The sequence below is a fragment of the Serinus canaria genome, chromosome W (assembly GCF_022539315.1).
Source record: "Serinus canaria isolate serCan28SL12 chromosome W, serCan2020, whole genome shotgun sequence".
Taxonomy (NCBI): Eukaryota; Metazoa; Chordata; class Aves; order Passeriformes; family Fringillidae; genus Serinus; species Serinus canaria.
Window position 1 is genome coordinate 7,469,837 of NC_066342.1, and position 137,749 is coordinate 7,607,585.

Sequence of the window (137,749 nt, forward strand, 5' to 3'; positions counted from 1 at the left end):
TACAGGTTCCAAGCTACGTTTTCCTCTGCACATATTCAGTACTGAATAAGTTGTTTCTGTATCAATTTAAAAAATTATCTTTTCAGTCCCCAGAGAAAATGTAACCAGGGTTTCAGCTGAGGATGATTCCCACAGTCCCCTTCAGGGGGATCCTTCATCTTCATTTAAGGTCTTGAGCTTGATGGCTTGAAGACCTGGGTTTATGTTTTCTGTCTGATTTCCCCTCGCTTGGGGACACTCCCTTTTTCAGTGCCCCCTTTTGCAGCAGTGGGGATTTGAAGAATCTCCCTACCTGTGGCAGTTTTAGGATGTTTGGTCTATGTCTGGGGTTGTTTGTTCCATGTCTCACCGTGACAGTCAGAATAATTCCAGATTTTTCTCTGTTTGTCCCCAAAGATCCTGCCCCTCTGTCTGGAAAATTCCCTGTCAGTTATGAATTTTCCCCTCTGCCATTGGTCTATGCCCAGGTTATGTTTATAAGTTGCCGTTCTGGCTAGCAAGACACCCCCCTCTCGGTTTCCTGGTCCTTTCCCATTTAAAAGCCGCTGTTTTCTCGGTTTCCCCGTTCTTTTTGCCGCTGTTCTCCCCTTCGAGTTCCGCGTCCCCGCGTCCCGCCCGGCGCAGCGCCAGGACCGGCAGCTCCGACCCGGCTCTCCGCTGCGAGAGAGAGAGGAGCGCCTGCGCAGTGTGGCAGCTGCTGTCTTGTTCCGGCGACGGAAAAGTTCCAACGCCGCCCCTAACTGCTGCCGCTGTCATTCCGGCGACGGGAAAGCTCCGCTGCCGCCCGCGCCGCTGCCCCGCGCTGCCCCTTTTGCCGCGGCCTGCTGCTGCCCGCGTGGCTCCTGCCCACGAGAAAGACTGCCACCGCCGGCTTTGCTGCTGGCTGCGAGGTTGCGTCACCTGTCTCGCCTCGGCGCTACCCTCGCAGCGGGAAACAATAACCGATCCCACGCGGTGCCGCCCCGGCACCGCTGTGGCACGGGAAAGAAATAAAGGCAACTCGGAAATAGCAAGCAAAGAGTCCTTTCTTCTTCCTTCGTCTCCCTCCTTAGGCGTAGGGTCCAGGTTTATCGGCTGCCCCCAGGGGTTTTGGATCGGCACTAGTGGCCGACCCGCGATTCCTGCTTGCCCGTGGCGGAGCACGAACGCGGCCAATCCCTTGCGCGCGCGCGCTGAAAGCAAAAGGAGTTCGAAGCGCGCGGGTGACCGGCGCCACCACTCCTCCCGCGATCGCGGCGCGACGTCACCCTTTGTTTACAAATTGCCAAATATACTTCAGACACTAATTATTACAATACAAATTGCCAAAGTTTGCTTCAGCTGCCAACTATTAAAATATTCAACCCATTGTTTCTGAGTGCGGGGGTCCTGAGCCCTAGTTTGAAATACTTTAGGAACTCTGTCCAGTTCTTCCCTGTAAACTCCTGCTACTTTTCTCCATGACATTAAATCCACTATTAAAAATGGGGTTTTTACTGTTACTGGACAATGATTTCTGACTGCCTGCTGGAGGGGAGCTGTGAAAAATGCGTATTTGATGATTGGCTTTTCGCAAATATTAAAATGAATATTATATGTGTTGTGTTAGAAAGTAATGCTGTATTAATTCTCTTCAGTAGTGTGTTAAATATAGTTTTAGGTTATAAAAAATGTTAAAATAGAAACTATGCTATGTAGGATACTTTTTTTTTAAAGAAAGGACTTGCAGCGAGATAGCAGCCACAGGACACCTAAATCTTTCAGAGAAAAGGAATTTATTGCCCTCTTATCAGAAGAAAGGAACTTCTTACCGCCTGGAAGGCGCTGTTAGGATTAGGAGGAAGAAGTTGACGATGACCAGGCCGAATCCTGTGTTTGAATGGAATTTATGCATCATGCATGAAGTGTATGAATATGCAACAGGCTGTTGTTTTTAAGGGTTAATCCTTTGTTAACGGGGGTCCTTTTTCGGGCTTGTGCTGCCCAGAAAAAGGTACCCAGACGTCCATAACTCTTTGTTTCTATTGTCTCATATTGTCTAAATTCAAATGGTCTAAATTATTATTACTCTAATTGTATTACTATTTTTATAACTATTTTATCACTATTAAATCTTTAAAATTTTAAAAAACAAGTGATTGGTTTTTTTCAGAGCCAACAGAATTTGCCCAGCTTCCACCCCAACATCTCCTTGCTGCCTTCCTAGTGCATGTTACGATCGAACTGAAATCCTACTATCCCCTGAAACATTCTTTTCATTCCAGTTGTTATAAATAAGAAGCTTGACTAGGCCAATATTCAAGCAGCAATCAATTTATTAATTAATATGGTAAAGTATGAGCAACACAGTGCTGGGTACAGTGGTGGAAGTTTTCCCTCCAACTGCACACCAATGGTTGGAGCTTACAGGTATTTATAGGGGAACTCATAAGCTTTCTCAGCAATTTCTATTCCCAATTTTTACTCATCAGCAGTTTCTATTCCCAATTTTTATGTCACAATTCTATACACTATTGTGATTTAGTTTTTCTCAGGATGTATCCCAGGTCGTGGTGGTCTGATTTCCTAAAGAAGGAAGGAGTATTTCATCTGGTGAAGTCCAGCTTCCAAATGTGGGTCCACCTTTTGATTGCAAGGACTATAAATCTCATAACAGTGATGTCCAGATTCCCTTGGTCGAGACTATTAATCCTTGAGTTGATGTCCATCTTCCTTTCTCAAGCTGCATGTTTCCTTTCTATATATTCTAAAGCTATAGATTCAAAAGAACCTTACTGCAAGCAATATTCTAAAATTATACTTCAAAAGGTTATTATTGCAAAACTCTTTAAGGCTTAACTACAAGCAGAAAGTTCCTGTAAAAAAGCAACATCCTTATAGCTTTAATTCAAATCCTCCTAAATCAACTTAAGGCTTATAAAGGTTAATTGGAAATAAAGGATAGGTTCAAAGGCCTTCTTCCATGCTTTATTTTTCTCATTTATTATTAGAATTTGTCTTTATAACTGTCTGATGGTCAGTTTCCACACATATTACAATCACAAATACACATGTTGCCTGTATGTACCTGACACGAAACACAGCTTTGTATTTCACACTCTTGCATTCCTCTTGCCATTCTGGATGATTTCTTAGGGTGAAAAACAAGTCAACATAAGGAACTTCATTCCACTTATTCTCCCTTCTACAAAACAACATTAATTGCAATATGGTATTATATGGTAAGGTTCCATCCTTAGGCCACTTCCCTTGATCTTCCAATGCGTAAAGTGGCCACAACCGATTACAATCTTTTATAGGTTTTTGTTGTGTGAGGGGATCATCTCCAATTTGTTTTCGATGCTTCAAGATACATCCCAGCTATAATACCTGTAATACCTCTATCAAGGTTTGTTTCCCATTATAACCAATTACCATTTAGGAGCTCCTAGAAGGGACTCTAACCCTTCCCTTTTGAAGGGACTCCAACCCTTCCCTCTTCCCACCTTAGGTACCTTTAAACCAAACCCTTCAAAGCTTTTGCTGCGCCTTACAGGCAGGTTAAGAGTTAACACCTTTAAAGTAAAAAAATTATTGCCTTTATCTTACCAGGGGTCTTGCTCCAATTTCCTTTGGACTGGGGATCGAAGGTTCTCACCAAGAATCCCTCCATGACAGTTGGAGGTCCTGTGATCCCTCAGATCCATTGAAATTTAGGAGTATATTCCACTTGGGTTGACAAAACTGCAACCAAAAATTTGGTAAAATAAACTCCTTAACACCAACATAGCATTAAGAAGCAGGCATTTTTTGTTTAAGGGGATATCTCCTCCTGAAGTCGTGCATGCTGAGTACAGGAAAGTTTCTGTTTCTATACTGTATTTGTCTCGGTTTGGAAAGACAGGTGTTGGCTGAGAAAGGCAGCAGACTACCCTGAAATGGAAAAATGTAAATCCCCTCCCTCCTAATTGTTATAAATTTTAAATTAAGGGGCTCTCAGGCAAAAATATGGGAGCAGGAATAACAGTTCTTTAATAGGGAAGAAAATAAAAAGACAAAATAAACAATGCAGTAAACCAAAACAACACTGACAGAATCAGAACACAACCTGACACCCTGTTGGTCAGGGTGTTGGTAGCAGTCCAATTGGAATTGTGGCTGCAGTCCTCCTGGAGTGTCAGGTGTAGTTCTGTTGGAGCAGGAATCCTGTAGAAGGGTGTAGTTTTCCTCTGAAGATCCAGTGGAAAAGGCAGCTGTTCCTCTGGGAAATCCAGTGGAGAAGCCGTACTGGTGTTCCAGAATCTCAAGATTATATCTGGGTAGGAATGCTTGGCTCCTCCCTCTGGGTGGAGCATCTCACAGTGGGATGCTATAGTTCTTATCAGTCATGCAGTGACATTCAATAGCCTATTATCAGCAGATGTCTCCCTGGAGGGAGGACTGGTTTGTGGAAGAGATAAGGAAAAACTGCCCAATTATCAGAAGTAAACAGCCACATCTCTAACACATGACAAATAGAATACATCTTTCCCTGCAATCCAGGACAGTATTCTACATACATATTCACTGACTGTCCCAGAATAAACATACCTATGAAAATAATTTCCTTAAAATCATTAGTATATTTCCCCTCCCCTTTACGCATACATTCTTCTGTCCTGGGGGTCTCTTTGGTGGTCCCTGGTGGTTGAGGAGCCCAATGTTACAGTTGACCTGGCCAAGTTGGCAGGGCACTCGGGCTGGTGAACTCCCAGTTCTCCTTACACAATGGGCATTATGCAGTTTGATAGGACAATGGTTTTTGGAGAATAAGCATTGTATTATCTCACCAGGTGTGGACAATTTATCATCTGGTAACACCAATAAAGGTAATTTTGAAACCAAATGCCAGACCATTAAGATGTAAACAATAGTCTTTGGAATTGGAGACTAGGAAAGGATTGGAATCATTAATAGAAACTTTTCTTGAACACAAACTGACAGGGATCTGTGGACAGTACAATAAGAAGTATCAGAAATCAGGCTCATGAGAACTTTGTGTTGGACTTTTTGATAAAACAAAGCCATACTAGTCCCATAATCACCAGCACCAAGTTTCTGGCTGCCAGCTCCTCTGGTACAATGAGCTGGCTTAGTTTGTCCTGCAGCCAAGTGTGGGATTCACATTCTCTGAACCTGAGAGAAGCAGTAAAAGAAGCAGAGAAAAGAATGATCAAAACAACTCTTATCTCATTTGCTGCTCCTGTGTTGTGCCAAAGTAGCATGCAATATGGAGATTGTTTACCCAAAGTGATGGTATTTTGTTTCCTTGGCCTACCAGGGCCAAGTGTGTGTCCAGACTGTTGGTCAGAAGACAGTCACAAGATTTTGTTCAGTTGAATGCTTGTGCAGTTTCAGTTAAGATGCAGTGTAATATAGTGTAATGTAGTATAGAATAATGTAGTATAATAAAGTAATTAATTAGCCTTTTGATATCATGGAGTCAGATGCATCATTCTTCCCTTTGAAGAGGGGTCACCTGCTTTTACAATAGCCAAGGGGTTGGTGCAACACCACTGTCTCAAGTTGTGTCATGGTTTAAGCCTGGCACAATACCAGTGCCCCCACGAGAACACCTACTTCCCTGGCACCTACTGTGAGATATGATCAGAGACAGAGCAAAGCAGGCTCCAACTTAAGGTTAAAAGGAAAAAAAAAAAGCATTTATTAACCTACAACTACAAAGGAAGACACACAAAACACAATAGAACATAAGATGAAAACCTTCCAAAATTCTTCCTCCTCCCCCCACCAAATTTCCAATTTCATTGCCACCCTTCAGACAATCGATTCTCAGTCTCTTGAGGAGAGAGAAGTCCCTCTTGCGCCACACGCCTTCCATGTCCAGTGCTCTCACCACTGCACATGGATCAGAGCTGCTTCTGGGGTTTTTCATTTTAAGGATACTTTGACCAGTTCCAAAGGGAGCACAGTCCTTCTCCTTCTGGGACACTTGTCCCCCCCAAATTTCACCCCCTGGGGCCGAGGGGTCTCTTGAACAGAGATCGTCTTCTTCTTCTTCTCTTCTTCGAAGTGGAGGGCACCACCACACCCTCCTCACCCGTCGTCTCTGTTCACTCCTCCACATCACTGCACTCTCTTGGCACTGAGCCATCGCCTCCCCCTAGAACGCAGTCTCTGTGGCACAGAAACACCCGTGGTTCTGCTGTGGCTACACAAGAAAAGTCCAGCCCAAAGCCACTTCATCATCTCCTCCCACCTAGAATTTTCCTCAACATCTTCTCAATCTCAACATCTTCTCAATCTCATCAACTTCAGGAGGACTCAGCTTTTGCAAGGTTCTCATCTTCCTCAAAGGGGTTAAAAGTCCCGAGCTCTCTCTCTCTGCCGGTTTACTTCGTCAACTCCCACGCCTGTCTGCCCTGCTGGGCACCCCCCCCTTCTCCTTCACGCCGGGCCACTATCACAGCCGCCACAGGCACCGGCTCTGTCTCTCTCTCCCTCGCAGGGGGGGTGGGGGAATGGAGGACGGCTGCCCGAAGCCCTTGCAATGTTCTCCTCCACCCTTGGGCCCAGGCCTGTCCTACCTCTCTCTCTGGCCACATGGCTCCCCTCCCCCCCTGCCCAGCCAAAGGAGCTGGGCAGGGGGGTCTACTCACTCTCCAGCGGGACTCCAAGAGGAAGTTCCCCTGGGAGATCACAGCTTTTAACCCCTGTGTTCTCAGAGGCGTATCCTGCCCTCAGTGGACAAACCAGGTGCCAATATTAAATCTGAACACTGATTGGATTGCCCACACCATCACAAAAAACTTCATTTCCTTTCAAACCACGACAAGTTGAAAGACAGTTGTCTGCCAAGGAAGGCGGGAACCTCCCTTGGAATGGAGAATATGACATCCCCCCCCCCCAAATTATTATATTTTTGAAATTAATGGGATTTTAGTCAAAGATATGGGAAAAGGATTAACAGTTCTTTACTACTATGTATGTCTATAACAAAGCAAACAAACAACAGCAGCAACAACAAACAAAAGAAAAAAAACAAGAAAACCCAATAAACAGTCTCTTCTCTGCTCTTTAAAAAATTTCCCCTTTGGTGTAATGTTTGTCACAGCAGGCAGGGGCGCTGGCAGGCCCCCTGCGGGCAGGGCAGATGTGATGATTCCCCCCACGGCTGCAGGAGGCGCTGGCGCTGTGGTGTGAGCTTGGAGACCATGTGGATAATGGCAGCTTGGCCAAGACAGGAAGGCATGGAAAAGGGGCTTGCTTTACAAACCCCCAGGAGCAGTTGATCCTGGTGCCCCAGCAGGAACCTTCAGAAGCAGCAAGCTGGAATGGCAGGAATGAGCAAAATCCCGGGGTGGCAGACGAGATGTATCAGGAACTCCGCAGCTGTAGCTGGAACCGCTGGGTGTCCCGGTAGGCAGGGGGTGCGGGGGCTACAGTGTAGCAAAAACCTGGAGCAGTGGCAAAGAAACAGTGAGGGCCTGGGCAGTAGCAGCCCAGCTCCCGAACATGGCAGGGAGAGGCTCCCTTGGCGGGGAAAGGGTTTCCCCTGAGGCACCCCAGCAGGTGGTGAAGGGTACCCTGTTTGGTGAGGTAGGGTATTAATAAGGTCCCAGTGCAACAGCCATTTATGAGCAGAGCTCCACCCATGATAGAAGGCAGCAGGAGACGGAGCCCCGAAGTGATGACGAATTCTCCCCAAAGCGACCGCAGCCTCTCTCCCCTCTGAATGCCGAGAGCATAAGAGATCTGGCAGCTGCGCTCAGCCCCCTTTCCTCCCAGACCCAATTCTCTCCATATCTCTGCCCCTCTGAGAGACACCCTCAGAGAAAAGGGTAGCCAGCTGCACCCTTCCTGGGAAAACTTCTTTTGCTCTCCTAAGTACCCAGTCATTATTGTCTCTTGGCAACAAAACGAGATAAAATTCCCTAAGAGAAAGAAAACAAAAGGAAAACTCCTCACCTCCAACATTATCCAGCTGAATTTTTTCCCATACCAACATGTTACATCAAACTTAAACTTTTAAACAATGTAAATATATGCATTTACTGTCCTGGGGTGGCTGTATGGTCCTGTATCCCCTATGATCTGCTTTATGCCCAGACATGAGTCCTGTACCTTTAAGTTAGATGGGGGGGGGGGGGGGGCGGGGAGGAAAGCGGTGGAATTCTTTCAGCAGCCTGAGTTCAAAACACATGTGAAAACCAGAATTCACTGTTTAGAGTTTTTAAAGTATAATAATAATAATAATAATAATAATAATAATAATAATAATAATAATAATAGGATAAAATAGGATAAATAATAGGATAATAATAATAGGATAAAAAAAGGACAATATTTCTAGCCGTGGGGTGTAGCAGGCACAGGGCCAGCTACGGCCCCATGGAGGAATACTTAGAGATAAGAATATGCTGAGTCATAAGAATTGAACCGGAAGTCTTCACTCTGGTCCTCCAGGCCTGCTTATCTTTCTGTGACCCCATAGGTTAGTTTCCCTAACCCTTACAATTGGTCAGTTTCCAAGCCCCCCTAACCCTATAAAAGGGGCTGTCTTGGCCCATTTTGTTAGAAGAGCTGCATTCGGACCCTTCACGAATCCCTCAGAATAAACCTTCATGGAACACTCTGATGCCAGCCTTCTCATCTCTCTCCGTCTGCTTTCCTGGAAGCCACGGCTAGCCAAAGACCCTAAAGCAAGCTAAAGAGCTGAAACCATAAAAGAGTTGATATCACTAAGAGCTGACAATCACTGAACTTGCTAAGGGGCCACGGCTGTGTGGTAGTCCGGGCTAGGGCACTCAGCCCCCGAAAGAGCTGAGATACCTGGCCTTAAGACTACTTGCCTGGGGCACTTAAACCTACGGGGGAACCAGCTATCCGGCTAAGAAGCAAGCCCCTGTGGCTTCATTATTTTTACAGTGGGGTGCTCTTGGCTAACAGCCAAAGAACGTGCTGGCGTACACAGACAATGTTGAAAATAGGTTAGAAACTGTTGTCAAATAGTTGATAGATCGTTAAGTGTTGTATTGCACTAAATAGTTTATTTAGTTGTTGTTTTGCACTGGGTGATGGGAAATTTTTACTGAGTATGTTAGGTCATGTGGATGGCTTTTTCCCCTCTCCCATCGCATGGTCTCTCCCTCACACACCCCCCCTGTTATACACACCTGGTGGTCTGTCCCATGGGTACCCCTCCCCTCGCCCCTCCCCAATGGCATCCCATTGGCCGCGGTCCTCTCTCCCCGCCCCCATCCCCTTGGGTATAAAACTCCACTGTGAGGACACCACGTTCTCTTTTCTACCTGGGTGGTCGCTGTCAACCAGAAGTATCTTCTAAGCCAATAAACAGGATACGCGACCCCACGTGGAAAAGAGCGCTTCTCATCTCTTAGTTTCATCTATGCAAGTCCATGTGGGGTAGAGTCTGAGCTAGCCAGATTTAGACTCATATAAGGCCCAGAAAACCACAAATTATTGCAGTTAAGCGTGTACTGTTAGTTTTCTTATATGTAATAAATGAAAAAGCCCAATTAATAATAATAACAAATGATTTTATTTTTGCGACCAAAAATGCGGTCCTCGATAGCCACAAAGAGACAGCGTCAACAAATGCCGTCTCCAGCAGGGCTGTTTTATACAGTTTTTTTCTGCCTGAGGCAGAGGTGCCCCAATTTCTTTTGTCACCCCACATATGCATGAAGTTTCTTTTCACTGTACAGGGCTGGACAATGTTGTTTCTTGGGAGGTGGCGGGCGCTGATCATGTCAGGAGAAGTTGGGTGTTCAGATGTATGTTCTTGAGGACTTTGGTTTTCTTGATTGATGATACTTATCAAGTGCTGATCGTCCTTGGGTGTTCCCAGGTGGTTCTGGGAGAAGCCCATCTCCACACCAGCAACGTCCTTTTACTTGTTAACAAGGCATTCTTTCCTGCTGCCACCAGGAGTTTCGCAACTTCTATGTGGTAATCTGTCTCTGGGCTGTCCATAGTCTGAGGCTCACTGGATTTTTGTTACATGTATAATTTATTTTCCAATTTTTATTTTATACATTTTCCACACAAGCATGAAGTACTTTACATCACATATTACAATTGGTTAATATATTTTAAAAGGGGTTAAAAGGGTAGTTATAAGAAACACGGTACTCAACATACCATAATACACCTAAGTAAAGTGCACCACCCCCCGCAAGCAAAACGAGCCAGCCTGGAGAGAACTGTAATGGGCCAATCAAGCATCTTAAAACTTCATGCAAATGAACGATCCAAAAAGAAATCAATCCAAAGGGAAAAAAAAAAAGTATAAAAAGGGGCTTCTGACCCACTAAAGGTGCGCCACCTTTGGTTAAGGGAATGTTGTGGATTCTCCTTGTAGTTGTCATTGTATTAGCTATGTTATCATGCCTTGTTAACTGTTTTTAAAGAACCATAGGGAATGTCTTTTTTCAAAAAACAGAAAGTGGAATTGTAGCAGACACGGGTCTAGCTAAAGCCCCATGGCGCATGGAAGTTTAGAGATAAGGAAATGCCAAGTCATAGGAACTAAACCAGAAGTCTTCACTCCGGTCTTCCAGGCCTGTTTATCTTTCTGTGACCCCATATGTGGTATTGTCCACAAGGGTCCCAGGATGAGGGAAGAGATGAGAAAGTTGACTCCATGTATCAGAAAGCTTGATTTATTATTTTATTATATATAATATATTAAAACTATACTAAAAAAATAGAAGAAAGGATTTCATCAGAAGGCTAAGCTAAGAATAGAAAAGGAATTAAATAACAAAGGCTTGTCTCTGACCAAGACAGTCTGGACAGGTGAACTGTGATTGGCCCTTAATTAAAAACAACCAGATGAGACCAATCACAAATCCACCTGGTGCATTCCACAGCAGCAGATAAGAATTGTTTACCATTTGTTCTTGAGGCCTCTCAGCTTCTCAGGAGGGAAAAATCCTAAGGAAAGGATTTTTTATAAAACATGTCAGTGACATCTCACCCTTTTTATTTTAAATAAATTAAAAAGAAAAGTGTTTGCAATTTCATCTCCTGGGCCATGCAGAGGAAAGAACAAGCACCTGAGAGGCTTTGTGTTGCAAATCAAAACATCAATTAAATGCTGGTGTGGAACCATCAGGGAAATTTTTCACCTGCAAAACACCAAATTCCATCACATCACCAAAACAATCTTAAAATAGAAGAAAATGCAAAAACAGTGCAAAGAAAGTTCATTGCTTCAAGTCCAAACAGCTGAGTTCCAGGAAAAAGTCCAAACTGAAGATGTTCCTCTTTGACATCGCTGAAAGTCCCTTTTGGTCCTGAAACAGGCTTGCAAAATTTTGGCTTTTCAATGCTTGCTTTTTGAGCTGCTAGCTCTTTCAACTATTTTTATTTAATTTTTTTTTGTTGGGTTTGGTTTTTTTTTTTTTGGTTTTTTTTTCCGAAAGAGCAGCAGCAGAGAGGAGCCACTGAGGCCCTGCGGGGGCCCTGGCCCTCGAGGAAGGAACAGGGATCCCAGACCTGGCCTACAGAACGGTGGCCCAGGTCCTGACGGGGGAAGCAAAGCCCCCAAACCAAACAGGCGCTAGCCAGGCGGAGGCCCTGGCCCAGGGAACCCAGCCAAACGGCCCAGACCCGGCCCGCAGAGCAGACTCTGTGTTCTAAAAACCTGGCACCCTGCTTTCCCAGGGATCATCACCCCAGATCTGGGGGTGCTTTGTCCCCAGAGCAAGTGAGCGATGCTCACTTTCCACTGTTTCTCCTGCCTCTGCAACTCAAATGCAAAAGGTGTTCCTCCTTTTGCCCCTTGATACCACCCCAACCCCCTCCGGGCTGGGGACCAGAGGCAGAACCCTCAGGGGCCACCTCCCCCACGCCGCTGGGGCACGCGGGGGGAGTCAGGCATTCCAACCTCCAACAGGAACCTCCGAACCAAACCTGAATTGGCCTGCGAAAAACACAATGTTTGATAGCAGGCAGACGGGCTGAGCCCGCAATCAGCTGTCGAGCCACAACCCCCCCACGGAGGGGCAGGCCAGCATCCCCTTCCCCTGTCCCAGCTCCCCCCGCAGGGACAGCCTCGGGAACGCCCGAAAAGCTCGGGAGGGAATCCAGGCTGAACGCAGGCGCCGCAGCAGCCGCCTCAAGGGGCAGTGGGGCCATGGACAGCTCCGATGACGGTTCCGCTTGGTGGTTCTCAACCTCAGCCTCCTCCACCGGCGTGGCAGGTGAAGGCGAGGCCGCCGCCGTGGTCTGTGGGGGCTGCAAAGCTGGGGGGAGCACATCCCCCGCCGGGCTGGGGACAGCAGCCGCGTCTTCTCCGGGTACCGGAAGCTGCAGCGCAGGCACAGACCGCAAAGCCGGCGGAGCCGACACAGAAGGCGGCGGGACAGCCGCGGAGGGCGGCAGGGGCGCGGGGCCAGCGCCCACCGGTGCCGCCTGCACTGTTGTCTCACTTTGCTCTGGGAGCGGCAGCGCAAGCGCGAGCTTTTGGTGATTGCTGTCGAGTGTGTCGCCTAGCAACTCGGGCGAAGCCGCGGGAGGCGGAGCTTCTGCCACGGGAACGCCGACAAACTCTGCTGGAGGCGAGACGGGGCTAGTCCGGCCTGCGGCAGGGCCGCGGGAGGGGCCGCGGGGACTGGCGCCTCCCGCGGGGAGCGCTGGGGTGGGGCCCGCGGCTCCAGCTCGGGCGGCGAAGCCAACTCACCTCCCCTCTGAGAGCAACAACGGGGGAGAAGCGGTTCCGTCGGAGCATGCTCCAAAGGCGCAGAAAAATACTTTTCTTCTGCTGCGGGCAAAGCTTCGCCCCCCGGCCCTGATTCGGGAGGGCTGGGAACCTGCAGGCTGTGGTTTTGCAGAAACTCCACTCTTGCCAGCTCCAGCGAAAAACCTCTTAATTTTGCAATCTTCTCGAATGAATATTCTTTCAATTTCAAAATGGGGATGAGAGTTCTGAATGCCGGATAACTGTGAGGAGTTCCAAATCCCTCATGGTTCAAAGCATCCTCGAAAACCAATGCCATGCAATCCCATACGTAGGAATCAAGGGAATACAACAGATCAGGGAAAAAGCCGTAATATTTTGTCCCTCTGAAAAACTCATAGAAATGTCTCTTCACCATAGGAACTCTATATTCATGACCCCATTTTTGCCAGCCGTCAATAATTATTTCATCTCCGAAAGAGAATGGAACCTCTGCCTCCGTAGGCACCCTCTTCTACATCCTAGCCCACCTTGCATGAAGGGCAGCATCTTTAGGAAGGGAAGTGTAAACAGTACCTTGTGACAGTGTCCTCTGGGCTTCAGCAGGCTGCTCTGGGCTGCGAAGACTTACAGACATCTTGTCTCGGAGACTTTTCAAAAAGTTCTCTCTGTGGCCAGCCTTGGCTGTGAACTCTGTCAAATTTCAGGATCTTCGGTTCTTCAGCTCCTGGCTAGAAGCCGCTTCTGTGGTCACCTGTGTAGGTGACCATCAATGTCACACACTCGGGGTTTACCCAAATGTAGCAATGCTCCTCTGGGCTTACCAAATGAAGAATTCTTCTTCACTCAGGGTCTAATTGTGATGATTTCTTCACTCGAGGAACCATCTGTCAGTTCTGTCCTCGGTGTTCACCTTTCGTGGTGGTGCTCTTTTTTCACTCGGGGTCACCACTTGTGGTATTGTCCACAAGGGTCCCAGGATGAGGGAAGAGACGAGAAAGTTGACTCCATATATCAGAAAGCTTGATTTATTATTTTATGATATATAATATATTAAAACTATACTAAAAGAACAGAGGAAAGGATTTCATCAGAAGGCTAAGCTAAGAATAGAATAGGAATGAATAACAAAGGCTTGTCTCTGACCGAGACAGTCTGGGCAGGTGATATGTGATTGGCCCTTAATTAAAAACAACCAGATGAGATCAATCACAAATCCACCTGGTGCATTCCACAGCAGCAGATAAGAATTGTTTACAGTTTGTTCCTGAGGCCTCTCAGCTTCTCAGGAGGGAAAAATCCTAAGGAAAGGATTTTTCATAGAACATTTCAGTGACACCCATAGGCTATTTTTCCTAACCCTTACAATTGGTCAGTTCGCAAGCCCCCATAACCCTATAAAAGGGGCTGCCTTGGCCCATTCTGTCAGAGGAGCTGTCGTTGGAACCCTTCACGAACCCCTCAAATAAACCATCGTGGAACCAGCCAGGGCCGCCTTCTCATCTCTCTCCAGTCTGCTCTTCTGAAAGCCATGATCAGCCGGAGCGCCTTAGCAAGCTAAGAGCTGAAACTATAAAAGAGATGAAAATCACTAAGGTTTGATAATCACTGAGCTTGCTAAGGTAGCCACGGCTGTACAGCAGCTAGGGTTAGGACACCCAGCCTCCGGAAGGCTGAGCTATCCGGCCCAATACTGCTTGCCCGGGGTGCCCTGATGCTGCAAGGATCTAGCTATCCGGCTAGGGAAGCCCCTGTGGCTTTTTTTACATGCCGCTCCATCTGGGACATTGCCGCTGAAAAGAACACCCAGCGCTGGTGCTGCAGCATCCCTGATGGGAAAGCTCCTGCTCAGCCTACGGGCCCCCTTTCTCTAGGTCTTTCTTTTTTTTATAATACAAGCTGAAATCACTTTAGTACTGGGAGCGTGCTCTTGTTTTTATCAGAAAATGTTATCTTTATATTGTTACATTTTTTATACTGTCGCTGAGATACATGTATATTCATGTGTTCTGTTAAAAACAGGAATACACTCTTGGAGCTAAAGTGCTTTCGTCATTTATTATTATAAGGCCTAAAGCATAAGTGCCCTCTGGTCGAGCAGGACAGTTCCTGTCGAGGATGCTGCAGCGCTGGTGGTGGATCTTCTTCCTTTCTTGAGCAGGGATATCCCCGATGTTCCAGGTGGAGTAGCACAGATTCACTGGGTAGGATGCCCCCTTTTTATGCTGTTTTTTGTTCCTTTGGATTGGTTTCTGTTGGGATCCTTCATTTGCATGAAGGTTTTAGGCACTTGATTGGCCCATTACAGTTTTGCCCAGGCTGGCTCGTTTTGCTTGGGGGGTGGTGCACTGTGGAAAGCTAGGGATCTGCGTGCGGAAAATCTCGGGCTGTACGGGTAGACAGGAAGACCCCCTCCTCACCTTGCAGTCTGACCTTTGCTCCGTACCTGGCCACACACAGCAGAACATGAGCAAAGGAAGTGACACAGACTGCCCAAGCCATAAATACCCCTGAAACCCCTCAATAAACGCCATTTGCTGTCCACCAAATTGGTGTATGGAGCATTTGACCGAGTGGCCCTGGGCTTTGGGTCACCGTGCTGGACCTCCTGAACCAGGTCGCCACTCCGTAATGGCGACATCTGGTGCCGAAACCCGGGAGTTTGCAGCGCCCGGAGTTCAGGGATCGCCTGGACAGGGACCGGCGGCTGCACAGCTGGCCTAATGCAGCGGGGGGGATGCCCCCGAACCAGCGATGGACATGGAAGCAATCGCGAAGGTCGTAACTCAGATGCATGCTCAATGGGGAATAGATTGTAAGATAAAAGATTTATGTCTTGCAATACTGAGACTTATAAAGCTGGGGCCGATAGACAGCCCAGTGGATATTCTCCGTTCGGAGATATGGGATACTTGTACTAAGGTTTTAGCTGAGGAAACTATGTCCCCAGGCTCAGGGAAGGCTCCTAAGTCATGGGGCAGAGTTGTGCAGGTTCTGCAGAAAGCTAGGGAAGAGCAGGAAACCCGGAAAGCCGCGCAGGCTTCGTTATTAGCCACGCCGCAGTTGGGGGTGGGCGCGGCAACGCAGACTGCGGAGGACTTTGATCAGATCGGCAGCGCGAAACCGTGAACGCCGGATTCCCCCGGCAGACCGGCTTACCATCAGAGGGGGGTGAACACGCACAGTTGTTTTGGCAGGGGCTCGCAGAGGAGGTGCGGGAGGCGGCGAAATTGCCAGACCCCGAAGGGGTGGATAAAAGCGCACCACCTCCGTATGCGTTTGAAAATGGCGCTGGAGCGCGTGTTCAGGGCGGAAAGGAAGACGCGGAGGGCAGAAATGCAATCAGCTCGTTTAACAATGCATGCGCGGGTGAGCGGGGGGACAGGGCAGCCCCCGTGGAGGAGCCTATGACCAATCAGAGCGCTCAGTTCACATTAGGTCCTTATAGGGCAAGGACCACCCCCAGCAGGAGGCAGGGGGACCCCAGGGGGAGGGAACGGCCCTATCCCCGCGAGAAGGGGCGGGGTCGGAGGCCGAGAAAGAGGCAGAGCAGTCCGGAAACGTCCAGCCAGTCGACTTCCGGCTCCGAGCTCGAGAGGGGATCGGGGAGTTCCGACACGGATTCGGGTTTCAACAGGAGAGCAGCAGCATATAAGGTCACTAGCCACAGCGCTCCTGCATGGGTAAAGGGGATATCGGAGAAAGATCGAACCCCGCCCACAGACTGGCGGAAAATAAAAATAGCGTGTGCTGAATGGACTCCATCGGCGAAACTGGTGTTTCTGGTTCGGGTGGGGGGAGCCGGCGGGAACCAAAGAACCTATTCCCCGGTAAACCCGAAAGACGTGCAGGCAATTATTAAAGCAATCGCAGATAGGGGGATTAATTCTGCCATGGTTTCCACAATCATTGACAGCGTTTTTGGAGGGGATGACATGTTACCTTTTGATATTAAGTAGACTTGCAGAATGATTTTTGATGGGGCAGGGATGATCATTTTTAAACAGGAATGAGAGGATAACTGCATTAAGCAGCTAGCCCTGGTAACAGGGGCAGACCATCCACTGCACGGCTCCAGCATACAGAGGCTAATGGGCACAGACCCTACAATGATCACCCCTCAGGCACAGGCTGAGGGCTTGCGGGCACATGAGGTTATGACAACAACCCGTGCTGTCCGAGAAGCCATCCGTGTTGCTTCCAAAGTAATAGCTAAACCGTTGCCTTGGTCCACAATACAGCAGAGTGAGAGTGAAAGCTTCACTCAATTTGTGAATCGTTTAGAGGCCGCCTTGGATTCCTTGACATTACCCTCAGAGGCAAAGGGTCCTGTGCTGGCAGAGCGCCTACGCCAACAATGCAACTCAGCCACCAAGGACATTTTAAGATCACTGCCACAGGGGTCTAATATAGCTGCCATGATCAGACACGTTGCAAAGGAAGAACACCTAGCTCCCATTCAAGCAGCAGTTCACACTGCAATAACGAGTGTCATGGCATGCTTTAAGTGTGGCCAGGCTGGGCACGTGGCAATAAACTGCCCCCAATCAGGACGCCCACCAGCAGCTGCTCCACCACGCCAGGGGAAACCTAGGGGACCATGCTGGGCATGTGGAAGGAAGGGGCATTTAGCTAAGGAATGCAGATCCAGGCATCAGGGAAACGGGAGAGGGAGGGGGCAGGCGGGCCGTTACCAGCCTCCTCCCACCTGGAACACGCAGCGGCCCAGCTACAACAACGCTCAATGGGGCACAGGGCTCTCATGCCCACCACCACCGCCCCCTCAGGGAATGACCAACTTAGTCGCCCAGCCAATGGCTCAGTCGAACCAACCTGCACCCCAGGAATACCAAGAACAGCCCCCTGGGGGAGAGGCCCCTGGGGGGCTTTGGCCATGAAAGCATGGGAACGGGACCCATGGGTGGCCTTCGCCGCGAAGGTGGGCAAGCACCCACTGATCGTGTGGGCAGTGTGTCGTCTCCACAACAGCTCCGACGACTCGGCCATCTGTCTTCTCTTTTGGGTGGACACAGGGTCAGATGTCATCCCAGACATACATTGGCCTCGACCATGGAAGCTAGAAGTAGCCCCCATGGTGGGCGGAGTTGGAGGGCTGTCCCGAGCCCACAAGAGCGCCCAACCAGTGGCAATAACCCTCTGCACCGAGAGAGGACCGGGAAGAACTATCACCCTAACTGCATATGTGATGTCGGATTGCCCACCCTTGTTAGGGAGGGATGCCCTAGCCCTGCTGGATGTTAGGGTGACAAATTTATTCTAAAGGCCACTGTAGCATACCCACCATTGCCCATCAAGCAGACTTGGAAATCAGCCGACCCAGTGTGGGTCGAACAGTGGCCCTTATCAATGCCACAAATGACTGCCCTCATTGAGTTAGTTAGCCGTGAATTACACAAGAATCATATAGAACCCTCCACAAGTCCATGGAATACTCCGATTTTCGTAATACCTAAGTGGTCTGGAGAAGGCTTTCGTCTCCTGCACGACCTGCAGGAAGTGAACAAGAGAATCCAGCCTATGGGCCCCATGCAAACTTCGCTGCCCATGAATTTGATGATACCAAGAGGACAACCCACTGCAGTGTTCGACATCAAAGACTGCTTCTTTTCTGTTCCCCTGCATGAAGACGACAAGGAGCGTTTTGCCTTCTCCATCGTCTTCCCGAACAGCCAGCGGCCTAACCTACGCTTCCAATGGTGGATGCTTCCACAAGGAATGCTCAAATCCCCTACCATCTGCCAGATCACCATGGACTGAGCGCTAGCACCTGTACGGCAGAGCAATCCGACTGTAACCATCGTGCAGTACATGGACGACATCCTGATCGCCGCACCAACCACGAGACAAGTGGACCAGCTGGTGTCAACCATCTCCGAGACCTTAAGGACAAATGGCTTTGAGGTAGCGAGTGCAAAAATAAAAAAGGGACCGTGCGTGACCTTCCTAGGAGTGGGAATCACAAGCTCCTACATAACTCCTCCCCAGATGAAAATCCGCCGAGACATCAAGACGCTCCACGACATGCAACAGCTGGTAGGGTCCTTGCAGTGGCTCCGTACCATCGTCCTGATTCCTCCCGAGGTCATGGACCCTCTAAATGAGCTTTTGAAAGGGAAGAACCCATGGGAGCAGAAAACCCTGACACCAGAAGCGGTAAGCTCGCTCAGCTTCATCGAACGTCAGATGTCAGAGAGCATGCTCACCAGATGGGATTCAAGTGCTCCGGTCGATCTGTATGTCCACTTTAAAAAAAAGGGGGGAGTGGGAGCCTTAGCCCAAGGCGCAACCGATACTATGGGTGGTCTTGGGGAAACCATCGTGTGCCTTTTACCCGGGAGTCGAGTGCCTCGGCAACCTCATCATGAAAGGCAGGAAACTCGCCCTAAGACATCTAGGCATCGAGCCGTCCAAGATAAGCTTGCCTCTCTGCAAACAGCTCTCTGCGCAGTCAACAACAATATCGGAATTTCTAGCGATAGCCCTTACAGGCTTTGGAGGAGAAATTCGCTACGCAGAGAAACCCCCTTGGACTCGGCTGCTCGCGGTCATCGATATCGACCTCCCACCAAAAGTACTCGACCGACCACAGGCAGGACCAACCATCTTCACGGATGCATCATCGCAGACCTCCACCGCAGCGGCGGTATGGCAGTCAGGAAAAGGGTGGCAATGTGTCAAGGCAACCGACCCCACGCTTTCGGTCCAACAGCTTGAAGCAGCAGCTGTAGTGCTAGTGTGCAGACTGTTCCCAGAAGAACACGTTAACATTGTGACTGACTCCATATTTGTGGCAAAACTCTGCCTAGCCATGTCCAGACCAGGTGTATCAGTGTCCACAGTGGCAACGATGCTGGAGGAAGCACTCTATTCACAGAAAGGCACCGTATCAGTCATCCACGTCAACAGCCACGACCCGATCAAAGGATTCTACCAAACATGCAACGACAAAGCTGACGCCGCAGCAAAGGGCGTATGGACGCTGAAAGAAGCTCGTCAGTTGCACGAAACCCTTCACATCGGAGCTAAAGCGCTTGCGAAAAGGTGCGGGATTTCTACTGCAGACGCAAAGCACGTCGTCGCTACGTGCCCTCATTGCCAGAAGTCGCCACTGTGGTCGAGTGGCATCAACCCCAGAGGCCTCAAAGCCTCAGAAATGTGGCAAACAGCCTTTACGCAATGCCAGCTGTTGAAACCTCGAGCGTGGCTCGCAGTTACTGTAGATACGTACAGCGGCATGATTGTGGCTACACAGCATCTCAAGACGGACTCCAAAGCGACCATCCAACATTGGCTGACAGCCATGGCATGGCTTGGGGCTCCAAAACAAATCAAAACAGATAACCGCCCAAACTTCACCTCAAAGATAGTCCAAACATTCGCCTCGAAATGGAACATCGCCTTGGTGCATGGCATGCCATACAACAGCACCGGACAAGCCATCGTCGAAAGAACAAACCCGACTCTGAAAACTAAGCTGGAAGTGCTAGCAAAGGCAGAAGGCTTCTCCAATGCCATTCCCCCGGGTGACCAGGCGCGCATCCTGGCAACTGCGCTGCTAGCATTAAATCAATTCCCTAGGGGGGATGAAACAAGCAGTCCTGCTCAGAGACACTGGGCCACTCGAGCACTAGAGGAAGGCCCACGGGTGGTGATCAAAAATGAACTGGAGGAGTGGGAACAGGGTTGGAGATTAGTGCTCACGAGGCGGGGGTATGAGGCCGTTAAAAAAGATGGGGACATTAAATGGGGTCCACTCAAATCCATTAAACCAGACCTTCAAAGGGAAACTCATGAGAATTGTGAGACTTTGTTTGCAGGACTGGATCATTGGACGTCCTCGAAACTCATACACCCCACTACCAGGAAAGAGAGAGAGGCCATCGAGCAACCTGACATCACCTGAGAAGCTCGCGCCATCAAAATCAAAGCAGCAACGGTATCTCTGTGTAATCTTGTTTCTAGGGTTAGTAGGCCGAGGACAAGCAGATACAAAACATTACCCCCACCAGCCATTCAGGTGGATTCTACGCCATCTCTCAGCTGAGGGGGTCATTAAAAAAATTGTTACAGCCGACACCCCATCTCTCGAGTTCAGGTTAAAAGACATTTTTCCCATGCATACAGGGCACCCCAGATTTCAGGAGACAAAAGTATTTGGGATGTACTGGTGCCCTGCTTCCAACCCAGGAAAAAGTTATTGTAATTACCCAGGGTATGGATATTGTGGTTATTGGGGGTGTGAAACTATTGTGATAAGCAATAGATGGACACCTCAAAAGCCTGATAAGTTCCTGCAAATTAAGTACACTCCACACGGCTGTATCGAACCAAAATATGACAAGGATGGGTATGCGCTTATGCCCGGAGGCTTAAAACAGCACACCTGCACAGGCTATATAATGACAATCCTGCTGACGACCCATGATGCCTGGGCCACAGGCAAAGTGTGGACAGCGGATGCTCATCTCACTGGCCGCGGCATCTGGGCGAACATACAAATTATCAGACTCCCAGCTTCAATATCCCAATCAGTCGGACCCAATCCAGTTCTAGTAATGAGTAGACCCGGGGAAGAAATCGCAGCTAACGGTAGTTCTAGCCGCGAAACGCAGAGGTTGAAACTAGCCTCCCCATCCGATCTCTTAACCAAACCAACCCTCTCCAATCCATTCATAAGCGTGTTAAATGCTACCTTCATATCGTTAAAACAATCCAACCCAAACTTCACAGAATCATGCTGGTTATGCTATGATGCACAACCCCCTTTTTACGAAGGTGTTGCCTTCGATCTTCCATTCATCTTCTCAAAGTCAAACAATCCACGCCAATGCAGATGGGACATCCCCCGGAGAGGCATTACCCTAAGTCAGGTTAGGGGCCAAGGCAAATGCTTTAGCAATGCAACCTTGGCAAAGCAGATGGGCAACGTCTGCAAGGAATTCGTCAAACTTAAGGGAGGGAAGTTCCAGTGGGTGATCCCAGCTGCATCGGGAATGTGGGTCTGTCACCGATCCGGGGTAAGCCCATGTGTGCTCCTTGACAAATTCGATCATTCTACTGGCTTTTGTGTCCAAGTTCTAATTGTCCCCAGAGTCCTGTATCACCAGGAAGAAGAGGTGTACCACTTGTTCGAGGAACACAACCGGCTCTACAAACGAGAAGTGATAACAGGCGTCACCATCGCAATACTCCTCGGTTTAGGAGCTACTGGCGCTGCCACAGACATCTCGGCCCTTGCAACACAGCATCAAGGACTGGCACAACTGCAGATGACAGTTGACGAGGACTTGCAAAGGATCAAGAAATCCATCTCTTCCCTGGAAAAATCCCTTTCCTCACTCTCAGAGGTTGTCCTCCAAAATAGGAGAGGACTGGACCTCTTGTTCATGCAGCAAGGGGGCATGTGTGCTGCCTTGAAAGAGGAATGCTGCTTTTATGCAGACCACACCGGAGTTGTCAGAGACTCCATGGCCGAACTTAGAAACCAGCTAAACCTAAGAAAAATGGACAGAGAAGCTCAACAGGGCTGGTTCGAGTCGTGGTTCAACCAGTCTCCATGGCTCACCACCCTGATTTCTACCCTAATAGGCCCAGTCACTATAATCTTACTAACCCTAATCTTCAGGCCTTGCATATTAGACAAACTGGTGCTATTTGTTAAAAGGCGTTTGGAAACGGCTAACATTTTGTTCTCGAGCGCCGACAATTACTTTAAGGCGAGCTGGTTACTAACACACTTACAATTTTACACTAATTCTACTAACCCATGAAATTTTGTAACCTTTACATTTTATAACTTTATAAGATTTTTACTAATCATGAGGTGGAGGGATATGTGGAAAGCTAGGGATCTGCGTGCGGAAGATCTCGGGCTGTACGGGTAGACAGGAAGACCCCCTCCTCACCTTGCAGTCTGACCTTTGCTCCGTACCTGGCCACACCCAGCCGGACATGAGCAAAGGAAGTGACACAGACTGCCCAAGCCATAAATACCCCTGAGACCCCTCAATAAACGCCAGTTGCTGTCCACCATATTGGTGTATGTAGCATTGGACCGAGTGGCCCTGGGTTTTGGGTCACCGTGACGGACCTCCTGAACCAGGTCGCCACGCCGTAACGGCGACAGTGCACCTTACTTATGTGTAATACGGGACGTCGAGTACCGTAGTTCTTCTAACTACCCTTTTAACCCCTTTTACAATATAATAACCAAATTAACAGTACATGTTTAACAATTATCAATTATTTTACAGCAGTTTCTAACCAATTTTTGACATGTTTCATGCATTATTCAAACATTCTTGTGAACTTTCTGATGTTTTGGGAACTCTTTTGTCTGACTTCTTCACACTCCAGCTTGTCTGCATGACATCCTGTGTGTCAGGTTAATATATTTTATTTCTTCTTGTGTCTCCATCTTGCTGTTTCACATCTTCTGATAAGGATTTAGTATGTCCTCCTTAAATTTAACATGGTATTGTAGTATATGATAGAGATAATTCATGCCATATATGTGTATAAAATATTGTAAAATCTAAGTTATGTCTTTGACCACCCTGGCTAGGAGCAGAGTCTTATTTCTATTAAATTAGTTCCCGGAAAATGTTAGGATAATATCAAGTCTGTAACGTATGAATGAAACCTTCCCGGGCCATGATTGCTGACTTCCCTGGAATGTCTAAGCCACTCATGAGGACCTGCACCTGGGAAGATTGCATCTACCATACTCAAGCACCGGCACCACTCTGCTACATGTGAATGCAGGCTCTTCCGAAGAGTTCAGACAACCATCCGGACACCTGGACTGACTTTTGGATATTTCTGCATCTGTATGGCCCCAGTTCTACATGTGAAGAGACACAAAGGAACATTCGGTCATTTCTGCCTCAGGCAGAATAAACTGTATATAAGCTAGCTGCATAAGGCAGTCAGGGTGAACCACTGGGGAGACGCTGACACTTCGTCGGTCAGATCTCGGTTCACCCAGCGCCGACACCCGGGGTTGACGCTGCCTTGGCTGTGGTGGTTCTTCGAAATTATATTTTTGTTAACGATCTAATAAATCTTTGTTAAATTTTATTATAAATTTGGCTGCAGATTTGATAATTTATAACAGTATTCTCTAATTGTCCCCTGGTGCTCTGGTTTGTATCATAGTTATCACTTCGACAGGTTGGACAGTGGATGGCTTTACACTGTTTTTAGTTACACAAAAGCTTTTTTTTCTTTTTACATCCTATGTTTTGCTAAGGTCTATAACACAGTACATTCATCACACTATTATTTCCATAAGTGATACATAGATATTATATTTATTACACTACTATTTCTACGAGCAACATAGTGCATACTTAAGCTGATAGATTATATTACCAAGCAGCTAAAAAGAGTTATAATTGATACTATTTCTTAGTACTTATAATCACTAACAACATGCGTAAGCTAATGCATAAATACAAAAGCCAATATTATCTAGTCATTTTTCACACAAAGATAACTCGCTCAGTTTTTTTCCTCGTGGCTCTCGGCTCTTTCTCAGGAGAGGGACGGAGAGTTAAAATGCTTTGCTTTTAGCTAGCTTTTTGTTTGTTAGCTGAGGCAAGAAGTTTTCCCAGGACTGTGGTTTCTTCTTCTGGAACTGTTCAGCTTTTCTCTGGTCTGAAACACCAGAATATTGCCTGCCTCCCCCCCATGCTGCGGCCTGGAGGCCAGCTCCTGATCTTGGATCATGGAGGGAGCTGAGCCACACCTACAGAAAGGACTCTGAATTGACTAGCTGTTCTCCACAGTGAGAGGTTTTATTATTTAACATGATTCATTCTTTTTTCATGCCTGTGAACACCCTGCTTGTTAAATAAACAGTTGTTTTCACTTTCCTCTGAGGAAAATTCCTTTCGAACCTTGTGTGGGGGAGGGGGTCGCTAAAACCTGCCTTCTCTTTGAGGACGTTTTCATTTCAGGATGTTTCCTCCCAATTTGTCTCAAACCAAGACAATTACTCTAACTAAATACATATATACATCTAGATCTAGATACAGGCACAGTGTGACAGTTAACCCCAAAACAAGGTACCCTTGAGGTATGCATTGGGTGTATCCATTCTTCTGCATCACCCACCATGTGCAACCTGGTCCCTGAGCAAAGAGAGCCCGATGGATGGGTTTGTCTTTGCTTGAGGCAGAATTATTCCAAACAATTTTTTCCAGCATGCCTCCTATGTGTATCACCTTCTTGCAAACATCTTACTGTAAACATCACGTAGCACACGTTAACATGATCACAGCTGCAGAGATTAAGGATTGTTTTGATTCTTTCTCTGAGCTTTCTCACACTTCCCCAGGAAGATGCCTGGAAAAGTTATCTGTTTCTCTCTGTGACTAGAGAGCCCCCACCACAGCATAGTGTGTTTCTTCTGCTGGCAGTTGGTTGTAAGGTGGAGCATCCTCAGCATGGGTTACCTGTTCTTGCTCTTCTTTGTCAGTGAGATCAAAGTTTTCACCTTCTGGCCAGTTTGTAATTATTTCCAAGATCCTAGGGCAATTTGGGTTTCCAATATGGGTGTGCTGTGTGATGAGGGTAATCTATTTTCTCCATGTGGCATCTGTGGTGTGGTGGGTAGAGGTAACCTTTGCTTTGAACATCCACCCCAGCACTGGTAGTCGGGGTGCCAGGAGTTGTGCTTCAGTGCCTATTACCTCTGAGGCAGCTTGAACTCCTTCATAGGCTGCCAAGATTTCCTTCTCTGTTGGGGTATAATTGGCTTCAGACCCTCTGTAGCTTCTACTCCAGAATCCCAGTGGTCGGCCCTGAGTCTTGCCAGGCAACTTCTGCCAAAGGCTCCAGGAAAGACCATGGTTCCTGGATGCAGAGTAGAGCATGTTCTTCACTTTGGTCCTGTCCTGACTGGGCCAAGGACTACTGCATGAGTGATTTCCTGCTTGATCCGAGTGAAAGCTTGTTGCTGTTCAGGGCCCCACTGGAAATCATTCTTCTTGCAGGCAACCAGGTAGAGAGGGCTTACAATCTGGCTGTACTCAGGAATGTGCATTCTCCAAAAACCTATGGTGCCTAGGAAAGCTTGTATTTCCTTTTTGCTGGTTGATGGAGACATTGCTGTGATCTTGTTGATGACCTCGGTGAGAATCTGACGTCATCCATCTTGCCACTTTACCCCCAGGAACCGGATCTCTTGGGCAGGTCCCTTGACTTTACTCTTCTTGATGGTGAAGTTAGCTTCTAGAAGAATCTAGATAATCTTTCCTTTTTCAAATACCTCCATTGCCATGTTCCCCCACACAGCAGTGTCATCAGTGTACTGGAGATGTTCTGGAGACTAATCACCAGTACCAAGTTTCAGGCTGCAGGGTCTGCAGCAGCTTGGAAAAAACCAGAGACCACTGCTTCTTTTAGCGGGATCCATCTTTATTACGCACACTTCAGTATTTATATGTTTCTGCTATGAGAAAGTTTTGGGAAGGTGCAGAAGCAAAGACAAAACAGCCACACTACCAAGCACCCGTTAGAGCAGATGCTTCTGCCCTTATCAGTCATTTGCTCAAACATGCCATCTCCCAGTGTTTGGGTGGTAAAGGAAAACATTCACACATGGTGTTTATGGCTGGAGTCAATCCTTTGGTATGCACCTTTTCCAAGAGAACAGAGAGCCTTTATAAAAATTGAGATAAATGTGATAGGCTGCTGTTTCTACACAGAGCTCTCATCAAGGTCAGGATGGCCTGAGCAGGCCACTGCTTCTTCAGGCTCCTCTGATACAATGAGCTGGCTTAGTTTGTCCTCCAGCCAAGAGATTGGTGCAGCATGAAACAAGCCTTGGCCTGCTCAGATTAACTGTTATGTGGAAAGGCTTTACCTTGGAACTGGAAGGTTACTTGTGTAATATATGATAGAGATAATTCATGCTTTGTAACTGTATAAAAATCATAAAGATCCAACCATGCCTCTGACCCCCATGGCCAGAAGCAGGGCCTTCCTTTCTATTCAAAGATTTCCCGGACTCACCCAGATAAAATCATGACCATTAACGAATGAATGAGTCCTTACCGGGCAATCATCGGCCATTTCCCAGGAATGTCCAGAACATTCACAGAATGGCACCTGGAAGAGATTACATTGAGGAACTGCGGATGTCTTGGCTACAACTGAAAAGAAGACCATTTCGAGGAGCTCAGACAGCCATCCAAACCTATGGACTTTTGTACAGGACTGCATCTGTATAGTCCCCATTATACATATGTAGGGACTTACAGAAATCTTAGGTCATTTCTGCTTCAGGCGGAATAAACTGTATATAAGCTGGCTACCTGGAGCAGTTGGTGTGACACTCTGGGGAGACGCTGACACTAGGTCGGTCTGACCCAAGTTCACCCAGCGTCAAAGTCCAGGGTTGACGCTGTCTTGGCTGTGGCGGTTTTATAATATTCTATTTTTGGTTGTCGATCTAATAAATTTATAAATTTTTTTTTATAAATTTGGCTGCCGATTTGATAATGTACAACACTTGCACTTTAGGAGATTTACTATTTCACAAGGACAAAGGAGTCTGGGCCAGGAAAGAAACAAGGCTTTCTGTCAAACTCCTGAGCCTCTTTCTAAAAGAGAACTGAGCCTGAATGCAGGAAAGCCTTTTGTGAATTGAAACATGCTTTAATTACTGCTCCTGCATTGGGACTACTGGACTTAGAAAAACCTTCAGAGTTGTTTGTGCATGAAAGGTCCCATTTGACACTGGAGGCATTGACATGACTGGGATCCTGGAAGAGCAAAGGATGGCCAGTCTGCCTCAAGGCAGTAGCCTCAACAGTCCTCCTAATCCAGGAAGCAAGAAAAATAACCCAGGACAGAAATTTACTGGGTTTTGTGCCCCATATAGTTACAGTGGTGTTGTAACAAAAATAAGGACAGTGGTTATGACCAAGCAGGATGTCAATATACCAGGCAATACTGTTAGAACAAGATGATGTGGAGTTTAAAGTAACTGCCCGTCTGAATTCAGCAGTGTTCTTCACAGCTGACCCAGGAAAAAGGAGAATTGGTCCATGATTGTTTGCAGACTATTGAACAGGCATATTCCAGTCAAGATGATCTACAAGACGCCCTTGAAAGAAGTGGATTGGGAACTCTTCATGAAATGGAGCAGCTTTGTGAAAATGGAATCTGAAAAGCTGGGTATGCAGTGGTAACTCAGCATGAGGTAATAGAAATCAAAGCTCTAATCACCCAAACATCATTTCAGAAAGCAAACTGATTGCACTGATGAGACTGTTAGAGCTCTCACAGGATAAGAAGACTGTAAATAAATGGATGTCCTAGGGGGATGTTATGATGCTTGTATCCTGAATTGTGTGTTCTGTTTATGCTGGATATATTCTGTGCCCTCAAGACTGGCTGAGAGTGAAGGCGGGGAGAAGAAGAAGCACAGAGTTTTGTTATCAGGGACTGGCCTCCTCCTCCACAGTCTGCTGGAACACTGTTGATGTCTAGGCACGGACGGGGCAGAACACCATGCTTCTTTTGCTTTTTTTGCTCCTTTGGCTCCTTTGGCTTTTTAGTTAGTTAGTTTAGCTAGCTGAGGCCGTCCAAGCTTCCCCTGGACTGTTTTTCTTTCCCTCTTCTTGGAACCATTTGAACCTGCTCCAGACCGGGACCCAGGTAAATACCGAGAACACTTTGCAGCCTGCCGGGGCCCATTCTGCAGCCTTTCCCAGCACTGGAGGGACTGATAACAGAGCAACCACACACCAGAGAGACTTTCTGAAATTGTCATCTCTTCAGAGCAGCGAATGAGTCTTGTCATGCGGTATTGTTCATTTTGTGTGCTGGGGAGTGTGGCATTCACATTCTCTGAAAAAATCCCTTCACCCAGGATTTTTCTCCTGGGAAGCTGAGAGGCCTCAGAGAAAAGGAAAACAATTCTTATCTCATTTGCTTCTCCTGTGTTGTGCTCATCTGGAATGTATTTGGAGATTGTTTACCCAAAGGTGATTGCTTGATTGGATTCTGGTGTGAATTGTTTTCACTCTTTGGCGAATTGGGGCCAAGCTGTGTCGAGACTCTGGAAAGAGTCACGAGTTTTCATTATTATCTTTCTAGCATTCAGTAAGTATCTTTTCTGTATTCTTTAGTATAGTATAGTATTCTTTAATATAATATACTATAATAAAGTAATAAATTAGCCTTCTGAGAACATGGAGTCAGATGCACCATTCCTGCCTTTGTCAGGGCATCCCTGCAAATACAGTAGGGGAGTGCTTTGCCTGCTAAATAAACAGGTTCTTTCCACTTCTCTCTGAGGAATCCTTCCCAAACCAGTTGGGGGGAGGGGCTGTGTGGGTTGGCTTTCTGGAGGGGCCCCCTTTGGAGGTTTTCTCCCAAATTTGCCCTAAACCAGGACAATGGACTGTCTCAAAATTTGCTTTTGGAGTGGTCCATGCTCATAGAGCCATTTGGCTGTAAACCTCTCAAGGATTCCCCGTGAAACCTGGACTATAAAGAGATTGTTAGAAGGGGTATAGCTACCTCAGAAAATGACAATAATGCATTCTAAAGCTCATCAATTAAGAGAGACCCCAGTGAATATTGGAACTAGCTTGGCTGACAAAGCAGCTTAGGAGGCTGCCAGTGGAGACATTCTGTTGGTCTTACCTGAGAAATATCAGCATTTGGACAAGGAGGCTGATGATTATCAGGCTAAAGATGAGAAATTGGCAAAATTGTTAGATGCTGAAAACAGTCCTGAAGGATAGTGGATTACACCCAGCAAAGAGGTAATAACTCCCCAACACCTTATGAGGAAAATTGCAGGGGAACAAGATAAGGTAACTCATGGGGGAATAGAGTCTACAGTAGTAATATTGAAGACTCAAGTTTTGAGCATATGAATGACTGGTGTCATTGAAAGAAATTATCCTGAGGTTTGGAGTGCCAGTGGGAATGTCATCAGTCAGAGGTTCAAACTTCGCTGCTGAAATAGGGCAAAGCCCAGCTAAAATGTTAGGGGTGAAATGGGACTTGCACACCCCATGGAGATCTCAGCTGAGCAGGAAAGTAGAAATAGTGAATCAGTCTAACAGAGGATGTAATATCCCTAGGGAAGGTGGTGCCTTCTCTCCACAGATACATTGTACTGGCAGCACCCATGATGCTGGACATCACCGCCCATCTATACCAACCCAGAGACTGGGTGTACCTCAAAACCTCGATTGAAGAACTTGTCTGAGAAAGGTGGAAAGGACCATATCAAGTGATCATGTGAAAGATGTGTTTGATTGAATAGCATAATGAATCCCAAATTTAAGTGCAATAGCAAGAAAACTGAATGGCATAATTACCATAGTTTTGATATTGTTGGTTTATGTATTTTATTCCAAATTTGCAAAATAGGATGTAATAGAATGTATAGATCCAACAAAAACTACCTTTTCTAAAACTGAAAAATATCTCAAAAAGATGGCTGGCTACTCTGTATAATGGAATTTTTTTTAAAATTAAGTTTTTTTTAATCTAGTGTTAAGAAGCTTGATTAGTATTGTTAAGATACTAGATAATTTAAATGTTTTACCTAATAAGTTTTATTAATAGTGATTATTGCATTTTAGTGTCTTAAGTCTTGCTAAACACTCAATGATTTAAGTGGAAGCAATCTTTAAAAAGTAATTAAGATCACTTCCAAAGGGGGAAATTGTTGGAAATGATAGACGTTTCCTAACTAGTTTTTAATTAGTTGTTTTAATTAATTGTAAGCAGCATCCACTTTTAGCCAGCACTAGCTAAGTTTCTTCACAGACTCTTATTGTTACTTTGATCATTAAATCACTGAAACTTTAAGTTTTTTAAAACTAACCCTGACAAGCTTCAATAAACAAAGCCAAAAGGATTTGAATACTGGGCATCTGGGATCTTAAATGTATGGCACTTCAAGGACATTGGAGTAACCAAATGAAGTACTAATGCCTGAACAACAGGCCTTGTGCCAACGTTGACCTCTGGATGAACCTTCCAACCAAATGTTATATGCATCCACGCGTTAATGAAGTATTATTAGCAATATGATATATGTATCATTAGTGAAACATGTATTTACCTTTCCATAATTAGAAGCCAGACAAGGCCATGAAATCAGACATCTGGCTTTGTTTTGAGGTGTATGATCAAAGACAACTCCCTTGTTTCATCCTTGAGCCCTGGCCAGGTGTTGGGAGAAACCCAAGGGGAGGATGAAACCAGATGTTCCCACACTAGAAGTTATGTCAGCTTGTTTATTCAACAATATAAAAGCTAGGCCTTCTCACAGCAAAGTTGGAAGCCTTGCCTGTGGGTGGACGGACCATGCAGGATTTCCCAGTTGCTGTGAGTGGCTCTCCAGTCCTTCCCTGTGACAGGAGCTTCCCCAGCTGTTGCGCAGACCTGGATGTAGGAGTTCAGTATTAGGGTAACTGGTGATGTATCTTTCTTAATCACTATAGGCAATGTTTTGTAGTAATGATTATGTGCATTGCTTAGCTTATCCTTTTGCAATTCTTTGCAGTTTTGCATTATAGTAAATTACACTTGTTCCTTAAGTTTGTGTCTGCGTCTTTGGTGCCGACTGCCTACTGGCAAAACACCAGAAGATACAGAGGAGATTAAGGCCTGGAAAACTGGAGACTCCCCACCTGAGAAAAAAATAGCAAAAGGATTAAATAATGAGGACTGGATTAACATGAAGGGGAAGAAATCAATAACCAATGAGGATAGAATACTAATTAATGAAAAGAATTATGTAACTTAGAACCAATGAATATTAATGTCTTTGTTTGCTGAAAATGCATAAATAAGTGAAAAAGCTTTGTATAGGCATCTGTGTGGAGGCCAGAACTTTGTCAGCCCCACACACCTCTTGGCCAAGAATAAAGTAATATCTTACCAGAATCAAAAAGACAGTGTTAGGGAGTCTCATTTGTCCCAATGATTTCAGTGACAGTGTCACTTGTTACATGGGAGAGAAGACCAACCCCTACCTGCCTACAACCTCCTTTCCAGCAGTTATAGAGGTCTCCCCTCAGCCTCCTCTTCTCGAGATTAAACACTCCCATCTCCCTCAGCCATTCCTCATAGGACTTTTTCAGTCCCTTTCCCAAGCTCCATTGCCCTTCTCTGGACACGCTCCAGCACCTTAATGTCTTTCTTGGAGTGAGGGACCCAAAACTGAACACAGTACTCCAGGTGCAGTCCCACCAGTACAGGGGCACGATCACTGCCCTCATCTTGCTGGCCACACTATTGCTGATACAACTCAAGATGCCCCTGGCTTTCTTGGCCACCTGGGCACATGTTGGCTCATATTTGGCTGCTGTCGACCAAAAAGATTGAGGATGTGATCAGGGAAAAGGGGCCTGGTGAGCGCTGGGGTAAGGCCATTTTGTCCTCACCATAGCTCCGGGGACTGTGCAGTATTGTGCCCCTGAGGAGTCACCGTGATTCCCCATCCGTACCCGGACACTGAGGGATGAGGTTTTGCCCTCCCTTATCCAAGGAACATTTAAACCTCGATTTAGTTACGGCTTTATTGGCCGCTTGAGGGCAGGAGGTCCAGATGAAGGGAGCGGGGGGGGGGGGAGGGGGTGTCACCGTGCCGGGCCCGCCGCGGTTCCCGAGGTAATTTCTGTGGGGAAACAGCGCATTGCTTTTTTCAGCTCCCACCTGCGCCCGGCACGGAATGTTACGGCAGCGGCGCGCGCGCGCTCATGCTCAGTGCGGCTGCGCGCCTGCGGGTAACTCAAACTTCCGCTCCGATTGTCCTTTCTTAATCAACCACCCTTAATGGGCGCGTGGAACGAGGAGGGATCAATAAGCGCCGGCCCGCCCTCGCCGCGCAGAACACACCGCCCCACCCAACCAGATCCATCTCTCTTCGCCTCGCTTCTTTTTTTTCTCTTATTTTTTTTTCGGGTCGCGTGCACTCGATTGGCGGCTAAATACGCCAATCGGCGGCTGGGGTCGGGCCTTGGCAACCGTTGCCCAATCCTCGCCCACTGTTTCTCAAGTGACGAATGGCCGAACCAATGCGGCGCCTCCCCGCCTACTGCTGGGGGCGGGTCTGAACGGGAGCCAATGTGTGTGGGGAGGGCGGGCGCCCAGGGGAGAGCAACGCTGAGGGAGCAGGGCGGCAGGGCTGCTTGCTGAGAAGGAGGTTGGTTCTGGGGTGGTTTCGACGAGCGGCTCGGCCGCGCTGTGGGAAGGAGTGCCCCGTCGGCGGTGTATGGGCTGACTAGGTCCGGCGGGAGACGGGGGCTCCTTCCCGCGCTCTCTTCCCCGCGCACCTCTTCACTCTTTGTTGTGGTGGGGCGCTGCTGGCGCTGAGGGCGGCAAACAGGCGCGGTGGGCCCCAGTGGCGGCGGCGGCGGCGGCTCTGGAGGCCGCCTCTCCTGGCGGAAGGAAACTGCCGCGGGGGAGGGGGGGGGCGGCGGCTCTTGTTGGATGCTCACAGGGTCTGCTCCCAGGAAGTAGGGCCGGGGGCGTCGCTGTCACCTCCTCCGCCTTTCACACGCCGGAATAGCCCTCGACGCGGGGTGTTGAAAGGTGGGAAGGGTTGGCCTGCACCCTCGGTGTGTGTATGAGGGGTGAGGGGAAGGGGGAAAAGGAATATATGCTTTTCTTTTCTCTCCTCCCTCTCTAGCCTGGACTTTTTCTTACAGAGGTTAGGTGCGTAAAACTTCGTGCCGGGATGGTGGAGAAAGCTAGAAGCAAGTTGGAAAGAAGTGTTTAGGATTGCAGGGTTTCACTTCAGCCAGTGCTCTTTTGGGTATTCCAGAGCCGTGGATGTGAAATATACACAGTCTACATGAGACATGTACATGCGAATTTATTAGTGGTTTTCTTGATGGTATTAGTTGTAATGCTGTGGCTATCCATGCATTGTAAGATGTAAACAAACATCATCTGTTAAGTATGTCATTTACCAGATAAGCACATGGGAAAAGTTGTGTTGTGATAAATGCAAGTAGTTTGTGTTACTGCAGAGTTCCTTTTTGTAATTTTGTGGAGTTCCTATTTGTAATTTTTTTGTAGGGGCTGGAGGGGAAGAGAAACAGTGTGACACTAGTCTATTAGTCTTCATTCTGGGGAAATAAAAGAAGGCTAAAAAGTGGGTGAGTGAAGAGCTCTTGTGATTGTGATAGTCTTGGAGAGCTGTTGAATTAAACAGCTGAAATTCACACTGCAGCCTAGTCCCATGTATTTTTGTCTGTCACAGTTTTTGACTAAAAAAACCCCAACGGGGTTGTTGTGCTCTTTTCAAATCCTTTACAAACAAGTGGATAGCATTAAGAAAAAGTTTTGCTTACTGAGTTTACCATCAAACTATTTCTGAAAAGAGCGCTAGTGAATGCTGCAACCTGTGTAGGGCTCATGTTATCACAGTTCATGGTTATAAATGAGTCAGATTCCATATATAACAAAAAGTTTATAATAACAGCTTATTAGGAGACTGCACATGATAACAGGTTTGTCTTTTCTTAAGTGTTCCTCTTAGCCTGGAGTGCTGTACTTTCAGATTGATTTGTGACATATTATTTTTGTGGAGACGGGACTCTCTAGTGAGAGACTGATTAGTCTTTGCTCTGTTCTCCAAACTGGGAAAAAACCCCAAACCAACAAAACCCCGTCTTGTTAAAGTGGAAGGCTTCCCTTAGTCTATTCAGCAACGTTGTTCTTCTTTCCTATGCTTCACTGCAGTGTTGGAGCTTTCATTGTGTGAGTAGATTGACTGTGTGTTTGTTCTGAGGTATAGCTTTAATGTTTACAAACTAGTGAATTAGAGGAAAATGAGAATGTAAGTAAACAGGAGGTTTGCAAGGTCCCTTCCCATTTGCTTAGCACTATCATGATGAAAGATAGCATTAGTTACAAATGCCTTTAGAAAGAGAAAGGGGAGGGTCTCATTTAAAGTGGCTTAAATTTAACTCAGAAACAAGTCTAAGCACATATTTAAGACCATATTGTGATTTTAAAAGAGTAACCTGGTAGTTGATTGTTGTTTTTCGGTTGTGTAGATCAGACTCAGACTACACTGACAGTCACCAAAAGGAATGAGAGTGTTTGATGATCCAGTTTTCTTTATGGAAGAAGCTGGGTTTGTGTAATATAATCTTGGAGAAGAATTTGTCAACTTTCCTGAGGTTCTGCTTGATGATTAAAAAGAGCACCACAATTGGAAAAATGATGTTAAAATCATTGGTCTCTTAATTGATCTTTTATTCCACCCAGAGCAAAATCAAATAATTACAGTAAATCTCCAAATGAAAGCCCCTTCTGGGTCCTCTGTTTTCCTGTTCTACTTGATCTTTCAGAAGTGTTGAGCACCAGTTGATGTAATTGAGTTTATTTGAGCTCCAAAAAATTCTCTCCTACTAAACAGAACTTAAAAAAACTTCTTTCCACCTTTGTAATCCTTTTCCCACACAAAAGTACTGTGAGAACAGGCCTGGATAACGACTCTGATCTCTGCTTGAGACTGAAATAAATTCCTAAGTTTTGTTTGTATAAAGAATAGCACACAAAAGTTTTAATTATTATCAAAAGTGTTTCTGAGCTTTCAAATGTATTCAATGCTGCCTTAATGATTGTGCATATAAATGCCCTGTAATTAAAAGCATCCATTTATGGGCCTGACTTGCTTAGTGAGCTGTAAATTCTGCTTTTCAGATTGGATTTAATTACTTTTATCATAAAGCCATTAACTGATTGTGAAGTGTGCTGAGAGGCAAACAATACCTAAGCTTACTTTGCCAAAATATTTGTAATTGTTGATTTGTTAAACTGAATTACTGCAGGTCATGCAATGGGATTTTTTTTTTTTTTTTGTAATAGAATGGAGAGTACAGGCAGCCCTGTCTTCAATACTCTCGGCTACTGCAGAAAACCTTTCTAAACATTCCTCTCCACTTTAAATAGAGAAACTGTTACAAACAGTAAGGCTTCATTCCATATGACTTTTTATTCTTATGATGGGTGACAGCCATAAGTGGTCAAGTAACACCAAGAAGAGACTGAGAGAGCAGTTCCTAGGTATCAGTTTAGTCTGGAACTCAAGCTAAATTTAATTACACTGGAGCAATACGAGCTTATGCAAAGTGAACTCTGCTTAACAAGGGGGATTGTTTGAGAAATGTTTATGTTTGGCCTGTATCTTGCATTAACTAATTGCTAAATGCAATTGTTTGGGGTTTAGTGAAGTGGAGAAGCTGCTGAACTATACAGATAAAAACTGAAACAGGTACCTAGGTGTGACGGTGTTCGCAGGGGTCTCAGGACGAGAGAAGAGACAAGAATCTTGACTTCATGTTCCAGAAGGCTTGATTTATTATTTTATGATATATATTATATTAAAACTATACTAAAAGAATAGAAGAAAGGATTTCATCAGAAGGCTAGCTAAGAATAGAAAAAGAATGATAACAAAGGCTGGGACTGACCCAGACAGTCTGAGACAGGTGGACTGGGATTGGCCATTAATTAGAAACAACCACATGAGACCAATCACAGATCCACCTGTTGCATTCCACAGCAGCAGATAATTATTGTTTACATTTTGTTCCTGAGGCCTCTCTGCTTCTCAGGAGGGAAAATCCTAAGGAAAGGATTTTTCAGAAAATATGGCTACACCTAGGTACCTGATAATCCTTTCTGTGAATATTCCTGTCAAATTTAGCCCAGAAGTATTTATTTTCTAAAATAATGAAGTTGACACTTTGTTACACGTGAAAAATTTTAGTCAAAATTAGTGAGGTAGAGGCTTAAACTGCTGTGGTTTGGAGTGCTTCTTTGATGCTTTTGTGGGGCTATTATGGCCTTCTAGTTTTAAGGAGCAATACTGTTAGGTTGTTCATAACACTAAGAGGAAGAAGTTTGCTGCTTTGCAGAAACAGGTGAATTGGCTGACTGCAGTTGTAAATTTCCTCATTTGCAATTCTAGGGGAGTTGCTAAAATACCTCAATCCTATTAGTAATTTGCTGAAAGGTTAGTAAAATTAACATCTTTCTTGTGTCTCCAGTTGCATGCAATTTTAGTATACCGTGAATGAATGTGTTACAGAGTGGGATTTTCTAATAGCAATATAGCTTTTCATTACTACATTTGGGTGTCATTTTTAGTAGTCCTTAGTAATTTTAAAAAATCCAATTTCTGAAGCTTTCATAATGTCATGATTGTGTTTATTTTAGTTCTGTGTATGAGAAATATGAGTTTTCTTATTTGATTCATAAACAAACTTCATGAAGAGAGTGAGAGGAAAAAAGTCTACTTTCAAAGTGAGTGGGTAATTCTGTTTTCAGTGAGCTAAAGGTACTACAGTTATGCAGAGTTTCAAGATGCATTGCAGTACTACAACATAGCATACTTAAAAATTGAGTATGTTGAGTCTCTGTAGATGTGTTTGAAATTGTCATTCTAAACCTGACCCAGAGCAAGAATTTTCTTTGCTCCTGTCCCCCCAGATCACAAGCAGCCAGCCTCATTGGCTCATGTCAAAGCTCAAACAGGACCATGGCTTTTTACTCCTTGGAACCTAGGGCTGTGAGCTGGCCAGATGGAGTCCCTTGGGAGGGAGCTCTTCAGAGCCACTCCCCACTGCTGGGCTAATTGGCTGAAAAGCTGAACTGGGAGTTAGATTTGTGGGCATTGCTCAGTAGGGCTGCATTCCCCTTCCTCCAAAGCAAAAAAACCTAAAACCCTTACACCCAAAAACCAGTAAGGGAATACTCTAATCTGTCCTACTATGCCTGAAATATGAGGAGAGAAGATGAGTACCATCTCATTTTCTTGTGTGGTTGTTTTTCGCAAAAGTATGTATGTGGTAGTAGGCTTGAGCTTCTTCAGTATGATGAAACCAGGTGTCTAATATTCATTTGTAGAGAAAGAATTAGCCCTTATGGAATTGTGAAAGGCAGTTTTTGGAGGGATTATGGCTGCAATAGAAGTGAAATGTCTGTTACACTGTGTAATTTAACTAGTCTGTATTCTATCTGAAAGGGAATTTGATTTTAGTTTGAAGTTCATGCAAAATTCAGGTTTCTTGCAAGTTGAGATCATTAACACAGTGGAGAACTTTCTCAGATTCCACAGAGAATAAACTGTCTCCTTAAATGGAATAACACAGCCTGAAGGATCGAGAAGCAGACAATAAATTAGTTTTGTTTTTTCTTCTGTTCAATGCAAGATGAAATACTTGTTTTATTGTTTTTCTAAGTCTTAATGACTTCTGACTTAATATAGGAGACATGCAAGTACTGCATAAACTATGCCTTTTAAAACTTCAGCTCCTACTATTGTTTAACCTAAGGTCTTGATTCTGTTTAAAATAGACTATGCTTCAATTAATGTTACTTTATTGTGAAACCAGTAATATCACAGGGGCACATGTGAAGGGAAAGGATGGATATACCCTTGTCTTCTGAAAGATCTGAAACATTGTGCAGTTGGTGAAATTGATATAGAATCTTGTCCAAATTCCAAGAGTAATGAAAAAAAAATTCTTAAAAAAAAAATCTCAGAAATGGGACTAAAATTGTGAGGAAATGAGCTTGTAGACTCTCAAATACTACAAATTATTTTCCTTGATCTTCTTTCCTTAGGAGCTTAATTTATGTACTCTTTATTTCAGAACAGCTCTTGCAAATGAAATTCCTCTAAAACAGAATGCTTCTAGTAAAACTAAGAGAGATCAGATTTCTTTATTTTCAAGTTTAAGATGAATAAGCAGACTGATATGAAATATGTTGCATAAGGTTTTAGAATAAATTAGCCAGAAAGCACTTGATACTTTTGGTAGCACCAGTATGTTTATAGTATATTCCAGTCACTCAGGAAAGGAAAATTTCTCTTGAAGATGTTAGTCTGATAGCATGCTGTCTTTAAGGTTTACTTTGTATCTTATGCTTAGTTATTGCTGGGGTAATGAGCTTAATACTTGTTCCAGAGGACCACAGCACAATGGAATAAATAGCAGACATGACTCAAGCTGTGACTTTAGAAGCTGCCAACTATGACACTGTTAGACACACTATAGAAACGTGTGCATCAAGAAGCAGAGATACTATGGAGGCAGAGATTAAATAAATATCAGCAGAGCTAGGCAGTTTGTAGCATTTCCAGTATTAATCTGTTGGGAATAACAGCATGTGTTCCCTGTGTTCCATCAATCTAAAGAAATTCTTGTACCTCTCTGGGCAACAGTGAGTGCACCTTGAGTATTCAACACTGCAGTTTTAAGGCACAATCCAGAGAATGTGGAAAGGGATAAAATAGTGGAAGTTTTCTGCTATGTATTGCACTGCTGCCTTGATACTAATAGTTCACCTATAGTTGAGTTCAGGAAGGGATCTTAAAAATTTCTCTGTAGTTACTCAGGGTTCCTGTATGTTGGTGTGTTGTAGTGGAAATTGAAAATAGTACATAGGAATTAGAAATCAGATTTGGGCTGTGGTGTTAGGCCTCAGTAGAAGAGAGAGCAAAGAAAGAGGCAGTAAAAAGAATAAGTGATTGTGTAGCACACTTAAAGTCCTTAGAAGCAAAGGCTGTAAATGAGTACTCATTTTTTTGAGATGGTTGGTTGTAGGCTACAAGGAAATCACAAAAAACATACGGCAAGGAAGAGGGGATATTACCTATTTAGCATGTATGTAATTTGCAGCCAATTTAGCAACGCGGAAATATTTATTGCATTGTTGGCAAAGATTGTTTTCTGGGTGTGTTTGGGGAAAAAACATTTTATATTTTTTTGTGAATGGAGAAAATATACAAGGCAAAAGAACTAGAGAAATGTGTTTAGCAAGAGGCTTGTATCAATAGTGCCAGTGTATAAGAGGATGATTGTTTAGGAACAAAGATCAAAACCTATATTACTGTATCAATTTGAAGGGAGAAGTTAATTGATTAATTGAAATGGGATTTACTGGTCAAAAATGAGCTGCAACAGTGACTCCTAAACCTGTTACCATAAACATAGCATCTGAGACTGGGTAGATATTTGGAACCCAACACAGGTGTAGGGCTCCTCATTTTTATTTGAGCTCCTGCCAGATATTCAGCATCAGATATGCACTCTGCCTTCTATGTCCAGTTCCTCATGAGGTGTAGATTTCTGTCTTTGTACTTTTTATTTAAATTATAATGTTGAGAGCTTTAGGATAATATGACCAAAAAGATAAGTGAGAAGATAACCATAGACTGATACAATTTTTCTGTGGTCTTTAGGTCAGTCCTTAGGCAATGTCTTTGAGTATTTGTAATTTAATTGAAGTAGTAAAGCTTTCAGGCTTGGCATCTCTCCAGAGGAGCATCCCAAACTGTACGAGCTGTGTTCAGATACTTTCTTTGTGACAGAAGGCTGATGATAGCCCTCCATTTGAGGGAGGGATGTGATTTAAATGTATAGAATCATGAAGCTTGTAGGCAAGATGAATAAAAACAGGTCTTTAGCAAAGCTTGCAGTGGTAGTGTGTCGTGGTTTGAGAGGAAATGAAGTTTTTTGTGATGGTGTGGTCAAGCCAATCGGTGTTCAGATTTTAATATTGGCACCTGGTTTGTCCACTGAGAGCATGGATACGCCTCTGAGAACACAGGGGGTTAAAAGCTGTGAACTCCCAGGGGAATTTTCTTTTGGTTTCCGGTTTGGAACTGAGCAGACCCTCCTCTGCCCAGCTCCGAGCTGAGCGGGGGGGGGGGAGGGGAGCCATGCGGCCGGAGGGAGGTAGGCCAAGCCTGGGCCGAAGGGTGGAGGAGAACATTGCGAGGGCTTCGGGCAGCCATCCCCCCATTCCCCCCCCCCCGGAGAGAGGGAGAGAGAGCCAGAGCCTGTGCCTGTGATAGCGCAGCTGGCATGAAGGAGAAAGGGGGGGTGCCCAGCAGGGCAGCCAGGCGTGGGAGTTCATGAACCAAACCGGCAGAGCCTGGGACTTTTAACCCTTCTTGGAATGATGGAAACCTTGCAAATGCTGATTCTTCCTGAAGTTGATGAGATTGAGAGAAGTTGAGAAGAATCCTAGGTCAGAGGAGAAGATGATGGAGTGGCCTTTGGCTGGACTTTTCTTGGATAGCCATGACAGAACCCTTGAGTTCCTGTGACACAGAGACTGCATTCTAGGGGGAGGCAATGGCTCAGAGCTAGGAGAGTGCGGTGATGTGGAGGTGTGTGAACAGAGACGACAGGTGAGGAGGGTGGTGGTGGTGCCCTCCGTCTTCAAAGAAGAGGAAGATGATCTCTGTTCAAGAGACTCCTCGGCCCCAGGGGGTGAAATTTGGGGGGGAACAGGTGTCCCAAAAGAAGAGGGACTGTGCTCTTTTTGGAACTGGACAAAGTATCCTTAAAGGGAAAAACCCTAGAAGCAGCTCTGATCCATGTGCAGTGGTGAGAGCACTGGACATGAAAGGAAGAGGTCACGATGGCAAATGTTCTCCGGGCGGTGCCACACGTGACACGGAAACACGAGAAGTTTCGACTGTTTCCTGGGGAAGGCTGTAGTGCAAGAGGGACTCCTCTCTTCTTGAGGAATTGAGAATCGATTATCTAACGGGTGGTAATGGAATTGGAAATTTGGTGGGGGGAGGAGGGAGAAATTTGGAAGGTTTTCATCCTGTGTTCTGTGTGTTTTTCTTTGTAGTTTTAGGTTAATAAAGTCCTTTTTTTCTTTCAATCTTAAGTTGGAGCCTGCTCTGCTCTGTCTCTGATCACATCTCACAGTAGATACCAGGGAAAGAGGTATTCTCGTGGGGGTACTGGTATTGCGCCAGGCTCAAACGATGACATAGTGTTGTCCACAAAAATCAGATTTGTTATCTGGCTTGCAACAAGCCAATAATTACACACTCGAGGGAGACATTGATTATTTATTTCAGAGTTGCACGAGCCTGGGTGCTCAGTGGTATTCCACAAATCAAACACACCAACTATGAAAACTTTTTACTATTTATACATTTTAGCAAAGAAAGGAGTTAGTGTTCATTGGCTACAAGTTACATAGTTATCTTATTAATTAATATTCTGTCTTCTATTGGTTAATGATTCCCTTGCTTCTAATGCTAATTATTTTGCATGCTCAGTCTTTCTCTTGAGTCAGTGGGTTTCTTGGGTCAGTGGCTCATGAGTCTGCGGTTGTGATCTCCCCCTGCCAGAATTACGTTTTACCCAGTCAGAGCTGATTCAGCACAGTTGCAGAGTTTGCTTTATTGGTTTCTCTATCTTGGGAGGTCTGCAAAATGTCCTTGTGGCCTGTAAATTCTTCATTCTTTGTGTCCACCATTAGTGGTGCATCTTTCTTGCCAAGCTTTGTTAACCTCCCCCTAAGTCTGAGATCATTGAAACATGTGGAGCCCTAAACCTTAACAAGGCAATTCTACCAAGAAGTAGTGTCCTGGTTTGAAAAGGAAGTGAGTTTTTTTGGGAGTTTGGTGGTCAAACCAATAGGTGCTGAGATTTGAATACTGGTACCTGGTGTGGCCACTGAGGACATGGATATGCATCTGAGAAGACAGGGGGTTAAAAGCAGAGAACTCCCAGGGGGAAGCTCTCTTGGTTCAAGTCAGTGAAAGAGGTCAGACCTCCCCTGTCCAGCTGCAGGCTGGGGAGGGGAAACCATGCAGCCGGGTTAGGTAGGCCGGGGCATTGGACAGAGAAGGGAGGTGAAGGCCCCTGCAAGATGGAAGGGTGGAAGAACATTGAGAGGCATCAGGCAGCCCCCCCCCCTCCACCCACCGGGAGAGAGAGAGAGGGAGAGAGCCTGTGCCTGTGCTTGTGCCACCTTGAAATTTGGGATCGGCAAGGCAAGAAGGTGCCCGGCAGTCTTGGGGGAGTTCTGGGCAGGCAGAGCCTGAGATTTTAAACCCTTTTCTTGGATGATGGAAACCTTACAAATACTGATCCTCCTGGATCTGAATGAGAAGAGAGATGGAGATTAAATAGGAGGAAATGGGCAAGTGTGATGAAAGTCCGTGCAAGTAAAAGATGTTCGAAGAAGTTGAGAAGAAACCTAGGTGGGAGGAGATGACGGAGTGGCCTTTGGCTGGACTTTTCTTGTATAGCCATGGACAGAACCATTTTTCCTATGACACAGACTGCATTTAGGGGGAGGCAATGGCTTGGAGCCAAGAGAGTGCAGTGATGTTATTTGAAGGAGTGGCGTGAACAGAGATGATGGGTGAGGAGGGTGGTAGGGCCCTCTGTCTTCAGTGAAGAAGAAGATCTCTGTTCTCGAGACCCCTCAGCCCCAGGGGGTGAAATTTGGGGGGGACAGGTGTCCCAAAAGTGAGAGACTGTTGCTTTTTTTTGAACTGGTTAAAGCACCCTTAAAAGGAAAACCCTAGAAGCAGCCCTGATCCATGTGCAGTGGTGAGACCACTGTACATGGAAGGAAGATGTCAGAATGGCGAATGTTCTCTGGGCGGTGCCACGTGTGACATGGAAACACAATAGGTTTTAACTGTGTTTCCTGGGGAAGCCTGTGGCACAAGAGGGACTCCTCTCTTCTTGATGAACTGAGAACTGATTATCTGAAGGGTGGTGATGAACTGAGAGTTGATAATCTGAGGGGTGGTGATGGACTGAGAGTTGGTTATTTGAGGGGTGGTAATTGAATTGAGAATCCAAGGTTTTGTCTTTACTGTGATGTGTTGGAAATTTGGTGGGGGGAGGAGGAATGTTTTGGAAGGTTTTCATTCTGAGTTCTGTGTGTTTCTTTTATATATTGTAAGTTAATAAAGTTGTTTTTTCCTTTGTCCCTAAGCTGGAGCCTGCTTTGCTCTATTTCTGATCGCATCTCACAGTAGACACTAGGGAGAATATATTTTCATGGGGGCACTGGCATTGCTCCAGCATCAAACCATGATGCGTAGTTTGTCTTTTTAACACCTGGACATCACTTAGAGCTTGTTAGCTGCTGTGTTTCATGGATTAAATCTCCCTTCTTGTTGATTAGGCTTAAAAGTATATAAAGATCAAAGAACATCCCTTCTTAAGAGAATTTTACGTATTCCACATTTTGCAACAGTAGAACAAGAGGCACTTTTTGAAACTAAGATGATAAATAAAATAGCTAAAAGTAGTTCTTTAAACAGTGAGCAATTAAATTCTGGTGCAGTCTGCCACAAGGTGGTGGAGACAGGTTCAAAAAGTGGTTAGATGAATCTTTGGGCAGGAGGTCCATAAATGTCTGCTAAAGGAAATGGGTCGGCATGTAGCCTTTAAGATGCTGAAGAATTATGAGAACAGGTGCAGAAAAGAGCCAGGTTCTTCTGCTTTCCTTGAGTAGCATGTTGTTTTGCCACCTTTGGAAATGGAATGCTAGGCTGGATGTACCACTCCTGGCAGAGTAGGGTATTTTTATTAATTTCTTTATTACTACTTTTTCCTTGCATAATTTACATTATCTAAATTGCTCATAATTCAGCCTAATCATGCCCTGCACTTTGCACTCTCTTCTAGGCTTGGAGCAGCGTGCTGCTCTCCTGTGAGTAGTCATCACAATTGGCTGAAGTATTAAGATGAATGGAGTCCTGTCCTACTTGTGTCATATTTTCTCTGCTTACCCTTTGAAAGATACAGGGCCACTACTGGAATAACTTAGGGAAATTCTTTTTGATACTCCTGGCAAATCCCTGACATGGCAAAACAATAGCTAGAAAGAGGAAGCTAGTTTAAACCTCCCAGACTTAGTCTGCAGCTGTGGTGTATGTTGTGGGCTTTTTTGTGTCTTTTTTTTTTTTTTAATAGATGCTAAGCTGTAATAGTCATTGTAATAAAGGGCTCTTTAAGTGTATTCCTTTGTGGTTTATATTTTTTAAAAGCTACTTTTCACTGGGGTAGCAGATCAAACACTGAGAGCTTCTAGAGAAGCTGGATGAGTACACATCTATAAGGGAACTGGTTAAAACTAAGTATAGTATCTGGAAATTTCCAATTAGGTCTGAGCTTAGAGTCTTTTGGCAGTGGGAAAAGAATGATTTATATTTTTTTCCCCCCTCTGAGTATGTCAAAATAGTGTGAGAGTTCAAATATACAGAAAAACTGAAATGTATTGGAATTCTGAATTCTTTCCTGCTGCAAGACTTAAATTATTCAAATGTGCATTTGAAGCAGAAAGGGAAATCTTGGTTAAGAAAAAACAAACAAAACACCAGGGAATACAGAAAATGATACATAGACCAGTCTTAAGGGAGAGCATACTGCAAAATTGGACACCTCATCACAAGGAGTATTGTAAAGCTGAAAAATTGGATAAAAAACACTGAGAATGTTTAGAGGGCCTGGAAGAATAGGCAATTTACCTTAGTGGTACATGAGACTGTACTGAAGTGTTGTCCTGGGTTAATTATCTGATCCTTTTATCCCCAATCGTCTGTTCTGTTTGTGCACCTTTAAGACTTGTTCCAGAGAGTGAAAGAAGGAGAGAAGAAGCGTGCAGTTTGTTTTCAGAAACTGCACTCACTCCTCCACATTCCTCCTCCTGGACTGTTGTTGTCTGTGGATGGGCAGACAGTGGGACAAAGCTCTCCTTTGTTTTAGTTACTTTTAGCTAGCTGAGACAAAGAAGTTCCCTGGACTGTGGTTTTTGGTTTTTTTTCCCTTTTCTTTGGACCTGTTTAAACCTGCTCTGGACTGAACACCCAGAAGAGCACTGGCAGCTCGCACCTGTGGCCCGCTGGGCCTGGGCCGCGACATTTCCAGCACTGGAGGGACTGATAAGAGACTGAGTCAGCCAAGCTGCAACCCAGGGAGGGGACTTTTCTGAGTTTGTCGTCTCTTTTGGAGCAGCAAGAGGTTTTATTGTTTAATATTATTTAGGTTTCCAGGTGCAAGCTGGTTTCTAAATGGCTATAATTTTTCTTTTAAATTATTTGAAGTGCAAGTTGTAGTGAGTGTTAAACATAGCCCAACGTTCAGCATATCTTCTAATATTTCATTTCATATAAACATCCTGATCAGGTAATTGATACTGAAAGGCTATCAAAATTGAAAACAGACAGTTCTACTACCCATGTATCTGCAAACTAAGATTTTAACTTTCCTTTAATAAATTTTGAAAGACTTCATGAGTTTGAGCACTTTCAGCTGAGAGGATTAATTATCTGTAAGCCATTGAACTCTAGATTAAAAGATGGAAATAAGCCTATTATCAGATTTATAAGTGAATTTCAAATTGGTGTACCAAAATTTGGTAGTTACTTAAAGCTTGACAATCACGGAGAAAAAGCTTGTGAAATGGCTGGCTGTTGGAAGACTTCTGTCAAGCTGTCATGACTAAATGACATTTCAAACACAATTTTGCTTGCTAAATTAATTTGGAGATGGGCAGAATGTGCATATCAGTTGTGGAAAATTTTAATAAATTAATAGATCCAGCCAGCCTAGGTGCAAAGCTAGACTAGAGTTAACTTGTTTTTTTTTTTTTTTTTTCCCTGGATTTAGCCAGGAAAGACTTGAGGAAAAATTAAATGTCTAATCCAACATTAACCTTAGTCTCTGCTAACTGCTGAAGAGTCTGCAGCAAACTTGCATTTGAATTTTATTGGTGAAGTACCTAACCTTTATGCAGACTTAGCTGACTTAGTTTAGGATGCAGGGTCCTATGGCATTTGGTAATAAAAAGTCTGAAGCAAGGTATTTGTTTCATGTGAAACCTCAGTGCTAACGTGTCTGTTTTGGTTTGTGTTTTTAGGGATCAGACGGGAATCTCTTTAATTTATTGCTTGCTGAGTGTTCTGTCTGGTGAAAGTCATGTCATCCATATTGCCATTCACTCCACCAGTTGTGAAGAGACTTCTGGGGTGGAAAAAATCTGCTGGTGGCTCTGGAGGGGCTGCTGGTAGTGAGCAGAATGGTCAGGATGAAAAGTGGTGTGAAAAAGCAGTGAAAAGCTTGGTCAAGAAGCTAAAGAAAACAGGACAGCTGGATGAGCTTGAGAAGGCAATTACCACTCAGAATTGCAGTACAAAATGTGTGACAATTCCAAGGTAAGTGCTGTTATGTTTAAAATTGTTAGAACCACTAAGGAAATAAGTAAATGGATGTTTAGGGTAGCTGAACAAATTACTAAAATATCAGTTGCATGCTTTGATTCCTTACCAATTCTTTAAAACCTATTTTGGTTTTATATAGTGCTTGCTCATAACTGAATTGCATGCTTTGTAAAGTTACAATTTCTAATAATATCTTTATTTCAATTTTCATTGCTACCTATATTCAAATTCTGTGTATTCTGGTGGTACCTAGCACAGTTCTTAGTTTGCAGCACTGCCTTATGGTTTTATTTAATAACCCTGTCTAAAATCTGAGGAGCATACTTGAATTTTCATTTTAAAAATAACACTAGTTTTTCCTTGGTCAACACTTCAGTCATCTATTTATTTTCTGTTGTGTCTGGTAGTTTCAGTTAAATTGTACAAGCTGTATCCATTCTCCCTTTTGAAGTTTTGTCTTTGGAGGCACACTGCCTGAAGACTATGTTAATTCTTTGTTATTGGTTAATGTAAATGCTTTTTTACTGAATAACTTTAAATATTTCTAGAACTGTTCTTCCACTCCTGATATGTATATACATTTAGGTAAATAACTTGCATTCTACCGCTTTGTCATTCTCAACTTAATTCATAGCAACTGCTCTGCGAGGGGCAAGGGTTATGTTTGTAAGTATAATGTGGTCTGTTTTCCATTCATGTTGTGCAGAAATACTGCTAAGGTGCCTGTGCAAGCTCATTGTGTGCAACACAAGTATCAAATCACCTCACAGGTGTGTTTTTCTATGAAAAAGAGGATCTGGTGACATGGGAATATTTTGGGCATTTAGTGCCTTGACACTTAAAATAATTTCTAGGGGAGAGAAACTGCATCTGGTTTATGACCATAATTTCTGTATTAGCATGTTCATCCCAACTACTTTTAAACTTTTATTAATCATAGCACAAACTAGGTCTGACTGGTGTCACTAATGATTTCCATATATCAAATGTATTAAAGCTCTTCAAATGGTTTTAGTGTTCTTTTAGATTTGACACAGCTGTTTGGGAAAATCATGAGTATGCTCTGAATAAATGACTACTTTAATTGTATTTTCTCTTTTCTATCCACCTTTTGTTTCTAATGCTGCCCTCTGCTTGTATTTTCTTCCCTAGAGCAGTTCCAAATTTCTCTGGGTTTCCCTTCTGCTTTCCTCCTTTTGCTGGCTGGAAAACAATTGGAAATAAAATATTAGCTCTTTCTTGTCTTGGTGTATATCAGTAGACTAAGACTGGAACCTGTAGGGGTATGTATTTCTTGACTTGACATAAGATGACTATGTATTTAGCAAGTCTTTACCATCATAAAGACAAAATGCTTTAATTGTGAGGTGTTTGATATGACAAGCTAAATATCCCATATAGAGATTCACTTGATATAAAATGTGTATCTGTCTTCTAGAGCTCTCCTGCAAGGGTACTGGGGCAGTAAATATTCATATTTCAAAAGAACAGTTGTCTAATTTTTCGAGAGGATTTAAAGAGTGTGCTAATAAATAATTGTTTTCCTAGTCTACATTGGGTATGTCCTGCTTGCATGAACTTTTGTGTGACATACTAAGTAATTGTTTAAAACTGAATACAAAGCTCTATGATACTCTGTATAGCCACCATGTTATGACCAGTAGTTCTTGCTGGGCTGTGATATACCGTTCTCCTCTATCCTCCAGTAAGCTGTAAAAAGTACTGGACCTAGGTTTTACTTTTCTTAACTACCTTAGGAGTAAGCTAGTAGCTAGAGAGCTCTTGAAGTGATATTGGCAATTGTTATAAATGATCAATTCTGCAGCCAAATTTATAAAAAATATTTTATAAATTTATTAGATCGACAACCAAAAAAATAAAATATTATAAAACCGCCACAGCCAAAACAGCGTCAACCCTGGACTTTGACGCTGGGTGAACTTAGGTCAAGCCGACGTAGTGTCAGCGTCTCCCCAGAGTGTCACACCAACTGCTCCAGGTAGCCAGCTTATATACAGTTTATTCTGCCTGGAGCAGAAATGACCTAAGATTTCTGTACGTTCCTACGTATGTATAACAGGAACTATACAGATGCAGTCCTGTACAAAAGCAAGTCCATAGGCTTGGATGGCTGTCTGGGCTCCTCGAAATGGTCTTCCTTTCAGCTGTAGCCAAGACTTCCCCTGTTTTTCGATGTAATCTCTCCCAGGTGTTGTTCAGTGAATTTTCTGGACATTCTTGGGAAATGGTTGCTGATGACCCAGGAAAAGACTCATTCACCCATTAATGGCCATGATTTTATCTGGGTGAGTCCGGGAAGTCTTTTGGAAATGAAAAGCCCTGCTTCTGGCCATGGGGGTCAGATGCATGGTTGGATCTTTATAATTTTTATACAATCTCCAAAGCATGACTTATTGTTACATGGTTTTCTGGGGTCCCAGGATGAGGGAAGAGACGAGACAGTTGACTCCATGCATCAGAAGGCTTGATTTATTATGATATGATATATAAGATATAAAAACTATACTAAAAGAATAAAGCTAGAGATTTCACTACCAAGGCTATCCTAAGAATAGCAAAGAATGTGTAAACTGAAGTCTTCTCAGCCCGAGACTGGCCGAAAAGGTGAATTGTGATAGGCTCTTAATTGCAAACAGTCTGACGGGGCCAATCACAGATTTCTCCCCGTTGCATTCCACAGCAGCAGATAAGAATTGTTTACAGTTTGTTCCGAGGTCTCTCAGTTCTCAGGAGAGGAAAAATCCTAAGTAAAAGATTTTTCATAAACTATGTCGGTGACAACTTATCATCATATACTACAATCCCTCCCCATTTATTTTACCCATTTTAATTCATGCTTCTACTTTATTAATTTTCTATTTCTACCCACCACCATTGAGGGTTCCTCACAAGCGGAGTACCCCTTACACTATTCGGTATTCCCCTTGTGGGATGCCCTGATACACTACACTACTTCTTTCTTCTGTGTTTTGTCTTTCAAACCTTGCCAATGCTTCTGCAGCATCGCTGGCATACCTTCTCTCCCCGAGCCTCATGATCTTAGATGCATCCTGTCCGGAAGCTCCCTCCAAGTCTATGGGGACTATTGCAATCTGCATTCCCGTGACTACATAGTGGATCAGTCTGATAAAACATGGAATCAGACAGGGTAGGAATAGGATCCCGGCTACTGAACAGAGAACGAGAAATATTACTTTGTTCCACCATGCTCCATCAAATAAATTGTCCCACCAGGAGGACTGCAAAATCGAATTCCATTTTTGGACGGGGACATAGGCCACCTTTTTAATTTCGGCCGCCAAACCTCTTATGGTTTCCCCATAATCATCAATTTCAATACAACATTCCGATTCATTAAATTTCCCACACACCCCTCCCTCTTCGGCCAACAAATAGTCTAGTGCTATTCGATTTTGGTAAACAAAGGCTCTCACCTGATTGTGCTGCTGACTTAGTAAGTCCAGGGCTTCTGAGGTGTGATTGGATACAATTTCCATAACTGCTTGCAATCTGATCAGCCTGTTCAGTAGGTAGATTAGGGTCCTATATCCATAGCTTCCATCCTGTGCCCACGTGGCCGGCCCATAATAATCGATCATTCTTGCCGCTGGCCACTCCTCTTCCCCCCAGGCTTGCCTCCCACTTATCACCGGTATCATCTTCTTCAGACTCCTCCTCTCCCTCTTCAAGGTCTCATGCAACGGAGCCCCTAACAGATTGCTTTGCGTCCTCCGAAGAGTGAAGAAAACTGGCCTGATCATACCCAGAGTGCAAGACCCTCTCCACCTCGGGGGTAACTCACTGTATGCCTTCTTTCCACAGATCCAATAAATCCCATCTGGTGCTTTCCATTTAATGTTTATTTTCCCTGGGTCTCCCCAGAATTCTCTTACACTTTCCACGGATTGGAAAGAGTTGGCTCCTGGACTTTGGACCCAGCACAATCCTGTTCTCTCGTCCCACTCACAATTTGTATCTTTTTTCAGACTCCAATACCTCAAAGGTGGGGCAGGGAGCCATACCTTTCCTTCTGAATCAGAATTCACCATCAAAGTAGACACACAGGGAGTGTATCCTACCATTTCCGTGTATTCTCTCCCTTCCCGACTGACACAAATTGAGCTAATCATTCTTTGGTCCAAAACCCACCCCTCAGGCCTCTGTACCAATTTTGAGACCCTTGGGCTATCCCATTTCAGAAGTTGCTCAGGAGCCAAACCTTCCCTTTTACAGGGCTATTTCTCAGCAGATTTCAGCCCTCCACAAATCCAACAGTTTGATAAACCCAATTCTGTTGCTATTTCTTGAATCAGATCAATGAATAAGTTCCTGTCCGGGGAAGGTCATTCCCCATCAGCATATTGCTTTTCAAAGGCCTCATACTCTTCCCCCAGTGTTTGCAACCTTTCCTGTTCAGTCTTTTGCTTCCTCAGTTCTGACTCCCTTCTTCTAATTTCTTGTATAATTTCTTTCATTTTCCCTTCAGGATCCTCATCATCTTTGTTGTTTGCAAAACAAATCACTCTGTCATATTGCAGGCACACCCTATCATCCTTTGCTCGTGCCAGATCCAATATGAGTGGGTTCTTTTTCCCGATAACTTTATTATCAAATTTCGTATTCTTTGTTACCCAATACATTTTCCCATTCATTGTGCATACCCCCAACCTTGTGCTATCATTGCACAAAGGGTTCACCTGGTGATATGCCATAAAAATTGACTGTCTTTCCCCCGACCCACAGTTAGGTTACACTGGTCACAAATGGGGATTGACTTTTGTTCTGCTTCACGTTTTCTCCTCTGGAACCCATGATTGTTTGACTGCCCATTCCTTAACCCGGCCTCAGGATTGATGCACCAAGTCCCGATTTCCATTTCACACAATTTCACCCGAGTACCATTTTTCCAACAGTACCTGCTAGTTCCGTTCGGGCATTCCTCTGGGGCTTGGTATGTCGAGGATCCCCTGTTCTCGGCGACTGGGACCACTTGAGTGCAGTTTCCACACCTGACCACGGAGCTTCGGTTGTTCCTGGGGACCTCAATGCTCAGACTCTGCATCCCGCACATGGCTAGGCTCCGGCCAGTCAGGATTCCCACTAGGCGTACTCCTCTGCCTTTGCCTCCGCCCCTTGGGGTGCCACCAGCATCGAGGAAGACCATCTTCGCGGCAGCAGGAGTACTCTTCAGGGAAGATGCCCTTGGACCTAGCCGCATACCGCCTTTTAAAGGCGCCCCACCGAGACACCCTGATTGCATCGGAACTGCACGGGACCCTGATGGATTTCCGGCATTCCAAATCCAGAATTTCTGCTTGGGACCTAAGCTTCCCACGCACCCCGTTTTGAAAAATACGAAATCACTCCTGAGAATCTAATTCAATGATACCCAGACTTGTGGCTAAAGTCAGGATACAGTCAGTCAACTTGAGTTCCTCCTCCAAACACTGAGTGCACAGTCCTTTCGGCCTCTGCCCCCTTCTGCAATGAATCACAAAAACCCCTTGACAATATTCACACCTAAAGTGTACAAACTGATAGCATACACAATCTGACAGTATACAACTTATCCGCTCGTTGTTTGTCATTTATGAGGACGTTGGAGTCGGATTTTCAAGTCGCCGGGAGAAGAAGTGACCCTCCAGTCAGGTGCTTCCTCCTGCTGCTTGGCTTTCTTCACCATAGACGCGTGCGTACAGCCCTTCTCCGCTGTCCGAATGGCCGTGTCTGTTGTCAGGAGCACAAGAAAAGGACCTTCCCAGTGAGGAGAGAGCGATGCCTCTTTCCACACTTTTACAAACACCTTGTCCCCAGGCTGAATTTTGTGAATAGCGAACCCCAGAGGAGTACTCTCTGTCACGATTCCCTGTTTTCGAAGTTCCTGTAAGTTTCTGTTGGTCGCAACCAGGTATGGTTGGATCTGACCGTCCTCAAATCTGGGGTGTCCCACCGGCATTCCATGCTTGTATGGCATCCCATAGAGCATTTCAAACGGTGAGAGCCCCGTCTCTGAATGAGGCATGGTTCGGATATTAAGCAAAGCCAAGGGCAGACACTTCAACCAGGACATCTTTGTCTCCAAAATCAATTTTGATAACTGTGCCTTCAAAGTTGGATTCATTCTTTCCACTTGTCCTGAACTCTGGGGGTGCCACGGAGTGTGGTACTCCCACCCAGTGCCCAAAGCCTCAGCCATTTGCTTAATAACCGTTGATGTAAAATGTTTTCCCTGATCCAAATCAATGTCATTCACTACTTTATATCGCGGTACAATCTCCTCCAGTGATTTTCTGGCCACCGTCTGGGCCGTTCCTCGAGAGCTGGGGAAGGCTTCTACCCAATGAGTCAATTTATCCACAATCACCAATACAAATTTGAACCTTCCAACTTTTGGCAATTCAGTAAAATCAACTGGAATTCTTTCAAATAGCCGGTACGCAATGGGGCGACTCCCCAGGGCAGCCTTCCTGGCTCTTGATTTGTTTATCTTTTGACAAATTAACACCCTTGTACCACCTATCTCGCCAATTCATAAATTCCCTTGCACCAGAATAAATTTAGAGATTGCTCTTCCAGAGCCTGTGCCCCCAGTGTATTTTCTGGTGCAACCTTCGCAGAATCCTCCGAGTAAATCTTCTGGAAACTAATTCCTTCCCATCAGGTAACCTCCACTTACCTTCTTTCAATTCGCCTCCGTTTTTTTCGTAACATTCAATTTCCTTTGGGGAGGACTGAGGGGAATCCTCAGGGGTTTCTTCCCTTTCAACCTCTGGGGTACTTGCCACCATAAGTGCCGCAGTTCTGGCCTCCTGATCCGCCAAATTGTTCCCTCTGGTTCGAACTGAATTCTTGTCTGATGCCCTTTCACATGGACCACCGCAATTTCTTCTGGCCCTCTCAGTGCTTCCAGAATTTGTCGAATCAGTTCCCCATGCATTAGTTCTTTTCCCCTCGTATTGATCAGCCTACTTTCTTCCCTTTATCTTTTCAAATGTATGAAGCACCCCGAAGGCATATCTCGGATCGGTGAAAATTGTTCCCTTTCTCCCTTTCAGTCTTTTCAATGCTCTCAAAACTGCATACAATTTGCATACTTGTGCAGACCAGCTTGCATTCAGGGGACCTGCCTCTATCACTTTCCCTGTCAACCCGTCCACAACCGCGTATCCTGATTTTCTTTTCCCTTCAACCACCCTGCTTGACCCGTCCACAAACCACTTTTCCCCTTCATCTAGTTCGTCTGCTAAATCCTCCCTGATCTTGGTTTGCAGCTTGACTGTTTCCACGCAGTCATGAGCTAGTTTCTCTGCCGCCTCTCCAAACAGAAACTGTGCAGGGTTCTGCGCAGTCGTTGTTCTCAATTCCACATCCGGTGAATGAATCAAAATGGCCTCATATTTCAGCAACCTTGCATCTTTGAGCCGCTTGTCTGCTTTCTGTTGTAGTATACCCCGCACGTTGTGCGGAGCAAATACTACCAGAGGTGCTCCAAAAGTCACCTTTTTCACTTTCTCCACTAGCAAAGCCATAGCTACAATAGCCTGCAAAAACGTGGGCCAGCCTCTGCTGACTGGGTCCAAAAGCCGGGATGTCACCGACATGTTTTATGAAAAGTCCTTTCCTTAGGATTTTTCCCCTCCTGAAAAGCTGAGAGGCCTCAGGAACAAACGGTAAACAATTCTTATCTGCAGCTGTGGAATACAACAGGGGGAATCTGTGATTGGCCTCATCAGGCTGTTTCCAATTAAGGGCCAATCACAGATGACCTGTCCGGACGGTCTCAGTCAGAGACAAGCCTTTGTTTTTCATTCCTTTTCTATTCTTAGCTTAGCCTTCTAGTGAAATCCTTTCCTCTATTCTTTTAGTATAGTTTTAATATATTATCTATCATAAAATAATAAATCAAGCTTCTGATACATGGAGTCAACTTTCTCGTCTTTTTGCCTCATCCTGGGACCCTTGTGGACGATACCACAAATGGTGATCCCCGAGTGAAAAAAGGGACATCACCACAAAAGGTGAACACCGAGGACAGAACTGACAGATGGTGCCTCGAGTGAAGAAATCACCACAATTGGACCCTGAGTGAAAAAGAATTCTTCATTTGGTAAGCCCAGAGGAGCATTGCTACATTTGGGTAAACCCCGAGTGTTTGGCATCGATGGTCACCTACACAAGTGACCACAGAAGTGGCTTCTAGCCAGGAGCTGAAGAACTGAAGATCCTGAAATTGGACAGAGTTCACAGCCAAGTCTGGCCACAGAGAGAACCTTTTGAAAAGTCTCCGAGACAAGATATCTGGAAGTCTTCGCGGCACAGAGCAGCCTGCTGAAGCCCAGAGGACACTGTCACAAGGTACTGTTTACAGTTCCCTTCCTGATAATGCTGCCCTTCGTGTAAGGCAGATTCGGATGTGGGCAAGGGTGCCTACGGAGGTGGAGGTTCCATTCTCTCCCTCAGAGGAGAAACTTATTGGCCTCTGGCAAAAATGGGGTCATGGGGACAGAATCCCTATGCTGACGACACATTTCTATGAGTTTTTCCGGTGGGCAAAGCACCATGACTTTTTCGATGATGTGCTGTATGCCCTTGATTCATACGTTTGGGAATGCATGGAATTAATTATCCGAGATCTTTTTTACCAGGGACTTGGATTTCCTCGGATTTATCCGTCATTCAGAACTCTCTTCCCGGTTTTGAAACGGAAAGCATCTGCATATCAGTGGATTGCGAATTGCGGAGGTATGTCTCCCTTCTCGCTGGAGCTGGCAATAGAGGAACCTGTGCAAAACCACGGCCTGCAGGTTCCCAGCCCCGCCAAATGGGGGTGGGGGGGCAAAGCTTTGCCCGCAGCAGAAGAAAAATTTTTTCTGCGCCTTTGGAGCATGCTCCGACAGAACCGCTTCCCCCCCCTCGTTGCTCTCAGGGGGGAGGTGAGTTGGCTCCGCTGCCCGAGCCGGAGCCGTGGGCCCCACCCCAGCCCGCCCCGCAGAACGTGCCAGTCCCCACGGCCCCTCCAGCGGCCCCGCCTCAGCCCGGACTGGACCCATCGCTTCTAGCAGAGTTTGTGGGCGTTCCCGTGGCAGAAGCACCGCCTCCCGCGGCTTCGCCCGAGTTGCTAGGCGACACACTCGACAGCAGCGATGATCGACGGCAGCCCGTCCCGGAGTCGGGACCTGCAGCCCCTGTCCCTTCTCCTTCTGCATCGCAGCCGGCAATTGCGTTCACGGCGGTGCCCGCGGAGGTCGATCCCACGCCGCCCGCGCCAGTCCCTCCCACGTCTGACCCTCCAGCAGAGCCCATGAGGGCTCCAACTGCGGCGGCCTCGCCTTCGCCTGCCACGCCGGGGGAGGAGGCTGAGGTTGAGAACCACCAAGCGGAACCATCATCGGAGCCGCCCCTGGCGCCGCGGCTCCCCGCGGCGGCCACCGCGGCACCTGCGATCAGCCTGGATTCCCCCCCGAGCTTTTCGGGCTGTCCCGAGGCTGCCCCTGCGGGGGGAGCTGGGACAGGGGAAGGGGATTCCGGCCTGCCCCTCCGTGGGGGGGTTGTGGCTCGACAGCTGATTGCGAGTTCAGCCCGTCTGCCTGCTTTCAAATTCAGCGTTTTTCGCGGGCCGACTTGGGTTTGCTTCAGAGGTTCCCGCTGGGGGTTGGAATGCCTGACTTCCCCTGCGCGCCCCAGCGGCGTTCGGGAGGTGGCTCCTGAGCCTTCTGCCTCTGGTCCCTAGCCCGCAGGGGGTGGTACCGAGGGGCAGAAAGGAGGAACACCTTTTGCATTTGCGTTGCAGAGGCAGAAGAAACAGTGGAAAGTGAGCATCGCTCACCTGCTTTGGGGACAAAGCACCCCCAGATCTAGGGTGATGATCCCTGGGAAAGCTTTTCTTCCCCAGCTGCTGGTCTGCACCGGTTCAGAGGGGATGAAGCGTTCGGTCACTCGTGCTGCCCAGGCATTGGCAGCAGGGTGCCATGTTGAGAGAACACAGAGCCCGCTCCTTGGGCCAGGTCTGAGCCGTTTGGCTCGGTTTCCTGGGCCAGGGCCTCCGCCCGGCCAGCGCCTATTGGGTTTGGGGGCTTTGCTTCCCCTGTCAGGACCTGGGCCACCGTTCTGTAGGCCAGGTCTGGGATCCCTGATCCTTCCACGTGGACCTGGGCCACCATTCTGTAGGCCAGGTCTGGGATCCCTGTTCCTTCCACGAGGGCCAGGGCCCCCCGCAGGGCCTCAGTGGCCCCTCTCTGCTGCTGCTCTTTCGGATAAAAAAAAAAAAAAAAAAAAAAAAAAAAAAAAAAAAAATTTAATAAAAGGAGTTGAAAGGGCTAGCAGCTCAAAAATTTTTGCAAGCCTGTTTCAGGACAAAAAGGAATTTTCGGCGATGTCGAAAAGGAACATCCTCAGTTTGGACTTTTTCCTGAAACTCAGCTGTTTGGACTTGAAGCAACGAACTTTGTTTGCATTGTTTTTGCATTTTCTTATATCTTAAGATTGTTTTGTGATGTGATGGAATTTGGTGTTCTGCAGGTGAAGAATTTCCCTGATGGTTCCACACCAGCATTTGATTGATGTTTTGATTTGCAACACCAAGCCTCTCAGGTGTTTTGTCTTTCCTCTGCTTGGCCCAGCAGATGAAATTGCAAACACTTTTCTTTTTAATTTATTTAAAATAAAAAGGGTGAGATGTCACCGACATGTTTTATGAAAAATCCTTTCCTTAGGATTTTTCCCCTCCTGAGAAGCTGAGAGGCCTCAGGAACAAACGGTAAACAATTCTTATCTGCTGCTGTGGAATGCAACAGGGGGAATCTGTGATTGGCCTCATCAGGCTGTTTCCAATGAAGGGCCAATCACAGATGACCTGTCCGGATGGTCTCAGTCAGAGACAAGCCTTTGTTTTTCATTCCTTTTCTAATCTTAGCTTAGCCTTCTAGTGAAATCCTTTCCTCTATTCTTTTAGTATAGTTTTAATATATTATCTATCATAAAATAATAAATCAAGCTTCTGATACATGGAGTCAACTTTCTCATCTCTTCCCTCATCCTGGGACCCTTGTGAACGATACCACACCCGGACAAGTACCCTACAGGCTTTCTGATCCCCACCCAGTCTTGCGTCAGCACCCCATGTGCTGTGTGGTTGCTAGTGTCCACAAACAACTGAAAAGGTTTCCTGACATCAGGGAGGCTCAACACTGGTGGTGCCATGAGCGCCTCCTTGACCCCCTTAAACTCTTCTTCATCCTTTTGTGTCCATTTGATCCTGTCTGTGGTGAGCTTCTCATAGAGAAACTTCACCTTGTCACTATAACTTTCGATCCACTGCCGACAATACCCCAACAATCCCAAAAGCTGCCGGACCTCTTTTTTCGTCTGCGGGGGTGGTAAGGCAATAATCCCTGCCACCCTCTCTGGATCCAATTTCTTTTTTCCCTTTGTTAACCAGTGTCCCAGATATCTGACCTCTGGTTCTGTGAACTGCAATTTTGATTTTGAAACTTTCAATCTCTTTTGTCCCAAAAAATTCAAAAGCTCAATTGTGTTTGTCCTTACCTCCTCTTCCCCTTTCCCTGCAACCAGCAAGTCATCTACATACTGTAGAAGCTTTGTTCCTTCCGTGGGTACAAACTCACTCAAAACCTGCTCAAGTGCCTGCCCAAATAAGTTTGGAGAATCCACGAAGCCCTGAGGCAAGGAAGTCGACCTGAGCTGCTGCTTCCTATTGGTCTCTGGATCTTCCCATTGAAATGGGAAATAATCGCGACTGCCCTCATCCAGAGGACACGTCCAGAAAGCATCAACTAAATCAATCATGCTGTACCACATATCTTCAGGGGAGAGATTGTTTAACAAAGCGTAAGGATTCGACACAGTGGGAAACAGTCTTAGTTCTCTGATTCACAGCCCGTAAATCTTGCACCAGCCTAAAGCTGCCGTCCGATTTTCTTACTGCCAAAATCGGGGTATTGTGTTGTGACATGCACGGTTCCAGTGTGCCTTTCTTTATTAATTCGTCAATCACTGGTTTCGAGCCCCTCCTTCCTTCCATGGAGAGGGGATACTGTTTGACCCGTATAGGTTCTTCGGGTCTTTCAATTTCCACCAAAATCGGTTCTATGTCCAACCTCCCAGCTTCTCCCGGGACATACCACACCCTCGGGTCTATTTTCTCCTCATCAGGGGCAGTGAGGCTGTAAAGTCTCACTTTGAGCTGTGCTTTTTCCACCGCCAGCCCAACCCCCAAAGTGACCCTCATGTCCCACCCCAACAAGTTAATTCTGCGCCTTTGGCTAGTAAAATGTTACCAATGTGTCTTCTGTTTCCCATGTTTATTTCAATGTTTTTTGTGATTGGGACCTCAAAAGGGTCCCCTTTTGCTCCTGTCACCACCATGGAATCATCGCTCAAAGAGCATCCCTTCGGTTTTTGCAACACCGTCGTCTACTCTGCTCCTGAATCCACCATAAATTGTAATTCTTCTTTGTATGGTCCCACTTTTAATTTTATCAAGGGCTCCCTAGATGTTCTGGGACCCAAATGGAAAAGCCCCTGACACCTCTAATCTTCCTGAAACATTGCCTGATCCTTGGCTCTGTTGGGGCAATTTCTTTTAACGTGCCCCTTTTGTTTGCAGTAATAACATTCAAACTCCCGCTTTTGCTCCCCTGAACCTTTGTCCTGAGCCTGAGATGGACCTGTTTTCATTGTTGGCGCCTTTTTTGCTGTATCCTTTCCCCGTTCCTCTTTCTGAGCTTCTTTCCCCGTTCCTTCTTTCTGAGTCCTGCTGCCGCTAGGACTTTTGCTTGTATTTTCTGTTTCTCCTCATCTCGGCGCGTGTAGACTTTCTGAGCTTCCCACAACAGTTCCTGCAGTCCTTGTTCCTGCCAGCCATCTATTTTCTCCAACTTCTTTCGAATATCCTCCCAAGATTTTGCTACAAACTGTGTCTTCAACAATACCATCCCCACCGGGGAATCAGGGTCCGTCCCTGAATACATCCTCAAACCCTTCCGGAGTCTTTCCAACCACTCCGTAGGTGTTTCATCCTTCCCTTGGCATTCCCTGAGCACTTTGCTCATGTTCTGCCCTTTCGGTACCGCCTCCCTGATACCTTGAATCACCATATTTCTCAGATTTATCATCCTCTGCCTCCCCTTTTCCATCTGGGTTTCCCAAGACAGCTTTTGGTTCGGCCACCGCTCCTCCCCGGACCCCCCGTTTGGGTTCCGCTTTTCCCAATCCCTGATCGCAGCTGACCGGATCATGTCTCTCTCCTCATTATTAAATAATGACCTGAGGATCGCTTGGAGATCCTCATAAGTATAAATGCTTGTTCCCAAAAATTCATCCAACTTCTCTGCTACTCCGAGTGGGTCATCCATCAGCTTTCCCATCTCCTTTTTGAACGCCCTTACATCACTTGTGTCAATCGGGGTGTGGACATATCCAATCACCCCTGGAGTCGTTGGTACCTCCCATAAGGGATAGATACCAAGTTTTTCCTCCTCATCCCCACTTTCCCCCACGGTCGACCTCCTCATTCTTCTCCTAGTTCAGCGTGCCGGGGGACAGTTGTCCCTGGAGACACCCACCCCTTCTCCTCGACTTTCGGGGACACTTGTGGCTGCGGCTGCTCTGCAAGACGCGTGGCCGTGTGGGGGAGCGGATGCCGCCGCTTGTTCTGGTGGCGGCGGTGATGCAGTCGCCTGAGCTTGCGGCACCCCCACTTCGGGAGGCATTCCTGGCGCCGCTTGTGCCAGAGCGGGATCTGGCTGCTGTGGGGCCACAAGGTGAGGCGGTGGAAGATTTTCCAATGGTTCCCACTCCCTCCCTGCTTTCGCCACATGCTGGCAGGCTCTCACTGGGTACAGGCTCGGGCGAGCATGCCTCCACATGTCTGCATACTTATATTCCTCCGGGTCCCGCGGACTGCGACCGTTCACGTGGTCAAACAAAGACTCACAGGTCCAACTTTCAAACGTGCTGAATATTGGCCAAACCACGTACTGTCCGATCTCCCTCCCTCCCCATTTCTCCATACTACAATGAATCATCTTTTCCTTGGATTTTCCCCACCTTCGTGGATTCTCATCCCAGTGTTCCAGCATCCACCCCAGAGGACTGCCTCGGGGTATTTCTGGTAACACTCTCCCGGAGACCTGAGGGATTTTCTCCTGGGTTTTCTTTTGTCGCTTGCTTTTTCCCAACCCCATTTTCTCAAAGAAGGTTATGAATTTCCTTACCTTTTGTTGTTTTCCCGGGACTTTAGTCTCTAGTCCCGATCCTTTCTCCAACATTAGGTTTCCCAGCTCGTGAAAAGTCGCCAGCCTGACCAAGTCTGACAGTTGACCTCCCTGTCGACTTGTAGGTAGACTTTGTTACCAGTTTCCTCTGGTTTCAGAAGGTGTTCGAATTCCAAGAACCTTCCAGGCTCACTTCCCCCTTTCCGATCCCAAACGTTACCGGTTTTCCCCCTAGACTCTTCCTGAGCCCCAGGTCTCGTGTGTTTCGGACCAGAACCTCTCGATTTCCCCTTGACTGACTGCTTCCCTCGCGGGATAGTGGAACCGCAATCGTGGGGTCCGCACTCGCTCCGTGACAATGTCACGTCTCACACACACGTCCGATCACGCTCCACCCAACCACACAATACTTACAGTCCTTTTCCTGCTTGGAATTCTTCGTGCACGTTGATTTTTATGGATGGAAAAGACCTCGGAACTTGGAGATCTCTCTAGATCTTTCCAAGTCGAGAATGGGCCCTTATCTCCCTTGGCTGTGGCTCTATTAGCATGCGGCTCCAATCATCATCCGTGCCTCTGGTCTGCTGTTTTTTGTGGATCTGATTTGTTCCGAAATCCGATTCCCGTCCAGGCCGCTAAAATCAGCGGGGCGCCCCCCCAGCGGGAAAAGGGGTTCTCGGACCCCAATATCAGATCACGTCGGGCCGTCACCAAATTGTTATAAATGATCAATTCTGCAGCCAAATTTTTAAAAAATATTTTATAAATTTATTAGATCGACAACCAAAAAATTAAAATATTATAAAACCGCCACAGCCAAAACAGCGTCAACCCTGGACTTTGACGCTGGGTGAACTTAGGTCAAGCCAACGTAGTGTCAGCGTCTCCCCAGAGTGTCACACCAACTGCTCCAGGTAGCCAGCTTATATACAGTTTATTCTGCCTGGAGCAGAAATGACCTAAGATTTCTGTACGTTCCTACGTATGTATAACAGGAACTATACAGATGCAGTCCTGTACAAAAGCAAGTCCATAGGCTTGGATGGCTGTCTGGGCTCCTCGAAATGGTCTTCCTTTCAGCTGTAGCCAAGACTTCCCCTGTTTTTCGATGTAATCTCTCCCAGGTGTTGTTCAGTGAATTTTCTGGACATTCTTGGGAAATGGTTGCTGATGACCCAGGAAAAGACTCATTCACCCATTAATGGCCATGATTTTATCTGGGCGAGTTCGGGAAGTCTTTTGGAAATGAAAAGCCCTGCTTCTGGCCATGGGGGTCAGATGCATGGTTGGATCTTTATAATTTTTATACAATCTCCAAAGCATGAATTATCTACATCATATACTACAGCAATTGTACAAGGTTTTATTTTAAACTAAGAAATGGCTTTGGTATTAAGGGGTGAGATTATTTCAGGGTTCCCAGAATTCTTGAGTTTCATAGTTAGGTTTTGGATTGTTGATATTATTTCGCTTTCATAGCAGGAGTCTCAGTTTCCAGGAAACAACAAATGTCAACTCAGTACTATAATGACTTCTGGAGATTCTTGTTCTTGGATTTAGTAAGTTAATGACGCTGCTGATTGAAATCTGTTTAATGAATGTCTTAACGATCTGCAGCTTAGCCGGGATAAATAATAAAATGCTGAATTTGGAACTTTTTTCCTTCCTAGTCAACAGAAAGTTTGAGGTGCCAAGATGCTGTGATGTAGTTCTGATGTGGCAGCTGGGCTAATTTTTCGAACCTTGTTTTGCTTGGAGTGGGTTTTTGTGTTTGGTTTTGTGTGGGTTTTTTAAACTTCCTTTAGATTTACTTACTAATACTCAGTGGAGATATTGACAAATGTGGGATGTTTCTGTTTCCCACTTGCATTATTTCCTCGACAGAAGTTACATTTGTGATTTCACAAATTTCTGGTGCCCTTGGAGAATTCCAGAGAGTTTGATGCAGTACTTTAGTATACTTTTTCATCACTGAAACCTAAAGCAACTAAATACCTTCAAGCTTTTCTCAAAACTGAAAGCAGCTTGGACAAACGTATTAAATTGCCTCTTCAGAAATCTGCATATTATATATTACTTTATGTCAGTGATAATCCTGTTGAATTAGGATTGCTCTGTTCTAATTCTGGTTGTCAAGATGACTACATACTGAGTGAGGCTGTTACTGTGTGTGCTATGCAAAAGCTGCTCATGTTGTAATTAACAGAACTTCTTATGCAGACTAATAGAGGTTCTGAGAAAGCAGAAGCAAACAGATGGAGTGGGTGTTGGCATTGCACAGCAGGGATGCTTAGCTCTTCATAAGTGGGTCAGTAATCTAGAGCAGAGGCTGAACAGAGGTCCTTTTGACACTAGCCCTCTAAGTAATTTGTAGTTATCTTGCTGAATCCTTCCAGCAAGCCAGTGGGATTTTAATCACATAATCCCTGAGTATCTTGAAACTAAATGTTGGCATGTGAGTCCACCATTTATATGAGTCTTCTAATGGAGCAGTTTCTTCCTTATTATCATGGATTGCTCTGTTGAAATAGAATCACAGAATCATAGAATGGTTTGAGTTGGAAGGGACCTTAAAGATCACCTAGTTGGAACCTCCCTGCGATAGGCAGGGATACCTTCCACTAACTAAGCAAGGTTGCTCAAAGCCCTGTCCATAAATACTTTGTAGTTAGTGGTAGCTAAAATCCAAGCCTTTAGCAAACCAAACCATGCCACATAGTGAATAGTCAAATGGCATATTCATAGTTTATCTTCAGTATTTAAAAAGTTCTTTCAGTGATGACAGTACAGAGTATTGGATCCAAAGCAGAGAAACAACTAGTTTCATCATCTCAGTATTTTGGTGTGATCAGCTGTGTGGCTTTTTTGTCATTAAAAGAGTATAGATATGCTTCATGCCTTCTTGCTTCTCTTAAATAGACTTGCCAAATGCACTTGCTTTTGTAAAATGCCTGATAATGTACAACTAATAAGCGTTTAGTTGGTGCAGGTTTGGGATAATGTTGGCCTGGAATGTTGTAGCTCCTATGTTTTTAAAACAGAAAAAAAGCTAGTCAAAGGGAAGCATTGAGTTTAGACTCCTTCGTGATGTCCTGTGTTCCTCTAGAGCATATGTCTGAAACCTAGTGCAGAACTGACTGTGTCCTTCCTGAGCTGTAACTGAGTACATCCATACCACAGGTTGAGTTCTGCTTCCATGCAAACATTTGTAAAATGTGATGACTGTATTAGGGATTTATTTTATATGAAGTATTACTACTAAAACTGCAGAATCTGGTGAAAGTTCATCAAACATGTGAAAGCAAGACCATTTTACATGGTCAAAATTCTCTAAAGAAATTATGAATTTCTCTAATATACTAATGTTATTCCTTTGCTTGCTTGTCCTGTAGCCCTTTTTTTCATTCCCTGCAGTGAGTTGGCACTAAAGGATAAGATAAGCAGCCTAGGCATACCTTATGGTACATGTTAAAATTGTTTTCTGAAGGCTCACTCTCTTTATTACTTAATATGAGCCTCCATACATGGAACTTGAGTGCTGATCACAGTGTCTACAAAGGAGTTAACAGCAGAAGTAAACTAGGCAAAGATGGGATAACTGGCTTGCAACTGCTGTTTCAGAACAAAAAAATCTTTTAAAATTATGACATTTTGAGGCCTTTTCTGCTCATAACTGAATAAAAAATAATTTCTAATCTACGTGTAAAGGGCACAGTTTTTCTTGAATATAACCTGTGCTACTTGTTAGCATGTTTTCTTTAATTCCTTGGGAATATTTGTCAGGAAAGTGATCACATAGCTGCATGCAATAACCTAGTTTTAGGGATGCTGTTGATCACCAGTAGGGCAGAGGTGTCAAGCTAATGTGGCTTTTAGAATAAATTGTTTTCAAACTTTAACATCTTTCCCCAAAATAGGTTGCTTTAGAGTATAGCAATACAGGTTAAAGCCATAGGAAATAGGTGGTTTCAACAATTACACTTAGGGGGAAGGGAAAGTTCCTCTGGAAACTCTTTTAGGAGAATTCCCAATATCTGCTGCTAAGCTATGAGTGCATTAGGTAAGGGGACAACAGCAGGCAGTTGGATTGACACAGTAGATCCTAAAATAACATTGCTATCCAAACAGAGATAAAGTCTATTTTCCCAGAAGCAGAACTTGGCACTGTCTGCTAGTTTGTAGCAGAGCTGGGATAATTCACTATTGAAGTTGGGGATGGACATTGATTCTTAATCATAGCTCACAAGTTCAGAGTTGCTATATATAAAGAACATTCCCATGGCATATACCCTATCTCAGTCTGGATGCATTCACTTAGCTCTAAATTGGTTCTATGAATTTTTGAAGACTATAGTTGAACATCTTAAGCTTTCTAAAATAAGTATAGTTATTTAAACAGTGCATCAGAATACACTATTTTTATTGCTGAGGTTACAGGAAGAATGTGCTTGTAAATTGTTTGCTTATAAACTGACTCCCTTTTCTTATGACAGGATTATTGAGGATGAAGCAGAGCCTCCTGTGATTTTTCTCTTGTTGGAATTTCAATTAAAATAATGCTTTAGAAGAAAGCCAGAGAGATCTTTCCTGGAAATATGGCAAGAGATAGTTGATTTTTTGGGGAGCGTTGGCCAAAACAAGCTTAAAAATCCCCTCATCCTCCTTATGATAGCTGGTGCTGTGAAGACTTTGGCTGTGTTAACTGGAAAGGTATAGCAGGAAGATCAAATTGTCCTTCTTTTTCTCAGTTCTGTAATTATGGTGGGAGTTGAACATTGTCTCTATGTTCTTTGTAAAAGACTAAAGAAAGTTCTTGGTGCTTTCTAAGTGTGTTGCACCAGGCTTTGGTGTCCACAGGGCAGTAAGGACAGAGTGATGGTGTGCTTTGCAGTAACTTCCTGTTGCGTGTGACATTTCTTCATCTTGGAGTTGGCCCTATGTGTATGTACTTCTCTGGCAGCTTACTGTGTAACTTCCTGACTTCCTCTTAGTAAATGATGTTGTGCAGCCTGAATTTCCAGCCTAGGAAACAGCCAGGCAGCTGCTTGCCTGGTGAATAGTCCACCTGCATTGCCTGAACATAAAATGTAAGGTCATCCTGTGAGACAAGCAGTCTGTTGTTTCTGAAAGTGGTGAGTGTGAAGCTGTTGACTTTAGGAGTGTTTTTCTGACATTTTGTAGTGTGTTTTAATTTGTGTTAAGCATTTCTTTCAATAATTTTACAACAACCACTTTCAAGTGTTCAATGTTCTGTAGTGCTGTATTGTGCAGTCTTAATTAGTGTGTAGAAAGAATGAGAGTGCTCTGAGAGATTCTACTAATTTCCTTGGAGCCTTTTGCAGAGCTGGAGTGGCAGAAGCTGGCACCTGGTTTTCCAAGACAATCTTGCACCCAAAGATACATGGTTCCACCTATTCTTAGTTCCTAAATTTTCAGGATTATGTGGTTATAGACACAAGGATGCTGGCCCTAATTACATATGCGTAAAATGGCATGTTCAAACTCTAGGTTGCAGAACACTTTTAGATGCTGTATGGACATACAATAGGAAATAAAAATTCATGTCAAATTTGACTTCAAGTCTCTATGAAACTTAATTTCTAAGCTTGATGTTAGCAATCAATAAGACAGTGCTGTAAGATTCTGCTTCATTGAATGGGGCTTTGAGCGACCTGGTCTAGTGGAAGGTGTCCCTGCCCATGGAGGGGGGGGGGGGTTCGGGATAGATGGTCCTAAGGTCCTTTTCAACCCAAATCATTTTGATATCTGTATACAGAAGAACGTATGTGCATCAGTAGGGCAGGGCCCAGACACTGTGTATTACAGCAGTTAGGGCCTTGCAAATCAGTCATTCTTTAGAAAATTAATTTGAAGATTTAAGTTTTCTAGCCTTCCAACAGTGTTGATTGAAGTTAAGAATAGTGATTATGTTCAAGTGTAATTGAGTTTTAATTATAAATACTAAAATATAGCTGATAACTTGGTTTGTTGCACAGCTGGTGATGAGGACTGAATTGCTATAACTAAGGTTAAGCTTTAGTGTAGGCATAGTTCAGGTTACAGCATCTTATAATGGTGTCATCCTGAAAAAGGACGTCTTAGAGTATTAAAGACACTTAGGGCTACCAGTTTGAAGCTTGCGCAATTCAGGAAGCTATGTGTTGTGGTTTGAGACGAAGTGAGTTTTTTGGGATGCTGTGGTCAAACCAATAGGTACTCAGATTTGAATACTGGCACCTGGTATGGCCACTGAAGACATGGATACGCCTCTAAGAACACAGGAGAGTTAAAAGCTGAGAACTCCCAGAGAGAAGTTCTTTTAGGTTCGTCCTGAAGGAGAGATCAGACCTCCCCTGCCCGGTTCCGAGCTGGGCGGGGGAGGGGAAGCCACGAGGCCTGACTGAGGTAGGCCGAGCCTGGGACAGAGAAGGGAGGTGAAGGCCCCTGCAGGATGGAAGGGTGGAGGAACCCTGAGAGGCTTTGGGCAGCCTCCCCCAGGAGAGAGAGAGAGAGAGAGAGATGGTGTCTGTGCCTGTGCCACCTTAAAATTTGATAGCACGGCTGTTGTGAAGGGGGGGGGGGGTTGTGGTGAGGTGCCTGGGGGCGGGGCCATGGGACTTCTGGACAGGCAGAGCCTGAGACTTTTAACCCTTTTCTTGGATGCTGGAAACTTTGCAAATGCTGATTCCTCCTGGAGTTGAATGAGAAGAGAGACAGAGATGAGATAAGAGGAAATGAGCCACAAGAGAAGCTGAAAAGAATCTTAGGTGGGAGGAGATGATGGAGTGGCCTTTGGCTGGACTTTTCTTTTATAGCCACGGACAGAACCATTTTTCCTGTGACAGAGAGACTGCATTTAGGGGGGAGGCAATGGCTTAGAGCCAAGAGAGTGCAGTGATGTGATGTGAAGGAGTGTGTGAACAGAGACGACGGGTGGGGAGGGTGGTGGTAGTGCCCTCCATCTCCAGAGAAGAAGAAGAAGATGATCTCTGTTCTCGAGACCCCTCAGCCCCAGGGGGTTAAATCTGGGGGGGACAGGTGTCCCAAAAGTGAGAGACTGTGCTCTTTTTAGAACTGAGCAAAGCATCCTTAAAAAGGAAAACCCTAGAAACAGCTCTGGTCCATGCACAGTGGTGAGAGCACTGGGCATGGAAGGAAGATGTCACGATAGCAAACTGATCTCCAGGCGGTGCCACATGTGACATGGAAACACAAGAGGTTTCAACTGTGTTTCCAGGGGAAGCCTATAGTACAAGGGAAACTTCTCTCTCCTTGATGAACTGAGAATTAATTATCTGAAGGGTGGTGATAGAATGAGAGTTAGTGATCTGAGGGGTGAATGTATTAGAAATTTGGTGGGGGGAGGAGGAATGTTTTTGGAAGATTTTCATCCCGAGTTCTGTGTGTTTTCTTTTATAGTTGTAAGTTAATAAAGTTTTTCCCTTTTATTCCTATGCTGAAGCCTGCTTTGCTCTATTTCTGATCACATCTCACAGCAGACACCAAAGAAGAAGCATTTTCATAGAGACACTGGCATTACGCCAGGCTCAAACCATGACACCATGTAACTTAGCCACATAACTTGTTAGAGTTGGTGTGTCAAGCAGAAAGTATCGGCATGTCTTTTGAGGTAGGTCAACATGTAAAAATATAAATGTACAAGATACTTAGCCAGTAGCAAAATGCTGTATAGTTCAAAGGAGCTTATCTTTCAAGTCAGGGGGAAAAAAAACATTGAATTTTGGGGACTATATTGTATACTAACTGAAGCCCTGGATAAAGGCTCAGGGGATGTGGATTCTGGCCTTAGCTCTGCTGCTTTTTCTCAGGTAACCTTACAAGTTTTTAATTTGCTGTCATTTTTCAGTCTATAAATTTAGATGATTTTTTGTAAGGTGCAGGATAAGTCAATTCCTTCACCTCAGTGGTATAAGCTGTATTATTTGTTTAGGTAGTAAGTTTAAGGTATTGTTCCCATTGGAGTATCAGTGATGTGGAAAGCAAGTTTATAGGTGAAAAAATGTTGGAATTTGTGCAAGTTCAAGTTACTGTTGCTCCTCATTAGGATTGTCTCAATAGTAAACAGGAAGAATCAGAATCAAAAATAAGTGTTAAAGCTTGCTTGATTTTTATATGCCATTTATTGTTTGTGAGGTTAACAACCGATGCTAGGACTGCTGAGTTTTAAGCAAATGAAAAAGAGCTACTTGTAATTATTTTAGTGACTTACCTGCTCAGTGAATCCTGGTATAAAGCTCTAACTAGTTAGAATAATATCTGTATCTGGCCCTTCATGCTGCCATTAAGAAGACATATTAGTCACTTTATATCAGGCCAGCTATTCAATGTAACAAAGATTCCTTTCCTCATTATAATTTTCTTCTGTAGAAGTTAGCTAATTTAGTTCTCTTGGTACTGTAACAAAACACCTGAGTTCTGTTTTTACTGGTGTGAATGTTTTATGACAACCAGAGCAATTTTATAGAAAAAAGCCCTTCCTGGTTGTGTTGCTCAGGCAGTTAGCTTACAAAGAATGTTTAGGATAAACAACATACTGCAGTTCTTTTACTTCTGCAACTTATAACACAAATAGCTAGTTAATAGGCTCCCTACTGATTTAATCCTGCTTCTAATCTATACCTGCTAATTTAATAAAAGTAACTTCCCATGTCTTGTTTACTACTTGTTTTTGTTTAATTACTCTGAGTTGCAGTGCTGATTGGTGGAAAACTAAAATTTACTGTATGAAATGCTGTAGTCTCATAATGAACAACTTTCTTTGGCTTCTGTCATGCTGCATTATTTGAAGCTGGTCAGCAGGATACAACAGAACAGTTGAGAGCTGGAGTAAGTTTGCATCTTGCTGCATATGCTTAAAAATTGGCAGAAGAACAATGAGGTTGGGAAAATCACCTTGAAAAAATGCTGCACAGTAATCTGACTTGAGCATTTGTTTAGAAAACATTCCCCAAATTGTGGCTTTTTATTCTGAAATGTTCAAGCAAATTTTAGTAGGTCAGTAAATTGCAGAATTAGGATGTGACAATGAAGATTGTAAAGCAAGTATGTTTATTCCAGCTGGGATGCATGGGGGATATTTCCACCATACATGCGTACCTGGTCAAGACAGGTTTCAGGTTTAAGTACACATTGATCCCGTAAGCTCACACCTCCCTGTCCACCCATTCCCCGCCCACTCTCTGCCTCCTTGCACTTCATATTGTAATTAGTCTTCTGTGGTGCCATGCCTTCTGGGGGTCATGGGCAGGGGTCTTTCAATGAAGTAAGAAGTCTTCCTCAGGTGTTTGCTACTTGACCTTTGTTTCTGGGCATGCGCTGTGGAGGTTTGGCCAACTTCTAGGTCAATGTGTCCTGGCCAAAACCAGGAGCCTGGTCCCTGCTGGTTTGGGTTCTGCTTTATGGGTCTGAACAATACCTAAGTCTTGCTTTACTGAGCTTAGACAATATACATTTTATTGTTATGGCTTTTCGTTTTTGGCACCCAATTTATATGTTTATATATATATATATATATATATATATATATATATATATATATGTTGCATACTATAGCAATAGAAGTTACCAAGTACAAGCTCCTGTGTGGAACATGGAGTTTGTCAGCTGCACAGCTTATCTTTTGCTGAGTTTGGGATCATGTTAATACAAGCAATAGTTCTGTGCTTTGTCTTTATGTTGATGGCTGGGGGAGCTATCTTGTGTGGACGATGAGGGATTATACCTCCTTCTGCCTGCCTGGCAGGGCAACCATGGGAGTTCATGGACAGGCAGAGCCTGGGACTTTTAACCCTTCTTGTAGATGATAGAAACCTTGCAAATGCTGATTCCTCCTGGAGTTGATAAAATAGAGTTTAGGATAGCAAGAAACGGGCAAGTGAAAGATGTTGAGAAAAGCTGAAAAGAATCCTAGGTGGGAGAAGATGATGGAGTGGCCTTTGGCTGGACTTTTCTTGTATAGCCATGGGCAGAACCACTTGTGTTCCTGTGACACAGAGACTGCATCTAGGGGGAGGCAATGGCTCAGAGCCAGGAGAGTGTGGTGATCTGAAGGAGCGCAGAGACGACGGGTGAGGAGGGTGGTAGTAGTGCCCTCCGTCTTCAGAGAAGAAGAAGAGGAAGATGATCTTTGTTCAGGAGACCCCTCAGCCCCAGGGGGTGAAATTTGGGGGGGGACAGGTGTCCCAAAAGGAGAGAGACTGTGCTCTTTTTGGAACTGGTCAAAGCATCCTTAAAAGGGAAAAACCCTAGAAGCAGCTCTGATCCATGTGCAGTGGTGAGAGCACTGGACATGGAAGGAAGAGGTCACGATGGCAAATGTTCTCCGGGTGGTGCCACATCTGACACGGAAACACGAGAGGTTTCGACTGTTTCCTGGGGAAGTCTGTGGTGCAAGAGGGACTCCTCTCTTCACAAGGAATTGAGAATTGATTATCTGAAGGGTGGTGATGGACTGAGAGTGGGTGATCTGAGGGGTGGTAACTGAATTGGAAATTTGGTGGGGGGAGGAGGAGGAAATTTGGAAGGTTTTCATCCTGTGTTCTGTGTGTTTCTCTTATAGTCTTAGGTTAATAAAGTTTTTTTTTCCTTTCATTCTTCAGTTGGAGCCTGCTCTGCTCTGTCTCTGATCACATCTCACAGTAGATACCAAAGAAGAAGTATTTTCATGGGGGCACTGGCATTGCGCCAGGCTCAAACCTTGACAAAAAGAAATATGGATAAGGAGAGCTACAGGTCTATATCATCAATTAGAAAGGGAGAATCACACACAGAATCACTAGGTTGGAAGAGACCTTTAAGATGATTGATCTCAACCCATGCCCTAACACCTCAACTAGACCATTGCACCAAGTGCCACATCCAGTCTTTCTTTAAACACATCCAGGGATGGTGACTCTACCACCTCCCTGGGCAGACCATTCCAGTACTTTATCACTCCTTACGTAAAAAACTTTTTCCTAACATCCAACCTAAATTTCTCTTGGTGCAGCTTGAGACTGTGTCCTCTTGTTCTGTCAGTTGCTGCTTGGAAAAAGAGACCAACCCCCACCTGACTACAACCACCTTTCAGGAAGTTGTAGAGAGCGATAAGGTAACCTCCGAGTCTCCTTTTCTCCAGGCTAAACAACCCCAGGTCCCTCAGTCATTCCTCATAGGGCTTGTGTTCCAAGCCTCTCACCAGCCTTGTTGCCCTTCTCTGGGCACGTTCAAGTATCTCAAGGTGCTTCCTAAACTGAGGGGCCCAGAATTGGACACAGTACTCAAGGTGTGGCCTCACTAATGCCAAGTGCAAGGGAAGAATGACCTCCCTGGTCCTGCTGACCACACTATTCCTGATACAAGCCAGGATGCTGTTGGCCTTCTTGGCCACCAGGGCACACTGCTGGCTCATGTTCAGCTGAGTGTCGGCCAGTACCCCCAGGTCCCTTTCTGCCTGGCCACTGTTCAGCCACAACGTCCCCAGCCTATAGTGTTGCAAGGGGTTATTGTGGCCAAAATGCAGGATTTGGCACTTGGCCTTGTTAAACTTCATCTTACTGGACTCTGCCCATCTATCCAACCAAGGAGGAAGAAGGAGAATCAGCAAAGGAGGAGTTAGATCAAGAAGCTGCTCCTTAAACACAGAAATTGAAAGGAGTGAGGTAAATCAAATAGGAAACTGAAGTTACTCGGTCCCTGATTTCATCAGAACTTCGAGGCTTGCATAAAGATTACAGCTGCTAGCAAGGTGAGCAGATCTCTGCATGGCTCCTTTGATGCTGGGATAATGGGGCCAACAGTCAGCAGTTAGGTCATGAAGCCAAACAGCTGGGATCCCTTGCTAAAGATTGGGAAATTGAAAGAGGAATTGGGAAGGAAGGAGCAATTTGCAGCCTTTGGAAATGGCTTCTCTCAAGCATGAGGGCAAGATATCCATTTAAGGAAGATCTTGTGAACTCCCCAGGGAAGTGGACCACTGCAGATGAAGGTATCCAGTTATTGGGAGAATTAGCTGTGCTGCAAGTTGTCTATAGTGATCTAAAGAATAACGTCCCTAAAGATCCAGAGGATGTCTCTTGCTCAATGGCCCTGTGGAGGAAGGTGATTCAAAGTTCCCCTGCATCATATTCCAGCAGCTTGGTAGCAATGTATTACCTGAAAATGGATATGCCAACTGTAGAGATGGAGCCAGGAAGACACTGAAACTTAGAAGAAACTGGGTACTTCCACATCCCTACAGGCCAGCACCTCAGCTTTTAGGGGCAGCCCAAGAGGTCAGTTCTCTCCTGCCCCAGTCAGAGGGAAGCCCCAAGCACAGGCCACGTAACGAACTCTGTTTCTTTGTGACCAGAGGGAGGACATGAGGAAGTCAGATGATGAACCCACCTCTAAGCTGGAAGCCCATGTCAGTGAACTGAGAGGGAAGAGAGTTGTTAAGAAGGGGCTGCCCGAGAAGGCTGTCACTGTAGTTGCTGCAGAGAGACAAGAAGACAATCAGCAATCTCCCAGACACAAGTGAAATCACTTCCTTTGACCCTGGTGAGGGGACATCAGGTGTGGTATTTCAAAGGTCAGACAGTGAGTACTCTGACCAGGAACAGGAATAGAGGGTCCCTGCCTTTGGCCAGGAGGAGGAAAGGGATGATCGAGTATACTGGACTGTGTGGGTTTGATAGCCTGGCACATCAGATCCACAGAAGTATAAAGTTTTAGTAGATACTGGTGCACAGTGTACACTGATGCCATCAGGATACAGGGGCACAGAACCCATCTGGATCTCTGGAGTGATAGGGGGATACCAAGGATTGTCTGTATTGGAGACTTAGGTGAGCTTAACAGGGGGCAGATGACAGAATCACCCCATTGTGATTGGCCCAGAGGCCCCTGTCTCCTTGGCATGGACTGCCTCAGGAGAGGGTACTTCAAGGATCCAAAAGGGTATTAATGGGCTTTTGGTGTAGCTACAATAAATACAGGGAAGGTTAAACAATTATCCACCCTGCCAGGCCTCTCAGAAGATCCCTTCATCTTGGGATTGCTGCAGGTTGAAGACCAGCAGGAGCCAATTGCCAGGACATTGCACTGGAAGCAATATTGCACAAACTGAGACTCCCTAGCTCGCATCTGTGAGCTGATTCATCAACTGGAGAGCCAAGGAGTGATCATCAAGACTCACTTGCATTTTAATAGTCCATACGGCTAGTGCCAAAGTCTGATGCAGGGTGTAGGTTAACAGTAGGCTATCATGGCCTAAATGAAGTAATGCTACCACTGAGTGCTGCTGTAACAGACATTAGAGTTCCAATATAAACTGTAGTCGAAGACAGCCAGGCAGTGTGCTACAATTGACATTTCCAATGCATTTTTCTCAATTCCTTTGGATGCAGAGTGCAGGCCACAGTTTGCTTTCATTTGGAGAGGTGTCTAATACACCTGGAATTGACTGCCCCAAGTGTAAGAGCCATAACGAGAGATGCAGGACTTCAGGCGGCTCTTCAAAATGCAGTTTATTGTATCCAAGATGTTACAACAGTCCAGGGTCGTGGGTGACAGAGCTTGTGCCTACAGCTGTCTGCTTCAGCTGCAGAGAAGCTTGAAGACCCTTTAGTTTTGGTTACATTGCATTATATACTTGTCTTTGCTGAGCATCTTAATACATAAGAACCAGTCTATACCTTTACTTATACCTATAGCCTATCATAACTACTATCATTACCGTCTTGTGGTTAATACTATCCAATCACATGAGTTAGTATGTTACAGTTTAAGCTTAAAGTTGTTTTTCAGTTTTCTTGCAGTGGGAAATTCTTAGACCTTTTTTCTACTTGCCGCATCGACATGTCTTGTTTGCCTGTGGTATCTTTCTGCTTGGTAAAAAACATCCTGTTGTTTGTAGTCAGCTTATCCTTTACTCTAAGTCATAAAACCTCTTTCCAACTTGACATAACCTTTGCCTTCTTAGTTGTCCAGCAAGACTGACTCAGCAAACCTCAATCTACACTTCTAATATTCTTCTATATCAAAACTTGCTTCGATCTCTATTTCGTTCTCAGATTCTACATTTAAAGATCTTTCTGCCAAGCATACATACCTGTTAAACTTTCTTGTCAGACTTTCATCCTTCCCAACATCTCCCCTATTCTGATAAACAACAAAGATGCTAGAAACTGTCTTATTCATCATTCTCTGCACACATTGAAGTGCACAGGGTACCACTACTATAACTACAATTATCACCACTAAAACAATCAAGCCTATTTTACAAAGTTCCTTCAGCCAAGGGGCAAAGCTCCAACCATCAAACAAACTATCTAGCCAAGATGTTTCATCTGTTGTAGTTTGGTTAGCTAAATCTCTTAAGTTTTGCAGCTGTTTATGAATAGAAGCAGAATGATCAGCCAAGTTCATACAAACACAATCCTTCAAAATCTTCACAGCCATGGCCATGTGCTAGTAAAAGAAAGTCAGTAGCGGCTCTATTTTGTAAAGTGGTGTCCTAGGGTGACGTTATGATGCTTGTATCCCCATTTGTGTGTTCTGTTTATGCTGGATATTATGCTCTGTGCCTTCAAGACTGGCTCTGCAGAGCGAATGTTTTGTTATCAGCCTGCTCTCCCATGGCTGGCAGGAAACAGAGAAGGGGCAGTACTGTCTCGGTTTGAAAAGACAGGAGTCTGCTAAGTAAGGCAGGAGCCTTCCCTGAAATGGAGAATGTAAACCCTCCCCACCCCTCCAAATTGCTAAAAATTTAAAATTAGGGGCTCTCAGGCAAAAATATGGGAGCAAGAAATAACAGTTCTTTACTAGGGAAGAAAAAAATAAAATGATAAAATAAACAATGCAGTACTCTAGAACAACACTGACAGAGTCAGAACTCAACCTGACACCCTGTTGGTCAGGGTGTTGGTAGCAATACAATTGGAAATGTGGCTGCAGTCCTCCTCGACTGTCAGGTGTGGTTCTGTTGGAGCAGGGGTCCTGTAGAAAAGGGGGTAGTCTTCCTCCGAAGATCCAGAAGAGGCAGTTGCTGTTCCTCTGGGAAATCCAGTGGAGAAGCCATGCTGGTAATTCCAGAGTATCCAGATTATATGTGGGTAGCAATGTTTGGCTCCTCCTTCTGGGCGGAGCATCTCACAATGGGATGCTATGGTTCTTATCAGTCATGCAGTGACATTCAATAGCCCGTTATCAGATGTCCCCTCCCAAGGGAGGAGTGATTGTGATCACTCAGAGAGAGAGATAAGGCAAACTGCCCACTTGACAAAAGAACTCTGACAAGTGCCATACAGATAGTAATAGAATACATCTTGCCTTGCAATCTGGAACAAGTACACGGTGCAGCTTTTGCTTTTTGCTTTGCTCTTGCTTCTGCTTTGCTCCTGCTCTGCTCTTGCTTTTTGCTTCTGCTCATTAGTTAGTTTAGCTAAGCAGTCCGAATTTTTCCCTGGACTGTTTTTCCTTTCCTTTTTTTGGAACCACTTGAACCTGCTCCAGACTGGAATCTGGGAAACACCGAGTTTGCACCTTGTGGTCTGCAGCAGCCATCCCCAGCACCAGAGGGGCTGATAACAGAGCAACTGCTCCCAAGAGAGACTTACTGAATTTGTCATCTTTTTCAGAGCGGTGAAGGAGAGTTGTCATCCGGTATCGTTCATTTTGTGTGCTGGGGGGTGTTTTGCCTGTTAAATAAACAGGTTCTTTCCACTTCTTTCCGAAGAATCCTTCCCTAACCGGTTGGGAGGAGGGGCCGTGTCGGTTTGCTTTCTGGAGGGGGCCTCCTTTGGAGGTTTTCTCCCAAATTTGCCCTAGACCAGGACAAGTGGCATGTCGAACTGCCTCTTCATCTGTTAGCAAATCACTAATCATAGCAGAGGTGGTGTTCTGGTTTGAAAGAAAAACCAGTGAGAGACTCCAAGTCAGAAATACAATTTATTAGGAAAAGGAAAAAACCCCACGAAATACATGCAATAATGCAAAGGAAAATCCACTGACAGAGTCAGAATACAACCTGACCCCCTGTTGGTCAGGGTGTTGGTAGCAATCCAATTGGAATGGTGGTTGCAGTCCTCCTGGAGAGACAGATGTGGTTCTGTTAAAGCAGTGATCCTGTAGAAGGGTGTAGTCTTCCTCTGAAGATCCAGTGGAACAGGCAGCTGTTCCTCTGGGAAAGCCAGTGGAGAAGCCGTGCTGGTGTTCCAGAATCTCAAGATTATATCTGGGTAGGAATGCTTGGCTCTTCCCTCTGGGCAGAGCATCTCACAATGTAATTTTTATCAGTCATGCAGTGACATTCAATGGCCCATTAACAGCAGATGTTTCTCTGGAGGGAGGATTGGTTTGTGGAAGAGATAAAGAAAACTGCCCAATTAACAGAAGATAACTGCCACACCTCTTACAGATGGCAAATAGAATACATATTGCCTTGCAATCTAGGACAGGTGGCATTTACTTCTTTACTGAACCAACACCCTAATTTGTTTAACTGTTTCAATACAATTGAAGAACTTAGCTGCGGCCAAAAAATGCTTGTAATAATTGATTTTCCAGAGTTCCAAGGGTGAAAATCACTATCACAGTTGCCCTCATAATGATGCCCCAAGGAAGATTTTATTTTTTATTTTTCTTTTTGATTGCTCTTTTGACACTGGAGGAATTATTGTAAGTTGTCCCGGGGCACGAGGGCCACCGTCTAGTTTTGAGGGAATACCTTGCCAAGCCCTGTCTCCACAGATGAGCCAAATTCCTTTAGGAAATCGAATTGGAAGTTTGTTAAAACAATCTGTATGAGGTTCATCATATGTAAGAAGCTTAATTTGATGACACCAAGAAGTCATATTACTATGGACTGGGTGATAAGGAGTAACATTTAGATGAGGCCCATTTTTTCCTACAAAATGAAACAAATAACAAGTGTCCATAGTTAATGAGCCTAAAATTTCTGATTCCTGAAGGTCAGATTTATCAACTTTAGGATTATCAATATAAGTTTTGTGTCTTGGGCTGGGAGATGGGGAAATGTGGTGATCATCATATGGCCAATATTTATCAAAAGTGACATTATCGAAATCTTCTGGGAAAGGCACTCCAACTAAGCAAGTTGAAAAAGGTTTATCAGGGCTTGTGTTGGATAAGCAGATGGTGTCAGAAAGAAACACAAACATTTGTCTTTAGTTGAGTTACATGTACATCTTCACTGCAAAAATAAAAACAAAAGGGTAAAAGCAGCCTGCATCTGCGCAAATAGTAATACAACTCCATTATTTTCTTGAACTGTTTCTGGCAGACAGTTTTCTCTGGGTGATTCTGTGTAGTTCACGTTTGGGTGCCTGTTTCTCGGCTTCCACTCGCGGGGTCACTGGCTGATGTGGAAGCATCAGTGGGCTTTGATGGGTGGTACGGTTTCACGTTTTTTGCTGGCAGCCACTTGAGTCCTTTATCTGTAGAAATACATGCAAACCCCTTCCCCCCTGTTCTAAGATCATATGGTCCTTTTATTTGTCCTGATTCTAGATTTTTAATTTAAACTGGGGGGTGCTCTTTCAGTTTTGGTTTTTTGTTATTCATAAAATGTCTGTAAATAAGAGGATCAGGCTCTTCTGTAGAACTGTTAAAAAAATTGTAAACACACAAAGCCTTATTCAACCTCCTTTGAGGTGTGTCCTGGGTGCCTCTCCCTTTCTGCTGATCTAAAAATGCATTTTAGAGTTTGATGTGTTCTTTCTACCATTCCCTGACTTGTGGGAGAGTAGAGAATACCAAATGTATGGTGAACACCCCAGTCATTTAAAAATGTGGCCAATTCTTGTGAAGCATATGAAGGACCATTATCAGTTTTGATTTCTTGAGGGACACCTAATGAGGAAAATGCTTGTGAAAAATGCTGGCAAACATGCTTAGCTGTTTCTCCTGTATGTACAGAAGCAAAAACTGCGTTTGAAAATGTGTCAATGGAGACATGGATATTTTTAAATTTCCCAAAAGAAGGGTACTTTGTGACATCTGTTTGCCATTTCTGCAAACTTTCCAACCCCCATGGGTTGGTTGCTTCTGTAGAAGGGATAGATTGGACAAGTTGGCAGTCAGGGCAAGCGTGTACAATGGCTTGTGCTTGCTTTAGGGAGATGTGAAAATCTCATTTGAGTGCCTGTGCATTTTGGTAAAAAAAGGCATGACTCAATTTAGCTTGTTCAGTAATGTTAGTCAAGGTAGCTGCAGGAAGCACTGAAGTGGAATCTTCAGTGTCTGCTGCAACCCTTTCCCCATACTCTGCTGATGCCAATGCATCAGCATGTGCATTTCCTTCTGCCATAAATCTGGGAGACCAGAGCGAGCTCTGATCTGAGAAACAAAATCAGGATTATTTCTGTATAACAAAATTTGATAAAGACAGGTAAGCCAATGACACAACTTGTCATTGTTAACATCCTTTAAAACAGACCCTTCAATTCTCTTAACAACATTAGCAACATATGCTGAATCAGTGACTAGGTTAAAAGGTTCTGGAAAGAGCTGAAATGCTCTTACAACTGCTGCCAATTCAACAATCTGAGGAGAACCTTAGACTTTTTGAACATCTTGTTCCCAGGCTTTAGTATCTTTATTTTGCCATGTAACTACTGCCTTGTGTGTTTGTCCTGACCTATCAGTGAAAAGAGTAACTGCATCTAAATATTCTTCACTGATCATGGTTTATTCTTTGTAGCATAATTTAGCTTTGATCAATTTGTGTGCTGGATAATGAATGGAACAAACACCTGGAGAATCTAACAAAGCATACAGCAAATCTTCTGACTTCTGCATTGCCCAATCAAAGTAGGTTTTATTCATAGGTAAATAGATGATGGCAAATTCGCGACCTGCTATAGAAAGAAGCCTAGCTCTGCCACTGATAATAATCTGAGATATCATCTCTAAAGATGTGAAGATTGTCTTTGGTGACCTGTAAGAAAGAAAAATACATTTAATTATTAACAAAGGATCTTTTTGAGAGGAGTCCCATTGGAAAATGAGGCCATACAGTCTCAGCGTTTCTCCTAAAACTGCAAGGAAAAAAGGTTTATCTGGAACATAGCGATGTGTTTGTCTATTTTGCAGAGCATCGGTAATTGTCTCTAAAGCCTTGCAGGCTTCAGGAGTAAGAGATCTCGAGGATGATTTATTTGGCTCCCTCCGTGGTTCTTGCTGTTGGTGGCGACTTGCCTGGCGATGAGATGCAGGTCCCGCTGTATTGAATTTGCAGGGAACCCCGTGGCAGGGAGGAATGAAGCATCTGACTCCATCTTATCAGAAGGCTAATTAATTACTTTATGATACTATATTATTCTATACTATATTACACTATATTACATTACATCCAAACTGAATCTGCCAAGCACTCAACTCTGCACACAACTGCTCAGAATCTTGTGACTGTCGGCCGACAGTCCCGAGTCACACACACACTTTGCCCTGATAGGCCAAGGAAACAAAACACCATCACTTTGGGTAAACAGTCTCCATATTGTATTCTACTTTTGCACAAACACAGGCACAGCAAATAAGATGAGAATTGGTTTTCCTTTCTCTGAGGTTCAGAGAATGTGAAACCCAGAAATATTCTTGGGAAGAATGGTGCCTTGCTTTTCTCTGTGAAGAGAAATGTGGCTACACCGCTGCCCCTGCAGAGTCAACTTCCGACCCCCATGCATCTTGGCCATGGAGCCCATGCCAGCCCTGCCACACACCCAAGGGTGGAAGCACAGCTCTACTATTTGTCATGGACTGATCCAAACTGAACTGGAAAAACGTGATGCCCCCAAGCATCTACAATATATTGATAATGACATTGTGCAGGGCAATAAGGCAGAAGAAGTGTTTTAGAAAGGGAAGAAAATAATTCAGATTCTTTGGAAAACTGAGTTTGCCAAAAAGAAAAGAAAGGTCAAGGGACCTTGGGAATAAAATGGCAGGGTGGACGCTGTCGTGCTTACAGAGGTGGTTAACAAAATTGCAACTTTTCTCACCAGCTAACAAGAAGGAAACAAGCTTTTCTAGGCCTTGTGGGGTTCTGGAGAATGCATGTTCTAGGTTTATAGCCAGCTTCTGAGCCCCCTCTATCAAATGGTCTGAAAGAAGAACCTCTTCAAGTGGGGCCTTGAGCAACAAAAGTTCTTTCATGAGAGAGAGAGAGAGAGAGAGAAAGGGGAAGACAGAAAGGACAGACAGAGACAAAGAGGAAGAGAGAAGGGAGTGAGAAAGGAGCAGAGAGGGAACGGGAGAGAAGGGAGGAGAGAGAGAAAAGAGAGACAAAGGGGGATGAGTGAGGAGAGGGAGAGCAAAGTGGAAGTAGAAAGAGGGAGAGAAAAGAGGAGAGAGCAGAAGACAGTCACCACCTGAGGATCTTACAGCATCCTCTGAGTTTTCCTTCATCTTGGACTTTGTTGTGGGGGTCCCAGAGTCATTCTTCTGGGGGTACCAACTTTACACAGTCCAAGTTTTGGGTATCTATGGGGTGATCACAATGGCATTCCTAAAACTTGGGTGTTGCAGTGAGGGAGACTCGGGACCCTCAATGTGAGAGTTCAGCAAGCTTTGTTTATTGATTAAAGCATCAGACATTTATGCACAACAAATAATAAGCTCATGCATATTCTGTAAGCTAAGCAGTCTATTGGTTATACTATAAATATCAGTTCCCCCCCTTACTTCTTCATTCCTTACGACTTACATCTTTTTTTTCTCATGTCTCTCTCTCAGCTACATCATCTTGTTATCATACTGCAGCTATGCTCAAGGCCACGGCGCCCTTGCAGGTGCAGGGACTCAGATTAGCTGGGTCCGGTACTTTTCCAATTCTCAGCTATCCAGAGCATGTCTATGTGGCCTTTGTCATGCAACCATCATCCCTCCACACTTGGGGTGATATGTGTATGAGCAGTGGCTTCTTTTCCCACAGTTTCCCATGGTTGGAATTTCTGTCCAGATGCATTAACCAGTATGTGCTAGCCAGATTTCACCTCTGCCCAGCCTGGAATTAGCACCTTTCTGTCACAAATTTCTCCCTCTGTGCTTATCTCAAGTTCCTGTTCCTGTGTCTTTTGGCAAGTTCTCTCCGTGGCCTTGACAGTGCTTAAGATGAGCAACTGTGCCTTTCAAGTCCTTACACCACCCAGCACCATCAATGTAACTCCTAAGCTATATCTCCCATTGCCAGATCTAGATGCCTCTTGAACACCTCCAGGGATGGTGACTCTTCTACTTCCCTGGGCAACCTATTCCAATGCCTGACCACCCTAACAGTGAAATTTTTTTTCTAATATCTAATCTGAATCTCCCCTGTCTCAGCTTAAGGCCATTTCCTCTGGTCCTCTCACTGAAGTATGGCAGAAGAGACCAGCCCCCACCTCACTAAAACCTCCTTTCACATAATTGTAGAGAGAGGTTAGGTCCCCCTGAGCTTCCTCTTCTCTAGACTAAATAACCCCAGCTCCCTCAGCCATTCCTCATAAGACATGTTTTCTAGACCCTTCACGAGTTTTGTTGCCCTTCTCTGGACATGCTCCAGCATCTCAATGTCCTTTTTGAAATGAGGGGCCCAAAACTGAACGCAGTAATCAAGGTGCAGCCTCACCAGTGCCGAGTATAGGGGGATGATCACTGCCCTAGTCTTGATGCATACACTATTTCTGATACAGGCCAGGATGCCATTGGCCTTCTTGGCCACACTGCTGGTTCATATTGAGCCAAGTGTCAACCAGCACCCCCTGGTCCCTTTCTGCCAAACAGCCCTCAAGCCACTCTCCCCTCAGCCTGTAGCACTGCATGGGGTTCCTGTGACTCAAGTGCAGGACCTGGCACTTTGCCTTCTTGAACCTCATGCAGTTGTCCTCAGCCCATTGATGAGTCTATCCAGATGTCACTGCAGAGTCTTCCTACCCTTGAGCAGATCAGCACTCCCACCCAACTTGGTATTGTCTGCAAATTTACTGAGGATTCACTTGACCCCTTTGTCCAGATCATCAATAAACATGTTAAACAGGATCACCCCCAAAACTGAGCCCTGGGGAACACAGCTAGTGACCGGCCACCAACTGGATTTAGCTCCATATACCATAACTTTCTGGGCCTGTCCATCTAGCTGTTTTTTTACCCATCTAAGAGTCCACCCATGCAAGCCACAAGCAGCTAGTTTTTCTAAGAGGGTGCTGTGGGAGATGGTGTCAGATGCTTTATTGAACTCTAAATAGACTACATCCACAGCCTTTCCCTCATCTACTAAGTGGGTCACTTTGTCATAGAAGGTGTCTTAGTTTAAGGCAATTTAACATGGATGCAAATGAGTTACTTCTTTAGTTGTAATGAATCCCTTCCCACCAATAAGAAGAAACTAATACAAGTAGATATAAGTGAAAAAATAAGTTTACTAAAAAATGAAACAGCAACAGGCAAAAAATAAGTTGTAGACACTAGTTACAAAGTTGCTGAAATCCCACAGACTCCCTGTGAGCAGAGAAACCCAAAATGGCAAAGTGTCTCCTTCCCCAAGAGGGTGCTCGCTATGTGTATAGAGAGACAAAGAGAAAAGACAGTGGCAGCCCTCCCTCCAACATGGCATGCTCTTCAGGTGCCTGTGGGGTCTGTGGGACAAAAAGGAGATGGCAGACTAACCCCCCTCTGTGTACCCTTGCCTCTGGAAAAAAATAAACAGGAAAGTAGGAGCTTATGAAGCAGTTTTGTGGAAGATGGGGATTGCTGATGTTTGTGAGTTTTTGATCGTGAAATGCAGCTTCTTGAGTTGCTATTTTTGTGAGTCCAGAAACCTGCCTGAAACAACCCCCTCCAGAGGCCAGAGAGAAACAGAAAATAAACCACAAAAGGGAGCCTCTGCCTTGAGCAAGAGCTACAAGGTGAAAGAGAGAGAGAGACAAAATGGCAAGAGAGAGAGGGTTCCCTGCATGCTCCAACTTTTAAAAGCCCTGGGCAACCCCTGCCCAGAGTCTTAAAGAGACAGTAACAATTTTGGGCACAGATAGCTATGAAATACAATAACATTTTGGGTTACCCAGGACAAAGGAGATCAGGTTGGTCAAGCAGAACCTTCCTTTTGTAAATCCATGTTGACCAGGGCCTGATCCTGTAGGGGGATACAATATAAGAAATTAAAGGTAGTATAGAAAGCAATCTTACCCCTAAGGAGTTGCAGCTGAGCCAATTATTTGAGATTAGGAACAGGCCTGACTTTAACAGGCCTCAGCTGTAGCCAATAAGAAGAACAGTGTTATAAAAGAGTGGATTGGTTTGTTGAGAGGGAATTGGAGTCAGTTGGGTACTGTGAGAAGAAGGATGAGTCAGTGCTTAGAGGAGCTGCCTACAAGAAACATCAAGGAGGTATCAAACTTGAGCAATATGGAACCTTTGCAATATAATGACAATAGAACCATTGCAATATAATAACAACGTGATCCACTCATTGTCCTGCATGTGCCATGTAGTGGCACTCAGGATCATCTCTTCCATAACTTTGCCTGGCACCAAAGTAAGGCTGAGAGACCTGTAGTTCCCCGGATCATCCTTCCAACCCTTCTTGTAGATGGGCATTACATTTACTAATTTCCAATTAGCTGAAACTTCTCTGGTTAACTAGGATTGCTGGTATATGATTGAGAGTGTTTTGGCAAGTTCTTTTGCCAGTTTCCTCATTACTCTGGGGTGGATCCCCTCTGGGCCCATAGACCTGTTGGTATCTGATTGGCATAGCAGGTCACTAACCATCTTCTCCTGGATAATGGGGGCTTCACCCAGCTCCTGGTCCCTACCTTCCAGCTCAGGGAGCTGGTTATCCTGAGAACAACTTGTCTTGATATTAAAGACTGGGGCAAAGAAGCCATCAAACTTCTGCCTTTTCTTCATACTGATGCATGGACAGACAACTCTTCAACTAATTAAAGTTGAAGAGTACTTATTGCAGCACACTGGACACATGTGGAATCATTTCCAAATACATGTGCAAGGAGTTGCAGACTCCTGCTTTCTACTTATACAGAAAAGGTTTTACATATCCAAGTGGTTTCTAAGGATGCATAATACGTAATCATTACCTGCCTGCTTTGTATTATAATCAGCTGAAATATCCATTACAGCTGTGCAATTGTACTCCCTTAATTGGGTCTGTGGGATTTTTGAAATAAGGGAGTGGGGGTATGGGAGGAAGAAAGCCATCTTCCTCGTGGTAAACTCTTCACCCATGGCCAGTTGGCAGGACTTTTTGATCTGCTGGTCATGGTCCAAACATCTCCTTACTGTTTGATTATTCTTAAGGTAAGGTATTTCTATGGTCTCTGCTCCTTCACAATTGCTACATCTATCCCTGTCATTCCTAGCTTCTCTTTCCTAATGTATTTGTTACTCTTTAACTAAGGTACTTGAGTCTTGCCACCTATATTACTAACTTAGCTTCTTAACTAATTTTAAAATCTTAACTAAAATATGCAGTCTTCTACTATCCCAATTGTATTCCCAGCTGGCCCCTTGACTCATCTACAGTTTTCAATTATCCTAAATATATTTCCAGCTGACCCCTTGACTCAATACCCTAACACTACACTACACTACCCTCTGCATTCAATAAATGGAGACTCTCCTTGACCCTCCTTTTGCTGCAAATATATTTATAGAAACTTTTTTTTAACTGCAGCAGTCTTTAACTGCAGCAGTCAAATCAAGTTCTAGTTGGGCTTTCATCCTTCTCATCTTTTCCCTATATATGTCTCTTGTGATATCCTTATAGTCCTTCCAAGTTATCTGTCTCTCCTTCCAGAGATGATAGATTTTTTTTTTCCCCCTAAGTTCCAGCCTAAATGTTCTGTTTAACCAGGCTGGTCTTTCCCCGACAACTTGTCTTTCTACACATGGGGACAACCTGCTCCTGAATATTTAACAATTCTTTTTTAAAGCATATCTAGCCTTCCTGGACACCTTTGCCCTTCAGGACTGACTCCCCAGGTACTTTGTCAATAAATGTCCTAAACAGGCCAAAGACTGCCCACCAGAAGTCCAAGGTGGAATTTGGCAGACTTGTTAGGAACTGTCTGTGCTGAATACAATATTTTACGTAAGCCAATGAACTTTTTTAATAGCTTTGTTTCATCTATATTACACCTAAGCTTGTCAAATCAGGCTTTCCTATTACTGTTGTCTTTGAGACCCTCTCTGAACTAGTTCCAAAGGTTTGGTATGTTTCCCTCGCAGCTGTTCTTGAACCTTAGGTGTATCAGGTAGAAAACTGGTATGAGAGGAAGGATTCTGTTATTTCATCCATCAATTAATTGATCCTTTTCTCAAAGTTAGTATCAGTGGAATGTAATGGGACAGTGTCTTCACAGGAGCTTCACCAGTGATGAACCAAAAAAAGCCCCACAAAAAACCCCAACCACACAAACAAAACCTAATTAGTATACAAGGTACAAATCTTTAATCTGCGGACTTTAACCTGTTTTCTCAGGCAAATTTTTGACAAGCAGCCATGAGCTATGTTAATGCATTGGCATTTGCCCATTTGTTGTGAGAAAATAGGATTCTCTAAATCTAGTGGTCATTTCTTACTGCTCTAACTCTTGTTTTGATAGCTTGGTGTAGCTCTCAAAGCAAATTCTGCACCTCTTTTCTACCCCCCTGACAAAGTTAGTAAGTCGAGGTAGTAAGTCCTGTAAATGTTAGGCTGGTATAAAGGTGTTTGTGTCCCTGTGCTAAGTAACTTCTCCTGTTCAAGTGAAAACCTGATCATGTTTTTTGTTGCATTTTTCTTGTTTAGTCTTTCAGTGAAAATGTGAGTAAAAACAAATGTCAGACTCACATCTATAAGGAAAGATTTTGCATAACAATTCTTTAATTTGAAAACTTTAATCTCCTACTTTAAAACAGATAAATGGGGTACTGTCATGATTTAATAATTTTTTTTTTTTTCAGTCACAGCTCCAGCACTACAAATGCCTCAGAAAATGTAGGGGTAGACAGATTAAATGGAAGAAATGCTTGTGATTATAGGATGCAGGAAAAAACCAAATGGAGATGATTGCCTTGAATGTGGAGTTGGCAAACTTCTTAGTGGATGTAGATTTTAAAAGATATGAAAGATTCAGTAGAAATGTTAGTGGCTCAATGTAATATTTCACAAATAAGCAAGTTGAATGTCCAAGACCATTCTGTAATGATTTCTGTATAATGTGGGCTTTGACAAGCATGATGCTATTTGCATTTCAGGTTTTATTTGCCATTTCTCTCGTGCTAGCACTTCAGGTAAAGTGGAGGCTGTCAACTGGACTTGGTGCCTTTTAAGCTCCTTTACAGTTCTGCTTTCTGAGACTGAAGAAGAAGAAAGTTATATTTAGCAACTTCTGTATAGAGTTTCTGGTACTTCATATGTAAATATCTTTGAAGTGGTTCTGATGATGTGCCATTCACAAACCTGGGAATTGTGTAGAAGAACAGTAATTGGCATGGCCCAGTGCTGGGGAATGTCCTAGCTGCTTTCTAGCATTAATGATCACGTTCCAGGGCATGGGAATATTTCCAGACAAGACTTAATTTATGAGTACAGATGTTAATCCTTGATTCTCCTAAATTCTTTATGGAATAAGGAATAGAAAGGACTCTTCACAAGGGGTTTTGGATGCTTTGGATGTAAGTTTAGGAGAGAATGCATCCTATTTATTTTGGGACAGTAATTCTGTACTCCTGTTTCCCTTTCAGAGGGTTTTAGTGGTTGCTTTACAGTGATTGTTTAAACATCTTTCAGAATGCAGTCACCTTTCCAGCAACACCTTTCTGGGATGAATAGATGTGTCTACCCTCTGTCAGGCTATTGTTTGCGTATGAATGAACAGATTGTGGTCTTTCATGGAAGTGCTGTGCATGAAGTATGCTTTTTAGGGTTGTGAGGAATTTCATTCTGATTTAGTGTGTATGTGTGTGAATATTAAGAGGCCTTGTTTACTGTCTGGGTGATATAGTGGGAGGACAGTCTTGCGTCTCAGGTAATGGATCTTTTATGTAAGCAGGAGAGTGGAGGGACCACTCTATTTCCTCAGATGTTTCTTCTAGTGAACAGTAAAAGCTATTTTGAGCTGACTTTATTGATTGTATGGGTTGATTTCCTGCAGGCTCTTCTGTGTTTGATTGTGGATTATTGGAGTTGAGTATAGTCATAGTGTAGATGAACCAGTAAAAGATTTCTATTAATCCTAACTCTAAGCAGACACATTCTGAAAGATAGCATGTAATGTAAGCTGCTGTATGTTAGAGCAGTTTTGCTCTAACTTCTGTTTGTTTTTTCTGTACCTCCTGGCCTGCCTTCCCTCCATGGTGTCCTGAGCTTCGTTGTAACCTATGACTGTTGCAGTCACTTCAGGATACCATTTTTCGTTTTGTAGGTTATGAAATATGCTGTCAGCTTTGATAGTTTGAATATTTATAGATAAAGAGGTTAGCAATATAAAATACTGTTCCTATTCATCATGCTTTGTCAGGAACTGTGAAATTTTACTATTGCATGTGCTATTTCAAGTTTTGTGCAGCAAATGTGTGGCATGCCATGCTTTCACCAGTGATGCACCCCACAATTCTGGGAATGTGTAATCTGTAATAGTGTCAGCTTTAGAGCACTGCTTTGCATAAAGGATCCATTGCTCAAAGGTAATGAGCTGACTGTGTCAATTAATATGCAGCAGGCTTTGTGTCTGCTGATTGTTCTTCTGATTTAATGTATGTGATGGTCTGTCTTGCAAGCAGCAGTGGTGAATATTTAAGGACACAGTACAGTATTGGAATGCTCCCTGGTATTGTAAATCAATGATGACTCCAATGAAGGGGAGAGAGAATGATGCATCTGACTCCATCATCCGAAGGCTAATGAATTACTTTATTATACTATACTATGTACATTTCATCTTAACTGAATCTGCCAGGCACTCACTCTTGCTCACAACTGCACTCATCTCTGATTCTCTCGTGACTGTCCCGTGACAGTCCCAGACACATACTTCTTGGCCCTAATAGGCCAAGGGAACAAAACATCCTCACTTTGGGTAAACAATCTCCATATTGCATTCTACTTTAGAACAACACAGGCACAGCAAGCAAGATAAGAATTGTGTTTTCCTTCTTCTCTGCTTGTCTCACAGTTTCTCTCTGGTCAGAGGGAATGTGAATACCACACCCTGGCATCCCACAGGCGCCTTATGCATCTTCAGGGCAACTATTTAAATCATTATGCAGCTTCTGGCAGTCTTCCATTCTAGAGACATCTTAGGAATCTGAAAAAGAGAGGCTGTATGCTCTGCTGATATAGTGATGCTCAGGATCCCTCTTTTCCCCACTTTCTAGAGATCCGTGATGTTACCTGTGTCTGAGATAGATGTAACTTGTTCGGGAGAGTTGGCTCTTTGAAAGAGCTGGATCTAAATCAGAGAATAGGCCTTCTCATCTGACACTGCTCCTCTCTATTAGACAAATGTTCTCTACCACAATATTTTACTTGTGTCTGTAATCAGTAAAATGTCAAAGGCCATATTTTATGTAACAATTTTATTTGTGATAAATGCAGGCTGCTGTCCACAATTATAGTCTTATTCCTGATTTGTAGTGTTTGTGAAGCTCTACAGTGAATAGAAGTGATCTAGATGAAAAGTAACTCTCAAAAGTTAAATTTTTTGCCATGTATGTTCTGTGGTCAGGTAGCCAGTTGATTGATTTGGGTTGCTGCTCAATGGCATGAACATTTCAGCCTCCCTGGAATGACACTAAAAGTGAGGTGTTTGGGACAGGCAAGAAGGGGACAAGAACCATTAATTCCCTTCATCAGTAGCCCACACTTATGTCTTGTTTTTTGTAACACTACTGAATTTTCCCTGTGTAGAGAAGGGAAATAAAAATACCTACTGTCGTTATAGAGTACGACATGTTACAAAATACACTACTTCATCAGAAAGGGTGCAAGAGAGAGATTACAGCAACATTGCTTTTATACTTTTTCAAGACACTTACACCCATCCAACATACACATTCAGTGCCCATTGGTCATAAGAGAGAAACAAAGTTTCCAGTAGGTGAGGAAGGAGCCACGTCACTCTGTGAGCCAGCCAGAGTCCGTATCTCTTAACTTTCTCTCCTTCATCCTGTCTCCTTGGTAACAACCTTGGTCTTCCTTCAGGAGAGATATGGGGCTTCCTTATCTTCAGGAGGCCCTTTCTAGCTCACAAGGACAGCACAGAATGTCTTTCCTACAATTCCCCCTTTAGTATTTGACCCGCAAATATAACTGCTAAGGACTTCTGCAGGGCCCTTGCAAAAATCCAAGCAGATGGAGTATCCATTCACTTACAGATAACCAACTTCTTCCAACTCCACAACACACACCCTCACAATCTTAAGGTTCATATACAAACAAAGTACATAAAGACAGATCTTCAAACACCGTTACAGACTTCACACTTTCCCGATGACACATTTGTAGCAGAATGACACCTTCACCTCTAATCAAATAACTTTCTCCTACACAGAGTGAGAGACCAAGTCATCTGCCTAGTCACCACTCAGAACTAAGTAGCATCCACTTAACCTTGCAACTGGTTGCTGCTCTCATAACAGGCAACCAACCTAGTTGCTCAAAGTGTGGACTTCAGCTACTAATTAAACTCCTATGCAAAGGCAACACTTCTTCCTTAGGTACATCAAATTCCCCTATTTTGGGACCGTTAGTGCCTTCAAAAGGAAATGGTACAAGACACACTTCTCAGTACTACCAACCTCTCTGTAAGAGAATTCAAGGAAAAGAAGCAAAAGTAACATCCACTAACTTAAATTTTGGAATTTCAGCGTAAGCCTGAAACTTCCTTTACTCTGTCTTGGATTACCATCTTTACCACACATTCCTTGAGGGTCCATGCTTTCATCTACCTAATAACCAATGCAATCACCTATTCATTTGGCTCTCACTGTAGAACCACTCATCCTGTCCTTTTCTGTGTGCTCCAAATAAAGTTTGACACAACAGGCAGAGACCCAACGAGGGCCATTTTCTGTTAAAACACATGCGTATCCTCTTCCCCATGTTACTAGTTCCACTGGGCTGGTCCACTTTCCTGTAATTAAATTTTTTACCCTTACCTTGATACCTTTCCTAAAGTTCGGCTGCTTTGAATTTAAAGAGGAAAAATGGTAGAATATAGGAGAGACTTGTAAGTCAGTAAAAGGACAGAAAAAGTTTAAGGTGTAAATGGCTTTCTCTAATCTCACTTGAGGTGACTCCTGCATTCCCCCTTTTTGTTTTTGTACCTGGCGCTTCAACACACCATGAGCACATTCAATAATGGCTTGGCCTGTCGAAGCATGAGGGATACCAGTAGAATGACCAACACCCCAGGCACGAAAAAACACTTCCAATTTCTTTGAAACATATGCCAGGCCATTATCTGTCTTTACATGTGATGGAATGCCTAAGATGGAAATGGTGTGGCAGAAATGACCAATAACATCCCGAGCTGTTTCACCTGCCAATTCTGAGGCAACCATGGCATGCGAAAAGGTGTCAGTTGTGACATGAACATAGTTAAAAGGACAAATTCAGGCATTTTTGTAACATCTGTTTGCCATTCTTACAAAGAGAGTAAGCCTCTCGGATTAGTGCTGTAATATTGTGAAACATGAGACATATGACAATCAGGGTAAGAAGAAATAATTGACTTTGCTTTCACTATGTGATAGTTTAAATAGCTGCTGTAGTGCCTGAGCACCCTGATGAAAAAATTGGTGAGATAGAACAGCTTGCTCTAATACATTAGGCACTGTTTTTGCTGCTGAGGCAGCCACAAGGGAATCCACATAGGCATTACCTTCAACAAAGAATCCAGGTAGCGATGTATGGCTATGAATATGCATAATAAAATAAGAATGCTTTTGATTACAAATAACGGTCCACAATTTCAACAACATAACAAATAATGGTTTCTCCTTTACGTTATACAACACAGCTTGATCCAACTGCTTCACTAAATTAGCAATATATTAAAGAAGGCACAGTGAAGGCGAATTTTTCCTTATCCTGATCAGCCAATGGAATTGTAGAAAAGCAATCTTTCAAATCAACAATAACTACTTCCCATCATTGTGAAATCATTGTAGGTGTTGGGAGACCTGATTGTAAAGCGCCCATTGCGGCCATCACAGCGTTTATCTGCCGCAAATCGTGCAAAAGTCTCCTTTTACCAGATTTCTTTTTTATTACAAACACTGGTGCATTCCATGGGCTAAATGAGTTTTCAATATGTCCAGCTAGTAATTGTTCTTCCACTAAGCCTCGCAGGGAAAAAAGCTTTTCAGTAGGCAGGGGCCACTGATCAATCCAGACAGGCTTATCTGTCAGCCATGTCAAGGACACAACCGGACGTTTAAAGCCCTGCCTCCCAGTGGCCCCCACTAAAAATCCATGGTAATTTTAACACCCCATTGGGTTAAGCAATCACGTCCCCATAAATTAGGCTGAGCATTAGTAACATATGGTCTGATGTTTGCTTGTTGGCCTTCCGGATGTGTTACAGCCATCGCAGATAAAGCACCAGCAGCTGACCCACCTAACCCAACAACTCCAAAGGCTGATTGGGTGAGGGGCCATGTTGGAGGCCAAACAAACTGTGAAATTATAGTTACATCTGCTCCTGTGTCAAGTAAACCTGATATTGTTGTAGTTTCTGGGTGACGTCCCTTAGCAGTGACCAAACATTGTATTACTGGACGCTCATCTGTCACCTTCTGAGTCCAGAGAACCTGAGGTGGTCCTGTAGATCCCAAACCTCCAGTGCCACGACTCTGGTCCACTACAGTTGGAACACAACTCATAAAAGGAACAAGTTGAGCAATACAAGTAATTTTTTGAATCATAACAGGAGGTTCACTAACAGACACCATAGCCTGAATTTGTCCCACATAATCAGAATCAATAAGACCCAAGTGGACATTAATACCTTGAACAGTGCTACTAGATCTTCCCATCAAAAAAGCACTCAAGCCTTGGCCTATAGGACCATAAGCATCAAGAGGCACTTTAGATATACCTCTTGTCAAAATAGTCACTGTGTCAGCTACCGGTATATCAATCCCTGCCGAGCCTCTTTTGGCCCCTGTGTATCAGTCACAAATGGAGAGCTTTGCAGTACTGGCAGGGCTCGCGATTGTGGTCGGGGTATTTGTGTCTCCACGCACGCCTTTGCATACCTCCTGCAGTTTCCCTGCGCTTGTCGACCACCTGAAAAATATCTTAACTTAAAGAATTTAGCAATATGGCCAAAGTTACCACAACGAAAAGAAGGCACTTTACTGGTCCAAACTACCCAAGAGTGTGCACATCGTCCAGCAGTTTGAGGGCACCGGGTCTTCGCATGCCCTGATTCTTCACAAGCAGAACATCTGGGTGAGGACTTCATGACTCTTGCCAAAGCAGCCATTTTATGTTCAACTGAACCAACCTTTGAGCAAGCAACTACAAGATCAGACAGCGAGGGATCTCCTACAATCGTCATTCACATTTTCAAATTGCAACACCTATATTTAAAACCAGGAGTTTGGTTAACTTGGATTCTTTTCTTTCTGTTGCAATTTTTCAGAGGCTATTTATTTTAAAGGGACTGTAGCAGACAGTCAAACTTCAAGCTCTGTAATTAGGAAATAGAGATGTAAGTTGCTTTTGAACCAAATTCTCATAATTTCTTAGGTGCATAGTCTAGTTGTATGCCACTTCTATAAAAATAAACTGTCCATTTTTAGTGATCACAGAGCAAGTCTGTGATAGAGGTGAGCTGGATTTATGTTTCTGAGTCTGCTTTCTATTTACAAACCCATGCTGTTTTCTTGCTTTAAATCTGATTTTGCCTTTAGTTTGTGCCTCTGACTGAAGGCTCCTTTTTCTTTACTGTTGTGATCTTGTCCTTGAACCAGTTTGGTAAAAATTAGTTGTCTCTTTTTTCCTTCTTCTTCATTTAGCAATTAAAGGTTTGTTATCCTGTAGTTGTATCATAAAATGCTATACTGTAAAACTGTGTTAAACATTCTGTGTTTTGTATACTGTGGAAAAGAATATGTAGTTCTTTAATCAAGGAGAGTACAGAAAACAGTGAGAAGTATTAGCTACGATGTGCTTTTCTTTAAAGTCTGAATTTTCCTGTTTTGGGGAAAGCAGCAAGTTAGTATGTGCATGGAGAATGAGATTAGTGCTTAAGTGGTGGTACCTGAAACTTAGGTTGTGACGTTCAGTTTCAGATATACATGGCATTTGTTTGAAGTCTTAGGGAAGCTTATGTTTAAAAACAAACAAAAACCCCCCAAGAAACAAACCCAGAAACTACCCTTTAAAATGGAATTTTTTAAGAGCTAGGCTGAATAAGTTTAGCCTGTTTTAAGTAATGTTACAACTGTACTGACTACTTAAAAGCAGAGAACTTGTTCAACTTTAAAACATTTATCATTTACCTTGAATCACTTGTTCCATTTTGATAGCCTCCTTCATATAGAAAATACAGCATGCGATGTCAGTCTAAATGCAAGTCAAACAATGCTCTATCTTCTATGTGAAAGGAAGTATTCTGTATGTTTTCCCATGTTTGACACCACAGTGTTTTGAATAACCATGTTCCATATTCATATCAATTTTTTGTTTTTGTTTTTAATTTATTATGCACAGCACTTGTTCAGAAATTTGGGGACTGAGTACACCAAACACGATAGATCAGTGGGATACAACAGGCCTTTACAGCTTCTCTGAACAAACCAGGTGAATATTCTGCCCTCTTACATCATAGTAATCTTGTGGGAGGGATTGGCTTTGGAGGGTCTGTAATGGGATGCTTTAGCTGTAAAATAGACTAAAATGCTTCCTAGGCTGCTCATGGTACAGCATTTTAAGATATTTGCTTGCCACTGTAGAAATCCAAGTGTTATCAGCTGATGTTTTGACCAATGAAATTCTAATTCTGCAATATTGATTTTTCATGACAGTGCTATTGAAAGAATGGGAAGACTTGTTAAATGCAAGCTCTAATATGATTTGGTATTTATATTAACAAAGTTGGGAAGCTTGATTCTTTAGGCCTAATCTTAAAAAGTATTTAAACTGCTTTGTATGTCACAAGCTTTCAGTTAAATCTTGCTAATTGGCTCAGAAATGAGCTACTAAAGAATTGTTTGTAAATTCTTCAGTAGTTAATGGCAGGCAAATTCTAAACAGGGTCTTTATTTTTTCATGTCACATTACTTGATTTCTGTATTCAGGTTTGTCTCCCATCCCATAATAATCATAAACATCTGCATTTGTGTAAGCATATGCAGTCTGTCTTAAAACTAGCAAAATTATTTCAGCTGGTAGTAAGGCAGACAAAGTCAAGAAGATAAACTGTACAGTCCTTAAAAGATGTGCATTCTTGCTTTTTGCATTACAGTTATACTGCCATGTGGATCACTTGGGCAGCTGACTGCTTATAGGCTTATTTGCAGTCGTGTGGAAATTCTTAAACTTAAAGCCATAAAGCATTTATGCCACAGCAAAGCTTTAATGTTTTGTAGTGGAAGGGACTATTAAGTGTGTGATCTTTTTTTATCAACTCTCTTCTGCATTTAAAAGATATATGAAGCAATCATCCTAAATACTTGGTTGGAGGTAAAGTGGCTTTCAATGAATTCTAAATTTAACTGCCAATGATTAGAGCAACCCAAATACAAGTTAAGAGACTACTGATATGATCATTTTTATCACATTTGAAGCTTTTCAACAAGAGTATAAATGTCACTAGCCGTATCAATCCACTGAATTCTGAGAATGAATAAACTACCCATCCCATGTGTGTACACTCTTGCTTAAGTGGCTAAGAGCATGCAGTCTGTAAAATCTTTTTAACATCTTTTCCCTCCAGATCTCTCGATGGCCGTCTACAGGTATCTCATCGTAAAGGATTGCCACATGTTATTTACTGTCGTTTGTGGCGTTGGCCAGATCTTCACAGTCACCATGAACTTAAAGCAATCGAAAACTGTGAATATGCTTTTAATCTTAAAAAGGATGAAGTATGTGTAAACCCTTACCACTACCAGAGGGTGGAGACACCAGGTAGGAAGACTACTTCTGTCTTTGTATAGCATCTGTATGCACTTGATCAGCATGTTATAAGTGAAAAAGAGAAAAATGCTTTCTTTTGCCAAAAGTACGAGATTCTTGGAGATACAGCTTTTGAGAAAACCACCCCTGATAGTTTTTAATAGTAAAGTTAGTGAAAAATCTTTCTGAATGTGGAGATACCTTTACTCTGATAAACATTTCCAGGACCACTAGTAGTTTCCAGATGGCTAAATATGACCCAGACTTAAAAGGAGAACAGAGATGATTCACCTTTGCTACTGTGGAATAGTCTTACTCAAGAGGCACTTCAGGAATCTGTTTCTACCACTAGCAGTACAATCGTAATACTAGCAGTACTGAGATTCAGAAAATTTCAAAACATCTGAAGATATTGTTAGATGGTTTAGATAGATATTTTTTCCTTTCAGCTCACAGAAGCGTGCATTTTTAGGGTCTTACCAATGCTTTGAATTTTGCTTTTCCAGTCTTGCCTCCCGTACTAGTGCCACGGCACACTGAGATTCTAACAGAACTGCCGCCTCTTGATGACTATACCCATTCCATTCCTGAAAACACTAACTTTCCAGCTGGAATTGAACCACAGAGCAATTACATACCAGGTATTTTCTTAACTTTCACTGTAAACAGTATGTTTGACATTGTGCTGCTGAAACAAAGATGGTAATTTTATGCTCCTAAGTGTTCAAATTAATTGCAAGATGTGCCAATAAGTTAGATCTTGTTGATTTTGTGTATTAGTTCCAATGCAAATATCTGGACATTGCTGTTTGCAGAACACGATCCTGTGTGAAACTATATTGCTTACTTGGTTTCAGTAGCTCATTTAAGATTCAGAATGCTAATGAGTGAAAAATAGACCTTTGTCTTATGCTTTCAAACTGTTTTACAAGCATATAGGGGTTGCCAAATGCTGTGTGTTGGAGATTGAGCAGCAGTTTACTACTCAATCTCACCACATGTAGTTTGTGGAGAAAACTTTAAGTTGCAAATCAGTGACTTAATGTTTTGATCTGTAGTCCACAATTGATCAAGGTCTGCTTTGTGTGCTTGCTTGGTCTGCTATTGTGTGCACAGTTTTGTCTTTTTAGTATGAAAGAGCAACCTAAAAATATTGAAATCGAAGAATTCCTTCTTCCCCTTCTTTGCCCCTTCCCCACCCCAAGACTAACCTGCTACAGTGCACCCAAAACCTGGTACTATTACTGAAACATAAAATCAGTGAACTTTGTTTCCTGTCCCAACTTTGTGTTTCCTATCCCTTCAGGAAGTTGCCTGGAGTGTAAAACCAAGTAAAGCTTAAGTTTTCTCATAAATGTTTCATGCAGCTATGTTATGAACAAGCTGAAAATTCAGATCTACACTCTCTTGAAGAATAAAATTGCTTGAAAATCAAATATGTGCAATATAGAAATTGTATCTATGTTTCTTAAACAGGTTATTGCTTGTGTTTTCTTTAAATGCATCCAAGAATTGAAATGGCATTAAAAATGCAATAAATTTGTTCTCATCTGTTTAATCTGGGCCGTGTTTGTTGCCACCTAGGGACAGCAGAGCAATTTAAGGGGATAGAAATTGGTGCTGCTTTCCTAACTGATGTATGCCTTTTTTGACTCAATCTGAGGGCTTTTGATACCATTTCCTAACAACTTACTGGAAAGCTACCATTTGCAAATCCAGTGCTATGGAAATGAGCTAAAGCAGCTAGGTAGTTATTTGCAGGAAGTATGTTCAAGGTGATTGTGGGTATTCACATGATTTTCAAATGTTTATGCAGCTAACCACACCTTGCCTCCTTATCTTTATCACTGACACACTCCTGTTGTATTAATGGCATCTTACTTTATTTGACCTGGCTGACTTAATCTTGAACACTTATCTAGGTTCTCATAAGTCTTGTGTGTCTTGACAGCCTGCTTCAGAGAACCATTTTCTTTAGCAGTAGGCCAAACTAAGTCTGTGGTAGCTTTGCATCGCAATACTGTCTCATTACATGGGCTACAGAGAGGCTAGTTTCACTTACAGCTGGGAAGATGGCAGTTGTGAAGGTGCAGGATGGCTGTTGGGGCTGTATGTTCCATTAATACTACTACGTGGAGGAAATCTCTATTCACACAGAGATTAGTTATGGAAAATAATCTATGCCAAAGACTCTAGATTAGCAACTGGAAACAGTGGTGTGGGTTGGATTGGAAATGGTTATTGACCTTTTACCATGGCTGTGGCCTTAACTATAATGAATGATTTGGAGAAGGGTGGAGTCCACTTTATCACAATGAATTCAATAAAAATGTTCAAAATTAGTATGATTTTTGTTATCATAATTCTTGATAGTGAAGATTTCCTTTAATCGTCCTTTTAAATTCTTGTTTGAATTTTGTCACGTCTATATTTAGCTCACTAGTTTTACAGAGTGAACCAAGGATAACTATTTTGGTTAATTTTTTAATCAACTGACTTAATCTAGTTTCCTGTCGCTGACTTCCTTCTGACCTTAATATATTGCTGTAAATCTCAGACATGATATTTGATATAATTTGATTTCAATGCTTAGGCAAAAACCTCTTAATTTCTGCTGTTTGATAATAATGTAACTAAATGTACTTAATCCCTCAGATGTCTCAGAGACAATTCTAAGATGATTGTAGACCTAGTTATCTTCAAATACTTTCACTAAAGCAATCTAGGTTTTGCCTTTAATATATAGAATCATAGAATATCCTGAGTTGAAAGGGACCCACAAGTATCATTGAAGTCCAACTCCATATAGGAAAATACATTTGCCCAGTTCAAAGAAAATTGTTTCCTGAAAGGCAGTTGGTTAACTTATCTGGATTCCAAAGTATGTTTTGAATGGAGAAAAGGAACATGCATACTCTTCTGGGTTTTGAAGATATTTCTGTTGAATTAGGCAAAGTTTCTAGTATCAGAATGCTTCAAAATTGTTTCTGAGTTTGGTTTGGTTACTGAAACTCCATCTTTAAAGAAAGCTAGTTAAAAGGATAGATGATTGTTTTAATAGAGCTTGGAAGTAGTAATGATAATAGAGCTTGTACAGTGTAACTAGTTAAATAATATAGTTATTATTGAGTGAAATTTTTAGATAATGAAGGAAAATGGATTTGGGAATTGAACTGAAAAGTAACCTTCAAATCTATAAGGCATGGGAGGGTATCTGATCTGATGGTTGTAGAACATTATGACAGCTCACGTGATTTTTTTTTTTTTGTGCAAGTCACCAGATGAGAGGTTTTTTTCATTTGTAATTCTACTGCATGTGAAAGCTGTTGATCACAATTACAAAACTGTTACTTATTCTAGTGAAGGTATCTTGTCTTAAATGGAAAAGACAAGTATTAACACATTTGAACAGTTGACTGGCATAAAAGAGATTATACATTTTGCATAGACAATTAAGGCAAGTAATGTGTTTGAAGACCTACTGGAAGGAGAAAGGGATGGCAAAATGACATTCTAATAAAGTATTTAGGTATTGAATAAAGCTCATGAAGACTTGAGAACAAAAACTCAAAATGCTAAATCTTACAAATTTCCTCAGTCATTGAACCATTAGGTGTTTTGTTGGGTTTTTTTTGACAGAAACACCACCTCCAGGATATATCAGTGAAGATGGAGAAACAAATGACCAGCAGTTGAACCAAAGCATGGATACAGGTAACTACTTTCAAAACTTGGGATCACTAGCTGTGATCCCTCTGCATAGTAACATGAATTCAGCCTAAAAGATGATGGCAGTTTTCCTCTGTACAACCTGGTGTTTTCTGTTTAAAATATCACTTTCAGTATTTAGTGAACAAATTAATATTTTGTTAGGGGAATGCTTTTAAAACATTCTGTGCCGTATTAAGTACATTACATTTGGTTTGTAACAAAAACATACAGATCTAATTAAGTCTTCATCAGATTTTAATAGCTGATTTGTTTTAACCATCCCCAACTTTACCTTCTGGAAACAGGTTTGTTGGAGCAATGTGTCTGTTGGCCTAAACAAATTACAGATTCTGTATTTTGAGAACCTGTCTCTTACCTCTGGCACCTTATCACTTCTGCCATATTTCAAATCAATTCTTGTATGGAAGGGTCTATGGAAAGAGTAGTAGAAAAATTAAGCATCTGTGCCTTTGTATGAAAGACTTTCTAGATAATGTGGTTGGCTTTAGACTTTGTCAAAGAACAGTTAATGTGCTGGATAAGAATATCCTGCTATCTGCTGGCAGACTTGAATGTATTTGGTTAGCTAATGTTAGCAATCTTTTTCAGTTAGTTGGAATCAACTGCACCAGTTTCCAAAAGAACTGCAAAATTTTCCCACTATGTGATAATGGCTACCTTAATTTAAAAAGCCTGATATCAGCAATCATTGTAGGAATGATTCTGTGCAAAGCCTCTTTGTATTTTGTCTACAAGTGCACAAATTGTGTTGGAGAGTTCATTATTTTTCTAAATGTTTTCCTTCCTCCTTCCAGGAAAGAATAATCTCAAATGAAGGAATCCAGGTTGTTCTTCTAGAGATAAACCCTCTCCTTTGAGAATAGAGGCAATATCTTGTTTGTCTCATCCACTTTTTCTTAGCTTTTTTTCCACTGAATTTGAGAAGTCACTGCCTTCTTACTGGGCTGAAGCACCTCTCTTATGAAGACAGGATGAGAGAGTTGGGGTTGTCCAGCCTCGAGAAGAGAAGTCTCCAGGGAGACCTTAGGGCACCTTCCAGTACCTAAAGGGGCTACAGGAGAGCTGGAGAGGGACTTTGGACAAGGGCATGGAGTGATAGAGAGTAGGGTTAGATTAGATATTGGGAAGAAATTCTTTCCTGTGAAGGTGGTGAGGTACTGGCACAGGTTGTCCAGAGAAGCTGTGTCTGCCCCATCCCTGGAAGTGTTCAAGGCCAGGTTGGATGGGGCTTTAAGTAACCTGGTCTAGTGGGCGGTGTCCCTGCCCATGGCAGGGGGATTGGAGCTAGATGATATTGAAGGTCCCTTCCATTCTATGATTCTGTGACAAGCACATAAATAAAGTTATGTTCACAGATTGTGCATGAAGTGAAAGTTCTGCCAAATACAACACTAAGATGTTAATTAGGTTTATGAGGAGGGTAGGGTCTGGAAAATTAAATGCAGTCTTAATTCACAATAAGTGTGTGATATGCTGGAAAAGTGGTGTTAGTATTTCTGAGGTTTCTTATTCTGAAGAATTTCAATGTAAAACTATATCTAGATAATGGTTATTCCTACTTATCTGAAATAACGAGTCATTTGCTCTCAAACAATCTGTATTGCTTCAACAGGATCTCCAGCAGAACTGTCTCCTAATAGTCTTTCTCCAGTTAATCATAGCCTGGGTAAGCTGGAAATTCTTGTAATTGTTTCTCTGTGTGATGACTCTTCATTATGTATATATTACATTAAAACTGAAAACGTACTTAAAAAAATTAAGAACTGTATTAGGAGGAGACTATTGGGTTGGCTTCCTGATGATAAACATAATATGGCTTCTTAACTACTACTCTATTTCTGTAACTGTTGAGTTCCTAGCAAAGTGAAAGAATAACATGGTTGTGTGTGTAGGACTAGCATTTATAAAATAGTTTAAAGGACGTTAGCCAATCCATAGTGCTGCCCAGACTTGCTGACTCCCTTGTATATATGTTCTGCTACTCTTCTCGTGTACTGTTTCACCTGTAACCGCAAGACAATTATTGCTCCCACATTAGTTGCCCACCTGCTTCGATCAGGTGCCATTGCTGTGTATTTGTATAAATGCCTCAGGAAGATCAGATTCCCCTGGGTTTGTTTAAGGAATGATGACAGAAAAATGATGTTCAGAACACTTAGTAAGTAATGAGGGTAGGTAAAAAGGGGAAGCAGCTCAGGAAAAGCTGAAGATGCACAGGGAAGATATTGAGCTCTCATAGGGGAGAGTAAAAGGACCTTAGAACTACTTTTAGATAGAGATGGTATAAGATCTAGAGTAATATAAGAAAATATCATTTTCATATTAATATTTTTCCCTTTGTGTGGTTCAGTGTTTGATAGTTTAATCTTTTCTTTAACATTGCCAAAATGTTTGTAAGTTATAGAAAAGCAACAGAAATGTCTCAACATCTGGCACTCACAGCAGCATTAGTTTTTTGCCAAGCAAAATGCAAGTACTGAACTAAATGAGCTGTGGTCAGATTAGATCACCCCCTCTTCCCCTCCTTCTTCCTTTGTGTGAAAATCTAAATTCCATTATGTTTACTGGAGTAGGTAAAAATGACAGCAATAAAATATAATTTGTAGAGACTAACTGCTGTTGTTTCTGGGAGGGACAAATAACAGGGCAGATAGATTTCTTTTCAGCCTCAAATTCTCTATTAAGCTTGTTTTAATTTTTTTTTTTTATAGACTTGCAACCAGTTACTTACTCGGAGCCTGCGTTTTGGTGTTCAATAGCATATTATGAATTGAATCAGAGAGTGGGAGAAACCTTCCATGCATCCCAGCCTTCCCTGACTGTAGATGGCTTTACAGATCCATCCAATTCAGAACGATTTTGTCTAGGTTTGCTTTCCAACGTAAACAGAAATGCTACAGTGGAAATGACAAGGCGACACATAGGTAAAGATCTCTGATCTTTAATTTCATTTTAGACATTAAATTATCTGGAATGATCCAGGTAAGATGGGCAGATCTGTGTTTTGGGTTCCTTTCCCCCTTGTGCAGTCAGCCATAGAACTTCTCCCTTGGGGCTTGCAAAGAGGAGCTTGATCTCTCTTGCTAAGGACAGAAGTGGAAAGATAGAGAGGTTGCTCCTTCTGAAATTGAGGAGAAATATAGCTGCTTCTGTTACCACAGCCTGTTGCAATTGGTAAGAGATGTAGTGATGGCTACAGCTGAAAGGATCTCCCTTTCCTCAATCAGTAGTCACTAAGCTGATGGCAGCAGCAGTCACACAACTGTCAGGATGCAAGCAGCACAGAAGGAAGCCACTCAACTGTAGGGGATTTCTGTTGCTCATGTTGCTGTTCTCTGCCTTCTGGAAAAAGATGATGCACCAAAGTATCCCAAGGGGCAGATTTTTGGCTTTCAGGCTCCTCATTGGACTGCTCTGCCCTAGGTAGCATTTATATTCAGAGTTGCTTATAATTGAAATTTAAGCTTTAATTGCAAAATATTAGCATGTTGCTTAGTTTATTCTAATTTATAAAATGCAGCATGAACATTGGTAGTACTTGAATGCTTTTCTGAAATGGGAAAAGCTGCAGTTGAGATAACATGCTGTTTTGACATTATTAAGATTATCTTTGTAATGGTTAGTAAAGAATATTGTTTTCTACAATGTTTCGTCGATGAAGAGAGACGGGGAAGACTGATTCAGTGATCAGAATCTGATTTATTGTGGGATACAAACACTTATATACTATTTTAGGGAGACTAGTAATGTGAAGTACAATGATTAGGTTAAAATCACATTCACAAACATGCATATTACAACATCTCTTGCTTGTAGAGTTTAATGAGATTTTATATTTCCAGTAAACCTGTCTGATTTAATCTTCTTGCAATCTAGATCTAATTTTCAAAGTTCCATTTGCTTTTTCCAAGGTATTTTGTTTATCAAATCTCTTATGCTAATAAGGTCCAAAGTCCATCATCTGTCTGGTGTCCCCCAACATCCCAACAACAATGCAGTGTCTTGGCTTTAGGTTCTTCAATAAACTAGCCTTTTTTTTCTGGATTCTTTTATTTAGCAACATTCATGAGGTTTTTTGGTTTGATTTTTAGTAAAAATTTCAACTTCTTTAATAGAACCTTCTGATTGCCTCTATGCCAAATCCAAATGCTTGTCTAATAAAAATTTAGATGTGCAGAAGCCCAGGCTATACCTGTGCTAACTAATCAAATTGATCAATGATGAGGAAAAGCAAAAATGTAAGGAACTCTTACTTTTTTTTAATAGACCAATTCACATTTTGTTTGAAAAATTGTTTTAAAGAAAAGGGGAACTGGAACTATGGCCTTTAAAGAACTTGTTAATTATAAATAGCTTTCTTTGAAAGCTCAGTTGTACATTACTTATCTTCTGCTAGAAATAAGCCATACAAGTTTTTTTCCACTCTGAGAGAGAGAACAAAAACCACAATTTAAAAGTGAACAATAATATTTCTTATGGTTTTTTTTTTTTTGTAATAGGGCTGAATGAAGTCCTGTTGATTTTGCTCAAGTACTACAGAGAAAGGGGTATGCAGTGGGTTGTGAAGTAGTATGGCTGCATGTAAGCAGTGTTGAAGTGGTACACCGTGTTTTCCTTTCTTGCCATAGTGGCCTGTGCTCCTTCATATACAGCACTTTAATACTAGCACAAGTTTTAACTCCGTTGAACCTAATATTTTTATTTTGATTCTGGTATTTCTTTAACTAAAAATTATTTGGTAATGAACACTGCTTTCTAATTTTGATTGGGTTATAAGCCATTACATAGCTAGAAAATTCTATCTCACTCTTGACCAAAAATTATTCTGCTTCTCCTTCAACTATTTTGAGTTTGTGGGAGGAAAAATTTAAGTTAATTGTGTTCTGCTCCCGTTACAGCTGTCAGCCCAGCAGTGTTGTCCTGTAGATTATTGATTTCTGTTTCTGTTATAAAGAAAAAACGTGGCCTTCTCTGAAACAAAATCCTCTCTTGTTTGTTAATCTTCTTGGGTCATATCATAACTAAAATTCTTTTGAATTTTGCTACAGGAAGGGGAGTACGTCTCTATTACATTGGTGGAGAAGTTTTTGCTGAGTGCTTAAGTGATAGTGCAATTTTTGTTCAGAGCCCCAACTGTAATCAGAGATATGGCTGGCATCCTGCAACTGTGTGCAAAATTCCACCAGGTTAGTAGCTTACCAAAGGTCTTGTGTAAAAATATTCCGTGAATGTATTCACTGGACATTTGCTTTCCTTTTCATAGTTTCTTCATAGTTTTGGGTTTCTGTGTAGCAAACACAGATATTCATTGATTGATTGTACTCTTTTGCCTTTTTTTCTTTATAGGATGCAATCTAAAAATCTTTAATAACCAAGAATTTGCTGCTCTTCTGGCTCAATCTGTGAATCAAGGTTTTGAAGCAGTTTATCAGCTTACTAGAATGTGTACCATAAGAATGAGTTTTGTTAAAGGATGGGGAGCTGAATACAGGTAAAAAACTTTTGGTTTTCATTTTCAAGTTAATTTTTCATCTTTCGCTAATCCACTATTTGTGTCTGGTTTGAAAGCTGTACCTACAGGCTTCTTAGTGCTACTGTAGACATGCTGTCTGCAAGTTGAATCCCATATTTTCCTTTTTCTCCCTCCTCAGCTACTGAGTTTTTAAGTTATAAAAACCAGAAATTGATTTTAGTATTATAGTCAGCTGTTGAGCAAGGAATGTTGTCAAAGTTGTTTCCTCACTTGGTTCTGCTTGCTTGCTTATTATGGCAAAATCACTGACAACATCTAGAAGTTTCACAGTTTGTGCTGAGAGATTATTTGCTGTTTGTTAGATGTACAGTAATTTTGGTCTCTGTCCTGTTGTGTGTGGAGTATAATGAGTTCATTAGGTTGTGGTGAGGGATGCAGTTGATAGTATCTGACAGAAAGAACTGAAGTCATTTGGAGTGCATTCTGCAGAATGAAGCAGCTGGAGAACATGCATTTAAGGGTTCACAAATATTTTGGAACTTGTAATGGAAAAAACTTTGTGGGCGTAAGATGACTGTGTTTATGTAGTAAAACAGCTAAATTTTTTTTGAGTGGAAAACATAGCCTTTTATCTGCTTTTTGAATAGATTCCAATTATATTCTTTATTTAAACAAATTCTTTAAACCTCTCTAGAAATTGTCCCCTGAAAGAATGAAGTCTGACATATCAATACCCTATTGTAATACATAATGACTTTTTAAAAATCCATATAATTTCTGAAGTTCAATAATGGTGTGTAGGTTCCACTGTGAATCCTGGGGGTTTGTTTCTTTTATCTGCTCTTGAAATATACACATGTAAATAGCAGCGTCAGTATGTGGGGGGAGGCTTCTCAGATAAATGAAGCCAATTTTGTAGAAGTCTAATTAGATGAAATGAGAAAATTGAGTAATGGAATAAATTGGTACTTCTTTGTTAGTAAGAGATACACAAAAAATAATGTAGCTCAAGTTTAAAGAACTATTGCATTTGTCAGGAAAATTAATCCACTAACATCAAAGGTTTATGTCCAAAAGGAGACAGAGGAGTCCTTTTACTTTATTCGCATAAAGGGAGAGGCCATGGGGCATTCCCCTGGGGTCTCTCAAATTTTTGGAGGACGCACCCTCCTTTTTATCCTAATTTCCTGGCTGCATTTCCCTTCTCTCTTTCCCCATTGGCTGAGGTACTTGAGAGGTACAGACTTCCTGGGACGCCTGATACTGAAGATTTCCCTCTAATGTATAACCCTCCTTTTTAATTTTTAATTCTTATGGAATTTAGGGTTTTTCCCCATTGTTTCTTTCATCTTTCAATATCTAATTTCATTTGTCAGTAACCTACAGTTTGTTTGTAAAGGTAAATATCTTTTTCCATTCATCAATCAGTGGAACCCTTCCTATTGTTTCTTTTATCTCTCAGTGCTAGTTTTATCTACCAGCAGACCCACAGTTTGTTTGTAAAGACAAATCTGTCATTCCTCTCAGATTTGTCTCAAAAGAAGTATGTGTACACTTACACATACTTAAATACAACATTCAAATCAGAACAGAAGAGGCTTAATCAGTCAGATTATATGGAGACAACTTGAAGTGAATGGAGTGTAAGTACTGAATTAAAACAGTGAGGAGCCCTTTGGTAAATTTGTTTCTAAGGAGGGAGAATGGTGAGTTTGGTAAAAGCAATCTTCCCAGGTGCAAGTGATTTAGACATTCCAGGGAAATCAGCAATCATGGACAGGGAAGGTTTCATTCATACGTTAATGGCATTGATATTATCTTAACGTTGGCCATTGGCCGGGGAACTAATTGAATAAGACTCTGCTCCCAGCCAGGGTGGTCAAACACATAACTTGGATTTTATACACAAATATAGCATGAATTATCTCTACCATATACTACACATGTATAATTTATTTTACAATTTTTATTTTATACATTTTTCACATAAGCATGAATTACCCTACATCACATATTACACCTTCTATATCAATTTATTAAATTCATGCTTTTAGGACAAATTTTGATAAAGCTCACTTACTTTTTACTTTTATATTCAGTGTTGATAAAACTTAACAACTACACTTTTATACTATTAGTCAGGGTATAAAATTAACAACTCTTCTCATAAGGCAGATTATTCTAAATCTTTCATTTCTTTAATTTGGATTCTCAATTATACTTTTTATATCAATGTACGTGCTTATTGTATTTTGAGATATATTTTGAGTTCATAGTAGTTTAAGGCTGGTAATATTTGTCATTCTATTCTCAGGATTTATTCCTTTTCTCTTTCTTGCAGATCAAAATGTTCTAACCTACTGCTTACAAATCTCAGATTTTTTTTTTCTCTATTTCACATTTTCTTTATTCTAATATTTTACTACTCATAGTACACATTCTTAATTTGCTAAAATTATAACATAGTACACTAACTTGGGAGTGTGCAATATATATTTATTTTTCAACTTATAAAAAAATACTTATATTTGCCACCAAGGTGGAGCTTGGGGATAATGCTATCACGGCTCATTCCTTTTGGGGTTGAATGACCAATACAGTGAAAATAATCCTCTGGAGTGTTAACTCTGTACCTCTCTCAAGGCCCCTTTGGGTTGCAGCCAAAGGGCTGAGATGTGTATCTTCTCAGTAGTAGAGCTCACATTTTGGGATCTACTCACTGATGTTATTGGTCTCATTGTCAGTATTTACCCTATAAGATTTATGAGAGCTTTTTGACTTTCTTTTTAGGATTTAGGATAGCATCTCTTTATTTATAATTGTTATAGTTTTATTTCTTTGACATTTTAGCTCTAAAGTTATAATTAGTCTGTACACTTTTTTCCCTTCAGCTATACTTGGCCTTTTTTTTTTAACTTTTATTTTATACTTATTAAATATCTAATGGTCTTTGTCATAGTCTATCTTATTTTAATTTTACTTTCAATGTTTTGTGTAACTTAAATCTAGTTTGTGTCTTATATACCTAATTTTTCCAGATTTTTTTACTCATCATATTACTTGTCTTAATATATTCTTTACAGTGTTTATTAGCTTTTACTTCTATTTCTTTTCTCTATTATAACAAAAGCACTAAATCCTTTTTTTTTAAATAAATTTGCATACCACAATCTAACAATTCAATACACTTAAAACAACCCTATGAATAATACTCACAGTTCAAAATAAAACATTTTACCTCTCATAACAATCGGTTTTACAACTTACAACTTTAGCTATCACAATGCATCAGTCTTTTTTTACTTCTAGGAGTAGTGGTGATTTTTTAGTGAGGTTTGGCTGGTGCTTCTGTCATGGTTTTATGGGTCTTTTGATTTGCGATTCCTGGGTCTAATCTTTTACAGTTTGGCCAGTAAAGCTAAACAGACTTATTTACTTATAAAACAAAAGATGTTTATTACACTTTAAAATTACTAGATAGACATTAATTACGATGGAATTCTTTTGCTTTTGTGTAACCCTTTGGCAAAGAGTTTATCAAACAATAAAAAATTGAAAACATACTTAATTTAAATAAAAGGGAGATAAGAGACAGGAAAACAATGGAAGATCTCATCTCACTTCTGCAAGAGAAGTTAGTTTAAGAGCAGTTTAGTTGCTCAGCTTACAGTTTGCCAATTTATTAGGCTTGCAGCTCTTGTTGAACTTGTAAATTGAGTTGTTTAGGTGATAAAGGCCTGGATGTCCCTTTTGTGGTTTGAACAAAGGGCTTAGCTTTGCCTTTAGGATTTTTTTTAATAGGGAGCAAATCTAGCTCCCAGAAATTTTTTAAACTTAGTTAAAATATACAAAGGTTTTGTCAGGGTAGAAGGCATGTTTTTGCGCTACTTTAGATATTTCTATGGGAATTGTAAAAGAATTACTAAAAATAATTTTTAGTAAATGCCATAATATTCAGAAAATCATCACATCATATATTCTTCAATTTTTTAAGAGATACTTTTTTGAAATATTGCATTTTATAACACGACATTCAATAAAAACATAGTAACTTGATGCAACTAACTTTTATCATAGGATGACAATATTATTTCAGATCACACTACAGTTCTTAAACTCATAATTGCTTTATAAAAGATTTTCCCAAAAACACATCTAAACTTTCAAAACTTACATGCAATGTAGCTTTTCTTAACTTCACACACTGAATGTGATGTTTTAAATCTCTCTTTTGTTTAACCACAAATACTTCTTTATTAATGTACTACTAGTTTACCTTAAAACACCATAATCATAACAAATACAGCACAAACTTAACAATTAGAGACAAACAGACTGGTCAAACACATATTTTATGCATACATTAATTATAAGCTACAACACATATTTGGGCTTCAAACATACAAATTTGACTGATTTACTTCAGAGCTGCTAGCGTTTTTGTTCAAACTTTTAAAACTGCATATAATTCACAGACTTTAGCAGACACTTAAGGGTCTTGATCTTACAATACCCTAAATGTATTATTAATCTAGCTTTTTTTGTGGTAATGCAATAATTTACAGCTACTTTTTTTGGTACTTTAAATTGTTTTAAAACAACATATTTTTCACACAATTTATTTTTTACTTTTATTTTCACATTTTATTTAATAACAGTGATTTTAAAAAGTTCTCTCTTGCTTTTACTTCTGTTTTTTTAACACTCGATTCTTTCTTGTCACACACTAGAATTAAATTATTTTTCCCTGGCATTTCATAATTACTTTCAATGCTCTCAAAAACTTCTAAAACTTCCAAAAAAAACTTCTTAAAACTTCTCAAGACTTCTAAAACTCAAAACAAACTTCCAAAAATAAAAAAAAACTTAAAAAAAAACTTCAAAGAACTTCTGAAAATTCTTAGAAATAAACCTCCTTTAATCTGCAAAACTGCATCAGTCTTTTTCAGTCTCTTCTTAAAAACTCTTTTAAGACTGTACACCATCTCCAAAGGTATGCACATAATCAAGAAGACACACTTCACAACTACTTTCTTCACAAGAATTTTTCTACAACCCATCAATGAAATAAACCGGGTAGGAAATTTTTCTCCTTTTTAATGCCTTTATTAAAAGTGATCAGCTGAGGTGGGGAGAACCAACGGGTCCACGCTCATGCCACCGCTGCTCCCAGGAGTGGCATGGAGGAGGAAAAGTGCAGCTTTGTCCGTTAGTCTACAGGCAGAGCTGGGGGTTCTGTCCTCACGAGAGCAGCAGGAGATTCCATATTTTCCGGTTTGACATTCGAGGTCCTCTGTCCAGCTGACATCTTTTGAGGTTATGGTGAGGAGTAAAAAGAGTCTTAGCGGACCCTGGACTCTGTTCCTTATGTCTAGACATCACTTTGATCCGTCAATTTTGTGTTGGCTCATTGTTTTTAGGGGTATTTTTGCTAGGTTTGGTGAGGGGCTTTTCCCGTTGCATGCTGGCTCCGAGGTCATTTGCATGCCAACTCCAATGTCCCATCCTCCAGGAGAGGGGGGATGCCATCCTCCTGGCCACAGGCAGGGTGATACTGACAAAAAGGGGAATTCTCAACCATAGGAAGTCAACGACCAACTATTAACAGATGATTGCAATATGAAACTAACAATGAACAGTTAGAACTCCCCCCTGCCAGCAACTGGCTCAACCTTAAAAAAAAATGGGTAACTTTTTTTTTACTCATAACAATCAACACATCAGTTTTCTCTCTCTTTAAGGGGATCTCTTTCTGGCAAAAATTCTCTACAACCCCTATCAACATTTCTAGATCCTTTCCCAATCCCTTCAAACATGAAAATTATCATAATCTTCATGATTCTAAACTACCAAACCGTCTCCTTTTTATTTCTGAAACTATTTTTTTCTTTGCACTAAGATCAAAAACTTGGTGAATCTGAGCCTCTTGAGACATATCTACTGGCACTTCCTCTTTCCCTCCTTTTCTTGAACTCAACTTATCAGTTCTTTTTTCTCAAAACTCTACTTACTCATCTCTGGTCTTTCTCTCTGCTCTCATCCAATCTCCTGACAACTCAAATTTTATTTACTCACAACACAGAATACTTCTCCTTCTCTAACAATACAATCCAGTCTACTTCCTTCTAGTAAAATAAAGTTACACTTTAAAAATCAACAATCTATATCAGATAAACTTCTATTTATCTACACTCACTCACAATAAAGCTGTTTCACTCACCCTTATTTACAATAGGACAACACAAATATAAAGGTACCTTTTCTTTTAAGTTGGGTTAACCCCAGGTGCTCTCGGGTCTGGTACGGTTTACATTTCTTTCCTCTATGTTCATATATTTATTCTAAATAACTTTAACAGGTACTGTGTCAAATTAGCTTCCTTAATTAATTAACAGTTTTTTTATTTTTTCTCACATAAACTTTTTGTGCTTCTTTTAACAATTTTTGCACTCTCCCTTTTTCTTTCAATCCTTTCTCATCTAACTTCTCAAGCTCTCTTTTTTTTTTGTAATCTTTTCTCTTGCCCATCATTCAACTTCTTAAATCTTTTCTTTACATCCCCTGTGTTAAAGGGGAGCATTAATAACTTAACAATTCCTGACGTGGTTGGTACCCCCCTCAGTTAAAGTGGGTGGTGTTTTCTGCTCTCATTTTTATTACTCTCACTATTGATATTTTTCTTGCTTTACTGTGTTCTCCTTGAAGGAGAAAACTAGGTAGCTTTAGTAGGAGCAGTTGGTCTTACAGCCTTCTCCACAGGCTGAGGCAGGGGACGTAAATTGTCACAGGACTCACAAGCCTTATTCTTGATTGTCAACCTTAACTCTTGATTCTGACTTATCTCTCCTAATTTTATAACTTCAAATTTGTTCTTTTAATTATTCTTTTTCCTGACTTAATCTCCAGAGTGCTTTCTGGGCCCCAGAAAATTTTCCGGGGGGGTTATTCTCAACTATGGCTAATACACACTATGTTTAGCAGCTTTACAGATTTACCAATTGGATCGTTTTCACAGAGTTCAATCTGGCAAGAGCTCCCTTTTATTTCTTCTGTCCTGCAACTCTCCCTGGACCTTTCTTGGTCCTAGACAAGTAGACTTACCAGTCCCCCGACTCCTGAGGGCGTATCTTTCTTCCCTTGCCTCCCTGTGGCCAATGTCCAAACCTGCCTCGAGTTTTGGATTTTACGTGTGTAATGGGATTTCTTCAGTTTCCCTATTCCTGTGACCAACCGTCCCTCCCTCCAGGAGTACAGAATATGGCTTTTAGGATCCCACACGCCCGACCACCCCATTCAGCCATGCGGTACTTACGATTCGTCTTCCCGCGTGGATTCTTTTCATGCACTTAAAGTTTTACAAATGAATTTTTCTGTGGTTCCAGAGGGCCTTCCCTCTTGGGAGTCTTTTTGGGAGCTTCCAAGCTCATTTTCTCTTTCTCCTATTTTTGCTTGTGGCTTCTACTTTAATTCAATGTTCGGATCCAACAGGGTTGCTGATCTCTTACACCGTCAGGCCACTAGTTAATAGTGGGTCACCTCCTGATCAGAGAGAAAGAGCTGCAAACTCGAAGTTTCATCATGTTGGAGACACCAAAATTGTTAAATATTAATTAGCCAATTTGATTAATAAGGAGAATTTATTCCATAACTAAAATCCAATCTTAAAAAGGCCACAAGCAAAGATCAGATCGGTGCTGAACCAGGCTAACAGTGTTGGGTGAGACAGGGGGGCTACTATGGCTCCTTTCCTCTGTGCATCATGAAGAGACAGCTCTCACAAAGTCTTTTTTTTATATTTCTAAGATCCAAGGGTGGCCGTGGAAGGTTTCTTGCTTTTTTATCATTGATCCTATCCTTTTAGCATATTTATGTAGTTTTTCCTTTCTTGCTGCCACTTTTTGAAACTGGTAAATAATTCACCTTGTCAGAGGAAAATCTCTTGCAGTATACATTCTAGGAGACACATTTATCTTATCGATGATGCATATTGAATGCTTATTGCTGGGGTTTGGTCAGGCGAATAATCCTCTGGAATCAGTATTTCTGGAGATTAATATTCAAGCTAGGATTTTGGTGCATATCGCTGTAATCTCATCAGAGGGAATTTCCCAGAACTCTGGTATGCTAGGATTTTCATCAGGTGAGATTACTGTAGCCTCAGCATGAATTTACACGTATCATCTATTACACCTTGTTTTACATACTAGTAAAGAACTGATATCTCTATCCTCATATCTTTTCCTGAGACCCCCTTAATTTCAAAATTATAATAATTTGGAGGGAGGGGGTTTGCACTCTCCATTCCAAGGGAGGCTCCTGCCTTCCTTAGCAGACACCTGTCTTTCAAACCAAGACACAAAATAGACCAGGAGGCACTGTAAAATCCATCATTCTTGTTAAAATTTCTGTGCTTCATCATTATGTCAAAAAGGTTTCTTATACAACGGGCTTGGGCAAAGCCAGAGCATTACTTATATTTTATGCTACGTGTGTAAATGCACAGGTATGGCAAAGTGGTACATTTTGTTTATTTACCAAGCTTATAAGCTTGGTAGACAAAATAGTTTACAATTTTTTGCTCAACACATGTTGGCTAGAATTGAGGATGATGGTAGAAGTTCAGATCAGCAGTAAAGTGTTCACGTTATCACAAGAACTATCCAGGTCTAGGATCATCTTCTGAAGAGAGTTCAATAGAGATGTAATTACAGCAAACAGTGATATGTGAGCTGGAAATCTGTGGGTAAAAGAGGCTGAGTTTTAGCTTTGAGACAGCTGCAAAGCAACTGTTGCTATTTTGTCAACTTCTGCCAGTGTAGTGCAAAGCTAGGGTTGTTGAACAGAACCAGTTATAAAATTCTGAGGAAGTGTGTTGTGGAACACATTTTAGGGGAGTTAACAGCATTGGAATAATGAACTTCCTTCTTTGGGTAAGGATTCGAGGCTAAATGGAATTCTATTTCCTGTGATTTAGGTTGTTCTATTGGATCACTTTATTTTAGCATAGACATTTGGGGCTAAGATAAACAATGTTTTTTAGAGTGCTGAGAGTGCACAGACCCCAGCTGCTTTCTTTTCCTAGAAAATGTGAAATCACTGACAACTTTGGAAATTCATTTTCTCTCTGGCTTAATTTTTCTGCCTTTTCATTTCCTCTGTTTATATAAATAGATTTCCTTAAAGCGAAGGGTTGCAGTGCCAACAGTAAAAATTAAAGGGCTGGGTTTGTGTCTGACTAATCTGCTGCCTTTGAATCTTAATATTGCTTTGACTTTGGGATAGCTAAAATTGCTAGGAAAAACTGGTTTAGCAACAGTAGTCTTGGCAGTCAAGTTTGGGAAAATTCCCATGCCTGGAGCAGGTATAGCAAAAAAAACCCAAGATTTTTCAGGCACAGTATGTCTGATACTGATTTTTTTTACTTTGGAGATGAAAAGGAAAATTTTGACCAACAGGTCTCTGAAACAACAATATATGGGAGAGTGAATGAAACTTTTTTGATTGTCAGCCCTTCAGTTTTACTGAGACTTGTGATATGGTGTTTAATTAAGGGCTTCTATTGTGAAAAATTGTAGGTAAGTTTATATTGAAGACAATGGAAACACAATTTTTACTTTGGTTGTTTTTGTTAGGATGTTACAGTGCAAAACACATGTAGAAATGTAAGATTACAGAAAATTGGAGATAAAAATTAGTGTTACTTTGAGATAGCATCAGTTAGCACAGTATAACCACACACTGTGTTTTGACAATGTTTCTGACAACATCTAGCAGTTTCCTTATACATTTATCTTGTCATTTGGTCCAAAAAAGCCAGACCTTATGATCATCATAGCATTGTGCTGTTTGACCATGCTAATAGTGCAGAGTCAAGGGTTTCTAGTTTGTATTTCTCAGTAATTGTCTACAAAATTCAAACCCAGTTATGCATGCAGACTCTTTGAAGGTTGTGATGCAGCTGCACACAGCTATCTGTGACGTTAACACCACATTGGTTGGACAATCTTCAGTTTAGAATTTATTTTTAGATGTAAAGCTCTTGGTGTGGTACTTGAAGCAAATGCTGAAGCTCTTATTCTCCAGAGCAGAATATTCTCAATGTATTATGGACAAGCATCTAATTATTGATGTGTCTTACAGATGTGGAGTGTTTTGGCGTTTTTGTTGGGTTTTTTTCCTTCAAAGACTGTCTGAAACAAGTTTAGTAACAGTTATGGTAATGGTTGTGGATTTTTATCTTTCTGTGTATGAGATATAGATGGAAACAGATTTCATCATATTATGGAGAACCTTATGGTAGCTAAAGCTGCTTTCTGACTTGCCTGTTATTTATTTTCTAGGCGGCAAACAGTAACAAGCACTCCTTGCTGGATTGAACTTCATCTGAATGGACCTCTACAATGGTTGGACAAAGTATTGACTCAGATGGGCTCCCCTTCAGTACGCTGCTCCAGCATGTCGTAAAACTCCTTCCTCTGTTACCCGTGGGCTAAATATCAAGGCTAATCAACAGACTTAATATAACACCTCGTCTGTCATAGTATTTGTGTGTGGTCCCCATGAACTGTTTACTATCTAAAAAGGTTTTTAAAAAAGAAAAACAAAAGAAAAACAGCACTTGAGGTCTCAGCAATTAAAGCACCTTGTGGATTCTGTTTCCTATACTCTGCTACTAGATGAAAATTTAGTGTATAGAAATGCCTTCTTCAGAAAGAAGATGGGACTGTTCTCAAGACTCTTAATGGTGTTTTTACTGGGTATATAATTGAGTGTCCTAATGGTTTATCAATAACATGAATAACTAAGTATATTTACAGGTAATGCATCATGATCTCAAATATCACAGTATTCTGCTGTTCTACATTCTAGTTCCCATAAATAGTTGCTTGGGTTTTTTTGATTTGGGTAAATCTCTTATAAAATTCCAAGACTCTACTCCCTTATTCTTTTATACTTTTTTATATAAGCAGATTTTTGAGTTGTCCTAAACATAAAAAGCTCAACTTTGTGCTGCCTTCTTAAAGAAAAAGAAAATCCCTCAATTGGAAGGGAAAGAAATGTCTTGAGATTCATCTATGAAATTTTAAGACACTGTATACTTAACAGGGCCTAAATCAATTCATATTATAAATTCCAAGTATCCATCACACTGAGAATCTACTTTTCCCTACCCATCTGAGTTGATGAATCTGGTGCCAGCATTATTGCTGGCAATGGTGTAATTTCAGACATTTTTGTTTACCTTGAATCATTGAAGTCAGTGGTTTTTTTCTCATGGAATGAGAATTTATTGTAGCATTGGATACTGGATTAAGTACACAAGGTTATTGACTTACCCCTTATATCTGTATTTTTCATTGAACAGATGTCACTAAAAATTGTGGGGTTTAGTTTTTAGAGCTAAATACCTTGAAAAACTCTTTCCCAAGGTAAAGTACTCTTTCATATAGGTTTTAAATAGATGCATCTTCTTAATATATTTCAGTAACAGATTTTAAATTTCTGATCTGTGTGGCTTTGTATAGCTTACTTGTATACCAGATCAGACACATTCATTATGTCCTAATGGGTCTTGTTATTAAAAGTAGTTGGTTTTGCAAAACCTCTAGGATAGTGGTTGCTGAGGTATGACCAGCAAAGGAGGACTTCTAGGTTCTTTGTGACGGTGCATGTTATTGTGAACCCTTGGACACTACAGCTGCACCATAATAAAAATATTCTGAAATATATTCTACAAATAAGTCTAGGTTGGGGATGGGTTGGGAAGCTATATAGAAGGGTTATTCTGAGTTGAAAAATATATATCTTACTAACGAGCTTTGTGATCTAGCTGTCTGTCATTCTTTTGTTATTGTGGCAGTAGCGGGATTGTCTTTGTCTCTTTCCCATTGTTTCATCCATTACACTAGCACTGTACTTTGTAAGTACAGCTAGTGATAGCTTTTAGAACAAAAATGGGGCCAGTGTTACAGCTTTTAATCTTTTAACTGAATTGACAATAGTGATGGATATTTTTATGCCAAAATGACTAGGGCATAGAAGCAATACCAAAAATCAAGCCTTGAAAAAGTGGGACGGACACCTTTCAAAAATTGGCAAAGAAGTTACCAATTTATGCTAGTTTTACCACTAGACTAATGTATTGGTAGAACTTGTGAACCTAAGAAATAAGCTTCATGTGTGTTGCATTTGCCTAACATGTGAATACACTAATAAAACTTTTAATTCCCATGATGGTTGGGTTTTTATTAATTGCTGTCTATATTTTCTGTTGAAGGTTAGGAGTCATTCTAACCCACCCAAATAAATGGCACAACTGTCCTGCATGTTGTGGCTGGAAAGGTATAGTTTAGATGTTAAAATCACTTCTCATACAGTTGTTGTGCAGGTTCTGGATCTATGTGTGTTTAGTAGTACAGATATCTACTCTCGATCAAATTTATTAAAGCAGTTGCTTTTTCCTACCACAATCAAATTGCATCCTACTAGCTCAGATGATTACTTTCACCTGTGAAACAGATAAGCACGACTTGTCTGGGTGAAAGACTCCCATTGCATTTATGAGCAGTTTGCAACTTGAATCAGTTGGATGGTCTAATTCTGTAGTCCCCTTACTGTGGATTTCTGTATGTGTTTTTCAGTTACAGCAATATTACTTGCTTTGCCTTGAATATTGTAATTAATAGCCTTGACCGTACCCTTTATTTGGTGAGCACTTCCAAGTAGACAAGGACACCGCAGACATTATCTGTGGATCTGTGGTGCTGCCTGCATGCAAGACCATCTCAGTCTATGTAGGTAGTTTTTTTTAACTTCTGTTAGTACCACTAAGATATTGTCTCCTGCGATTGCTGTTTCAGCCACAGCTTAGTGGCACAAGGGACTTTATCTGCATTTGAAATGTTTGCTTGCCTGTATTTCATTTAAATTCTTTTATCAGTTCTTGAGTAACTTTACCTACTCCTGTTTCTTAATCCAGTGCCTTTCTGACTTATCCCACTGCTGTTCTGCTCTTCAAAATCTGACCAGTGCCTGCTCAAGCATCTTAATGCGGAATGCCTGTGGTACGTAAGGAATGCGACTTCATCCCTCTTCTCTTCTGCCAAAGTACTGATATCCAAAGTACATATGAAAAGTGAATTTTTTTTTCAGTGTGGCTGTTTTGTAAAATTAAATAATTACCAAGCCAGAAGTACTCAAATGGAGATGCTTAAAGAATGGGTAGCCATCTGCTTACCTGTATTGTCAAGCTGGAAAACTATGCATATAATTCATACCTTAAGTTTGGACTTTGATTCTGTAACTGAAATAAACAGGGCAGGAGATATTTCTCCCTTTTTGGTGCTTATATTAAAAGTGATCAGCTCAAGGCTGGGAGGCCCGACAGATCCACGGGTTCGCCTTCGCCATCGCAGCTCCCTGGAGTGATTCGGAGGAGGAGGCAAATGCAGCTTTGTCCACCAGGGGACAGAGCTGGAGTTCCAGCCTCCCTTGAGCAGGCAGGGGTATACACCCCCAGGATCCCAATTTTAAGTTGGCAGTCTCGGGTCCTGGCTCTAACCAGCATCTTCTTAAGTTGTGGTGAGGGGCCATTAAGGTTTTCAGAGTCTCTGCTGGCTTCCCACCTCACCCCTGATGTCTAGAGACTACTTTGATCTCTGAATTCTATATTGGCTCGCTGGTTTAGGGGTTTATTAATTGCGTTTGGAATGGGGGCTTGCCCCATTGCATTTTGGCTCTAAACTTATCTGCATATCAACTCCTGGTTCCCTCTCCTCTACCATCCAGGTGGGATGCCATCCTCCCACCTGGCCACAAGCAGGGTGATGCTGATACAATAGAGTGAATTCTCAGCCATAGATGGCTAACGACCCGATACTTAACAGGTGATTACAACAAGCAGCTAACAAAAGCACTCCTCGGCCAGAACTGGTTAAACTTGTAATTCTACTTTTGGAAAAAAAAATGGGTTACCCTTTTCTTGTTCATAACAGTAACCCTGGGTTCTGATCTCTCTCTTTTCACTAGCCCTGTCTGAGCTTGATTTTCATAGTATTGCCAAAGCTAAGTAATCAAAAATCAGATAGTTGATGTAAAAACCCAGGCCTAAAAATTAATTTTGAGTTGCCTTTTGGCAACTTGGGTACGCTGAGTTAACATTTAAGTACCCTTTTCCCTCCAAAGAAAAACCTGATTTCATTTTGATGTTGTTTCAGGGCTGAGGCTTTGAGAACAATGTTAGATGCCTGGATTCTTATGGCTTTAAATTGTGAGAACTGATAGTATAACATTTTCTCTGTGTATTTCCCCCTTACTTTAGTGCATGTTTCCTATCTAGGTGGTAAGCTCTCTGCAACATGAATTCTCCACTGTTATTTTAGCATCTTGCAGAGTACTTTGGGTTTCAGGTGCTGTGATATAATTGTAGAGCAGTGAGAGCTATGGTGTTTTCCTGCTCTTATTCAGGACAATGTGCTTAATCAGAACTTAACCTCCTTGAGACTGATTACAGGCAAGCAGCATAAATAGTTTAATTTTAGACTACCTGTAAAATCAGAACAGAGAGGTAAAGTCTGTATTTGGGGCTCTGAATTGCTCTCTGGTAGAGAACCTAGGCTGTTGGCTGAGGTGCCTGATTTAAATGCATAAAGTAGGAATATCTGCCTGTCCTGGTTCTGGCCAGGACAGGGTTAATTTTTGCAGTAGCCAGGAGGGGGCATGGCTAGCACACAGAGGTTATTCTTTACAACCTCATGCCATTTTCTGGAAACAGGAGAAGGGGTCCTTTTGGGGTCATGTAGTGTGGTGGGTGGGTGAGTATTGCCAGGCTCTGTGCGATGAACAAATCCTGTGTGAATCGTTCACCTCCCTCATATACTTCTGTTATTAATATTGTTGCTATTACTGTTTGTTTCCTTATTTCACTGCTGTTTCCAGTAAATTGTTCTTATCTCAACCCGTGATCTTTACCTTTTGTGCTTCCAATTCTCCTCTCCAGCCTGCCCCAGGGGAAAGGGGGGAGTGAGCGAGCAATGCATGGTTTGGAGTGTTTCAGTGGGAACACTAAATTGGGGAATATCATTCCTAAACCATGACAGCCTTATTTGGCGCCCAACTTGGGGCTCAAAGGATTGAGATAACAACAGATCTTATCAGAGCAGGTTGGAACCAAATTTGATCTAAGCATTTGTTGTATTAGGTTCAGAGCCACTGGTCACAATGTTGCTTGGTCTGTTCATGTGGTTGTGGCATCTAACCCTGTATATATTTCCATATATGCAACATGTGCTCCTCATTATGATTTTCAGAACAGGGAGAGGGATCAGGAGTGTTTTGTTGATGTACTGTGTGATATTGGTTTATGACAGAACATCAGAGGGAATGAGGGTCATTTGGGATGTGTCTTCAGTGCTTCCCTTCTGCCCTTACCTTGCATGCTACTACTAGAAGCCCTTTAATAATCATACCCAGCCTGTGGGGGGGGACAGGGGAGGACAGCTTTTCATCCTTTTTTCCTCCTTCAGGCCTGTTTCAACAGGTTTTGAGAATTTTTAATTCCTTTTGGGTGTTAAGGAAAGCATGTTCTTGTTGCTATGTCTGCCAGGTCTCCTCAGTGAGGTCCATACCATGTTTAGAGTTACAAGAGATTTTTAGGAGGGTCTTTCAGAGATCCGCCCTGAGGGTGGATAATCATTAATGGCATGGAAGGTGGGAGAAAATCAGCCAGCTTTTGAAGGACTATTCTGCTCTAATGGTTTGGAAGTTCACCCCTGAACAACTACAGGACCCTGATAGTGGCAGTATATTGGAAAGAAAAATGCTGTGGCAGTTCTAGAGAGGTGCAAAGTCATGCAAGATGCTAGACCCTGGTTACTATTTATTGGACACTGCCCATTACTAGACAGCACCCTCAGGGGGAGGAGGAGGAGGAAAGCAGACCAACAGGCACTATGGCCACTCAAACTGCAGCTGAACCAGAGGTACAACCTGTGCTGGTAGCAGTTGCCCCTGTACAGAAGAAGAAAGCCAAGACAAAATCAGTTCTTTTAGGGATGAAGAAGTAGGGCCCTCACAGCAGGAGGAAGAGGCAGAGCCAGAAATAATAATCCAATCCCTATTCCTGGGTAAGCTGTGAGATATGCAAAAAGATTTCAACTGCCAGTTGGGTGAGCTCACAGTAACCTGGTTGCTCTGATGCTGGGATGTCATGGCCCAAAATATGAAACTAGATGGTAGTGAAGCCAAGAAACTGGGATCCCTGTCCCAGGATGTGGGCATTGACCAGGAGATTGTGAAAAGAATAGAAACTCAGCCTCTGAAGGCAGCTCCTGTATAGCTTGAGGGAAAGATAGCTTTTCAAGGATGATCTAGTAGTGCACCAAGACAGGTGGAACACCATGGAGCAAGGTATCCAGCATCTGAGAGAATTAGCTGTGCTGGAAATACTCTTTAAGGATTCAAATAATGAGCAATCCCCTATAAATCCAGATATGGTCAAGTGTACACAAATTGTGCAGCAGAAATTCCTATGGAGAGTACCATTGTCATGCATCTACTCATTGGCATTGATGTCAATGAAAGAGAACAAAGAGTGGATAATTTGGTTAACAAACTCCAGCAGTATGAAAAAAAGTATCTCTTACCCTGTGGGCCTGTGTCTTGTCTGTGTAAAGACTGCCCAAGGACCTCCATCAATTTAAAGAGGACTACCAGCAATTTAAAGAAGTGTTTCATGCCCTACTAGTACAAAGAGTTTCTGCCATTGGGAGAAAGCGCCCCCCTGCTCAAGAGAAAGGGTACACACTACAAGGTCACTTGTGGTCTTACCTACATGGCCACGGAGAGGACATGAAGAAGTGGAATGGAAAACCCACCTCTGCCCTAACAGCATGGGGATGTGAGCTGAGAAGAACAAGCACTGCAAGAAATCCTTCAAGGATAAATGCTGCTTCAGTTTCCAGTGGGCAAGTCCTCAGACAGAAGAGGAGGATGAAGTGGTTTGACCTTGGCCAGGTGCCCACTAAGCTGCTCTATCATTCCCTTTCCCAGTGGGATAGGGGAGGGAGAATAAGATGGAAAACAGCTAGGAGGTTTAGATAAGGCAGTTTACGAAAGCAAAGAAATAAACAAGCAAAAGTTTGCATGCACATCAGCAAGGGGAAAAGTTAATTTCTACTTCCCATCAGTGGGCCACTGTTCAGCCACTTCCCAGGGAGCAGGGCTTCAACACATGCAACAGTTGCTCTGGAAGGCAAACGTAGAATCACAAATGCCTGGCCTGGCTTGGCTTGGCTTGGCTTGGCTTGGCTTGGCCTGGCCTGGCCTGGCCTCCTCCTCATTCCTCCTCCCTTCCTTAGCTTTTATATCTGACCTCACATCATATGTTATAGAATATCCCTTTGGTTAATTTGGGTCAGCTGTCCTGGTTGTGTCCCCTCCCAGAATCTTTCCCACTTGTCACTGCAGGGCGTCCCTGACCAGGTAATAATTAGCATTGACTCCATGATTCACAGAAGGATGATCAACCTATTTATTATATATTATCATTATTAAGAAACCCATTGCTTTTATAGACAGTTATGATACACCTGGACCTAATTGGTCCACCAATCCAAACACCATCACCATTGGCTAATTAAGAAACCACCCTTTGGTAAACAAATCTCTATAACACATTCCACATGTTCACAACAACAGGTGCAGCAAATAAAGATAAGAATTTTTTCTCATTCTTTTCTCTGATCTCACAGACTTGTCTCCAGGACGATGCCTGGGAAAGTTGTCTCTTTTTCTCTGTGGCCAGAGAGCTGCTGCCACACCTACTCCCAGCCCCTTGATGGGGGGAAAGGAATGTTAGAGGGACAGCACTGCTCAGCAGTAGCCAAAACACTACCAATGCTGAGCACATCACTGTGAGGGGTGCTAAGGAAAAATGAACTCTATCTCAGTCAGACCCAAAAGAGAGGGCTAATGTCACTTGTGATCCTCTTGAAAAGACATCCAGGTTATATGTACAAAAAGTGAGCAACAAGTACTATGACCAGGACTAAAGGCCTCTGGCCAGGTGGAGGAAATGGACATTCGGATCTATTGGACTGCATGGATCCAATGGCCTGGTACATCAGACCCACAAGAGTGTAAGGCTTTAGTTGACACCGGTGCACAAAGTACCCTGATGCCATCGAGATATGTAGGGACAGAATCAATCTCTATTTCTGGGGTGACGGGGATCCCAACAGCTGACTGTACTGGAAGCTGAAGTGATCCTGACTGGGAACAAATGGCAAAAACACCCCATTTTGACTTGCCCATAGACCCTGTGCATCCTTGGCATAGATTACCTCAGGAGAGGGTATGTCAAGGACCCGAAAAGGCATTACTGGCCTTTTTGGATAGCTGCTTTGGAGACAGAGGAAATTAGACAGCTAAATACCTTTCTTGGTCGCTCAGAGGACCCTTCTGCTATGGGACTTCTGAGGGTCAAAGAACAACAGGTACCAATTGCTACCACAATGGGCCACTGTTGACAATATCACACCAAACCAGGACTTTGTGACCCCCATCCATGAGATGATTCATTAACTGGAGAGCCAGGGAGTGATTAGCAAGAGTCACTCACCCTTCAATAACCCTGTATGGACAATGCATGAGTCCAGTGAAGAGTGGAGGCTGACAGTGGACTACTGTGGCCTGAACAAAGTCACGCCACCACTAAGTGCTGCTGTGCCAGACATACTGGAAATTCAGTATGAACTGGAATCCAAGGCAGCAAAGTGGTGCACCACTGACATTGCTAATGTGTTTTTCTCCATTCCTTTAGCAGCAGAGTGAAGGCCACAGTTTGCTTTTACCTGGAGGGGCATCCAGTACACCTGGAACTGTAGCAGTCTGAATTGCTGCTAGTAAAGTCCAAGGTAAAGAAGTAAAAAGGGGCCTTTGCATAATATCCACAGATGTTTAATTCAGCCACGTGGTGAGATGTTCAGGTCCCAGGCACACACACTCATGGAGGGTCCAGCTTTCTCTCTTCAGGGGCCCGGGGGCTGACCCTGGTCTCGGGGCAGTACAAAGATAAGGGACAATTAGTGAAGAGGGAAGGAGTGGCTCAGGAACATAGGAACAGACATAGGAACAGGGGAAGGAGCCAATGAGATGCAACTTAGGGGATGCTTCCCAGGGCCTCCACAACTCCCTGTTTTTTTATATTATTAAGAAAGCTTCTCTGAAGGATCAACACAAAATGACAAAAACAATCAAAAGCACCCATAAGACAATTTTCAAAATGCAAACAATTCTGAGTTCCCAATGTCCTAACAGATTTCCTGGAGTGTCTTAGAGCTGGCAGGAGGGATAGGGGGTTTTCTTAGCACAGTTTATCAGGAAATTGAGTCAGGAGAAGGTTTCTTCAGCAGGGGCTGTTTCTCTGACACTTGTGGTAAAGTGGTCGGCTGTGATAGACTCTGTACGAGGTAGTGTAGGTGGTGGTGTGCCTGTTGGAAACTCCAAATAAAAATAATTAACTTTTAAGAAAAAGATAGTTACTTTAGGGAAACTTACTTTTCTTTCCCTCCCAATTACACTCCCTCTGGTATTACGAAGGAACTCTGGGGAAAGGGATTAGTGAAGGGAGATCTTGGGAGAGGGGAAAGGGTGGTAGGAATTTGTGGGAACATAAAAAAGGGGTAATAGGACAATGGAAAGGAAAAGGGGAAAGTGGGTGGGAGGCAGGGAGGCCACAAGAATCGGGGTAGGGTATTAGAAGTGGGACTTATCAGACTGGAAGGTTCTTTCATTATCAACATGGGCTCTTGAATGCAGGACAGCTCGCCAGTGTTCTGTGCTTTTCTTGCTTTTAGGCTATTGCTGGGGCTTGATGGTTGTTGGTTTTGGGTTCTATTTCCTTGGTAGGTGCGTGGAGGACTTCTATGACGTGGATAATATTTCGCATGTTTGCAGTCTGGTGCACGTTTACTACCTTGCACTGGAACTCCAACAGGGCTGAAGTCGCGTTGTGATCGCGGGAGGAGCGGCGGTGCCGGTCACCTGCGTGCTCGGAACTCTTTTCGCTCTCAGCGCGCGCGTGCCAGGGATTGGCCGTGTTCCTGCTTCGCCGCGGGCAAGCAGGAATCGCGGGTTGGCCACTGGCATGGATCCAAAACCGCCGTGAGCAGCCGATAAACGTGGTGGACCCTACATCTAAGGAGGGAGGGGAAGGGAGAAGAAAGGGCTCCTTGCTTGTTATTTCTGAGTTGCCTTTATTTATTTCCCGCGCCGCAGTGGTGCCGGGGCAGAGCCGCATGGGACTGGTTATTGTTTCCCGCGGTGGGGGCAGCGCCGAGGCGAGACAGTTGGCGCAACCTCGCAGCCAGCAACAAAGCCGGCGGTGGCAGTCTTTCTCGTGGGCAGGAGCCACGCGGGCAGCAGCAGGCCGTGGCAGAAGGGGCAGCACGGGGCAGCGACGCGGGCGGCAGAGGGATTTCCCGCCGCCGCAGAACCTCTCCGTGGCCAGAATGACAGTAGCAGCAGTCCGGGCAGCGTCGGAGCCTTTCCGTCGCCGGAACAAGGCAGCAGTCGCCACACCGCGCAGGCGTTTCTCTCCGCCGCAGCGGAGAGCCAGGCCGGAGCTGCCGGTCCTGGCGCTGCACTGGGCGGGACGGGGCGACGCGGAACTTGAAGGGGAAAACAGTGGCAAAAAGAGCGGGGGGACCGAGAAAACAGCGGCTTTATATGGGAGAGGAGCAGGAAACCAAGAAGAGACGGTCTGGCTAGCCTGAACGGCAACTTATAACCTGGGCATAAACCAATGGCAAAAGGGGAAAATTCATAACTGACAGGGAATTTTCCAGACAGAGGGGCAGTATCTAGGGAGAGATCCCCAAATCCCTACTGCCACACAGGTCCTGTCATATCGGCTGCTTGGGGGCCTTTTCTTCCTTGTATTATATTAAATTCCACAATTTCTCCATCTCCTAGACTGTGGTTGTATTTTTGTATTTCTTGGGGTTATTCTTTTTTATATCAGTCTGATGAACAAACACATCTTCTTTGTTACCATTCCGGGTGATTAAACCGTATCTGTTTTTACACTGAACCATTTCACTGTCCCCAAAACGTTCATGGCAAGGAATTTTTTACTTTTGCCAGTGGATTTGTGTTTGTGTTGGTGTTGCTGGACGTGTTGCCGGTGCTGGTGCGCTGGCGTGCGAAGTTCGTCCTGCTTCCGGCACTGGCAGCCGCGCTGAGGCTCGGCTCCCTCCCGGGGGTCTGTCTCGGCTGGTGCCCGCAGGCACTGCGAGCACGGGGCTTCCAGAGCAGCAACAGTGGGCACGGGGCGGAGGTTTCGCTGCCAGGACTGCGGTTCTGAGCCATCCCCCTGCAGGGCTGTCCTCCCGCCCGGCCTCAGCGGCGCCCCAGGCCTGCTGGTCTCGTCTGCCCGCCCTCAGCCGCCTTGCAGCAGGCTGCCGCGAGGAGGGCTGGACAGTGAGTATTGGCCGTTTCGCTCTGGGCATGCGAAGCAGCCGCGGGGTGGCAGCGGGTTTTCCGCGGGGGGGGAGGGGAGCCGCAGTGGAGCAAGGAGCGGCAGCAGCCCGGTGCGAGGGGGTATGACTCTCGCCACCTGCGCCGCGTCTCGTGGTGCTATAGCAACTGAGGTAAACACATCTGTGGGAGGATGCGAGAGGACCAGAGGACAGAATGAGGGACCCCTTGGCCCCTGCTTTGCGGTCTCCGCCATCTTGAGCACGTGAATGTGACCATGCGGCCGCGGCCATGCGGTGAGAGCCAACATGGTCAGCAAGAGTAAAGACAGGAGAACCTGGAGAAGTCTTTCTTTGCGACAGGGGAGGGGGTGCAGGGGCACGAAGAGGGGAACACAGAGGAGGGGGTTTCAGCTGGGGTTCGCCGTTTTTTAAATGTTCCTCAAGATTCAGAACACATTTCATCATCATGTTAAATAAAGGACAGAATTCTGTCTTATTTTTTTTTACTTTTCCCAAAGTGCTTCCAAAAATTCATCGGTTAGGACTGAGTTTGGCGAAATATAAGGAAAATGCTTAAATAACCACTGTATAAAATACTTCTACTTCCCTTCCTAAAACCAAAAATCTTTTGGAAAACTCTTTAACTCTCCCTCTGAAAACCAAAACTTTTTAAAGGCTTTTTAAGGTGGAGATACACTCCTTGTTGTGCATGGGTGAGCGTTGTTTCCATCTTAGCCCAGTCTCTTCCCAACACACGAGAGTAAAAGGAGAAAGGAACCAAAATTTCAAACTCACCACATGGGGGTAAGAAAATTCTTGGGGTGGTCTGGTGCAGATGTTTTTCAGGAGAAGAGGTCTCAGACTAATCGGGAGTCCTCACGTTGGGTGCCATTGTAGCAGTCTGAATTGCTGCTAGTAAAGTCCAAGGTAAAGAAGTAAAAAGGGGCCTTTGCATAATATCCACAGATGTTTAATTCAGCCACGCGGTGAGATGTTCAGGTCCCAGGCACACACACTCATGGAGGGTCCAGCTTTCTCTCTCCAGGGGCCCGGGGGCTGACCCTGGTCTCAGGGCAGTACAAAGACAAGGGCTAATTAAGGAAGAGGGATGGAGTGGCTCAGGAACATAGGAACAGACATAGGAACAGGGGAAGGAGCCAATGGGATGCAAATTAAGGGATGCTTCCCAGGGCCTCCACATGGAACCGCCTGCCCCAGGGGTGGAAACACAGCCCCATGATTTGCCATGGACTGATTCAGACTGTACTGGAAAAGGGTGATGCTCTAGAACACTTGCAGTACATTGATGACATCATTGTATGGGGAACACAGCAGAGGAAGTCTTCGAGAAAGGGGAGAAGATAATCCAGATTGTGCTGAAGACCATTTTTTCCATAAAGCAAAGTATAGTCAAGGGACCTGCCCAGTAAATTCAGTTTTTAGGAGTAAAATAGCAAGATGGATGTATTCAGATTCCAATAAATGTGGTCAACAAAATAGCAGCTATGTCCCTATTGACCAACAAAAAGGAAACACAGGCTTTTCTAGGCACTGTGGGTTTTTGGATAATGCATATTCCAGATTACAGTCAGATTATAAAACCTCTCTTTCACCTGACCCAGAAGAACAGTTTTAAGTGGGGTCCTGAACAACAAGCCTTTGAACAGATTAAGCAGGAGATTGTTCATGTGGTAGCCTTTGGGCCATTCAGGACAGGACAAGATGAGAAAAACACTCTATACCACAGCTGGGGAGAATGGTCCTTCCCGGAGCCCTAGCAGAAGGTGCCTGGAGAGACTCGAGGAAAACCCCTGGGGTTCTGGAGTTGGGGATACAAAGGATCTGAGGCCTATTACACCCCAACTGAAAAGGAGATCCTGGCAGTTTATGAAGGGGTTTGAGGTGCTTCAGAAGTGATTGGCACTGAAGCGCAGCTTCTCCTGGTACCCTGACTTCAAGTGCTGGGCTGAGTGTTCAAAGGGAAAGTCCCTTTAACACACCATGTCATTGGTGCTACATGGAGTAAATGGATTGCTCTGATCACACAGTGAATTTGAATAGGTAACCCAAATTACCCAGGGATCTTGGAAGTCATCATGAACTGGTCTGAAGGAGAAAATTTCAGACTACTGGAGGAGAACAAAAAGCTGACTTATGCTGCAGAGGCCACACCATATAATCAGCCACCAGAAAATGAAAAGTGGTACACTCTCTTTACTGACTGTTCCTGCCATATTATAGGGATACATGGAAAATGGAAAGCTGCCATATGGAGTGGTATATAACAAGTCGCAGAAGCTATTGAGGGACAAGGAGGATTTAATCAGGTTGCAGAGCTGAAAGTCATCCAGCTGGCTTTAGATATCACTGAATTTTTTAAATGGCCAGCGCTTTACCTCTACACTGACTTGTAGATGGTAGAAAATGATCTGTGGGAGTGGCTAGACTGATGGAAAAAGACCAATTGGCAGTGCCGAGGGAAACCCATCTAGGCTGCTGAATTGTGGCAAGACATTGCTGCCCAGTTAGAAAAGCTGGTTGTAAAAGTATGTCATGTAGATGCACATGTACCCAAGGGTCAGGCTACTGAAGAACATTAGAACAATGGACAGGTGGATCACGCTGCCAAGATGTATTGTTTTTGCATGGCCTGGCTTTTGGTAGGAGGGAGGCTACAGGGCTGGCTCCTGTGACAAGATGCTAGAAGCTTCTTCCATGTCCAGCAGAGCCAATCCCTGGTGGCTCCTAAGATGGACGTGCTGCTGGTCAAGGCTGGACCAATTAGAAATAGTGGTAACGCCTCTGTGATAGCATATTTGAGAAGAAAGATAAACAAAAAGTGATGACACAGTTTTAATTCCAAACAGAGAAGAGTGGAGTGAGAACACATGAGAAAAACGACATGCAGACGCCAAGGTCAGTGAAGAAGGAGGGGGAGGAGGTGCTCTAGGCATAAGAGCTGAGATTCCTCTGCAGCCCATGGAGGTCCATGGAGGATGCAAAGATCCACCTGCAGCCCATGGAGGAGCCCCACTCAGGAGCAGCTGTATGCCTATAGTAGAGTGTGAGCCCAGGGGAGACCCATGGAGAGAGGGACCCTGCTCCCATTCTGGAGCAGTGTCTTGGGGTGATTTTGTGATGATTAGTCTATTCCCTGATTGTCTGTTTTATGCCCAAAAAGGGTTACTGTAACTTTAAGGTAGGTCCGCAGGGAGGGGGGAGCCTTGGGGCTCTTCAGCACTCTTTTTCAAAGCCTCATTCCCCAGGCATCTGGTGTGCTGCGCAGTCTGGGTTTTTTGCTTGGCTAGCTTGGGTTTTTTTGTTAGCCCAGCCAGGAGTTTTTTTTTTTTTTTTTCCCTGGCCTTGGAGAGGCTGCAGCATCAATCCTTCATTGGCTTTTCAAAGTGACCTGAACAATTTGGTTTTGGTCCGAGATCAGAGAGAACAACTGGCAGGAAAGGCAAAGGGCCACTCCATTTTGGCCCCTCTTCTCCAAAACAGCTGAGCCAGCAAGAGAAAGGACACCAAACCCACCTGCTTCATCTGCTGTGAAGAGGGGACCAACAGCAGAGATTCACCAGGTTCCCATCTGTTTGCCAGAGCTGCTGCATGAACCTTTTGGGTTTTTTTCCCTGAGACAGGAGCTGGTGCCATCTTGCCCCCGCCGTGGGGGGGGTGCGGGGTGTTTTTCTTTTTTTTTTTCTTTCCCTGGATTTTTGGGGTTTTGTTCCAATGGGGGGGGGGGCGGGGGGAAGGATAAGGTCTGACAATTGAATAACAAGCATTTATTTACCTTTTACTGTGCTGTGTGGGCACTCTGTTGGTCAATAAATGGATGGGGGGGCTTTCACTTTCATCCACTAGTATTCACTTTTATTGATGTAAACGGGTTGTTGGAACCCTTTTGTTTTTTAGAGGAAACACTTATTCCAGTGTTTTCTAAACTTGTCTCTAAACAGAGACAAGCAGCCTTTCCTTGAAGGACTGTATTCTGTGGAAGAGTGACCTATACTGCAGCAGTTTGATGGGTACTGTTGCCTGTGGGATGGACTCATGATGCAACGGTGTGCAGAGAGCTATTACTCATGAGGTGGACTTGTGTTGGAGAAATTCACAGTGCAGCAGAGGAAACAACTTTTCTCCCTGAGCAGCAGGAAAAACCACAGGTGATGAACTGACCATAACCCCCATTCCCTGTCTTCTTGCTCCACTGGGGGAGGAGGTAGAGCTGGGAAGGAGGGAGGGGTGGGGGAAGAGTGTTTTTAAGGGCTTATTTTACTTCTCCTTATCCTGCTCTGATTTTGTTAGTAATAAATTAATTTAATATCTCTAATTTGAGTCTCTTTTGCCCATTAAGGTATTTGATGAGTGATCTCTCCCAGTCCTTATCTCAACCCATGAACCCTTTATTAATTTTCTCTCCCCTGTCCAGCTGCAGAGGGTTGTGAGTGCGTGGCCTTTGTGGGTGCCTGGCATCTGGCCAGCATCAACCCACTACACAAGATTAAAGTGCCTCAGGTGAATTGGGACAGGCAACATAAGCATGAATTATTTCTGATTCAGTGGGCCCATGACTCCTCAGGTCATGAGGGAAGAGATGCAACAGATGGGCTCATGGTCAAGGAGGGGGACTTAATCATGGAGACTATATCCCAGGTTATCCATAACTGTGAATTATGTGTTGCGATCAAGCAGGCCAAGTGGGTAAAGACTGTGTATGATGGATGATGGCTGAAATATAAGTATGGGGATATCAAATCAGAACAACCCCCATGGCAGGGAGGAATGATGAGGAGGACTCCATTGATATCAGAAGGCCAATTCATTACTTTATTATAGTATATTATTCTATGCTATATTACATTACATCTAAACTGAATCTGCCAAGCACACAACTGCACAGAATCTTGTGATTGTCAGCCAACAGTCCCAACACATGCACACACACTTGGCCCTGATAAGCCAAGGAAACAAAACACAACCACTTTGGGTAAACAATCTCCATATTACATTCTACTTTTGCACAAACACAGGCACAGCAAATAAGAATTGTATTTTCTTTCTCTGATGTTCAGAGAATGTGAAACCCAGAAATATTCTTGGGAAGAATTGTGCTTTGCTTTTCTCTGTGAAGAGAAATGTGGTGACATGGGGAAGCCTGGCAGATCGATTACATCACACTCACCAAGGCAAGCACTAACTGCTTACAATGGTAGAAACAACCCTGGGTGGATGGAGACATTCCCTATGCCTCACACCACTGCCCATTGTGAAAAATGCGTATTTTATGATTGGCTTTTCGCAAATATTAAAATGAATATTATATGTGTTGTGTTAGAAAGTAATGCTGTATTAATTCTCTTCAGTAGTGTGTTAAATATAGTTTTAGGTTATAAAAATTGTTAAGATAGAAACTATGCTAGTTAGGATACTTTTTTTAAAGAAAGGACTTGCAGCGAGATAGCAGCCACAGGACACCTAAATCTTTCAGAGAAAAAGAATTTATTGCCCTCTTATCAGAAGAAACGAACTTCTTACCGCCTCGAAGGCGCTGTTAGGATTAGGAGGAAGAAGTTGACGATGACCAGGCCGAATCCTTTGTTTGAATGGAATTTATGCATCATGCATGAAGTGTATGAATATGCAACAGGCTATTGTTTTTAAGGGTTAATCCTTTGTTAACGTTTCTGGCTTGTGCTGCCCAGTAAAAGGTACTCAGACGTCAGTAACTCTTTGTTTTTACTGTCTCATATTGTCTAAATTCAAATGGTCTAAATTATTATTACTCTAATTGTATTACTATTTTTATAACTATTTTATTACTATTAAATATTTAAAATTTTAAAAAACAAGTGATTGATGTTTTTCACACCATGATGCCTTAAGCAGCTAGAACAGAGGCTAGGCAGAGTTAAAGAATAAAGTAGATATTTATTGAAGAGCCTTCATAGGCCACACCCTGGCAGTACCGGAGTCATAGTTGTGGCTCTGCCTGGATGGCTCCAAGATGGAAGCAAAAGAGGGCTTGGTCACAAGATCTCACATTTTTATAATTGGTCCATTAGCACGTTGGAGCTAATTGTCCAATTACAGCCCCAGCCCATGAAGTCCCATCCTTCTTGTTTTTCTCTCTTCAGTCCACCGGTTTTTATACTCTTGGGCCTGAGATCCGGATCGGCTGTCCTTGGGCCCCTAGCTAGAGAAAGAATTGTTGTGTCTACCTACTCTGTGAAGAGAGCTTACTATCCCCTTATATGAAACCCAGACCCACACACTAAAGCAGCACAGAATTGAAAAAAATAAAAATCTAAAACTTGAGGTATCGCACGGAACACCATCTTGGGCTGTGAAAAGCAAGTCCTGTGGTGTCATGGCACCCCAGAAAGAATTGAGTTGGACAACAGGACTCGTTTCAAAAATAGCCTCATATACACCTGGGCCAGACAGCACATTATTGACTGGGTATATCATATTCCCTATCATGCACTAGCCTCTGGTAAAGTTGAATGGTACAATGAACTGTCAAAAACCACACTGAAAGCAAATGGTGGTGGGATTTTCAAACACTGGTGTCTACATTTACCAAAGGCCACCTGGTTAGTTAACACTAGAGGCTTTACCAATCAAGCTGGCCCTGCCCAATCAAAACCTCCACATACTGCAGAAGGGGATAAAGTTCCTCTGGTGAATTATGAGGAATATGTTAGGGAAGACAGTTTGGATTAGTCCTGCCTCAAGTGAAGTCAAAACCAGCTGTGGGTTTATTTTTTGCTCAAGGACCTGTGTACACTTGGTGGGTAGAGGGATGGGGAAACACTTGTTTTGCGGAGAAAATCAAAAACTCCACAACTTTGTAAAAGTTGTAAAGCCGGTATGTTTATTGCAGCGCTGGACGCATGCGGGGATTACTCCCCTTAAAAGGCATGAGTACCTCTGGGACCTTCAGGTCCCCTTTTTATCCTTCTCCCCAAATACATATGCATACAATTTCACAATAGGTTCATACATATTCATTTTACACACTTCTTCGTTTGTTATCAGAAAAAAATTCCTAGGCCAAGTTGACCCATCTCCCCCCCCCCACCTTATCTCTGCCCTTCACTGGTGCAATGTTCTGAGTTCAGACTAAACAGCTAAGATTCCAAGGCTTAACTAAAAGATGTACATTTAACCTAAATCAAAACGACTTCTACCCTGGAACCTGGAAAATTTCTACTCTGTCTCACACTGAGTCAAGGGGTCAGCTGGAAATGTATTTAGGATAATTGAAAATCGTAGATGAGTCAAGGGGCTGGCTGGGAATACAATTGGGATAGTAGAAGATTGCATATTTTAGTTAAGATTTTAAAATTAGTTAAGAAATTAAGTTAGCTAGAAAAGATCACATACCTTAGAGTAGCAAACATATTGAGAAAGAGAAGCTAGAAGTGACAGGGATAGATGTAGCAATTGTGAAAAAGCAGAGACCATAGAAATATCTTGCCTCAAAAATAATCAAATAGTTAAGAGAGGCTTGGACCATGACCAGCAGGTCAAAAGGTCCTGCTAACTGGCTATAGGTAAAGAGTTCACTGTGAGGAACACGATTTTCTTCCTCCCATACAACCACTCCCCTATTTCAAAATCCCACCGACTCAATTAAGGGCGCACAATTGTGCAGCCATAATAGGTATTCAGCTAATTATAAGACAAAGTGGGAAGGTAATCATTACGTATTTTGCATCCCTAGAAACCATGTGAATATGTAAAACCTTTTCCGTATAAATAGAAAGAAGGAGTCTGCAACTCCTTGCACATGTATTTGGAAATTATTCCATGTGTCCAGTGCACTGCAATAAATACCCTTATTTTCAACTTTTATTTGTTGAAAGTCGTCTGTCCATGCTTCAACACCATGTGCACCTTAACAGGTTTTGATTTTTTTGGTAAGAACAGTCAGCAACGTTGAATTGTATGATAGTGGTTTCTGAATGACACTGCCACTGTATGCCATAACTACCACGGACCACGAGGATGGACTATTCCAGATACACCAGTTGTGAGCTCCTGATGCAGCTTTCAACCAGCTGACAGCACACCAGCCCTCCTTCCCTCAAAGTCATCTAGGGTGGATAGAACCTGTAGTCATGGACTAAATGAACCCAACAGACTTTCTGGAGCGATGGCAATTGACTATGGAAATTATATTCGTGCTTGTACATATGTATGTATGTATGTATATAGTTAGATGTGGCAGTGGGGATTTGAAGATTATATGTTTAGTCTCTCCCTAAAATTGTTTACCACCTGCCTTCCTGCTTTTTTTCCGGGGCAGTTATGATGATTCCAGATTCTTCCCTGTCTATCCTCCAAAATCCCGCCCCTGCAGCCTGTCTGTCATAATTTGCTACACCCATTTATCTAGAAGATTCATTGTCAGTTATGATTTTTCCCTTCTCTCATTGGTATGCACCTTTCCTGTCCCTTTTTCTATTGGTTTTATGTTTACATTTGTCCCCCCAGACCCCTCCTATCTAGTCCTAGATTCGTTAGATGATCTCCTCCTGGGAAACCGCCCCCTCCCCATAAAAGCCACTGTTTTTCTTTGTTTCGCGCTCTTTGCCCGCTGACCCCTTCGAGCCTAGCTGCTCCCACGCCCCACCCACTTCCGCGCGGCGCTGCGTCACCTGTCACGCTCCCGCGTGACACTGCAGTCCCAGCACCGCTCCCGCTGTGGGAAAGAATAAAGGCAGCTCGGAGAAACAAGGAAAGAGTCCTTCCTTCTTCCTTTGCCTCAATCCTTAGATGTGGGTCCACACTTATCAGCCGCTCCTGGTGGTCCGGGCTCCCAGCCAGTGGCCAAACCGGGATCCTACCTGCCGGCAGCTGAGTTGGGGCACCGCCACTCTTGGCACAAGCGCCGAAAGTGAAAGGGGATTGGACCGCACAGCCAACCGGCGCCACCGCCCCTCCCGCGATCGATGCACAACATCAATTTGAAAGTGTAGGATCTGAGCACGATGTAGATGGTATAGGAAAAGGGGTAGATAATGTACTCTTTCCAGCCAGGACAGGGTTAATTTTTGCAGTAGCCAGGAGGGTGCCTGGCTAGGACCTGGATTGCATTCTATACCACCTCGCACGTCATTTTCTAGAGATGGGGGAAGGGGTCCCTTCAGGGTTGCATTGCATGGCGGTCAGTCAGGTATTGCCAGGCTCTGCCTGGTGAGCAAATCACATGTGAATCGTTTGCCTCCCTTGTACACCCCGTTATTAATATTGTTGCTGTTATCATTTCCTTATCTCATTGCTGTTTCCAGTAAATTGTTCTTAACCTGTGGTCTTTTCCTTTTCTGCTTCTAATTCCTCATCCTGTCACAGGGTGGAAGCAGAGGGGGGAGGGAGCAAGTGTCATTATTTGGACTTTTTTAGTGGGAATACTAAATTGGGGAATACCATTCCTAAATCACAACACTGCCCTGATAGGTTCTTGGGTGCTATCAAAGTAGTCAGTTTGGATGTTTAGGAATAGTAGCTTTAATTAACACAGTTAAAACTAGAAATCACAGCTACCATACTTCCCTAACCTTTTGATTTTTATGTGTCCAACTTGATTTTTCATGTTGAAGTGGGAGGGTGTGAAATTCGGAGGTTAATAATAATCTGTAGCTCTGAATTGTTGGCACAGGGAATTGTGTTTTAACCCTCAAACTTCTCTCATTTTTTAGCATTGCAAACTGAAATTTTACTGCAGCGGGGTTTTGAATTAAATTATTGTGAAATACGGGATTTCACTATACTCCACTGTTGGAGGTTAAGATTTTTTTTCTTTTTTTTCCTTTCTTTCAGGGAATTTTCTCCCATCTATTGCCTAAGAGATGATAATAACCAGGACTTCAGAGAGACAAAAGAAGTGGCCAAGGTGGGGGGAAGGGGTGGAGATGGCTGCAGAGTCTTAGCGGGGGGGGCGGGGGGGGGGGGGGGGGGGGCTTTTCTCTGGGGAAGGGCAGATATACCATGAGATTTTGTCTGAGAGGTCAGGGGGCTGAGCTCAGCTCCTTGCTCTTTCTCTTGCTCTCTGGATGGGAGTGGAACAGTCAAGGTGATGCTACCGCAGGAGAATTTGCTGCCACTGCAGATTCCAGCCAGTTACTCCTTTATTCCTTACCATGAGTGAGCCTTTGCTTGTAAGAGCAGCTGTTGAACTGGGACCTTATTAACAGCCGATCTCACTGGAAAGGACCCTCACCAACTACTCGGGTGCCTCAAGGGAAAAACCTGGGACCCCGAACTCTTCCCAGAGGGCACATCTCCCTGGCTGCTTGCGGCAGCTACTGCAGAGAAGCCCAGCTGCCACTGCCCAGCTGTTATGAACAAGAAAAGGGTTACTCATTTTTTTTCCAAAAGTAGAATTACAAGTTTAACCAGTTCTGGCCGAGGAGTGCTTTTGTTAGCTGCTTGTCGAATCACCTGTTAAGTATCGGGTCGTTAGCCATCTATGGTTGAGAATTCACTCTATTGTATCAGCATCACCCTGCTTGTGGCCAGGTGGGAGGATGGCATCCCACCCAGATGGTAGAGGAGAGGGAACCAGGAGTTGATATGCAGATAAGTTTAGAGCCAAAATGCAATGGGGCAAGCCCCCATTCCAAACGCAATTAATAAACCCCTAAACCAGCGAGCCAATATGGAATTCAGAGATCAAAGTAGTCTCTAGACATCAGGGGTGAGGTGAGAAGCCAGCAAAGACTCTGAAAACCTTAATGGCCCCTCACCACAACTTAAGAAAATGTTGGTTAGAGCCAGGACCCGAGACTGCCAACTCAAAATCGGGATCCTGGGGGTGTATACCCCTGCCTGCTCTCCTGAGGCCTGACCCCCAGCTCTTCCCCCCTGGTGGACAAAGCTGCATTTGCCTCCTCCTCTGAGTCACTCCAGGGAGCTGCGAACCCGCGGATCTGTCGGGCCTCCCAGCCTTCAGCTGATCACTTTTAATAAAGGCATCAAAAAGGAGAAATATCTCCTGCCCT

General features: G+C 43.2%; 2 protein-coding genes across 3 annotated transcripts; both read left to right on the forward strand.

The window, feature by feature from the left end:
* The first annotated feature begins 32,782 nt into the window (after nucleotides 1–32,782).
* Nucleotides 32,783–117,492, forward strand: LOC103824734 (mothers against decapentaplegic homolog 2-like). 2 transcript variants are annotated; one of them, XM_009100032.4, is made up of 11 exons: nucleotides 32,783–32,873; nucleotides 46,391–46,685; nucleotides 94,650–94,739; nucleotides 95,875–96,068; nucleotides 96,563–96,697; nucleotides 99,696–99,770; nucleotides 101,401–101,454; nucleotides 102,500–102,712; nucleotides 104,837–104,974; nucleotides 105,135–105,279; nucleotides 115,602–117,492. In XM_009100032.4, exons 2-11 carry the CDS (start codon nucleotides 46,450–46,452, stop codon nucleotides 115,723–115,725), a joined length of 1,404 nt encoding a protein of 467 aa, XP_009098280.1. In that variant the 5' UTR covers nucleotides 32,783–32,873; nucleotides 46,391–46,449; the 3' UTR covers nucleotides 115,726–117,492. The 2 variants fall into 2 exon arrangements, with proteins under 2 accessions (XP_009098280.1, XP_018780768.1); XM_018925223.3 differs by lacking the exon at nucleotides 94,650–94,739.
* LOC127060978 (uncharacterized) lies at nucleotides 54,641–60,251 on the forward strand. The gene is made up of 2 exons (XM_050986437.1): nucleotides 54,641–55,067; nucleotides 55,358–60,251. Exon 2 carries the CDS (start codon nucleotides 55,534–55,536, stop codon nucleotides 56,440–56,442), a length of 909 nt encoding a protein of 302 aa, XP_050842394.1. The 5' UTR covers nucleotides 54,641–55,067; nucleotides 55,358–55,533; the 3' UTR covers nucleotides 56,443–60,251.
* Nucleotides 117,493–137,749: the final 20,257 nt, after the last annotated feature.

What these genes read in the sequence shown, in the direction of transcription:
- LOC103824734 (XM_009100032.4), top strand. Translation starts at nt 46,450, where the DNA reads ATGTCATCCATATTGCCATTCACTCCACCAGTTGTGAAGAGACTTCTG. An exon ending in AGCTTCTCTGAACAAACCAG is followed by an intron (nt 94,740 to 95,874) that starts GTGAATATTCTG and finishes TTTTCCCTCCAG; the next exon opens with ATCTCTCGATGGCCGTCTAC. An exon ending in AATGACAAGGCGACACATAG is followed by an intron (nt 102,713 to 104,836) that starts GTAAAGATCTCT and finishes ATTTTGCTACAG; the next exon opens with GAAGGGGAGTACGTCTCTAT.
- LOC127060978 (XM_050986437.1), top strand. Translation starts at nt 55,534, where the DNA reads ATGGGGGTGGGGGGGCAAAGCTTTGCCCGCAGCAGAAGAAAAATTTTT.